General features: G+C 49.4%; 3 protein-coding genes, 1 long non-coding RNA gene and 1 other non-coding gene across 17 annotated transcripts; 3 read left to right on the forward strand and 2 right to left on the reverse strand.

Moving 5' to 3' along the window:
- Positions 1–4308: 4308 nt before the first annotated feature.
- Limk2 (LIM domain kinase 2) lies at positions 4309–65854 on the forward strand. 6 transcript variants are annotated; one of them, XM_074060523.1, is made up of 16 exons: positions 4309–4463; positions 15567–15666; positions 45767–45902; positions 46584–46693; positions 47285–47473; positions 48713–48818; positions 49124–49320; positions 51802–51988; positions 52942–53028; positions 53971–54102; positions 54212–54379; positions 56541–56606; positions 57818–57992; positions 58866–58921; positions 60102–60259; positions 64085–65854. In XM_074060523.1, exons 1-16 carry the CDS (start codon positions 4448–4450, stop codon positions 64227–64229), a joined length of 2028 nt encoding a protein of 675 aa, XP_073916624.1. In that variant the 5' UTR covers positions 4309–4447; the 3' UTR covers positions 64230–65854. The 6 variants fall into 6 exon arrangements, with proteins under 6 accessions (XP_073916624.1, XP_020035806.2, XP_073916628.1 ...); XM_020180217.2 differs by having other exon boundaries at positions 54323–54379; XM_074060527.1 differs by lacking the exon at positions 15567–15666 and having other exon boundaries at positions 4372–4463.
- Positions 65855–66985: 1131 nt separating this feature from the next.
- Positions 66986–78885, reverse strand: Pik3ip1 (phosphoinositide-3-kinase interacting protein 1). Of its 2 annotated transcripts, XM_020180218.2 has the most exons (6): positions 78753–78885; positions 77740–77859; positions 77500–77619; positions 76398–76598; positions 76215–76293; positions 66986–68714 (listed from the first exon to the last, which is right to left on the reverse strand). In XM_020180218.2, the coding sequence occupies exons 1-6, from the start codon at positions 78835–78837 to the stop codon at positions 68513–68515; spliced, it is 807 nt and encodes a 268-aa protein (XP_020035807.1). In that variant the 5' UTR covers positions 78838–78885; the 3' UTR covers positions 66986–68512. The 2 variants fall into 2 exon arrangements, with proteins under 2 accessions (XP_020035807.1, XP_073916629.1); XM_074060528.1 differs by lacking the exon at positions 76215–76293 and having other exon boundaries at positions 68560–68714.
- Positions 78886–79049: 164 nt separating this feature from the next.
- LOC141418775 (uncharacterized) lies at positions 79050–117697 on the forward strand. Of its 4 annotated transcripts, none has more exons than XR_012443405.1 (6): positions 79050–79180; positions 89047–89174; positions 100133–100293; positions 106911–107055; positions 113249–113353; positions 114026–117697. It is a non-coding gene; the product is annotated as an uncharacterized lncRNA (long non-coding RNA). The 4 variants fall into 4 exon arrangements; XR_012443407.1 differs by having other exon boundaries at positions 114197–117697; XR_012443406.1 differs by having other exon boundaries at positions 89047–89186; positions 113249–117697.
- On the forward strand, positions 86345–86419 carry LOC141419137 (small nucleolar RNA SNORD2). The gene has a single exon (XR_012443795.1). It is a non-coding gene; the product is annotated as a small nucleolar RNA SNORD2 (small nucleolar RNA).
- On the reverse strand, positions 103155–120586 carry Patz1 (POZ/BTB and AT hook containing zinc finger 1). 4 transcript variants are annotated; one of them, XM_020180215.2, is made up of 5 exons: positions 119150–120586; positions 117657–117720; positions 111866–112037; positions 106113–106250; positions 103155–104655 (listed from the first exon to the last, which is right to left on the reverse strand). In XM_020180215.2, the coding sequence occupies exons 1-5, from the start codon at positions 120418–120420 to the stop codon at positions 104237–104239; spliced, it is 2064 nt and encodes a 687-aa protein (XP_020035804.1). In that variant the 5' UTR covers positions 120421–120586; the 3' UTR covers positions 103155–104236. The 4 variants fall into 4 exon arrangements, with proteins under 4 accessions (XP_020035804.1, XP_020035801.1, XP_020035802.1 ...); XM_020180213.2 differs by having other exon boundaries at positions 104476–104655; positions 106113–106185; positions 119150–120584; XM_020180212.2 differs by lacking the exon at positions 106113–106250 and having other exon boundaries at positions 119150–120576.
- Between the last annotated feature and the right edge of the window lie 623 nt (positions 120587–121209).

A 121209-nucleotide genomic window follows, 5' to 3' on the forward strand; every position in this document is an offset into this window, starting at 1 on the left:
AACCTTCAGGGAAGTCACTGGCCATTCAGTGTCAAAATCTCCATGTGTTCAGTGATAGGGGCAGGTGGGCCCTCAGCCAAGGCCTCTCCCAAACTGTGTGCCTGTTCAGCCTCAGGCTCCAACATACCAGAGCTACTGGCCGTCCCTCTAAAAAGAGCCCATTTCCGCCTCTTAGATTTTGGCCTAACAGTTACCAAGTTGAACAGTGCCAAGATTCAGTGGGGGATGCACGGGTAAGGCAACTTCAAGAACTCAACCTAATAAGAAAAGAACAGGGTTTTGCTGACAGCAGAAAACATAACAGTAAAACCGAATAATAAAGCTGCCATGTACCTCATTAGGTCAGGTCCAGTCCTGTTGCATCCACACGAACAATAATCCACTCGTACTGAACCACTGTTCAGCTTTTTAGAAGCCCAATGCGCTATCCACCGCGCGACAGAGCCTGCTCTCACAGCTTTTTTATGTAGTTTATTTGGCCAGGCACAGTGGTGCACACCTGTGAGCTACTTGGGAGTCTAAGGCATTAGCATCTTGAGTTCAAGGTCAGACTGGGCAACACTGCAAGATCCTGTCTCAAAAATGGAAGGGGTGGAGGGTTGGGGGCGTGGCTCCAATGGTAGAGCGCCTGCCTAGCAAGCACAAGGCCCTGAGTTCAGACCCCAGTACTGGAAAAAAAAAGTCCCACACTCAGGAGGCTGATAAGGCAGGAAGATTGGGAGTTCAAGGCCAACCTGGGCTACATAGCAGGACTGTGTCTCAAAAATTAGTACTTTGAGATCCAAATCAGCTCGATAAGTTGCTGCTGTTTGTTTTGGCAGTAGTGACATTTGAACTCAGGGCCTCATGCTTGCAGGCAGGTGCTCTACCACCTTGAGCCACTCCTTCAGCCTTTTTTTTGTGTGTTGGGTGTTTTTGACATAGGGTCTCTCAAAATATTTGCCCAGGCTGGCTTCAAACTGCGATCCTCCTGATCTCTGCCTCTTGAATAGCTAGGATTACTGGTGTGAGCCACTGGCACCCGGCCTGTTTAATTTCTTTTACTTTTCTCTTCATGCTTTTTGAGACAGGCTGACCTCCAACTTGAGATCCTCCTCTCAGCCTTTCCTGAGTGCTGGCATGTCTCAGGTTTCTTTTCCTTTATAGATTTTTTTTAAAGAAGCTAGGTCATTTGTCCTGAGTTCCCACTACCTCAGTTTTTCTATTTGTATCACCAGAATAAAAATATTTAATAAGTTCTTCTTATCCATGACTTGACCACATTCAACCTTGATTTTGGGAGGGGTGGGGGGTAAGACTGTGTTTTAAGTGTTTATACTTGTTGGATCTTATCCAGAAATGTATATACAGTCTTACAGTTCTTTTCTGTGATGTTGGCATTCACTAAATGGATGGTTGCTTAAAATAGTACTGTCCAGTAGAACCTGCTGCGATTCTGGGATGTTCTGTGTCAGCACTCTCCGACACTAGCCACATGTGGCTACCAAACACATGAAATGTGGCTAAGTGAATCAGGAGAAGTGAATTTTTCTAGCTACGTTTGCATAGCTTTCCCTTCATCTTTATTTTTCCCCCGTCTTAAGGGTTTTTTTCTGGTAATACTGGAGTTTGAACATCGGACCGTGGAGGCAAATACTCTGCCACTTGAGCCACACCTTCAGCCCTTTTTTTCCCTGGTTACTTAGGGTCTCACTTTTTGCCCAGGCTGGCCTGGACTGCAATCCTATTTTATACACCTGGGATTACAAGTGTACAGCACCATGCCCAGCCCCAGCCCATTTTAACTGAAATAGCCACATGTGGCTATCATATTGCACAATGCAGATTTAGATTAATTCATAAGGGTTGCAAAATGATATAACTGAAAATAATGTTTCTAGAGTTGAGAAACAAAAGATATGCTTCTGGCCAGCATGGAGCAATAAAGTTACAGGGGGAGCTGGTGGTTGTAGGAATGGCAGGGTGGTGTAAGGCAGAATTTAGGTGTGAAGGAAGTAGAAGTACAACATGTTGACTCAAGAGGGCTTGGTTGGGCCTTTATTTTGTAGGCAACAAGGAACTGTTGAAGGTGTTTAAACAAGGAGCTGACAAAATCAAAAACGTATTTTTGGAAGATTAGTCTAAGGTGAGGTGACTCGGGAGGGGAGAGACTAGAAGTCAGAGAGGGTCAATCTGGAGTGAGGGCACTGGCTGGGTACAAATAGAGCAGAACCCTTAGGATGGCAGAACCTTGAGGTGCTTTTCTGATTTTTTTTCTTGCTGTTTTGGTTTGCTTCGTAGTTAAGTTTGTGTTTGTTTTGTGGGATTGGGGTTTGAACTCAGGGCTTGCAGAGCAGACACTGTACCGCTTAAGCCACACCTCCAGTCCATTTTGCTCTGGTTATTTCAGAGATGGGATCTCTCAAACTGTTTACCTGAGCTGGTCTCAAACCTTGATCCTCCTGATCTGAGCCTCCCAATTAGCTAGGATGATAGGCGTGAGCCACCGGCACCTGGCCCTTCCTTTACATTGTAAGTTCATTTCTCTGGCTTTTTCTGGACTCTCCGGGAAAGAACTTGGGGGAGCTGGCTACACCCACTCCTGATGGTGAAGATCATGAGGCTGGAGTTAGGGAGGAAGTGGAAGGAGAGAGAAGAGAAGGACAGACTGGGTGCCTGCCTGTGGGTCAGAGGGCTAGGGAAGACACCAAGGAGTTCCTGGTCCCAAGGCTGCCAGAGCTCAAAGCCTAGGAAAATAGTGTAACCTCTTTACATATGCAGAAGGAGAAAACCCCTGCCTCCTTTTGGCTAGCCATGAGGTGGCTTGTCAGAAGAGTCCCATGATTCTTGTCACTTCCATTCATTGCACAATCTTGTGTTTACTATAAATCAGACAGTTTTTCAGAAACCATAAAACTAACCACTGAACACACTCAGGTATTATGGGAAGTCAGACACACCCTCCTCCCCATGCCTGCATACACTCAGGACTTTCAGGGGTCACCTGCCACACCCAGAGGAGAAGAATCTGCCCTGTATCCAGTTTGATTTAGACGGTTATAGCAGGAAGAAAGAGAACTGTGCTCACCTTTATTTACCTGAGTGCTGGGCTGAACTTTGTCCATGGTGGGAATGTAAGAGGCAGGATCCATTTCCCTGGGACCATATCTGTTCTTCCCAGTTTTTCAGGCACTTCCGTGACCTAAATCTGATACAGGGAAATAACAGATGGCAAAGAACCACCATGACAGAAATCAGATTGGAAGAGCATGGTCAGCACTGAATCTCCTCCCAAACCCAGGGACAAGTGTCTGCTGTCCTGGCAGCCTGCAGAGAAATCTAGTTAACGGGTGTGTTTTCGTTTGGCTTATGTAGCATTTTTTAAAGGTTTGAATTGCTACCAACATTTTTTTAAGTGGGAGATTTCACCTAAATAACCTGGATTTGGGTCTTGTGAAAAATTGGAAGAACCAGGAATAGCAGGCCAATATTCCAGCAGGGGGCTGCTGGGCTCACTGATGCACAGCTGGCCTCTGTATCCACAGGTTAGCATCTGTGGACGCGACCAACCCAGGATCAAAAATATTCAGGGAGAAATTGTGCACATGGACAGACCTTTTTTCCCTAAACAAGACAGTATAACTATTTTATAGCACTTTGTATTAGGTTTATAAGTGACCTACACATGATTCAAAGGATTGCACATGGGTTCTATGCAAAGACTATGTCGTTTTATGTAAGGGAGTTATCCGGGGACTTGGGAGGGGAGGAGGCTGTCCTGGAACCAATGCCCCATAGTACCAAGGGAAGACTGCCTACTTGGCCTTGCTAAGGGTCCTGCTCCTGGACGCTGGTTGGGCCATCTCCACCTTTGACCTAATATCTGGGTCAGTTTACTCAGAGTGGCACAGAAAAGTGGTTTCTTTTAGCTGGAAGTTTCTAGGAAAAGTTAATAGCACACCCCCCCCCCCCCCCCCGCAGCCAAAGCGATTTGGGGGTAGACCTAGCTTCTCCACGTTAGCGATCCTGATTCTAAACAAGGAGCTTTCCACTGGGAGCCAGTTATCTAGATTGCCGTCCAAGCCCTACACCAAGTAAGAAGTAGTTGAATCTGACCTCTTTGGTCCTCAGCTTTCCCCACCTGGAAAACGGGTAACCGGACTAGAGCGCTTGAAGGTCATGTGTGTTAAGAATCAAGCTCACCAACCCGCACACGCGCAGAGGACGTCGCTTGCACTAGGGGGCGCCAGAGACGCCGCGGAGATCCAGGCGGGGGCGGGGCCTGGCGGGGGCGGGGCGTCGGCGGGCGGGGCCGGGTGCCAGGTGCCGTTTGGTCCTCCCAGGGCGCCGTAGGCGGTGCATCCCGCCGGCGCCTGAGGCTGAGCTCCTCCCTGACCCGAGGCTGTGGCGGGAGCTGGGGGGAGCTCCTGCCTCTCCTTCTTTCCCCTGTTTTCCGCACCCCGGGACCATGGCCGCGCTGGCGGGTAAGGAAGGATTGAGCCGCCGGGTGTCACCGTTATGTCTGAAGCCCCAGCCCATGGCGCCTGAGGGACACCGGCAGCCTCTGGGGACTTGGAGTCTGGGGGCTCCGGGCAGTGGGGGCGGGGTACCCGGAAGCCTGGGGGCTCCTGGCCGCGGGCGGGCTGGGCGGCTTCCCGCGAGGTGAGGTCCCCGAAGGAAAGGATTCTGGCTCTGCCAGGAATCCCCATCAGGTCCCCAAGTTCAAGTTCTTTCCTAGCCAGTTGAGGAGCCAGGGATTCCCTTGGGACTGTATGGAATGTGAGGACTGCAGGATCTGCTAGGGTTAGGAACAAGTAGAGGATGCAGAGCTATCCCAGATTCTGGGTTTCCCGTGAAAAATGGAGGACGGTGTGACTTCCCCGCCAAGACCCAAACTTGTCGCAGGGATCTTGGTGCCTAGGATCTCTCTTTGCAGGAAATACAGTCAGAGTGTGGGCTCCCTTGGGGTTGAGGACACGCACTAGGGGTAAGGAGAGAGTGGATCCTCGTGGTTCCAAGGTCTCAGCCTCAGATGGGACAGAAGACCTTGGAGTTGCAGATCCTCGGAAACCAGCGGGATGTGGTCAGACCCCTTCTGGAAGGAAGGACTGGCTGAAGGTGAAAGGTAGCTTGGGAGTGGGGTTAGTCCACCTGCCAGCCCGCTCTCACGTCCTCCCTGCAGCTTCCTGTCCCCTGGCACCAGGAACCTTCTGTCGCCTGGTTCCCAGCCACCTGAGTGGGTGGCCCAGCCTCTGAGTCCATCAGGGTCAGCTTCCGAAAGTTCTCTAGAGGTGCCAGGAGAGAATGAGGGGTGGGGGCGGGGGCTGGAGAGCCTGGATGTCTGCCTCCGCTTCCTGGCCTTGGCTATGGACAGTCACTTCCTCCATCCTGAATACAAGGACCAGACTGCCAGAGGGTCACTTCCTCGCCATGGGAGCATGAGATTTTTTTTCTCCTGACTGGTGATAGTGGACTTCTGGAGAAAGAGTCGGGGTGGAAATGACTTAAGTCCTTTCCTTTACTGGAAAAAAAAAAAGAAAAAAATATATATATGTGTGTATATATTAGCTTCCAGAGCTCTTCAATGCAGGTGACGTCCAGTGACTTTCTAACTACTGGGTAATGAGGGTTCCCATCTTGAAGTTTATTCTCAGAAAATTGTGAAAGGTCTTAGAGTGTAGTGGGTTTTGTATGTGTGCATAGTGCTGGAGATTTGTCCAGCCTTTTGCATGCTAGACAACTGGTCTACCAAGGAGTGACACCCCCCCCCCTCCAGCCCTACAGTGCAATAGTTCTTATCAGACTTCCTCTGAGAGAACCAGCAACTGTCTAGAATGCAGTAGTTTATACATTCTTTCATTCAACTAGCATTTGTTGTATACTTCTGGGCCAAGGAGTAACGTCGTGAACAAAAGGGACCCAGTCCTTGCCTTGGCCATGTTTACAGTCCTAGCAATGGACAATAAAGAAGGGAACAATTGAGATAAGTGCTACCATAGTTGAAATAAACCACCAAGTGCACCAGGGCTTAGGGGCATGGATAGGGGATACCTTCCTTTAAAAAAAAGATGGTGCCAGTGGCTCAGGACTGTAATCCTGGCTACTCAAGAGGCAGAGATCAGGAAGATGGCAGTTCAAAGCCAGTCCAGGCAAATAGGTTGTAAAACCCTGTCGAAAAAGACCCATCACAAAAAGTTGGAGGCCCTGAGTTCAAACCCTAGTGCCACCATATAAATAAATAAATAAATAATAAAATGAAAGGATGTTTGGGGCTGTCTGGTTAGCCAGTTTATGCTGACTTCTGATAAGTCAAAATTAGTGTGGCAAAGAAAAGGCCACGACTATTCCAGGCAGCAGGAATTTCATGAAAAGGTGCTAAGGTAGGAAGACATGGGGTGCCCTTGACAAGCTGGAGAAAACTAAAATGGTCCCCCCACACACACACAAACCCCACCCCAAGATCCACCTCGGGCCTCGTGCTTGGAATACAAGCATTCTACCACAGAGCTACATTCTCAGCCCCTTGCACATTGTATTTAAAGAAAGGATCTTACTATGTTTTCCAGACTGGCCCTGAACTCCTGGGCTCACGCAATCCTCCTGCCTCAGTTTCCCAGCTAGCTGAGACTACAGGCATGTGCTGCTGTACCTCACTAAAACTGGGGGTGAATCCCAGGGGCTTACACATGCTTGACAAGCACACTACCACTGAACTATATTCTGAGAACAATTTTTTTTTTAATGGGTAAGGAGACTAAGATCCAGGAGTGACTTATTTAAAGTTCCATTGACAAGTAAGTGGCGATTGGAGTTCATATTTTCCAACTTCAAGCTAGTTTCTTAGGCGTGCTACATGATAAACAGCAGAACCAGGTTACGTGGGGAGTCAGAGAAGGAAGTGAGACTTGAATTTTTACTTGTTATTCTGTGCAGATTATGTTCCAAGACACCTTACATTCCTCCTGTGTAACAGGAGAATCAACAACAAAGAAATCAAATATTTACTGAGTGCCTGTGATGTCTACAGAACTGGACTGAGCCAAGTTTTACCTCTTACAAATTTTAGTAGCTGCCAGAGCCAGGAGAGATTTTGAGATAGTGTTCAACATGTCTTTGTTTTACCAATGAGGAAACTGAGGCTCCTGGAGGAAAAGTGACTTACCCAAGGTCATTCAGCTAGGGGGAGAGCCAGGACTAAAAAAAAAGATAGGTCTTCTTCAGTGCCTGTTCCAGACATATGGGGTCTGGCACATAGTAGGTCTTCATTACTTGTGGAAGTGAATAATATGTAGTCTGTGCTTTTGAGAAACTGTCTGGTTAGGTTATTAATTAGGAAAAAAACCCAGACAAATCAAGACAAGCTGTTGTGAGGCCTATCTGTAATAACATTCTAGAATCTCAAATGAGAGAGAGTTCTGATCATACATCTGTTCCACAAATACATACTGAAGTGGTGAGCATTTTCAGCCCTGCGTGATACAGCAACAAAGGAAACAGAACAAATCCCTTCCCTCGTGGAGTATTGGGAGAAACTGACATTAAGTAAACATATGACTATCAGGATAAATGCTTTGAAGAGAAATAAAGTAAGATAAGGGGAGAGCAAAAGTAGGTAGTTAAGGAGAGAATGAATGTGTGTGATATATTGAAAGATTAGCAAGGTGTCTGGAGTGGCTACCAGTTTTTGTCAGGGGATGCTTTTTTTTTTTTTAAAGTGTTGGGGATTGAACCCAGTGGCTTACACAGGCTAAGCTCTACAACTGAGCTACATCCCTAGCCCCAGCTTGAAGGAAGCAAGATTTGTGAAATTTTAGACAGGTTAAAATTTGGGCTGGTGGGTTTTAGAGTCTCCATAAGGGATGGTGAATTGATGGTGGTTAGAGGGATGGGGGAAGCAAAAGGTGAGGCTGAGAAGGTAGGTGAAGACAGACTGGAGAGTTTAAGGCCAAGCCAAGGACTGGAATTTTCCAGTCTGCAGTAGAGTCAGGAGGTCATAACGTGGATACTAGGTGCCAGTCTAGAGGTAGATACAATGGCCCTGAGATGACATGTCAGTGGTAGCAGTAGAGAAGGCAGCACTGACCAGTGAGCACAACATGTGTAGGGCAGGGCAACTGGGATGGCACAGGGTATGGGATGGAGGGACCAGGGTAGGATCGAAGAGAACCTCAAGCTTTCAAAATCCTCTAAAACCCCATCATGTGCAAGGGGCTGGATTAGGCTTTCTACAGAAGGCTGAGCTGATTCCCATCCATGGGCTGGCTTTTTCTTGGGGGCGAAGGAGTGCAATCTGGAGGGGGCCAGGGTTCATGGGGCACCCTAGGGAAAGGTGGGGCTTATTCCCAGGTATCACTTCAGCATTTCAGTGAGTGGACCTAAAGCTGTATCCATCACAAACAAGTCTTTCTTCTTTCTTACCCTTGACCTTTCTTTATATAGTAGCAAGAATTAAGCTCTTTTACCTCTCAGTTTACATCCCAGAATAGCTAGAACATGAAACCATCGCTTGCTTCCATTAAAATATTTCTTCATCCTTCACCCTGGGATTCTATTTTGTAAGGTCTTTTTACCTGTAAGTTGTTTGGTCAGGAAAGAAAGCCTACTATGCAGTTAACAGCATCAGCTTTGGAGTCTCACAGAGCTAGTTCTTACCTCCTGGGATTTTTGTATTCAATTAAATCATACTTGAATAGAGCTTAGGGCACTGTCTGGCACATGGTAAAGACTCAAAAAGAAATTTTTATATTGACAACGGATACCTCTATCTCATACCGTCTGAGAATAGGTATGAATTGAGTAACCGGCTCTCTGATAAGGGAATTCTTTGCAGGCCTTACCCCAGATAAGAAACTGCCTGCTCAGCCGAGTGACGGTTAAAGTGGCAGCCTGAGAGCCACAGGAACCTTCTGTCTCACTTGTCTCTCTGCAGTGAATCCTTTCACTGTGTGGACCTTGCCCTGCCTCCAGCACCTGGCTTAGCCCTCTCTGACTCGGTCTTTTTCTACCTGTCACCTCACCGTCCCTCACACCCTGTGAACATTTACCAAGGACCCCAGCAGTTTCTAGCCTGGTCTATGCCTTGCACGTGGGCACATAGAAAAAGTTTGCTGGGTTTGTTTTAAAAACATTCCCTTTAGATTTTAGAATTTAGTCTGTTCGGCTCAACCTTTTCCCCTGGCCAGCCTCCTAGAGATAGATGCATCTCACAAATAGTCCAACAAAGTGCCAGGCACCGTGGCACCATGGGAGGTATTTTCTCATCTCTTGTTATTTCTTTTAATCTGCTCAGTGATCCTGTAAGGCAGGTGGTATTAAACATCAGGAGACAAACTCAGAGAGGATAAATGATTTGCCTAGGGACACAGAAGCAATGTCAGCCAAGTTTCAAACTCAGCTCTCAACTCCAGTTCATTTGCTTGACTCTCCCAAATTTTTCCTTATAAACTAAAGAAGGAAAGAAGAGCACAACAGCAAGAATGAAACCATCTGAGATGCCCATCTGTGCCTTAACCTGAAAAATGACACGTCCCTGGTTGGGTGTCACAGACTCCCAAGAGCTGGAAGGAATCATTTGATGTCTCCTTTTACAAAAGAAGAATCTCAGGTTAGAGGAGTTCACAAACTCCTTTAAAAACCACCTGAGCTTTTGTCCTGAGACTCCCTTTGGTACTGTTTGGTTAAGCTAGTGAGGAAACCCTTTGGGATACAGAGGAGAGTATCAAGAAAAACCTTAGTCATCCCTGTTAGCTTCGTCGGTAGTCACTTCATTAAATTATGATTTTTCTTTTGACTGTTCCCTGCCCTTCTGCTTCCTGCTATGGGCCGGAACAAGTAGGAGTTATACACCTGATCTGCCCATTCCCAGGGGGCCCAGCACTTACCATACTTGTTTTATGCTGCACTGAATTGGCTGGGTTTTGTTCCTGGTTCTCATTGTCTGGTGGAACACGAGAAACTTCAAAGAATTCTTTTTCCCCCCTCAAATGAAAGGAGAGCATGTGTACCCGCTGGCACAGTGTTAGGGTCTGCTGATTTCTCAGTGCTCAGGGATTTCTCACCACTGGGAAGTCTAAAAAGGACTAGTTTGCAGAAACCCAGCTTAGAGTAAGTTTGAGGTCAGAGTTAAGCAAGCACTGACTCTGAGCTGGGGCATCAGGCTGAGCCCTTCTAGTGAATGGTTGTGTGACCTTGAGCAAGTCTCAACTCGTCTAAGGCTGCACAGGGTGACAAAAAAACGCAGCTGGCCTGGCCTGGTGACCTTGGGGCATGGGTGTGAGGCCCTGTGGAGGACCAGTATTTATTAGCAATGTGATGAATTAGACAGCTGTCCCCTCCGAGCACATTTTTTTCTTTCAGAGAAATGAAATGATTGATTAGATTATTTTAAAGGCTCTGCAAGCCGGCATGATGGCACACACTTGTGATCCCAGCTACTTGGGAGGGATTTGAACTTCAAGGCCAGCCTAGGGACAATGCAGCAAGACCCTCATCTCAAATAAATAAAGGCACTCCAGCCTTCTTATCCTGTCATCCTAGTGCCTGCCTAGGGGATGCACAGATTGCTTAAGGGTCATGTCAACAATTATTAAATTAGGGGGAGATAAGCATGTATAAAGTGAATATTTCATAGCAAGATTCAAAAGATCCTAAAGGTAAGAACCCCTTTTGTTTTGGTGGCACTGGGGATTTGAACTCAGGGCCTCATGCTTGCTAGGCAGGCGCTCTACCACTTGAGGCACTCTACCAGCCCTTTTTTTGTGTTGGGTATTTTCGAGATAGAGTCCACAAAACTATTTGCTGGGGTCTCGCCTCGTACTATCATCCTCCAGACCTCTGCCTCCTAAGTAGCTAGGATTATAGGCGTGAGCCATTGGTGCCAAGCAGTATGAATTTTTGTAACAAGCCATTTGTTATAGTTCTTGCCTTGCTTTTTTGTTTTTGTTTTGAGATAGGTTCTTACCATGTAGCCCAGGTTAGCCTCAAACTTGACATCTTCCTGCCTCTGCCTCAGTGCTGGATTACAGGCATGCACCACCATGTCCCTCTCTCATATTGAAAGCAACAAATCCAATAATAACCAAAGGCAGTCTTCTGATTATTAAACACCTAATAAGGACCACTGACTGCTTGAGGCTGCTGTGGACACTTAATCAGGCTCCCGTTTTGGACTCTGACAATCAGTAGCCACTGTTGATAAGTCTGCAAATAATGAGAGGTAAACACTGTGGAAGGAGAGGTGAAGAGCCTGGCACATTGAGGTCTTTTCCTAGGGGAAGAACTTTCCACGTAGACTGGACTCTGGATTGGGCTTCACAGAAATCCTCAAGATTTCACACTATTATATTTCTCTCTCTCTCTCTTTTTTGGGTTTTTTTTTTTATACTCTTTCTTTGTTTTGAGACAGGGTCTCACAATGTACCCCAGGCTGGTCTTGAACTTAAGATCCTCCTGCCTCAGCCTCCCAAGTGCTGAGGTTACAGGAATGTGCTACCATACTTGGCTATTATATTTCTCTCACATTCCCTGGAATAAAGGTTGCAAGAGAATCATGGTCATTGACTTTTGGGATTTAAGGGAACTAAAGAGACCAGTGGAACATTCCTGTAATCTCGGTTACTCTTGAGGCTGAGGTAGGATGATTGAGAGTTTGAGGCTGGCAACGTGAAGATCTTGTCTCAAAAAATGATCTGGGCTAGGGAAGCTGAAGGTTCTGGATGAATATCTGTGCCTGGACATCTTGTACTAGAAAAGCAGCGTAAATGCATAACTGAGAATCTGAAGCCAGACTTTTCCAAGAAGTGCTAGTGGAGTGGCTCAAGCAGTAGAGCGCCTGCCTAACAAGCGTGAGGCCCTGAGTTCAAACCCCAGTACTGCTCCCCCAAAAAAGAAAGAAAAGTGATAGAAAATAGACATAGGCGAAGTGAAGCAAGCACTGCCTGCCTTTGGGAGACTATCAAGGAAGAGGTTTACAGAAGGATGGTGAAAGCATGGTAAACAGAATCGCTTGAGGTGTCATGTTAGAACGTGGATGTGTGTGACGGATGCAGAACAGATCAGATGTACCTGGTGCATCTCCTTGTAAGGGATGAAGAGAGATAAGGTTCTTAGGTCACCTTATGAAAGCCATTCACTATTTTAATAAACGCTTACTGAAATTTAGGGCCACACTTGGTTCTCCTGGTCAGTAATAAAGCAGTCAGCTTTAAGGATGTGTGAGGAGTTTTTATTCCTGTCTCAGGGCCTTTTACACATGTGTCCTGTTCTCCCTCCCCCTCCCGTCTCCAGTGTTTTCCTCTCCTTCCCTTTTAAAATTTTTTCATAGGTACTGGGATTTGAACTAAGGGCTTCACGCTTATTAGGCAGGCGCTGTACCACTTGAGCCAGTCCACCAGCCCAGTCCTCCCCAACCCCTTTTTTTTTTTCTCTTTTTTTTGCTTAGTTAATTTATACTCGCCCTTCAGAGCTCAGCTTGGAAATTACTTCCTCAAGGAATACTCTTGTCCCTCCCCTATTTTTCTGGTTAGGAACTTGACGGCTCCTTCCTATCACTTGCCTCAATTATAAATATATTCTTGTTTAATATTTGCTCTGCATTTAACCTCCCTCTGGTTTGTTGCCTCTTCTCTAACAGCATTAGATGCGTAGCTGGCATGGAATGAGTGTTTGCTAAAAGAGTGGCTGAAGCATGTCCTTTGGATGTGGCAATAAGTGGTTACCGTTGACCTTGGAGAGACAGTTCAGAGAAATGGTGGGGGTGGAGCCAGATTGCCGTGCATTGTGCTGTAAGAGGGAAATGAGGAAGCTAGGATAGTGATGTGTAGATGACCTTTTCATAGGTGTGGCTGTAAAGGGGAGGAGAAGCAAGGGTGGTAGCTAGACGAGAAAATGCGACCCAGGGTTGGTTTGGGTCAGAAAGACTTGAGCTTAGTTAAGTGATAATGAGAAGGAGGTAGTGCAGGAGTTAGGGTGGAGATGGCTGCGGTGTGTATCTTCCCTTTTTTTTTTGGCACTGGGATTTGAACTCAGGGCCGTACACTTGCTAGGCAGGGGCTCTTACCACTTGAACCATTCTTCCAGCCCTTTTCAAGATAGCCTGTTGTAAACTATTTGCCCAGGCTGGATTTGAGATCCTTTTGATCTCTGCCTTTGAGTTCAAAGATCTGTAATCTGAGGATTACAGATGTGAGCCACCAAGTGCCCAGCTACTGTGCATCTTCTAAGAGGTAGATAGGATGGAATCCAGAACAGAAGTGGCACGCTAAAGAGCCCAGCCTGTAGGTTCTTGGAGACACTGGGGAGTCTGACCTGCAGCTGAAAATAGCTGCAAGTGTGGCTGAGCCAGCTAAGATTCGTGCAGTGGACAGAGGAAAAGAACCAGAGAGCTGAAGCAGGGAAGGACTAGAGAGACTTTAGAGAGTGGCATCAGGTGGCTGGGGAAGAAATAGGGGATCTCGATTTTTGTCCCTGGTGTTTAACATATAGCAGGTGCTAAAATAAGTGCTGACTGAATGTTTTTGCGGTTTCTCAAGACTGGAGAAAACAGGGCAAGCCCAGAGGGTGTGGCAATAATGAGTTATCTTAAATATCCTCAAAGTGGAAAGTCCTGATCCTCTGTGAATTTTGGAAACAGTCAGAAGTCACTCAGGGGCACACAGTTGAGTAAGTGGGTGGTCAGGTCAGATACTGTTCCCTTTTGGGTAAAAAAGTGAAAACAAGAAACAAGGTGTAGCTCTAAAATAATGAGATTGGGATTGGCGCAGGACAACTCATAAATGTCTTTTTTGTGTGTGTATGGCACTGGGGTTTGAGCTCAGGGCCTCACATTTGTTAGGCAGGCAGTCTACCACTTGAGCCACTCTGCCAGCCTTGTTTTGTGATGGGTTTTTTTGAGATAGGATCTCTCGAAATCTTTGCCCATGCTGGCTTTGAACTGTGATCCTCCTGATCTCTGCTTTCTCAGTAGCTAGGATTACAGGCATGAGCCATTGGCGCCTGGCTGAGACTTTTTACCTTGGAGTTTTGAATATAAGAATATTAGATCCAGGCAGAATGACCGTTTGGGCGTATATGTCTCCCATCACAGAGGAAGGAGTGGAGAGGAGGGGTTTTAAGTTCTGCCAGCTTGTTTAATTCTCCTCTGAGTACGAGAAGAACAATTGTCTGTCTGCTAGCTGTCCCCAAATGGTGCTGAGCAATCTGGAAATGCCTAGAGCTGTGTTTTGTCTATTCACAGCCCCTCTGCCTGTGAAACAGGGCTCAGTGACTGTCACTATGCCTGTGGCAGTCTGGAGTTACCCAAGCTGAACAAAGCCACATACACAGAGTGCACAAGGGCGTCTTGAAACAACCTTGTCCCTCTTTCTAGGGCTGAGTCAGGTACCACAGCTGAATTGTAGCCCTACTTTATTTCAAGAAGTTGGCATCTGAACTACACCGAGAGTATTGTGTTTTGTTCAGGATACCTCTGTTTTGGAAGAACATGGGCCAGCTCTGTGCTTTTGTCTGTGCTGATCTCAGCTCACACAGCCTTGGAACATCCTTTCCCAGTCTTTGGTAAATCTGCCCCATCTTTCAAGGCTCAGCTCCAGTGTCCACTTCCTCTGCAGAGACTTGTGTCCCTCGTGAAACAAGCAGGCGCTAACATGGTGGCGTGGAGAGAGCAGGGGCTTTCAAGTAAGCCATAGAATGCTCTAGCAGTCATTTGATCTGTTACGCACGCACACGCACGTGCGCTTCATCCCTGCTAACCAGCCACTCTACCATGAGTCATGTCCCCAGCCCTCCCAGGATTGTTTTGAAAATTAAATGAGATTGAGTTGGCATTTAGAAAGTACTCATTCAATATTTTATCTTTCTCTTTTATCCCCATAGCTTTTCTTTCATTGAAATACAATAGTAAAGAACTTCCACCCCTAAGCAATATCCAATAAGGAGTTACAACATGGAAGCGAGTGATGTTGATTGAGTTAATGAGTCCCTGGACTAGGTGATGGAAATCTGAGAAATAACATGTTTAACCCAGAGGAGAGAACTTTCTGGGTACTGGCTGGAGCAGTCATCGGAAAGACTGACATTAAAAGGAGCCATGCTACTTGGGAGGCTCAGATCAGGAGGATCATGGTTTGAGGCCAGCCCAGGCAAATAGTTCACAAAACCCCATCTCCAAAATAACCACAGCAAAATGGACTGGAGGTGTAGCTCAAGCGGCAGAGCGCCTGCTTTGCAGGTACGAAACCCTGAGTTCAAATCCCCAATCCCACTAAAAAAGAAAAAGGGAGACCCTCTTCGTGGTAGAGGTGTGTACCACAATACCTAGCGGAAAGGCTGGTTTTGTATCAGTAGAAAGGAACAGTCAGAGCTGAGTTTAAAAAACAAAGTGAAACTACTTTGAGGCTGTGCGTTCCCTGCCCGGGAAAGATGGGCTGAGCATTTTCCAGAGACCTAGTGGAAGAGGAAAGGGTGGTGAGCAAAGCCTTGGCATAACCTTTCAATAGCAGATTCTGCCTACCCAGTCTTATTCTATGGTTGAAATCCCATCCCTTCGCCTCCTGCCACTTGGGGCCTCTGACTCTTGGTTTTGTGCACAGGTGAAGAGGCCTGGAGGTGTCGGGGCTGTGGGGATCATGTCACTCCAAGCCAGAGACTGTATAGGACTGTCAACGTAGCCTGGCACAGCTCCTGCTTCCGGTGAGTCAGTCTGGCGGCCCTTCTTTACCTGTGTGATCAGCCTGGGCAGTATTTTCATGTTCTGAAAACTACAGAAACGAGCTTCTGATTCAAGAATTTTGGTCTTGGTTGGCGGGAGGGGGGTGGGGGCAGGGTGGAGAGAGGACTGTGCCAAAGGAGAACACCCTTAAACCCACGGTCAGGGTCAGTGTCAGGCAGAGGGGGTCACAAAATGAGCCTCTTGCAGCTGGAGGCAGGTGGGGGCGGGTGGAGCCATTTCCAGGGTTTCTTCCTGCACCCTTACTTCGTGGGCGGGAAAACCCAGGCCCAGGAAGAAGGACTTTCCCCTGCTGCACTGCCTTATATAGGCATTCAAGAATTGTATTTAGTGCAGTTGGCAGTACTGGCTCTTCTTGCCCCCAGGACATCTCCCTAGGTTCCTTTTTTTTTTTTTTTTTTTTTGCCATTAACTTTATTATAGCTCTTGATTATTGGTTTTTTGTTTGTTTTTGTTTTTGGCAGCTTTGGGGTTTGAACTCAGAGCCTCACACTAGCTAGGCAGACACTCTACCACTTGAGCCACTCCACCAGCCCTTGTTTGTGCTTCTGAGGCTCAGTTTCCTCAGCGGAGAATCAGGGTTGTTGATAATTCTCGCATAGACTTGAGATAGAATGAAATGACATATGCCAAGCACCTGGTGCGTGGGAGGCACCCACTGATGCTTCTGTCCTTGTCAGCTCGGCATCCTCAGCTAGTCTTTGTGTTCTCCAGAACGCGAAATAGTGCATGGTCCACAGTTGTTCCAGGGCAGGGGGAGGAGCGCCCCAGTTCTGGAGGCTGGGCCTGAAGTGCTGGGACTGGGCATGGCCTGAGAACAAGACTGTAGATGGACACTGTGTGCTGCAGACGCCTGCTCCCACACACAGCTTCTGGCTGTCATAAAGCATTCCTTGTGCTGAAGTCAAATAATTTAGTTGACCTTTAAACACTTGCCTCCCCCTAGGAGCTGGGGCAGGGGATTTGCCCTGGAACGATCCGGCCCCTGAAAGAACTGTGGAACCTGCATTTTTCTGCCCTCTCCACTCTAACTCTGTGGAAATCAGCTCTGATTGCCTCTGTGGTTTTCATACCTTGGTTCCTTTTCTCTTCACTCTGGGGAAGTTGATGTTACTTCTTCTTCTGCACTGTCCCGTAAGGAACCTTAGAGATAGTCCCTTATCTACAAAGGCTAGTTGTAGACAAGCGACCTCAGGACTGAATGAGTTCCCAGAGTAGGTCTTGCCTTGGCCTCTAACTCACAGCTCAAATTCATTCCCGCTATTCCCTATTCATACATTATTTTCTGTCCAAAAGAAGCAGGACACAGACTAATCCTTGGAGTTTCTGGATTCCCCAGAACTAGAGGGACCACCAGCTGTATCATATACCCCCTTTCTAACACAGCTAGGAGGATGCTGTCTTAAAACTGAGGTTCTGGGTCATTTGTAGGTATTAGCTTGTTAGTGAATTCCGTGTGTGTGTGTGTGTGTGTGTGTGTGTGTGTGTCTGAGAGAGAGAGAGACAGAAACAGGCAGACAGACATATTCATACCCATACATGTACATAAAGAAGCAAAGCTTTAATCCATACATGGGGTACACACCTATAATCCCAGCACTTAAGAGGCAGAGGCAGGAAGATCATGAGTTAGAGACCAGCCTGGGCTACATAGCATGATCCTGTCTCAAAAGGATAAAAAAAAAAGGTGTGTTAGCACGGTGACTAGTAGTTTTAAGAGTACAGGCTGCAGAACGATAAGATTATGTCATCGCACATGCTTTCTGAAAAGGATGGAATATGCTGCTCTAAGAAAAGGGCCTCTCAGATGATCTGCCACTTAAAAGACCCTCAGTAATCATTTTATCCTCTGCTGTGGTGTCAGCATACACCGACACGTATACCTTTATTTCTCTTGATGCATGTTCATCGGCTGTCTGATGTGGAGCTTCTGGGATCAAGGGCATCTTTGAACTACCCTGGCACAGTTAAACCACAGATCGTGGCTGTGGGGGAGGTTGAGTGTCTGGGTTTTGTCTCCTCGTTGCAGCTTCACCTTGAGGGCAGAGCCTGTAATCCAGCTCTGCTGAAGTTGTGTGTCTCCCAGCTCCTGAGCACTCAGATTGGCTGAGCTGGCGCCCTGCAATAGAGTCTGCCCATTTGCTCTTGGGGGAGTGGCTGTCTTTTGGAGCCAGTTGGATTTTTGCCCAAATTGGAGGATGATCTTCAGGGCTGGGAGAAACTGTGTTTGCCATCCCCCTGCCTCTCCCCAGAAGTACCTTGGGTTATGGGGAGCATGCAGCATCAACCTGAGTGGTCTTAAGATTTTCACCCCAGCTTGCCTGTGATCCTAATGAATTCAGGGTGTCTGGGTGCAGGCCTGCTGGAAACAGGACCTTGCTATTCAGAGAAATTCATTCTTCATGGTTCCCTTCTAGCCTTGTTCTTACGCAGCTGGGCTGCAGTTACAATAAAGGAAATGACTTTTCTTCTTCCCTTCTCCAACACCTTTGTTTTCCTAGTCATGGGGTGGGGCTGGATTTTTAATGGAGAAATTGCTGGGACTTAGTCCAATGGCCTCTTCCCCTCCTCCTTAGGCTACCCCCAATTCCCTGTCTGCAGCCATATCAGTAATACTGCCTCTGATAGCCTTCTGCCAGATTCTCAGGTGCCCAGGACAAGAGGGAGCTTCTTGAGGCTTTAGGCTGAAACCTGGGACCATACAGTGGAAGCCAGCTGACAGACGTCCTGGAAGCAATGACAGACTAATCTGTCATTGTGCTGTGCAGTTGGGCGCCTGGCCAGGATCCTTCTGAACTCCTGGACACATGGTTGGTGCTGGCCAGCCCTCCTGCTTCCTCTCCTCTGCTTTCCCACCAGGCCTGTTTAAACTCCAAGTGCCCCTGGCCTTCCTCTCCTTGAACAATGCCATTGATGTTAGATCTGGAGCCATTCTCTCTGGAGCTCTCTAGACCTGGCTCCCTTTCCTTGTTGTTGCAGGACTGGCGATGGAAACCAGGGCCTCATGCATGCTAGGCAAGCACTGTACCTTTGAGCTATATCCCCAGTGCTTTTTAAATTTTATTTTGAGACAGGGGCTCGCTAAATTTCCCAGGCTGACCTCAAACTTGGGATCCTCCTGCCTCAGTCTCTTCAGTAGTCGGGATTACAGGCATGCAATATCATGTCCGGCTTTTGGCAAGTTTTCTGATGTTTGCCTCTTCAACCTCATCACAGGTGTTTGGCCTAGGAGGAGGGAAAAGCTTCCCGCATTAATCTGACCTTGGTCTCTATTGCTTGACCTGATTCCTAACAGTATTAGCTGAGGGAGATCTACCACTCTTGGAATCCTGAGAATTGTCAGGCTCTCCTTTCACAGGATCACAAGCACAGACTGTTTGAGCTTTCACTCCTGACCATGTTCAGGAAAAGGGCTAATTCCAGTAGGAGACCGGACATTTCATCAGGCAGCAAACTGTTTCCGCTGAACTTGGGACTTCAGGAAGACTGATGAGATGGCACACATAAGAACCAGAGACTGTGGTGTAATGGGCCGGCAGACAGCAAGTGCTCACGCCACATTTCTTTCCACCACACCCCCATCTAAGCAGACGTGATGGAATCAGACTACAGTGAGTGCCAGACCCTGTCCTTAGCATTTCACACACATTAGCTCATTTAATCCCCAAGACAAATGTAGTCCTTGTTTTATGTACTTTAAAAACACGTACCTGAGACAGGCATGATGGCTACATGCCTATAATCCCAGCACTTGGGAGGCAGAGGCAAGAGGATTGTAAGTTTGAGGCCAGTCTGGGCTATATAGCAAGTTTGAAGACCAGTTGGGCTATACATGAGACCCTGTCTCTAATAGTAATAATAATAGTAATAACACTTTAAGCTACTTGCTTAAAGTCATAGAGCTAGTAAGCTACATAGCTGGGATTTGAACCCAGGCATTCTGCCTCCTTGCATTCAAGAGTCTTGGCATTTCTGCCAGGCACTAGTGGCTCATGCCTATAATCCTAGCTACTTGGGAGGCAGAGATCAGGAAGATGCAGTCTGAGGCCAGCCTGGACAAATAGTTTGTGAGACCCTATCTGGAAAATACCCAACACAAGAAAAGGGCTGGTGGAGTGGCTCAAGTGGTAGAGCACCTGCCTAGCAAGTGTGAGGCCCAGAGTTCAAACCCCAGTACCACACACACACACACACACACACACACACACACACACAAAGAGTCTTGGCATTCCTGAATATGCTTGTGCCATTTAACCTCACCAAGGCTCAGTTTCTTCTTCTGTAACATGGTGACAGGTCAGCCTGTCTGCCACACATTGGTAGTGTCAGATAACATGGAAGGATATTGGTTCAAAGACTTCTTGACCTGTAAAGTGTCAGCAAGCCTGCTGTTAGCTTTCCCTGGCTCTCCAATGCCTGCTTTGGCAATGGGTGAAGCAGGCCTGCCCTCTTCTGGTGAGCTGGGGATGCTGCTGCCACGTTTACTGGCTCAAGCTTGATTCTGGCTGTGGCCTTTTCTGGAAATTGTTTGCTTGTTTGTCCAGTTTAAGGAAACAACTGGCCAGTAGGTCCTGACCGAGGAAGGAAGGACGGACACCTTGGCCTTCCTCTGCCCCTATGAGCGACTCTGGCTTGAACAAGGTGGGACTCCTAGGACATAGTAGCCCTCAGTGAGTCTTAATCCTGCTCTTTTCTTTGGAAAGTGAGAACCAAGACCCCAGAGAAGCCCTGCAGCTGCTGTCCAGGCGGGGTGGGGGGAGGAGATGACTGATATTTATTAAGCTCTGTATTGACAACTTCACTTACTCGCTGGATGCTGGTGGCTCACACCTATAATCCTAGCTACTTGGAGGCTGTGATCAGGAGGTTTGAGGCCAGCTTGGGCAAATAGTTGATTTGTTATGGGACTGGGGTTTGAACTCAGGGCTTCACAGTTGCAAAACAGGTGCCCTACTGAATGAGCCACACCTCCAGTCCACATAGCTGGTTGTGTGTGTGTGTGTGTGTGTGTGCACGCGCGCACATGCTGGGGATGGGAACCAGGACCTCATTCATGCTAAATACATGGTCTACTACTGAGCTCCACCTCCAGCCCACCCATCTGACATTTGAGCTCAGCTCTCTGGCTCCCAGGAGGGTCTTCTTTACCTTTTCCCACTGGGAATCCCATGAAAGAATAGTCACCTTGGAGTCAGAACACTTGATTTGAGTTTTACTGGGCCAGACAAGCTGTACCTGTGGGCCTCAGTTTCTTAACTGTAAAGTGTGGTAAAAATAATCCACCTCAGGCCAGGTATGGTGGTACACACCTGTAATCCCAGCTCTCAGGAAGTAGAGGATGGGAAAAAAGTAATCCACCTTATGGAGTACTTGTGAGGCTAAAAAAGCATGTGAAGGTACTAGACTGCTATAACATGGAGGGTGAACAGCAACACAGGGTGACAGTGTGCTGCCTATTTTTGGTGGTATTGGGATTTGAACTCAGGGCCTCATGCTTGTTAGGTGAGCCATATCCCAGAGCTGACATTGTGTTTCTTATATTAACTGCCCACATGTAATTCCTGGCAACATCTGCTGATGTTAGGCAGCAGTGAGTTAGGCACTGCTGACCTGGCAGCCTGGTCCCGTAACTGACTCCCTCAGAGAACTGGAAACCAGGTAGCGATGTTGAGCATCTGTAACTGTGGGCTCCACTCTGACTTCCATTCCTTCTGTCCTTCCGGAAGCGTTTCCTTAGTAATGTTCCAGAGACACCTCGGCACTTTGCCCACGGCCAGTCTTCAGTCTTCAGCTTGTATGACCTTCCCACTTTCCAAACTGCACCAGAGATACAGATCAACGTTCCCAATCCCAGATCCAAAATGCTCCAAAATCTGAAATTTTTTGAGTGCCAGCATGATGTCATAAGTGGAAAATTCCATATCTGACCTCATAAACAGGTCATAATCAAAATGCAGGCACACTAAAAATATGACATGAAACTGCAGGGTGCTGGTGACTCATGCCTGTAATCCTAGCTACTTGGGAGACTGTGATTGGGAGGATCGTGATTTGAGGCCAGCCCAGCAAATAGTTTGAGAGACCTTATCTCAAAAATTGCCACAGCAAAATGAGCTGGATGTGTGACTTAAGCAGTAGAGCACCCGCTTTGCAAGCATAAAGCCCTGAGTTCAAACCCCAGTCCCACCAAAAAATTTTTTAAAATACTACATGAAACTACCTTTGATTCCATATATCAGATGTACATGAAACATAAACGAGCTTCACGTTTACATACCATGATTCTAACAACTGAAAAAAGAATTTGCACCATTTCTGATCCCAAGCTTTTTGGTTAAGGGATACTCAGCCTGTGGTAGTGGGGAGAAGTGGATCGGGTTTGGGCTTACATCCCTCTTCACTTGCCAGTCACCTGACCTTGAGTCAGCTGCCTAACCTCTTCACCACAATTTCCTCATTTATAAAAGGGGAAATGGTTTCCACTCCAAAGATTGTTATGCAGATGAAATTTGATCATCCATTCAAAGTCCTTATGGCCACAGCATGCTTACAACATTTTAATTTCTTTAACATATAACATTTGTACAGGGGGATATGTCGTGATATTTACATATGTGCTTGCAATATATCTTAGTTAGATTTACCCCCTCCATCTTTCTCCCTCTTCCCCTCACTGCCCTTAGAAGGTGTCCTTCTTCTATTTTCAGGTATGGGTACAAAACACATCCACCATACACACCTTCATTCCCCTTTTCCTTGTGCCCACAAAAGATTGAGTTTTCCTCCTGCCCTTCATTTTTTTTTTTATTAAGTGTATATTGATAGTCCCAGGGGAGGTTGCCTTGGTACTCAGTGTGTATCATGCTTTTACCATATGTACCCCGTCCCTTTGTTATGCACTCAGTGTCTGTCACCTTGCTCCCCTAAGAGTCAAGAGCTTACTGTACAGTGCCTTGTGTCGTATGCGTGTAGAGATGGCTTGTTCCAATAGTTTTCCTTCCCTAAGGTTTTCTCTCTCTCTCATCTCCTGTAGCCCCCCAGACAGACCTACTAATATAATTTTGTTCTCTCTATATTTAGATATGTTTACTTATACATATGATCATATGTTTATCTATATGTACACGCAATTTACACATATGCTCACAATATACTTTAGGTAGATTAATTAACCCCTCCATCTTTTGAAAGAAAACATGCGACCTTTGTTGTTGTTTTGTTTTGAGCTTTGCTTACTTTGCTTAACATGAAGTTCTCCACTTCCATCCATTTACCTGCAAACAACATAATTAAATTCTTCTTTATTAGCCTGGTTAGAACTTAATAGATGTTAACGTTTGTTAGTAGCATCTGGCATTTATTTTTAAATTTTTTATTGTGTAGGGGACTGGGGTTTGAACTCAGGGGTTCACACTTGCACAGCAGGCACTCTGCCCCTTGAATCACACCTCCAGTCTGTTTTGCTCTAGTTATTTTGGAGATGGGGGTCTCATGAACTCTTTGCCTGGGCTGGCCTCAAGCTATGATCCTCCCTGTCACAGCCTCCCAAATAGCTAGGGTTATTCCCATGAGCCACTGACGCCCAGCTTGCCTGTCATTCTTGAAGTATTCTCCTCCCTGATCCCCTTGACCTTCTAAGCTCTTCTGGCTTCCCCCACCTTTCTGATAATTCCTAGTTCTCTTTCTTACCTTCCTGTCTGGCTCTGGGAATCCTCCAGGTGCAAAATCCTCTTCCTCCCTAGATCATCTTAAACTCACCACTGATCCCATTGTCCTTTAAATACGAATGACTCTGAAACCAGTATTTCCTGACCCAGTCATGTGACTGAGCTCTCTACCTGAATGTCAACCTCCCAAGTCCATTTGGTCTTTTTTTGCATTACTGGGGTTTGAACCCAGGGCCTCTATCACTTGAGCATGTCCCCAGCCTTGGTCTAGTTTTTTGTTGTTTGTTTGTTTTGGTGGGACTGGGACTTGAACTCAGGACTTCATGCTTGCAAAGCAGGTGCTCTACCACTTGAGCCACATCTCTAGTCCATTTTGCGCGGGTTATTTTGGAGATGGGGTCTCTCAAACTATTTTCCTAGGTTGAATCCCGATCTCAGCGTTCCAAGTAGCTAGGATCACAGGCGTGAGCCACCGGGACCTGGCTTCACTGCCTTTCTTTATAAGACTCCAAATCCACCCTCTTTTCTACTGACAAGGACTGTATCCCACTGCATCTCCAGCCTGGAATGCCACCTCACCCCGCTTTGCCTAATTAACTCCTGCTCACCATTCAGATATTTTTCCTGGATAGCTCTGGCATAAGAAGAGCTCAAGCTCCCCTGCCTGTGCTTTCAGAGACTTTTCCTTTGACGCTTCTCTCAGGGTTCCAGTTTCACACTTATTCATTGATCATCTCCTTCACGACGTCTTGAGGTATCTAGTAGTCAGTGTGTTATTACTTGGTCAGGGTCACAGGGCTTTTGCCCTCATTGCATCATGGGTATAAGTAGGAAAATTGTTGAATGAGTTGCCAGAAGTGGTCAGAGGTGTGATGTAAGTGGGGCCTTTCCGTGTGCTGCCGTTCCCCCACGTTCTTCCCTTAGCAGCTGCAGTGTCCGCAGTTCCTGTAAATGGTAAGGAGGAATCCAGACACTGGGCTGTTTTGGAAATTGCCAAGTGTCAGATGAGAAGATAAGGCTTTATCTTCTGCCGTCAGAGGAACCATCCCACAGTGAAGAGAAGCTGGAGGGGCTGGCACTCACGTCGCCCTCTCCCGCAGCAGGCCTGGAGCTGCAGTCTCTGTAGTGACAATCCAGACAAGACTAGCCCTGGGCACCGCAACAGAGAAAGGCAGTGGAGGAAGAATGAGTTCAGGTATTCTAGCCCGACCCATTGGGACTTGCCCTGAAATCTGAAAAAGTTCAATTGCAGTGGTAAGTTTTTTCGTTTATTTTTTAAATTTTTATCTTGGGCTGGGGATATATATATTTGTCTAGACAGATAGACAGACAGACAGCTCATTGGTAGAGTGCATGTCCAACATACATAAAGCCCCAGGTTCAATCCCTAGCACTTGTTTGTGTGTGTGTGTGTGTGTGTGTAGTACTGGGGTTTGAACTCAGGGCCTCTACCACTTGAGCACTTTTAAAAATAAATATATAAAGATAATAATAATAGCCAGGAGCCGGTGGCTCACATCTGTAATCCTGGCTATTTGGGAGGTAGAGATGTGGAGGATCGCAGTTCAAGGCCAGCTCAGGCAAATAGTTCATGAGGCCCTATCTTGAAAATACCCAACATAAAACAGGGCTGGTAGAGTGGCTCAGGTGGTAGAGCGCCTAGCTAGTAAGTTTGAGGTCCTAAGTTCAAAACCCAGTGTCACCAAAAAAAAAAAAAAAAAGAATTATAATAATGATTTATCATCAAAGGATGGCATTAGCTAATGAGGCCCATTAAGTAGAGTGGAAAGGGGGAATTCTTGCATAGTATCTTTTACTTATGCTGTAGCTGGTTCATGGTGGGGAGACAGATAGGTCAACAATTCCCCAAGACTACAGTAAATGTACAAACAATTAAAAAAACTTCCCCAAGACTTGAAAGTGAAGTTTGTCCACTGTGAGTAAAGCTAACCAGGTCAATCTGTAATGAGCAGCAGCACCACGTGGTAGTTCAGACCTTGGATTCTAGAACCAAACTGCTTGAGCTCAAATCCTGGTTCTGCCACTTACACGCTGTGTCCTTTGGGCAGGTTACTTACCCTGTCTGTGCTTCATTTCATTTCCTCCTCTGTAAGTGGAGATACTGACTTACTCAGTACCTCCCACTGTTACAGTGAGGGGTAAATGAGTGAAGTCATGTGTAGCTGGGAACAGGTCCTCGCACCGAGTGAGCACTCTTTGGGGTTAGTGACTAAATGGCCAATTGTCTCCCAGGGCTGAATTGGTAATCATTCCACATATCTGAGAAGTAATGATTTTTCCAATTAAAATATCATTTAAAAACCAGTATCACAATCAGTAAATGTCCAGCAGTAAAACAGAAAATGAAGTCAGTGAGACAGAGCTGGTGACGTGCCCAGCTAGAGATGCTGAATCTGGTTTGGACACCGGAAAAGGGCCCTTTGTTGGAGCCAGGGCTGGTTTGGCTGACTCACCACTACCGAGGATAAAAATCTCTTCATGGTCCTTTGTTTCCCTTTAATTCCATGCTCACAGAGCGACCTTCTGGTGACTAATTCAGCTTCCTGGGATTCCTTTTTTTGAGACAGGGTCTCACTGTGTTGCCCAGATTGGTTTTGAACTCTTGACTCAATCGCTTTTCCTACCTCAGTCTCTCATATAGCTGGAACTACAGGCATGCACCCACCACTATGCCCAACTGTGGGATTCTTGATAACGGGAAGAATCTGGAAGCAGTAACTGTGCAGAGGATGTGGGTGCCCTGATTTCAATCATCATTTCATAAGAGGACAGTGACTTCAATAAGTAGCTAGGGAAGAATCACAGCATGTCTTTACCTCTCTAGTTATTATGACGTCCAGTTGAAATCAAGCCTCAGTGAGGCTCATTCTCCAAGGTGCCAGCTTCCGAGCGTCTCTGGCTGATCAGCCAGCCTTCCTGTCACTATGCCCATTGTGCCTTCTAGCATCCATGTGCTAAGTGTGGGATGTTTTTGTTTAATGGCTTACCTAAGATCACACAGCAAGTTCATTGTTAACCAGGACAAGTTCTCAAGTCTTCTGCAGGCAAGGGCTCTGCTGGCATTGCCTTGGGATTTGTTGAGGTGTCCAAAGGAAGTATCCCCCAGTGAAGCCAGAAGAAGAATGTGTGAGCAAAGCACTTGACCCTGAATCGCAGACATTGCTTTTTGGTTTTGGTTTTTTTGGGGTTTTTTTGCACTACTAGGAAGTCAAACCCAGGGCCTCATGTTAGGCAAGCATTCTGCCCCTGAGCCATGTCCTCGGCTCCTGTATTTTCTAATCATCATATCATTGAAGCAACAGTGGATGACTACCTGCAGGGTTGTGATCCCATTCTAGGTGCTTACAGCCCATCCAGACAAATCTCAGCTGTTAAAATGACCAAGGCAGCAGAGATGTGGCCTTAAAACAAAGGCATAGTCTGCTGTTGGTAGAAACTGGTTAGCAGTATCCAGCAGACTCCATGTGGACATGTACACAGCCAGCTGTAAAATGAGACATAAATGCCCGTTCAGAGAGCCAAGCCAGCAACTGAAAACCAGCATCCTCTTTGGTTTTTCAGACTTTGTGTCCTGTTCACTGGGATCCTCTGTACACTAAATACCTCTGCTAGCCCCTCACTGTAGTCAGGCAGGTGTGGTGTTTGATGATCTGCCCCTGCGCTTTCTCCCTGCCCCAGGCTCCTCTCCCATCACTGCCCTAATATGCCCCTAATGTGCCCTGCACTGCAGCTAATGGATAGACTCACTGTTATGTGAACATCCCAGGCTCCTTCATGCCTCAGTGCATTTGCACATGCTGTTCCTTCAAGCTGGAAGCCTCTTGTCTGCCTGGCAATCAGCCTGTTACAGTCAGCCGATACATCCTGTCCTCTGTGGCAGAGCACCTCCCTCATCCAGTCCACTCTCATCCCTCCCCACCAATCAGCAGACACTTTGTCTCCCTCTTTGTTATCTTCCTCATACTTCAGTTATAGACGTCAGTATTTGTTTACACATCTAGCTGCACTCTTGGAGTATAAAATTCTCCAAGGGTGGAGCCGTATCTAATTCATCTCTGTATCCCAGGGCTTAGCACACTGCCTTGAAGGCAGCAGGCACTCAGAGTGTTTGTTGTTGAATGACTGTTTGTCAAATGATTTTTCGGATACCAGAGTAAGACCCTCCCAGTGCACCCTCACCATCTCCTCACTCTACAATGTTTTCCTAGAAGCAAGAGCTTTTCTTTTGAGGTAGGTGACAGAGTAAGACCTCAGCCAATAAATGTCATCCCTGAGTGTTAAACCGTAGGGCCTCAAGAGATAGCCTGCCTTTTACATCTACAACACACTGTGCTGTTTGCTTTATTTCTCCCCCCTTCTCCCCTGCAACCCTCCATCCCCCCAAAGGCTAGGATTGCCCCCTGACCCCAGAAGTGCTGGAGCGGTGCTGACAAATTCTCTTTCTTCACACTCACCATTACCGAAACCCCCCAAGCACCTCATGCCAGGCTTGAATTAAGGTCATCTTCTGCATTTCAGGCAAGTTCTGGCTATGCCTTCCTGTGACAGTGCTCTGAAACCTCTGTGATCACAGCCAAAGGCCCTCCATTGCACTCTGTCAGGAGCACTCACTCCTGTAGAAAAACAACTGTGTCAGAAGTTGTGTGTTTGTTTGGAGCTTGTTTTAGTTCAAGAGGCAACTTTTTTTTTTCCAGTGCTGGAGATAGAACCCAGCGCCTCATGCATGCTAGGAAAGGGCTACACCCCTAGTCCCAGAGGCGGCTCTTCGCCCTGTCTTCTTCTCGAATTACCTTTTTTATAGCATTTCCTGGCCTTACTTCAGTGTTAGTGAGGAAGGAGAGAGGCAGCTACTACGGGTTACAGATGAGTAAGAATGGCACCAGAACATGAAAGGACCCCAGCAAGCCAAGGCCCAGCAAAATGTCAGTCACAAAACACTACAGACTTACATACGCCTGTAATCCCAGCTACTTGGAAGGCTGAGATCCGGAGGATCGCAGTTCAAGGCCAGCCCTAGGCAAATAGTTCACACAACCCCATCTCCAAAATAACCAGAGCAAAATGGACTGAAGGCATGGCACAAATAGTAGAACCACCTGCTTTACAATTGTGAAACCCTGAGTTCAAACCCCAGTCCCATCCACAAAAAAAACAAAAAGAATTAGAAGATGAAACTCTGTCTCTGTGCATCCTCATTTGTAATAAGGGAATATTGGCAATCTGTCCTGCTTGCCTCTCGGTGTTTGTAGGCAATGGAGAGGAAATCAAGTGTAGAAACACTTAGGAAAGAGGAAAGCCGTGGTTTTCAAGTTCCAAGGTGCAGAAGCACTGAGGCTTGTTCCAATGCAGGCTCTTAAGAGTCAGAGTGACACCGATTCTGTGTGCCTGGGGTAGAGCCCAGGAATCTTCATTTTCAGTCTGCCCAGAGGAGTCCAGGATAACTGTTTCTTCAGTCACACTCTGAACAATGCTACTGTAAATCAAACCGCAAGAATAAAATAGTTACTTGAGGCAGCTTTAGTGTTTTGTACTTGGAGTCTAAACTGGAGTGAAATTCCAGCTTTGCCAACTTCTAGGCCTGTGACCTTGGGCAATAACGTTCTCTCTTTGAGAAGAACCTTTGTTGCATCACAAGAGGATTAAATGAGAGCACGGGTGAGCAAGCCCACCTCCATGCCTGGCTCCTGAAACTCGGTGTTTTCTAGAGCAAGAGCTAATATCTACTAATTCAGTAATGCAACATCATATAACAGACACCAGGTAAAAGACATCATTTTTTTTGGCGGGGAGGAGTGTGTTCTCCATATGTTTCCCAGGCTGGCCTTAAACTCCTAGCTCAAGTGGTCCTCCTATCCCAGCCTCCTGAGTTGCTGGGACTACAGGTGAGCCACCCTACTTGGCTAAGCCATCCGGGAATCAAAGAGAAGAGTACAGAACTTGGCATCTGGATAGAATCTTATGTAGTCCAATCCTGTGTTTTACTGCTCATGAACTTGTAATAATTAGAATTGAAGAATGAGAAGCCCAAGATGGTGATGGCATCCAGTTACATGGTAAGTGTTTTTCGATCAGAGATGTTATTTCCTGATGCACTGAAAAAAGAGGAAGAAAGACGTTAAGGGAATCACTAGTAACTCTGGAGAGACTAGGGAGAGGAAGCAGTTCCCTGTAGCCAGTCCTTTCATGCCTACTGTGTATCAGGTGCCAAGGATCTGTTGGTGAGATAAAACTGGCCAGGTTTTATTTAAAAAAAAATCCTGGAAAAAGTGAACTTATAATCTTTCATGTGATTCCACAAAAACTCTGGGCCGATAGATGATGGACTAGGTAGGCAGTGAGCACCTAGAAAAGAAGCTGATCCCTGGCACCCCGCAGCCAGTAATCAGTAATGACCAGCTAGACTAGCCTTCGTGTCTTCACTGGCTTGCTTGTTACCAGACCCTCTCACGGATTTCCAAGGCACTTGATAGCATGATACCCTGACAGTAAGAATCTGGAAAAACCAGGTGCAAGGGCTCAACATCCCCTGCAGTTCCAGCTCCTGTAGTATCAAGGCAGCAAATCCAGCTTTTACCTCAGTCCTGCTCTTCGCAGCTATGCAAATTTGGATCAGTTCTCTCACATCTGCCAGCTTCCCTTTCCCTGCCTATGCTGTGTGTGCCCCTTGAGAGGTTGTGAAGGACGAAGTTCGTAAGCATAAAAGCCCATTGCAAACTGAAAATGCTTTGTAAACATTGCTTATCACTCTTCTAGTACCACAGTTGCCTATATTAGGTTCTGGAATCATGTTTACTTACTAGGCGTCTGTGGATACCCTCTGTGCCAAGAAACAGAAAGTCCCATCACCTGCCTTCCTGTAGTTTGATCTGGCAGCAGACAGATGTAGACACAAACGCTTTCCCAAGTGTGGTGGGCCTGGGACATGCCTAGAGAAGGAGTTATTCTGTTGTAACTGGGATGGACAGGCATCTGCCGGCTGGCGACATGGGGGCTGCAGAAGGAGCTGAGAGTAGAGGTTTGGGGACTAGCAGGGAGAACCTCACATGGTCTGATCAAGAGGAGAGGGGCAGCAGAGTGTGCAAAGCAGCTGCCCTGGTAGGGAACCTGAAGCGACAGCCCTGTATCCTGCGTGCAGGGCACCTGGCGAGCTTTGCCGTTGGGAAAAAGAGTGAGGGGTTTGCTCTCAACACGGGACTTCTTTTTCCTGCTGTTCCTTTGTGAGCAGCACTTCAGTGTAAAACGGAAATGGTAGCAAACTCAGGCGCTCTCATCCCTGCCTCTGTCTCACTACTGTAAAGGAGGAACCATCCGGGGGTCAGCCAGGTGGTCGCCATGGTTACATGCAGACTTTTTAAACAATAGGATTACTGTCTTTGAAGCTTGGACTTTTCACTAACAATTTCCACTTTGCTATCTAGGAGCTCCCTCGTTATTTGTAACAGCTGTGTAGTATTCTGCTTCGTGGACGTGTTATATTTAACCTACCCCCGATGATGGACAGACACACGGATTGTTCCTAATCTTTTAGCAGTAAACAGTGCTGTACTGTTTGAACACGTCTGAGCATTTGTAAGAATATTTCTCTAGGCAAAATGTCTAGCAGTGGAATTTCTGGGTCCCTGTTTTAAAAAGACAACTGCTACTGTAGTGTGGAAAGTAGTTTGAAGAGGGGAGGAGCTGGGGGGCGGTGTTCTAACCAGCGTGCAATATAAGCCTATCTGGAATTGTCACATGAATCCCCCCATACAGTGAATATATCCTAATTTTAAAAATTGAAGAAGGAGGAGGAGGGGAGGAGCAGAGGCAGGAGAAATGGTTATTGGGAGCAATGTAAGCCTATTTGGGATGGTCACAATGAATCCCCCCCCATACAACCAATATATCCAAAAAAAAAAAGAGAGAGCTAGCCAGCGGGGGCGGGGTCACCATGCTGAAGGCCCAGGGCTTTGAGGCTCCAGAGTCCCCAGCGCGCCCTTCCGTTTGGAGTCCTCCCTGCCAGTAGAGGGCCTCGTCAAACTCAGCTTGCTGGGTTTTGGATTATTTCGCCAGAGCTCCTTCCACGGAGAGGTTGGAGTGATTCATTCATTCTCCACTCCTGGCTAGAGCGTTCGCTTGGGGCTGCAGGCCTGGGCGGCCATTGTTGTCCAGCGTGTCGCAGATGCAGACACCTCGAAGCCCCGAGTCTCAGTTTATTCGGCTTCTCGCCAGGTTTCCCACTTGTGAAATGTGCAGGAGATTAGCACCTCTCCTGCCATTTTCTCCCCGCCCGTAACTGCCTGTCCTGGCGTCCCTGCAGTTGCCTCTGGCAGACGTGACTGCTGAATGCTCTGCCAGCTGCCCTAGGGACCTGGAAGAGCTGCTCTCCCTCCAAGACCAGTCTCCAGGATGGAGTGTGTGGAGGGGCTTCCTCCAGTATAACTTTCCATCTCCTAGTTCTGGGTGGTTTGGGCCCTTTCACGTGGGCCCTAAAGAACCGCACGCTTGGGGCTGAGCAGCCAGCAGTTTATCACCCTTGTGATCAATCCTTCAGAGGTTCCTCCTGCACGCTGGATTTATGGGGTTCAGGTGCATCCCACCTGGGAGGGGCTTCCGCTTCAGCTCGGACATGGGGAGACTGCTCTTCCAGGGGAAAGCACTTTTGGTGGCACTGAGAAGCCCTCTCAGCAGTCCCCCACCCCCGAACCCTTTGTAAGAGGAGTGGGGGGAGAGGAGAAGGCCTGCAGCCTCCCGCTCACATTCCTAGACACCGACTCACAGCGCCCGCCGCCACTGCAGCAGCAGAGCCGGGTGATATGTCAAGAGGAGTTATGCTCACGACGGGCTCTCTGGCCCCGCTTTCTCTGTGGCTTGCGTTTTCTTCCATTTGCACGCTGTTCATCAGAGGGAAATCAGAGGGTGAATTAGAAGATCATTTGCTAGTTCCAGACTTAGTTTGGGGCCCCTTTCGTTGCCTGATCGAATTACAGGGGAACACAATAGACTTTTGGTGAGAAATAGTTGGCTCTGTAGCTGAAGGAAAGAGAGCTCGCAGCCCACCAGCTGGGCAGCCCCCCACCCTTTCAGTATCGTGTGTGCTGTTGCCTTCCCTCCCGCCGCGCCTCCGCTGTGGCTCTTGTGTGGCCTCCAGGCCAAGGATCCTAATCCCACTCAGGCTGGCCCAGGAGGTCTAAACTGGGCTGGAGTCGCCAGGAAAACAGCGAGCCCACTGGACCCTCATAGGGCTGAAACAGTGTTGAAACTGGAAGCAGTTTAGAGACCCAGCCGAGGTCCAGACAGAGGCAGGGACTTGCTAATGGCCACATAGCCAGCCCATCCGTAGAAGCTGTAACAATAGTCTTAATGATATTAACAGCTAACATTTATCAACCCTTAATGTGTTCCAGACTCAGTGCCAAGGGCTGACGCGCCGTGCCTTGTCGCATTCAAACCCAGACAGTCTGGCTGTGGGCCCAGGCTGAGCGCCACTGCAGCATGGTAGACAGCAGTCTGTCCTGTCTAGTCTAGGTTCGAATCCTGGCCTCACTTCTCTCTTATACAGCTAACTAGATGACCTCAGGCAAGCGATTTAACCTCTCTGTGCCTCGGTTTGGGTTACTTCGTCTGTAAAGAAGGGGGATCACAGCACTACCCAAGAGTGGGGATTAGAGCCGTGTCTGGTGCGTGGTAAGCACCCATCCTGCGCTCGCTCCTCTTGGCTGCTTCCCTCCCGGTCTGCAGTGTTGTGTCTGGGTGGTGGGAGGGAGATGTGGCTTGAGTTTTGCCAGAGCTGTTCCTCACTGTTACAGGCAGAACTCAGGATGGTCGAGCTCTGTGGCCTGGAACACAGGCTTGTAGGCAAATTGCCTGGTTTCATACTGCCTGTGATTTTTACATTTTTAAATGGTTGAGGGGGAAAAGTGCAAGACGATTTCATGATACATGAAAGTTGTATGAAATTGAAATGTCAGTGTCCACAAATAAAGTTTTACTGGAACTCAGCCATATCTGTTTGCTTATGTTTTATATATGGCTGCTAATGGCACAGTTGAGTAGCGGTGACAGAGTCTGTATGATGTGCAGAACCTAAAATATTCACACTTTCGCATTCACAGAAAAAGTTTCCTCACTGACCCCTGCCCTAGAGACATACTTACTGGGTTTGAAACCCTGTGTCACTACTTATCAGGTGTTTGTTTTCAGACTAGTGACAAAATCCCTCGGAACCTCAGTTTTCTCATCTGTTAAATGGGTATTACATCCACCCTATGCACTGGCGATTTAAACATGATAGAAGATAGGTGGGGAGCACTTAGCATGGGGCCTGAAACCTACTAAGGGTTCAATAAAGAGAGGGTTTATTATCAGGATACAGCCCAGTCTCTCTCAACACACATGTTGCTGCCCCTTGCCCTGCTGCAGGATTGGGAAAAGACTCCCTTTTAACCCAGGAGCCTTTGTCACGGATCTTCCTGCCGTGGTTCACAAGGACTGGCAGTAGCTGCTGGGTGACTGACTCTGGCTTTTTCCAGTGGGGAGTGGGTGGGGAATCCAGCTGGGAGAGTGCCTGTGTCACTGTCCCAAGTCCAACAGTGAAGTGTAGGTGTTCCGAGGCCTCCTCCAGCAGCCCTGTTTTTTCCTTCACAGCCCCACAGGCAGGGACGTAAGGGGCTTTCTTGATGGTTGGCTCCACTTTGGGCAGCCTCACAGCTGGGGCTCTTCTGCTAAGGCTGTCAAGTGTGCCCGCATTCCAGACACCAGGGCCCTTCATCCCCCTAGGCAATCCAGGGCTTTGCAGTTCAAGAAGCACAGTTATGCAGGATACTGTGGAAGAAGCACCACTACCCACGGAGACCAGTGGGTGACATCTGAGAATGGATGGAATGAATGAATGAGAGCTCACAGGTGACCTGGGCCTCAGCGTCACCTCTGGAAGGTGTTTCCCCTTAAAGAGGCACAGTGAAGTCTGGTAGCACTGGAATCCTCTGGGCCTGCTTTTAAGTCCCACCCCTGCCACTGACTGGCTTTTTGACTTTGAATGAGTCACCTAATCTCCTATCGCCTCACTTTCCTGAATGTGGGAATAATTCCTGTGTCACAGAAGTAAGAGCGTGCCACATGGAGGTGTCAACTAATAGCCTAGACCTTGGTTTCTTCGTCTGCAGCACAGCCCTGCCCCAGAGTGGAGGTGGTAGCCCCCACAAGGCCAGCTCTTGGCTCTTGGGGCTGTCCCCAGATCAGACAGAGTGGAAGGGAGCCCTAACGCCAAAGAGAGAGCACAGGATGACCCTCTGGAGCTCCTGCCACAGGTTCACCACCACGACCACCACCACCACCACCACCACCCCACCCCCTTGCTCCTGGGGGGGCGTGGCTCTGCCTGGAGCTGGCATCCTGTCCATTCCTTCCCCTCTGAGCAAGAGTTACTGTCCTTTGGGCAGCTCTGCAAGCTAGGCTTGCATTTAGAGTCAGATGCGCCGTCCCTGTCCTGTACTGTCCTGCCCCGAGCTCGGGGATGAACGCTCAGCCAAGCCCTGGCCAGCCCTGGCCAGACCTAGTATTGTCTGCAGCGCCTGCCTGCAGCCTCGTTCGGCCCGGCTCCACCCCTTGCTGCAAGGTCTGTTTCCTAACAGCTGCTCCAACCACACACCTCGGTTCTGCAGGAGCCCCTCCTCTTCCTCCCTCCCTCCCTCGCTTGGGGTGGGACTGAAAAAGAAGGCTAAGTTGACAGCAGCGTTTCTTTCTCAGCTAGTCACCGGCCCCTGCCCAAGAATGCCTGTGTGTGTCTAGTCTCGGCAGAGGTGGTTCTCCCGGGGTCCCCAGAGGCCACCCAAGCTTCTGAGATCAAGAACTAGGGCGGAGCCATCCCAGCCATGAGCCCCCGTGAGAGTCTGCCGGGGGACAAGTGGCCTGGAGTCCTCACGCTGCTCCTTCTGCTACCACTCCGAAGGGAGAGGTGAGCTGGGCTGTCTGCCCCAGTCAGAGGTGCCGGGAACGGGCCACCAGGCCTGTCATGGTGGCTGCCTACAGCCAGCCCGAGGCTCTCCCTGACGGGTTTGCAGCTTAGCCTGATTATCTGGTGTGGGAAGAAGATGGGGAGTTACTTGTCGGTCCCGGCTTACTTCACCTCCAGAGACCCCTTTCGGTGAGTCCTCTTCCCCTCCTTCTCTCCTGGCCCCTGGTCCCCAGGGCAGGGCAGGGCAGGGCAGGGCAGGGGCCTCCCTGAATCTGCCTCTCCCACCTCACTTATACCCGAGCCATCAGTTCTGCCAGGCAGAAGCCAGTAGAGCTTATACCCAAACAGAAGTGGCCTGGTGAAGACCACCCCACCATGTCCTAGAAACAGTGAGGCGAGGGATAGTGCAGAAGGAATCTCCTGGGGACTCCTGTGTCACTGTCAGACACACCTGGAAGAGCCTCCAAAACATGCCGCTGACCTCTGTTTCCAGGGAAAGACACAAATACAGTGCTGTTCCTCCAGCTTTCACGTCTTACCTGCGGGCCTTGCTGCCTGCCCAGGAATTTGTCCCAACAAGCAGGATGGGCAGGTTTTACCAAACTCTGGGAGCTGGCAAGTCCTGGGTGTGGGTAGCCTGGTACACAGTAGGCACCCTATAAACGTTCGTTCTCTTATGGCAGGCACATTTGTCTCTGGCTTGCCTGGGGAGTGGAGTTGCTGGCTGGCCCCCACACCTGGCAGTCCCCAGGCCTGGGAGGCGGGGGACTCCCTCTCTGTAGGGCTTCTCAGAGGGAGGTGTGGAAACTTTCTTCCTCTGACCTGCCTTTCTTCGCTCACTGCCCCACCCTACCTCCAACAGAAACTCCCCAGAGGGTTTCTGGCCCTCTGGGTCCCTTCTGAATGGAGCCATTCCTGGCTGGGGTGGGGCTTGTTTTTATTCTTTGGGAGAAATCTGTTGTTTCAACAGCTGCCTCCCCCTCACCAGTGGTCCTGGAGGTTGGCTTTTTCTGTAGGCTTCCCCAGTTCAGCTCCTTGCTCAGATCTGGCTGCTGGAATACTTACTGGTCAGGTGGCCAGACGCTGACTAACATGGTAGAATGGGGGAAGCGGCTGGATTGGGGGAGGGGGTGGTCCCGAACACTGACTCTATAGCTTTATGCCTTCATCTCTCAGGCCTAAAAGGTGTTCTATACCCATTTTACAGATGAGACAACCAGTTTCCACAGTGGAAACAGAAGACCTCCCTAGCCAGCTTTTTCTGACTCTCTGAGTTTCTTATCCTTGTTGGGACAGGACTCCCTCTCTCCACATCTCCCCCAGGGGCCTTCTCAGGTTTCTTTTCCTTTCCCAGCAGAGAGCAAAAGAGGGAATAGGAAGCATCTCGAATGCAGAATCAAGATGTCAAGAACTTCAGTAGCCACTCATTCAGGGCCTCGATATTTCTTGTCCTCTAAATCCTGGAAAGGCAGCTTTGGGAAAGGAACACTGTGCTTCTTTTAATCTTTGAGGGATGAGGACATTACTTGCCAGGGCCTGGACCTAGAGCAGACAATGAACTCTCAGCCTGGACCTTTGAGGACCAGCTCTCCAGTGTCACCCAGGTCCAGCTGTCCTTTGTCTTATTCTGCCTCAGCCCCTCTGGGGAACCTGGTGACCTCATCTCCATTCCCCAAGCTCTGTTTGCCCAGCTGGAGTCAAGGGGGTACTGACTCACTGACTACTGTAGACCCTCTGCCCTCCCCTAAATAAGAGGTCACATTCCTGAAGTCACCTCTAAAAAGATAGCCAGCACACAGGGCTCTATGCTCCAGAGGAGAGACCAGGCTTCAGGCTAAGTCACTGCCTGGTCAGAAAGCTGGTTCTGCCATCAGCTCCCTCCTTTATGACAGGGCATCTTCCAGGGCTCTGACCAAGTTCCCTCCTGAGGCCTCAGTTTCCTCCTTGGTAGAAGTAGGGGCTAGACTTCCTGGGCTCCAGAGCAGGGCGCTTGTCAGATTCTGTCAAACAAGAGAAGTCCTTGACCCTTAGGTCTCTGGAGGAGTACAAAGTCCACAGGAGTTCTGGGGGCTGTGGTTGCAAGGAAGGTGACGTAACCAGATTCCACGGGGACGTGATCAGGCGTGACCAAGTGAGGGAGGGAAGAGGGTGCAGGGAATGAAGAATGTCATGTCTTTGCCCTATACACGCCTGCCTGGCAGGCCACACTTGACAGAGAGGGCACCTTTCCCTGCCCCTGTTACTGGCGTGAAGGATGCAAAGTAATCACAGGTGTGCTCCTGACTGAGAAGACACCTCAAATTGGAATTTACAAAAGACATAAACTAAAAGTGGCTTTTCTTTTTCTTCCTTTTTTTTTTTTTCTTTTGTTTTGTTTTGCCATGTGGGGATTGAACCCAGAGCCTCACGAATTTGTAGGCAGGCGCTCTACCACTCCACAGGGAATGTCTTTTTGTCTGAGATCTTTAAAGGATTTTTCTTTTTCTAGAATGTCCTTTAATGTCCAACACTGATTTAATGAGCTTGGTTTGTACATTATCTCTTGAAGAAAACAAGTGCATCTTTGTAGTCTAAAGCAATTGATGTTTAAAAGGAAAATTATTCTTAACCCTGCCCAGCTTAGCGGTAACATTTGGTGGCTTGCCTTTGGTCCACTGGGACTCTTTTTCTTCTTGTCTGAAAATGGAGGACTTGGATCAGGTGAATGGTTTCCAACTCTGCAATTTCTATGGCTCCTCAGAGGTATACAGGCTCCTTACCATTTTTTTAAAATTCCAAATAATGGAAGCCCTATCTTTAGCTGCGGTGTGACTACACAAATTACTTGAAACTCTCCACTTCCTGGCTTTTGATTGGAACTATATCAATGCACAAGAAGTAAGTAATACTTACTTCTTGCTGATCAGAGACTTATGTGTTTGATTATTTTTTTAAAACAGGATAACAACATATTCCATAATAATTGCAGTTCAGTTGGCAGACTGTTTCAATCCACAGAGTCTGCAGAAGTAATAAGTGGATCTTTTGTGGTAAAAACCTAGACTCTGGTGGGCCAGGTCCTCTAGGCCCCTGTCATATCTGCCTTTGGGGTCCTAGGGGACACTTGGTGCCCCCACTTCTTGTGTTCTAAGGCTATAGCAAAGGGAGGGTTCCTTCCTTTTTTTTTTTTTTATGGTACTGGGATTTGAACTCAGGAGCCACACCTCTAGTCCATTTTTCTCTGATTAGTTTGGAGATGGGGGTCTCACAAACTATTTGCCCAGGCTAGCCTGGACCCACTATCCTCCCAGTCTCAGCCTCCCAAGTAGCTAGGATTACAGGCATGAGCCACCAGCACCTGGCTGAGAGCTTTCCTTTCTCCTACTCAGCCCAGTGAGAGCTTAGAGGCAAGAGGCTGGAAAAAGCTTTGCCAGAACTGACTCTTGGGAAGACTAAAAAGGAGCACCCAGCCCAGCCTTCCCCAGGACGTGGGAGGGCTTTAACGTGTAAATCCACTATAATGATGACTTCCAGGTTCCCTTACTCAGTAAGGGTGAGGATTTACTTGTAAACATTTGGTCTGAAGAATCTGGATGAGTGTGAGGGTGGAGCCTATCTCACTTGGCTTCTATTGTGGATGCATAGTAACTGTATCCTGATTGATAGGAATCAGTTAGATTGATTAGATTATTCATTCCAGAACCTTCCTTCTCTACTTACACAAACCTGTTTAGTTCTGGGTAAGAAGCAGACCATCGTTGCCTGGACATAGGAGGGAAAAGGTCTGTCTCCAGTTGTCTTTTGCATTCTCAAATTGGAGAGGGAAGGAAATGAACACTTATGGACGCCCACTGTGAGGCAGGCATCATGGGATGTTTGTATGTCACGTAATTCTCTTAATCCTGTAGCATTAGTTAGCATCGCTGAGCACCAGTTGCTCACACCTGTAATCCTAGCTACTTGGGAGGCTGAGATCGGTAGGGTTGCAGTTCAAGACCAGCCTGGGCAAATAGTTGGTGAGCTCCTCATCTCCAAAATAACCACTGCAAACAAAATGGACGGGAAGTGTGGCTCAAGTGGTAGAGCACCTGGTTTGCAAGTGGGAAGCCCTGAGTTCAAACCCTAGTCCTAAGAAAGAAAAAAAAAATGATGTTACTATCACCAGTACTATTGAGGAAATTGAGGGGAAGAGTCAAGAAGTAACTGACCTTAGATGACAGCTAGTAATGAGAGTTCTTGGTGAAAGTCTCAACTGATTTTCTGTGCATTCCCTGCTGACTCAGGTCTCAGTGCGGCTCTGTGCCTGACACACCAAAGTGACCACTGGCTGTGTCTGCTGGCCTTCTCTGTACTGTTTTGGAAGAAAAGTTTGGAAGGTTGTCCTTCCAAACCTCGACGCCTACATACAGTCTGAGTACATGTAGGTGTCAAGGTGGTCTCCCCTGGCTCTGTACACTGAAGCTCCTTAGGAGGCTGTGGTGACCAGAACCTCAGTCCAGGGTTCCAACCCCGGCTCTCCCACACCTAGCCGAGTGCCCCTGGGCCTGCAGCCAGGGAAGACTTTGACTTTCACTTGAAACTTTCAGAAATCGAAAGCCAGAAAACGTGCTTTGGCTTTGGGAAGGACATATGGTGGCCTCTGAGTATCTGAGATGGGACATTTTTGAGTAGCACCTTACATTTCCAGACGATGTTTTGGATTCTTTTTTTAAAAAGACAGGTGAAAGCTGGAGAATGGAGCACCAGAATACATGAGGGTGAACAAATTGTGCCCGTGAACCTCTAGTCACTGTTTGAGCTAAAAGAGAAGCATCCTAAAGGGGACTTTAGCTGTCAGGGCTCCATCCTCTTTGTCACAGACAATAAGACATGCTGTGTCACTCAGATGATGTCCTGCAGTGGAGAGGGCTTTCTAGCCAAGTACACAGAGGTTCAGATTCTAGCTTCATCATTTCTGTGTTTGGGCATCTTTGCAAAATGACTTGACTTTGACTTTGTTTTTTAGTCTTTTGGTCTGTAAAACAGGGACAGTTCTACCACCTTGCATGGTTGTGGTCAAGAGTCAAGATAACATGAGGAAGACACCTCACACAGAGGCTGAAATGTGGTTGATATTCAAGCGACAGCCGATGTTAATAGCTGGGCGAGGACTCTAAAGTCTCCAGCTTCCTAAGAGCCTCATTGTGACCTATGGTAAAACAGAGCTTAGAGACCCATAACCAGTCCTTCTATCAGCTGTTCACATTCCTAAAAGACACCTGTGATGGTGACTTTGGCCTTGTAGCCAGCTGTACCCTTCAAAGGCATCCCTTGACACAGATACGTGCGTTGGTGGTGTCACACTCCATCCAGGTGTTTTTCTCAGCGGGCGGGGTGGCTGTCTTCTTCGTGCCTACGCTCGTGTCTCTGCCTGCTTTCTCCTGGGCCTGACCAGGCTACTTGCAGTGAACAAAAGCAGGATATTGGCAATAGAAAGGAGGGTGTGTTCTGGTGCTCTCATGCCCGCGGTGGCACACATACCATTGTGAGGGCGTCACAGAGCCCAGGTCTGCAGTCGGGTGCAAGTATGTCTGCACCAGCTTTCCTCCACTGCAGACAGGAAAAAGACAGGACCTGGTGACAAGAGCCTTGGAACCTATAAGCTCCCACCTGGGCTACTGGTTCTTGCTACACCTAGGCCATTTTCAGTTTTTTGTTGGTTTTTTTGTTTTTTTTTTTTTGGTGGTACTGGGGCTTGAACTCAGGGCCTCATGCTTGCTAGGCTTTGCTAGACAGGTGCTCTCTATCACTTGAGCCACTCCACCAGCCCCCATTTTCAGTTTGGAACATTTGCCGAGGGCCCATTCTGCTGGATGAATGCACTGAAGTTTATCGAGAATAACTAGGACCCTGTCCCTGTTTTCAGGGAGTCATGGTCTGGTGAAGGAGAAAGATTGGTGACCCAGGGAGTTTAAGTCAGGAGGCAAGAAGGAAGCCCCCACTTGTAATGCTGACCCTCTGCTAGGCACCTCACAGTCATTCAGAATCACATTTGGTCCTCACTGCTACTCTTGACAGCTACATTTCACAAATAAGAATCAAAGGTGCTGGCCCGTGGTTACTTAGGGGTTAGCAGTAGATCTGAGGCGGAACCTCAGACCATCTCATGAAAAACAGATGTGCACAGAGTTGAGGGGACCTGGGGGATAGTCTCATTTCACAGGTGGGGAAACTGAGCCCACAGAGGGAAAGGGGCTTATCCAAGGCCATGTAGCATCCAAGAACCCAGGTCTCTCTCCTAATTCAGAGCTCATCCAATGGTATCTTACTTTGAATTTGAGCCATGTGCCCAGAACTACCTCTGTCCTCACTGCTCACTTCTTGACATTTCATATCTATGCTCTCCATGCATCCATACCCAGCTCTCAGCATGCTGAAGTTTTCTGGGGCTATAAAACTCAGTGGGAAAGCACGTACCTAGTATGTGCAAGACCCAGGGTTCCATCCCTAGCACCACAAAAAGAAAAAAAAAAAAAAACTGAAGTTAAGCATTTGTAGAACAAGTAGGAAAAGCCACACAATAACGATGGCCACTCGTATCTGTTGAGCACTTGAGGATTTGGGCCCTCCAGAAAGATAAAGGGATTTTCAATACTCCTTCCCTAACCTTCCCAGCCCTGCAGCTGTCTGCAGCTGCTGCAGCTCATTCCTGTCTCCCTTCTCCACCTCCTGCGGTGGTCAGAAGTTGTAGCCCTCCCTGTGGTCTGTCACCTTGGATGGTGTAGTTTTGTTTAAGTTCTCTTCTAGGGGGGAATGGGAATATAATGGAGAGAGGGGCTCTTGTTCAAGAAACACTGTACGAATATATGGAATTATCACAGTGAAATCCCCTTATATTATAAATATATGATAAATCAACTTTAAAAGACCTCTTCTGGAAGGTAGGGTAGGGAGCCTTGTGTATCTGTCTTTCATCTATATTTCCTAACCAGTTATTACAGTAATAGTGCTGTTGCTTTGCAAAATACATTCTCATACATTAACTTACTTTGTCCTTTAGTCCTCGTGCGGGCTTTTTCTTTTTTAGGTGGTACTGGGGTTTGAACTCAGGGCCTACACCTTGAGCCACTCCACCAGCCCTTTTTTGTAATGAGTTTTTTTCAAGATCCAGTCTAAAGAACTATTTGCCCAAGCTGGCTTCGAACCTCAATCCTCCTCATCTCTGCCTCCTGAATAGCTGGGATTACGGTCGTGAGCTTCCAGTGCTGGGCTCTTACACTGGTTCTTTGGGGTGGGATGTTGTTAGGTACATTTTGTCAATAAAGCTAGTAAGAGAAATTATCCAAAGCTGCCTAGCTAATGGCAGAAAGCAGCCAGTAATGTGTTATCTTTAATTGCAATTAACATTCATTGTGTTCCTACTGTGCTAGGACTTTACATAAAGCTATCTATACATTTGATATACATTGGTTCATTGATTTTTGACAGCAGCCCACTTTACAGATGAGGAAACAGTTGAGAAGTGAAATATTGTTGCTCAAGATGACTTAACTAGTAAGTGACAGGAATAGAATTCCTCCCCAGTTGTAGTCCTGTACTGCCTCTGAGAAGTAAGGATGTAGCCACGTGGGTGGTTCGAGGCCTGGAGAATGAGAATAGGGAGAGTGTAGCAGTGCTGTGGTAGGTTTCTGTAATCCCAGCTTCTCGAGTGGCTGAGACAGGAGGATTCCTTAAGCAATTTAGGAAGAACCTGGCCAATGTTCGTGAGACCCCATCTCAAAAAAGCAACAATAGCCGGGTGTCAGTGGCTCTCGTCTGTAATCCTAGCTATTTGGGAGGCTGAGATCAGGGTTATGGTTCAAAGCCAGCCCTGAGCAAATAGTTTGAGAGACCATATCTTGAAAAAATACCCATCACAAAAAAAGGGCTGGTGAAATAGGTCAAATGTTAGAGCTCCTGCCTAGTAATCATGAGCCCTCAAGTTCAAACCCCAGTGCTGCCAAAAGAAAAGCAACAACAGTAAAAAGAATAGGGAGTCTAACTAGAAGGAAGAGGTGGCACTGACTAGGGAGCTCTTAACTCTGTGTGCTGGGAGACTCAGAAAGGAGAAGTTGTGTAGGCAGGGCCTGAGAACATACTTGACCTGAGAGGTAGTACTTCCCAGCCAGGTGACAAGCGTCATTACCAAGTCTACAAAAATGAACAGTGATCTTACGATGTGATCTAATATGCAGTCCAAATAAAATTCCCTCATTTCCAGGTGGGTGCCCGTTGCTCATGCCTGTAATCCTAGCTACTCAGGAGGCAGAAGTCATAGCTTTCAAGACCCTAACTTGCTCGAAAACACCCATCATAAAAAAGGGTTGGTGGAATGGCTTAAGGTGTAGGCCCTGAATTCAAACCCCAGTACTGAGGGGGAAAAAAAAAAAAACAACAAAACCACAGAGCAAAATAGACTGGAGGTGTGGCTCAAGCTTTATAGCACCTGCTTTGCAAGTGCAAAGCCTGTGTTCAAACCCTGGTCCCTCGAAAAATTAAATAGCGATGATAGATAGATTGATTGATAGATAGTTCCCAAAAATGTCATTCATGGCTATTTCTTTTTTCAAACTAAAACCAAATCCAAGGTTGAAGCATTGCATTGATTGATGTGTCTCTAGGCTTTTTCAGATCTCTGTAGGAGCCGAACATGAGGGAGCCACCTGGAGGGTGAGGCAGGAAGATTGCTTGAGCCCAGCAGTTTGAGGCCAATTTGGGCAGTACAGTGAGATAATGGGACCTTGTCCCAAAAGAAAGAAAGAAAAAAGAAAGTTAGTTTTAAAAAAAAAAAAAACTCTTGCTGGCCACCGGTGGCTCACACCTGTGATCCTAGCTACTCAGGAGGCAGAGATCAGGAGGATCAAGGTTTGAAGCCAGCCAGGGTAAACAGTTCCTGAGACCCTATTTCAAAAAATCCCATCACATAAAAGGATTGTTGGAGTGGCTCAAAGTGTAGGTCTTGAGTTCAAACCCCAATACTACATAAAAACAAAACAAAAAATTCTACTCTCCCCCCAATATTAACTTTTTTTTTTTTGTTATTGTTGTGCTGGGGGTACAGTGTAACATTTACAAAATTTCTTACAATTCATCACAGTTGAATTCACCCCCTCCATCATTCTCCCTTATCCCCTTCCCCGTTCCTGGAATAGTTTCAACAGGCCTCATTTTTACATTTACATTCATGTTTACAGAATATTTCCACCATATTCACGTTCTGACCCCCTTTCTTTATATCCTCCCCCTCCCACCGTCTCCACCCCCCCCAGACAGGACTGGTTTTGTCTTCCTGTTCTTTGTTTTGTAAAAAAAAAATGACATTTTTGTTTGTTTAAGATAGCTATACAGGGAGTTTCCTTGTGACATTTCCATGTATATATGTATTAGAAACCAAATTGCTTCATTCCCTCTATTTTTCTCCTTTTACCTTAGTCCCCTTCTTTGGTGATTTCAGCAGGTTTAAAAGTTCCATATTCATTCTTGTATAGGAAGTACATTAGCCATATTCACCTTCTTTTTTCTTTTAACCTCCCTCTCTCATGTGTGACCTCCCTTTAGTGTGACCTGTTTTTCATTGTGTTTGTATTGGGTCTAAGAGTCAAGACCAGTTATCTTATACAATGACCTATACTCTGGGTTTGCCTGAGTCTGAGTTTCTGTATGCTAAACATCTTTGTGGCAAAGCACTCCATCAGTAATGCTGTTGGTAATGGGTAGATTTTTTTTCCTGTGGGACTGGGTTTTGAACTCAGGCACTCTACCACTTGAGCCACACCTCCAGTCCATTTTGCTCTGGTTATTTTGGAGATAGGGTCTCAAGAACTATTTGCCCAGACTGGCCTCAAACTTCCATCCTCCTGATCTCAGCCTCTCAAGTAGCTGGGATTACAGGTGTGAGCCACCAGCCCCTGGCATGTGATGGATAGGTTTTGAAGAATGGAAGTGATATGCCACGTTGACTCACTAAAGTATCTGTCTAGATCAGAGGTTTTCTGTGACATACACACATACACCCCACAACTAATTATATGCACATTTTCTTTATATATGCATCTTTCTGGGAGATGTTTCTTGCCTTAGATTCTCAGATATCTCTAAGACCCAAAGAGTCTGCTCCCAGAGGCAGAAAATACAAAACTGCTATCTAGAGCCCTATCCAATCTGCACAGCATCCTTTGAGGAGACGGCACTAAACTGTAATTTTCCTTTAGCCCAGCTTTGTGTGGAAGAGAGAACTGTCCATTTTGGTTTTTTATTTTTATTATTGGCTTTCTCTTCTTTTTCCACACTGGGGTTTGAACTCAGGGCCTTGTGCTGGCTAGGCAGTCACTACCACACCCCACCCAAAGACTGTCCACTTTATCATTAGACCTTGGAGCCAGGGACAGCCTGTGTGGCCTGGTTCCAGGGATCCAGGAATATTTCTTTTCTTGTCCTACCTCCCAGGTGTTCGGAATGCCAGGATTCCCTCACCAACTGGTACTATGAGAAAGATGGGAAACTCTACTGCCACAAAGACTACTGGGGGAAATTTGGGGAGTTCTGCCACGGGTGCTCCCTGCTGATGACAGGACCTGTCATGGTAAGGAGGGACTCTTATCTCTGCCCATCTTGATCATCAAATCTGTAGACAGTGTTTAAGTTCCCCACGGCCACTCATCGTTCAGTCTTCCCGTCGGCCAGGGTCACTCGCTTCATTCACCCACCCATCAGCTGTCTATTGAGCATTTATTAAGTGACAGGTGTGACCCTTTCCTCAAAGACTTAATCGTCCGGTGTTGGGAGTGGGTAGGTAGCAGGCAGGGAGGAGACATGATGCAGTGGGAAAAGGCCCTTAAAGGAGAGTGTTACAGGTTGAGAGGAGGATTCCCTTAGCTGGTATTCAGGGATTCAGACAAGGAGAACCTGGAATGGGCTGGCAGAGAGGTTCTGCCTCCCATGCCTGCTCTAGACAAAGGGCTTTAAGTGTAGTCAGACTTGCCAGCTCTGCTGGAGGAACTGTGAGCCTTTCTAGTGGGGACAGTTATATCCCGGGGACACATTCTTGGGACTGAGACCAGAACAGTTTTTGCAATGTCAGAAATGACAGGAGATAGCAATCTGATACTTCCTTTGGAAGTTCTAGGGCAAAGAGCGAGTGACTGGATTTTGACTGGGGTCTGTAGATAGACCCCTGGTTGGGGTCACTCACCTACCCCTACCTCCACTCTGGCAATAGCAAGGACTCACTTCCTCCCCTGTACCCTCTCCCATGTGCTCACAGGTGGCTGGGGAGTTTAAATACCACCCAGAGTGCTTTGCCTGTATGAGCTGCAAGGTGATCATTGAGGACGGAGATGCCTACGCCCTGGTACAGCACGCTACTCTCTACTGGTAAGAGTGGCCCTCTGTCCTCCCCAGCAAGAGGGTCCAGGAAGAGGACAGGTGGTGGTGTGAGTGGATTGTAGTGTTAGAGGACTGGGTTCCTGTTGCAGCAGTGCTGTTAAACAGCTCTGTAACCTGTAAGCAGGACTGTTAACTTCTCTCTGTCTTCTGTCCTTACCTGCTGTGAGAATAGCCTCACTCTACCTGCAGTCCTCCAGAGGGAGATTAGCTGGGAAGATGCTCTCTGAGGAGCCCCACAGTAAAGGAAAGACTCCTCAGAGCTTACCCATCTCACCCAACCCAAAAGAAGTCAACTGGGTCTCAGGGAGGAGACTGGGACTGGGGCAAGGACTGTGTGTCAAAGGCAGAGCAAGAAAACTCAAGCCATCTCACCTCCAGGCCAAGGTTCTTCCTCCTGCAGATCTGGCTCACTGTCCCAGTCCCAGGTTCCTCATTCTGGGCCTCCATGGAGAATCATAGCAAAGAGAGGGTGGTGGCAAGACTGGGATTATGTTACTTCAAGCCACAAGGCACAGTGGTTGCTGGTGGCCTTCCAGGTGGGTCTCTGGGATCTCAGCCTGCTTTGTGCTCTCTCCCCAGTGGGAAGTGCCACAATGAGGTGGTCCTGGCACCCATGTTTGAGAGGCTGTCCACAGAGTCTGTTCAGGACCAGCTACCCTACTCTGTCACCCTCATCTCCATGCCAGCCACCACCGAGGGCAGGCGAGGCTTCTCTGTGTCTGTGGAGAGTGCCTGCTCCAACTATGCCACCACTGTGCAAGTGAAAGAGTGAGTATTTGGGGAACCCTGAGCAGAGGTTCTTGAGCAGGGCCCACAGATGGGTCTCAGTGGGCTTAGAACTCGGTCACACAGAGCTCCCTTCATCCCCATCTGTGCTGTAACCACACCTGGGCCTTGACACTTCATATTCTCTGTGCCAAGGCCTCTTTCTACCAGATGCTTACAGCCAGAATCTCTCACCTTTCAGGTGTCAGGTTTCAGATCATGTTTGCTCTTTGAAATTATCCGACTTGATGAATGTGTACTAGTTTGATTATTGTCTGTCCTCCCCACTAGAATGTAAACTCTAGAACAAACTTGCTTTGTCTTGTTCAGTACTGCATGCCTGGGACCTGGAGCGGTATTTGGCGTCAGAAGGTGCTCCTTGATTATTGTTTTATTGGTTGAGGACCCAAATGAGGAAGGAGGAGAGAAAAGAGGGTCTGTGGCCCAAAGAGTTTAAGAACCCATCCCAAGTCCAGACCAGGGACCAGAGGAGGAAAGAGTCTAAGTCCATGTGACACCAGCTATGAGACACTCGTGCATTACCCTATGCGTACTGATCGTACACTGTGTTTTAGACCTGAAGCTGGCTCTTATGGTACACAGGAGAGATACTCGGGTTGAGAAAGTCAGCAGGAGGTGAGGTCTACTCTTCAGCCTCCTTAGATAAAGAGGGGAGGGAATTGTGTTCAGGACAGAGGGAGACTGGATGTCTTGAGGTTGTATCTGGTATGGACTTAGAGAGTTGCCAAAGAAGGGGCCATTGGTAATGGAGGGCCTGGATTATGACAATCCAGTTGGTCTGTTGAGGGGTGTAAGCAGCAAGGTGATGAAGCCAGGTTGGCGTCTTAGAAGGATCACTGGCATAGAGGTTGAATGGGAGAGGGGAAATGCCCAGAGATGCAGAGACCAAGTTAGGAAGCTTGTTGGAGTGATGCAGGTGGGAGGTGTTGGTAACCATGGTGATGGAGAGAAGGCAGAATTCTCAGAGGCGGGTGGGCGGGTGGTGGGGAGGGAGGGAGAAAATGAGGGAGCTCCAGATGGGGAGATATTGCCCAGGGTTTGGCTTAGGCCATGGGGTAAGTGACAGTGGCCTTCACTGAGATGGAGCATCCTAGGAATGGTGTCGCCTTTTTTTGTGGGGGTGGTCTGGGCCTGGGATTTGGTGAGTGTTCCCTGAGAAAGCAGAATTGTTCGGGTGAGTTTTTAGGAGGTCTTCACCCTCCCTCAACTCTTGTGTCTTAGAGTAAACCGGATGCACATTAGTGCTAACAACCGCAATGCCATCCATCCTGGGGACCGCATTCTGGAGATTAACGGGACCCCCGTCCGCACACTCCGAGTGGAGGAGGTACAGTGTGTGTCCAATCTGTCTGGTGGAGGTGGGGCATGAAGCAGACCTACACCTTTCCCATTCCCATCTCTTTATCTTGGTACTGAGCCTGTGACCACTAGTGGCCTCCCAAATCAGCCTAGCAGGTTCCCAGGATAGCAGGAAGGGAAAGGTGACAGAATGCCAGGCAGCAGGCACTGTGGAGGCCACCACTAGCCAAGTCGAGCATTGAACACACTGGGCTTGGATTGTCTGGGTCCTCAGTGGGCGGCCTGGGACAGGGCAGCCTGTGGGAGTCAGCCTTACACTGCTCTTGGCCACAGGTGGAGGAAGCGATCAGCCAGACGAGCCAGACGCTACAGCTGTTGATTGAACATGACCCCGTCACCCAACGCCTGGACCATCTGCGGCTAGGTGCCCAGCTTTCTGCCCACATGCAGAATGCTGGGCAGTCCCACACCCTCAGCCCTCTGGACACCAAGGAGAATCTGGAAGGAACGCTAAGGAGACGCTCCCTGAGGTGCTGCCTCCCACCCTGGCTCTGTTCTGTCCCAGGTCCACCCTCAGAGGCCCTGCTGGCTTTTGGAAACCAGCAGCATCAGGAGGGGAACCAGCTGGTGGGGAACAGACTATAAGGATTGTGCTGACTCAGCTGCCCTATGGGAATCACAGTGCCAAGCCAGCTGTCTGCTGGGTTTCCTTAGAAACCAGAGGGTCAGCTGGCTTAGTCCACTAAACTCCTGAGCTGGACAGGAGACAGTGATGCTGGATCCTAGAGGGCAATATGGAAGTTGGGGCACAAATGGAATTAAATAAGTAGTGTAAGGATTTTGAAAGAGATGAATGCAAGTTTTTTAAGACATGAAGGACCAGTCCCACACCTCAGTCTGCCAGGCCCATGATGGGAGCACTGGTGTTGTGTGTGAGCCGCAGGCAGGGAGACTTACAGGAATCAAGGACACAGACTACGACAGGCGTGGTGCGTCACGTCTGTAATCCTAGCTGCTAGGAAGGCAGAGATCAGGAAGATCACCGTTTGAGGCCAGCCCGGACAACAGTTAGTGAGACCCCAGCTCATCCCATAAAAAGCTGGGCACTGGGCTTTGGGCTGGCAGAGTGACTCGAGTGGTAGACCACCTGCCTCGCAACTGTGAGACCCTGAGTTAAAAAAAAAAAAAATTTTGTGCGTGGTGATACACACCTGTCACCCCAGCTAAGTGAGAAGTGGAAATAGGAGGGACAGGGTTCAGGCTGGCCAGGTATAAAGCAAGATCCGTTTCAAAAAATACCTAAAAGCAAAAAGGGTAGATGTATGGCTCAAGTGGTTGAGTGCCTGCCTAGCAAATGCAAGGCCCTGAGTTCAGACCTCAGTACCACCAAAAAAGAAAGAAGGAAGGGAAGGGAAAGGAGGAAAGAAGAAAAAGAAGAGCACTGACTCTCAGGCAGAAATACCTATACCAGGGCTTCCAGCTGAGCCCCTCCCTTCATAAATCACTTCATCTCTCTCAGCCTGTTTATTCTTCTGTGAAGTGGGGTTGCAAGATAGAAGTGCTGTCTCATCAATTAGTAAGGATTGAATGTGAGAAGGACACAAAATTGTGGAGTCCCAGAAGAGGGTGGTGAGCACTCAGTCAATGTGAATACTGTTATGGCAACTAAGAATCAGGTCCTTTATACAGCCCCTAATCAAACAGGCTAAGTCTATCAGGTCCCTCTTAGCTAGGCATGTGTTTGAATACAGGGCCCTTCTGTGGTGGTTCCCATCACTCCTGGCTGCCTCTTGGCCTTGAGTTACTAGAGACAGGGCACCAGAGGGCAGAAAAGGGCTATAAACACATGACCTGGAAAGGGGAAGATGTGGTGTGGCTGGAGAGCCGTTCAGATACCTGGAGAAACCCTGCCAGAGAGAGGACAGCTCACCTTTGTACTCTGGTGGGCACCATCAGCAGAAGGCAGAGCAAAAGAGCAAGAGCTAGCAAGTCCATAGGGTAGGACAAGCCAGAAGCCATCCAGCTACAGTCCTGTGCAGGTAGCCCTGTAAAACAGGAGTGTACCACAGAGAGAAGTTTGCAGGACTGCAGTAAGTCAAAGAAACAGTCATCATTACACCTGTAATCTTAGCGACCCAGGAGGCAGAGATCAGGAGGCTCACAGTTCAAAGCCAGCCCAGGCAAATAGTTCGTGAGACCCTATCTTGAAAAAAACCCATCATAAAAAAGAACTGGTGGAGTGGCTTAAGGTATAGGCCCTGAGTCAAGCCCCAGTACCACAACAACAACAACAACAACAAAACCAGCTTTTGAAAATGTAAACATAGCAGCTTTATTACTGTAAAAATCATACATGCTTATTATCTTAAAATAGGAAATATGGGCAGGTACAAAGATATATGAAACAGTTGGGCATAGTGATACAGGCCTATAATCCCAGCACCTGAGAGGCACAGGCAGGAGGATTGAGAGTTAGAGGCCAGTATGGGCTATATAGCAAGACCCTGTCTCAAAAACAAAACAACAACAAAATACATATATGTCATCTAAAATCCCATTTGCTCATTTTTTGGATGGTAGCATGATAGCACTGACACAGTTAGTACCTTGAATCAAGCAGATAGGGGAAGCAGCGGATTGTCACCCACCATGCCATCCTATACTGAGCATCATAAACTAGGAGAATCTAGTTACTTGTTCCAGGTGAGAAGGGCTCCGTTTCCTCAACACCCCTCCCCACAGTGCTGGGGATGGAACCTAGAGTCTCACCCAAGCTAGGCAGGTGCTATACCACTGAGCCACACCCCCACTTGAACTTGTTTTACTGTGCTCAAGTAAACTGATCCCGTAGCCCTCAAACAGCATATCTGTCTGATGTAAGAGCCCTGTCCCCAATAAGAGTATTCAAACCACAGCTACTGGAGCGAGCAGGTGCACCTGAGGTTCCTGCCTTCAGGTGTCCTGGCCAGTTTCTGAGGACTGTCGGTCCTCCCTCATCTCCTTATCCTCAGACGCAGTAACAGCATCTCCAGATCACCTGGCCCCAGCTCCCCCAAGGAGCCCTTGCTGCTCAGCCGTGATATCAGCCGCTCTGAATCCCTCCGCTGCCCCAGCAGCTACTCACAGCAGATCTTCCGGCCATGTGACCTGATCCACGGAGAGGTCCTGGGGAAGGGCTTCTTTGGGCAGGCCATCAAGGTGAGTGCAGGCAGCAGCTGCTGCACCCCCACCCCCCACCCCCACCCCCACCCCCACTCGTTCCCATCACACCCTGCAGGACACCAGGCCTCCTTCCTGGCTGCAGGTGATAGTGTAGGAGGTACCCCCCACCACATCTGCCCAGCCACCTGAGAAGGTGGTACTGTGAGCTTAAGGCTCTGGAGACCCAGGTTGGGGTGAGCTGTGCCCACCACTAGTCAGTGTGTGTGTGTCAGGTACCCATAAGCCCTGGTGCTGACCATGCTGCAAGGAGCACATAGAGGTTGGCTCCTGCCACCCTGGTGAACAGTCTCAGAGATTAACCTATCTCTCTCTCTCTCTCTCTCTCTCTCTCTCTCTCTCTCTTCTGTGTCTCTCTTTCTTTTTCTCTCTCTATCCTCCTCTGCTGAGAGCTGGGAGGGGGGGTCAGGTAAGCCGTGTATCTCAGCTTGTGGGGCAACAGGGCTGGAGAGCTCACCCCCACACACACCCACCCAGCTCCCTGGTGCATGTCTGTGGCACTCACCTTCCTGCCTCCAGACTTCTGTTCACCCAGCAGACTCACTCCTGTGCCAGATGAACAGAGCTCCTGCTTGGCTTGGCAGTGTACCCTCCTGCCTCCTTCCCCACCTCCCTTCTCTGGAGTCTCACCTCTGTGCATGCCCAGCTCTCCAGGGAGGAAGGTTTGCTTCCTTCTGAGTCCCAGTTGCCCTGTGCTGCACCTTTGACACCTGTATTCTGTCACTCTGACCTGGCCCAGTATGTCTTCCGAGGGACAGGTTGACCAGTTGCATAGGTTCTCTTTCCTTTCTTTGGCAGTGCTGGGGATCGAACCCAGGGCCTTGCGCATGCTAGGCAAGCGCTCTACCACTGAGCCTCATCCCCAGCCCATTTTCACAGTTCTCCAGAACTACCTCTGGTCTCTGCACCATTAACAGTCACCCTCCCTGTAGGTGACACACAAAGCCACGGGTAAAGTGATGGTCATGAAGGAGTTAATTCGATGTGATGAGGAGACACAGAAGACTTTTCTGACTGAGGTAAGAAGGTGGGCTTGAAATTGCCACTGCACCTGCGGCCCTAGGAAAGGGGATCATTTGAGCCCAGGAGTTCTAGGCCACTTAGGCAACATAACAAGACCCTGTCCAATAAAAGGGTGTAGAGGTGGAAGGCTGGGAAGTTTGGTGTCACCACTGGGACAGGAAAAATTTTACAAATAACTGGTTTCAAGAGAAAGCTTAGGGACCAGGGGCATGGCTCAAGAGCACAAGGCCCTGAGTTCGGTCTCTCGTACTCCAGAGAGAGAGAGAGAAAGAGAGAGAAGGAGAGAAGGGGAAGGGAGGGGAGGAGAAAGAACTTGCAATCTCTGACGGAGGGGAAAGAGTGCTAGAGGAACATCCCCACCCCTGTAAATTACTGTGTAATTATTTGTTCAATGAACAAATAATTATTAAAGATAACACAAGAACACAAGCGAGGTACAGATGTGATTCTAAGGAGCACCTAGATTATGAGGGTGATAGACATGGAAACAGACCGGTTTAGTAAAATTTGGAGTTATAATCACCACCCAAACACCCCGAAGGGAGCCTAGAGTGGGCTCCCACAGAAATGACACCCCTTGAGATCCACCCAGGTTTTACTGCCCCTCCCACATTGTTCCACAGAGCAGCTGCAGTTGGGTGACACCTGAGGTCCAGGTGTTGCACCCTTCTCCTCAGGCCTTTGTCTCACTCTTGGGCCTCCCCGCTCTAGTCCCCCAGAACTGTTCCTAGAAAGGCAGGCTCCCAAGGGTGAGGCCTGTAAGGCCATCCTCACCTGTGTGGCGGAGGTCTTCCCTCTCCCTGATTCTGGTGCCTGGCTACATCACACAGGTGGTAGGCAGGAGGGGCAGCCATACTTGCCAAGCCGACTCTTTGGGGGTGGGGCAAGAAGAAGGGTGGGACGCTATTCACTCACCGTCCTTGATTCTCCACCCCCAGGTGAAAGTGATGCGCAGCCTTGACCACCCCAATGTGCTCAAGTTCATTGGCGTCCTGTACAAGGACAAGAGGCTGAACCTGCTGACAGAGTACATTGAAGGGGGCACGCTGAAGGACTTCCTACGCAGCATGGTGAGTGCCCACCCACAGCCACCAACAGCTTCCTGGGTTGTCAGAGGGACACCTAAGCCCCCACTACCCTGGAACCTTGAAGGCCAGAGGAGCCTTGCTTCGTCCCCAGAGGACCATGTTAGGCGAGACTGGACACAGACAGATGCTTCACTGGCGTACCACACTGGCGCAGAGTGGGACAGGACCCCAGGTCTCTGACGGACATTCTTCCACCCTGCAGGACCGGTTCCCCTGGCAACAGAAGGTCAGGTTCGCGAAAGGCATCGCCTCTGGAATGGTGAGTCTGCCAACGGCCCTGCCAACACTAGAGCAGGGAGAGGTGTGACAGTCGTGGGCTGCACTGGAAGGCAGACACCACCCTGAGTGACTCATGACGGTTGATTTTCTTTCTGTGCCTGTGAAATTGGCCCTGGCCAACTGTTCTCAGCCCACAGCTCTGTTCTCAAAGGATTCCAGGTCTCTAAGGGGAAACAGGACATGGACAAGGCAAACTGAAGAGGCGGACTCTAGCGTGAGGTAGCTCTGCTGTCACAGGGATGTCTGCATGCTGAGGGCCCTGGGCGCAAGAAGAGGACCTCACCGCCTAGGGAATCAGAGGAGGACCTGAGTTCTAGACGAGCCCTGAAAGATGGGCCAGAATTAGACATGAGTTCCTGGTGACATAGAGGCCCTGAGGTTTAGGTGATGACAGCAGTGAAGACCTGGGAGGACAGAAGAGGGAAGAGAGTGCCTGTTACCCGAGGACAAATGAATCCAGTTGTGGCAATCATAGCAGCTAACAAGTACCAAGTGCTTTCCACGTGTCAGGCACTGAGCAGAGAGACTGACAGCAGGCACGAAGGTGTTCGTTTCGCATGACAACACTCATTTCCAGATAAGAAGCTGAGGTTAGAAAGTGACAAAACTGGGACCTGGGCTTTTCAGCCTGACCCCGTCACATGATATTTTAGCCACTGCTTCTATAGGGGGTCCACGAAGACAGAATTAGTCTGGAATAGTAGACTGGAGCTAGATTAAGGTCCCTGTGTTTTAAGCAAAGGAATCTCGACTATGTAGAAAGTAAAAAAGATAGAAAAGGTTTTTAAGCAAGAAAGTTGTTACCAGAGCTGGGCTTTTTCTCAGGTGTGTCTGAAGTGATCAGTAGGTTGGGGTAGACTTGGGAAAGCCTTGGGCAGGGAGAACCGGGTAGGGGAGCCCATGAAACATTTTAGGTTTCTAAATTAAGGTGGGAATAGGAAATTGGGAGGCAGGGTAGAGTCAGAATGGAGAAACAGTTGGCAGTGAGGGAGTAGGAGTAGAGAGGGAGTCAGGATGGCATGACACGCCTCAAATGTGGTGCCACTTACCAAACAGTGATGGTCAAACACAGGTTTGAGAAAAGCCAGGACTGGTGCCTCCTGAGACGGTTCTACTAGCAGAACTTCTCCGTAGCTCCTGGGCAGGAAACTGGCTGTTGGAGGAAGGAAGACCAGATGGGCTGCTGGTCACCTGGATCGGCAGAGAAGGGGCTGCTGGAGCTGGGGGATGGAAGAGGCATGCACGTGGTTGGTAGAGGTCAGGTCAGCATGTGACAGATGGCTTTAGGAAGGCTGGAAGGAAAAAGCAGACACACAGGGGCCTCAGAAGCAATGAGCACAGGAGAGGTGTGGACAGCCTGTGGGGAGGGGATCTGTGGGCAGTCAGGTCATGAGTTACAGCATGCAGGAAGAGCTCCATGGGCATTTCAGCCTGGCCTGATTGTGTGAGCAGCTTAGGAATTGCGGGGGGCTGGAAGACTTCAGTATCTCCCACATTTGCTCGAAGAGTAGGAAAAAGGAAATGGCTTCTGAGAGTGAGAAGAGCCAGAGGTAGAGGACTGGAGAAGAAAACAGTCAACAGAAAGTTGTTAGTGCAAAGGGTGGACTGAATGAATGTCAGAACACAATTAGTTAGACCAGGAAGGAGATCACTTCTTCCTCATCACAGGCAAGAGGGATCCAAAGTGGCTGCAGTTAGGAGTTGGAGGAGGGGAAGAGAGAAGAGGCAGTGCAACTGAGGATGCTGATTTCAGATAGCCTGGATCTAAGCAAAATGGGCAGAGTGGTGGGGACTGCAAGGGCCAGGGCCCAGTGCAGTTGGACTCCTTAGGGAGAGCAGTGAGGGCTTAGGGCAGCCCTGAGCTGGTGATTAGGATGGGCGAGAGCTGGCAGCTTTCTCTTGGTGCTGGGATAGGGTGTGGCCACAGGGGTCCTGGCCCCATTGTGTTCAGGCTGGGTTCTTTTTTTTTTATTATTCATTTATTCACATGTGCATACACTGTTTGGGTCATTTCTCTACCCTGCCCCCTCCCCCATCAGACTGGGTCCTGAAGCTAGGGCAGGCATGGCCCGGGAGAGTAGGTTCCATGGCCCCTATATGGGAGTCAGGGTCTGGCTGACATACTGTCCTTTTTGTTTCAGGCCTATTTGCACTCCATGTGCATCATCCATCGGGATCTGAACTCACACAACTGTCTCATCAAGCTGGTATGTCCCAACACTCAGGCCTGACCTGAGTCTCCCCGAGGTCAGCTCTCCTGGCTTCTTTGTCGCAAAGGAAGCTGACGGTCCCCTCTGGATTCAGGCCAGAGGTATTGCCTAGGGGCTTTTCTTGCCTTTCCTGCTGTCTCCAAAGTCCTCTGTCTTCTGGAAGCTCCCAGACACACGCACATATGAAGACAGTTTCACCTCCTCTCAGTTGCAGTCCTTGCAAGCTTTTGATAGAAGGGACCTCAGGCTGGGGATGTAGTTCAGTGGTAAGCACTTCCCTGGCATGCTGGTAGCCCCGGAATCAGTCCCCACCACTGTTTAAAAGATTAAAAAAAAAAAACCAAAAACACAGGACCCCAGAAGTTCAATAGCTGCATATGGATAGAGCTGTGACTTTGACCTGGCTTTGCCCTAACAGTCCCCTAAATCTGCTCATCACCAACTCCATTTTATAGCACTGGCACTTGAAACCTCAGCCTGAAGTGACAGAGGTAATAAACTCACAATGACCAGTTTGAGACTAGCATTCCTCCCCCTGTCCGTCAGCTGTAGTTGTTACAATGCTGTTTGTCCTGTTCATTTGCAATCCAGCTTCCTGGGTGTCCACCAAGTGGCCCTGACTCCGCCCTCTGGACCCACATCACACAACGTTAATCCCTCTTCACATGACTGCCCTGTAGCTGCCCAAGGAATTTATCTCCCCAGAGTCCCCACACTGACTGCCTCTGCCTCATCTTGTTCTCTCTTACCCTAGTTCTGGCAGCAACCTCAAATCTTTCTAGGAACAAGGCAGAACATGGCAAAACTAAAACATAAGAAACCCCACGGACTGGTGGAGTGGCTCGAGTGGTAGACTGCCTGCCTGCCATGCACGAGGCCCTGAGTTCAAACCCCAGTACAGCCAAAAAAAAAAAAAAGAAATCCCCTGGCCCACCTATGAGTTCCGCCCTCCAGGTTCTCGAGCCTACCCTCCCCCTCCAGGGCTCTGGTGGCTCCATTTTGAGCCCCACTTTGGCTTGGAATTTGCTGTGGGCATATAGATACCAAGCTAACAAGACACAAATGCCTGGCCACATTGACCTGCTGGAGCTTTCTGCTCTGACTCTCCTTGTGACTCCCCTTCTCCGTGGCTTTTCTGCCCTTGACCCCCCAAGAGGCAAGTTTGAGAGTGTCTCCACCAGGGCCTGACTTACCCCTTGCCCTACCAGGACAAGACTGTGGTGGTGGCAGACTTTGGACTGTCACGTCTCATCGTAGAAGAGAGGAAAAGGTCCCCAGTGGAGAAGGCCAGCACGAAGAAACGCACCTTGCGCAAGAATGACCGCAAGAAGCGTTACACAGTGGTGGGGAACCCCTACTGGATGGCCCCTGAGATGCTCAACGGTGAGTCCTGAAGCCACCTCTTACAGCTAGCTCCTGAGGAGGCCTGGCACTCAGAGCTGAGGGCTGGATGCTTTTTAACCCTTGTCAAGCTGGGCCGCACAAACTCTTTCCTCTCTGAGCTCAAGGCTGGGAACTGGTTGGGGTGCCATCTTGCCAATAGGGTGAGGTCTGACTGGATTTTGTGCCTTAAGGGTAGCCCAAGGGCTGAGGGTGTGGCTCAAGTGGTTGAGTGACTGTCTAGCAAGTGAAAGGCCCTGAGTTCAAACCCCAGTACCACCAAAAAAAACCAAAAGCAACCAATTTTATGGACTGGAGGTGTGGCTCACTGCTTTGCAAGCACAAAGCCCTGAGTTCAAACCCCAGTTCCACCAAAAAAAAAAAAACTAAAAAAAAAGGGGTAGCCCAGAGCTCAGGCCATGTCACCCACTCTCCAGCCTGAAAACTGAAGTGTGGTGCCCCCTGGTGGATATTGCTCAAAATGGCCAGGGAGGCTGGCTGACATTCTTGAAACTCAGAGGGTGGCAAGGTGTCAGAAATGGTCTACGAATAACCCTTTTCAGTTCCATGGCTTGTCCAGGATCACACAGCCGGCTAATGGTGGAGCCTGGAAGAATCTGGGTGCAGTGCCTTCCCACTGTGCCATGCAGTTGCACCCTGGGCAGTGTGTGTAATAGGTCCCTCCACCGCAGGCCAGGCTGGTTTCCAAATGGTGCCTGTCCTGAGCAGCCTCTAGCACATCCGCACAGAACCTATTCGAGCCCTAGTTCTTGGTGCTTAGTACACAGTGAACACCTGCTGTGTACAGAGCATTATGCTGGCGCCCAAGGGCTTCGGGGACGTAAGCCTCACAGCTGTTTGCCTCTGTTCCCCAAGGAAAAAGCTACGATGAGACAGTGGACGTCTTCTCCTTCGGGATCGTTCTCTGTGAGGTAAGCGTCATACAGAGCCCATGTGCACCCAGCCCAGCTCTGCCCAGCCTCAGATTTGAGCTCCTCCTAAGAGTAAAGAGTTTGCCATAAAATCAACTGGGCAACAGTAATTCTAGCTACTTCGGAGGCTGAGATTGGAAGGATCACAGTTTGAGGACGCCCGGGCAAATAATTCTTGAGAGTCCCCATCTCTAATTTAACCAGAGCAAAATGGACTGGAGGTGTGACTCAAGCAGTAGAGCACCTTGTTTGCAAGTATAAAGCCCTGAGTTCAAACCCCAGTTCCACCAAAACAAACAAACAAACAAAAACCTGGGAACATGGGTGTAGGAGTTTATTATTTATGATGCATTCCTCATTTGAATCCTAGTGGTCCCATGAAGCCGAGGCTCAGAAAGGGGCAGTCGCAGGCTTATGGTCACACGACCAGTAAGGGGCAAGTGAGACTCAGAATTCCAGTAGGAGAAACATATGTGATTGCTTATGTTCCTTAGGCCAAATGTGGCCGTTCCCAGGACCCCCTGCTCCCCCTTCCCAGGCCTTGGTGGTGCCCCTAGTCTAAGCCCAACAAGTGGAAGTTGCCACTCCAGAAATGCCAGCCCCGTGGTAGGCACTGTGGAGTTCAGAGTGAGTCCTGGAAAGATTCCTGCACCCATGAGTAGTTTAGCAGTGATGCGGCAGCCTAGCTCAGTATATCTCAAAGCGCTCAGTTGCACAGACACTTGCACAGGCTTCTGCAATTCCCACAGAGTCGTGAGTGGGAGAGGACAGGCGAGACCAAGGATGGCTAGAATAATGAAGGAAGGTTTTTTAAGAAGCTAGTTCCTTTAATCTATAGCGATTGAACATCAGCTGTGTAGAAAGCATTAAGCTGGAACCCAGCCCCTTGCCTCACAGAGCCTTGACTCTGGCAAAGTCAAGGGGACACCGGCAGGGCAAGGTGGGATGAGTGGAAGCTACCAGCCTGCAGGTGCCAGTTTTGACATTGCTTCTGCTGCAGTGAGGCCTCTCCTAAGCCCTCCTCAGTAACCAGACTCGTGAGTGGAGATAGGTGTGGATTAGCAAGATTTGGAGAGATAGGGGTACAGGGAACTCTAAATTCTTACAGCTTCCTCTGCTGCGCCCCCATGTGCCCACATCCCTCCTAGAGCTTCCTGAGCAGCTGTCTTCTCACCTGCAGATCATTGGGCAGGTGTACGCGGATCCCGACTGCCTGCCCCGCACACTGGACTTTGGCCTCAACGTGAAGCTTTTCTGGGAGAAGTTTGTCCCCACAGACTGTCCCCCAGCCTTCTTCCCCCTCGCTGCGATCTGCTGCAAACTGGAGCCTGAGAGCAGGTAGGTCTCTCACCCCTTTCTCCCCAGCTCACAGGTTCTGGGATGCTTGTCCCAGCCTCAGACCAGCCCTGAGCCCTTTCCAGGCACAAGGGGTGGTGACAGCCTTGAGCTCAAGAGTGTACCTGCCAAACACTAAAGCCTTGACCACTCTAACATATACCATATTTGAGGGGAAGGAGACAAAGGCATAGTAGTTGCATAGGATACAGAGACAAAGCCATTAAAAGAGTTTATTTGTAAGTGCAAAGCCCTGAGTTCAAACTCCAGTCCCATCAAAAAATAAATACATAACTAAGTTTAGGCTGGGCACCACTTGGGAGGCACAGATCGGGAAGATTTCTGTTCAAGGTCAGCTAGGGCAAAAGGTGAGACCCCCATCTCCCATCTCAAAAACACCCAACACCAGAAAGAACTGGCAAAATGGCTCAAGTGATAGAGCCCCTGCCTAGCAAGCATGAACCCCTGAGTTCAAACCCTAGTACTGCCAAAAAAAGGTTCAAAAGAAGAAACTTTGGGCTGAGAGTGTAGTTCAGTGGTAGAGAGCTTGCCTAGCATGTGCGTGGCCCTGGCTTTAATCCTCAGCACAAAGACAATTTGTTCTGGCAGTACTGGGATTTGGGCTCAGGGCTAGGCAGGTGCTGTACCACCTGAGCCACTCCACCAGCCTTGTTTTGTATTGGGGATTTTTTCAAGGTATGACCTGGCGAACTGTTTGCCTGGGCTGGCCTGGAAGCACAACACTCCTGATCTCTGCCTCCTGAGTAGCTAAAAAACTTTTTAATTTGAAAAATCATAGTATCCACAGCACTTGGGAGACTGAGGCAGGAGAATTGTGAGTTCAAGGCTAGCCTAGGCTGTAGAGCGAAACCTTGCCTCTAAAATAATAGTGATGATAATAAAAAGAAGAAAATTCCCCCAAGCCATTCTAACGCAAAGCCTTGTATATTCCCCGTCTATGTCCACACAGAATTTTTCATAGTAAATAAGTAAAATTTTTATTTTCTATCCCAGTCTTCCTCCTTACCATTTTTGTTGACAACATGAAATTCTATTTAGTGACATTACAATCTCCGTAACGATGTTCATGTCTTTCAGTTTCTCTTTACAGTAAGCATTAACTGCAGTGAGCAACTGTGCATTTGACTAATTACGCCTTTTTAAAAAAGCCTTCAAAGAGCCTCTGTTCGGAGTGGAGGAGCGGCTGAAGGGGTAGAGCCCCTGCTTTGCAATCCCCAGTCTCACCCAAACAAACACACAAAAACTTGCCCCATTCTTGTCAGGCAAGAACTTTCAGTATTACCAAAGTTGCCCCCATGTCTTTATGAGTTAGAAAACTAGAATCTTTAGGAAGCATGCTTTCTGCTTCCTCCCTCTAGCCGCCATCTTGGAATCTCAGAAAACTAGAATCTTTGTATGTTTTTCTGCTATCAAAAATCATGGGGCTGGGGCTGGAGGTGTGGCTCAAGCGGTAGAGTGCCTGCCTAGCAAGTGTGAGGCCCCGAGTTCAAACCCCAGTACTGAAAAAAAAATGGGGCTGGAGCTGGACATGTAGCCGAGTGTTAGAGCATTTGCCTAGCACGTTGGATCCCCAGCACACACACACACAAAAAAAACAATACATATCATGGTTAATTTTATACTATGTGACTTTTACCTCTATAAAGGTTTTTGTTACTGGGTTTTTGGGTCTTTCTGAGGAGGGCAGTACTTGGGTTTGAACTCAGGATCTCCTGCTTTCTAGGTAAGCACCCCATTGTGTCACACCCCCAGCACCCCACCCTCCCTTTTTTTTTTTTGCTTTCGTTATTTTTCAGGCAAGGCATCACATTTTTGCCCAGAGCAGGTCTTAGACCACGATCCTTCTATCTATGCTTCTCGCATAGCTGGAATCACAGGCATGAACCACCTAACCTGGATTATTTGTTAAGATGGGGTATCACTAACTTTTTGCCTAGGTTGGCCTCAAACTACTCTTCTCCCAAGCTCTACCTCCCTTGTAGCTGGGATTGTAGGTGTGAGGCACTGCACCTGGCCTCAATAAAATGTTTTTATAAAGTTAAAATACACACACACACACATCTCATAGTAAATATGTCTTCTGTACCATCTCTTAAACAGTGTCCCTCTCAACATTTTCCTCACCCCAACCATCCTATGATAACCAGCTGGTACACAATCTTTATTTAGAAAAAGATTTTCAAAGGTCTACCTTGAAATTTGCTGGCAGGAAAATCTTTCTCTTGTTCCTTTATCAGCCAGAAGACTACAATCCTTCAGTAACACAGTGTAAGAGTTTGAGAGAAAACTGTTAAAATTACACACTATTTGTTTGCTAATGCTACTTCTTAGTCATTCTAGATGTCTGTGTACATCACAGACATGTATTAGGCTGGCGCCAGTGGTTCACGCCTATAATCCCAGCTGCTTGGTAGGCCAAGACTGGGAGGATCTCAGTTCAGTTCTAGCCCAGGCAAGTAGTTCTTGAGACCCTCATCTCCAAAATAACCACAGCAAATTGTACTGGAAGTGTGGCTCAAGTGTTAGAGTGCCTGTTTTGCAAATACAAAGCCCTGAGTTCAAATCCCAGTCCCACCAAAAAGAAAAAAAAGTCTGTAGTAAATGTCTACTCTAGGTTAGGCGCTGTCTTAAGTGCTTAGGTGATAGCGGTGGACAAAACAAAGGTGCTTGCTTTCATGGAACTCACATTCTATCGAGGAGAGTTGGGGACTTAGCTCGTCACGAAGAGCACTGCCTAGCCAGGACAGCTGATACACGAGACATACCATAAATAAACTATAGCGAATACCAGAAGGTGACGAACACTGTGGGAAAAAGTCAAACAAAGAGGGTGGTTTAGGAACATTTGAATTTTGGCAGTCAGATAGGCCTCACTGAGGGTGACACAACACTTAAGTAAAAACAAGGAAGAGCCAGGAACTGGTGGCTCACACCTGTAATCCTAGCGACTCAGGAGACAGAGATCAGGAGGATGGAGGTTTGAGACCAGCCCAAGCAAATAATTCGTGAGATCCTATCTCAAAAACACCCATCACTCACACACAAAAAAGGGGCTGGTGGAGTGGCCCTGAGTTCAAGCCCCAGGACCACAAAAAGAAAAAAAAATGTGGAAGAGAGGTAACCCTGAGATGTCTTAGGATTTCAGGGCAGCAGAGACCTTTTCGTGGCTCAAGGAGACTGCTGTTTTTGTCTCTTTGGGAAGATCTCTAAGTCTGAAATGCCTCTTCTGGGCAAATCCATTGGTGTGGAAACAGCAAGTCTGAGGACTACAAGGGATCTTTAAGAAGGCTTCTAGGGGAGCGTGTGGAGTGGCTCAAGTGGGAGAACACCTGCCCAGCAAGCATGAGGCCCTGAGTTCAAACCCCATTAACACCCAAAAAAAAAAAAAAAAAAAAAAGTCTTTTAGGGAGGAAGCACGTGTTCTAATTGGTGTCTGGCTTCGACTCGTAACAAGGCACTGGGAACATAGCTCAGGAGTAGAGCACTTACCTGGAGTGCCAGAGGCCCCGGCGTCAGTCCCGGCACTGCAGAATAAGAAGGCGCTTTGTCCAGTCCCACCTTTTATTGTTGCATTTTCTCTAAGAAGGGCTGCTCTCTCTTGGATGTTTGGTTTTGTTAAGCTACTAGCACTAGCCAGACCAGCCTTCTCACCTGTGAGGTAACAATAGTGCTGTGTTATGCCCATTTCTCAGAGAGGCAAAAGGAGGCTTACTTGAAGGCATACAACCAGGAAGTGATGGAGCCCCAGGCCCTGGTTCCTTCCCCTGCTTGTATTCCACCTACCTAATTAACCCATTTTCTTTCCAGACCAACATTCTCAAAACTGGAGGACTCCTTTGAGGCCCTCTCACTGTACCTGGGAGAGCTGGGCATCCCGCTGCCTGCAGAGCTAGAGGAGCTGGACCACACTGTAAGCGTGCAGTACGGCCTGACGCGGGACTCGCCCCCCTAGCCCCGGTGCAGCCCCCTGCAGGGGGGCGTTCTACAGCCAGCACTGCCCCCTCTGCGCCCCACCCCTGCTGTGAGCAGGGCTCATCCAGGCTTCCTGTGGATTGACGGCTTGTGTAGAAGCAGAACGAGCCATCCTTACTACCTCCCGGGGGGCACGCGGGCGCAGCATCTGGAAAACCTATCTCCCCAGGTCTGGGAGCCTGGTTACTGTCTGTAAATGCAACACTGTGAAGAAGAGGAAAACACGCTGGAGTCTGGGCCAGGAGGAATCTGCTACTCACACCTACCTGGGACCTCCCTGGCAGGGGGCTCCCAGAAGGCTCTGGCTCACACTAATCAACGTGACCTGGGCCTGCTGGGCAGGATCCCAGGGTGAACCTGCCCACAGGTTCTGAAGTGCTCTGGTTCAGCTGTGTGCAGGAGGACCTGGGAAGGTGGACTGATGGCCAGGTGGCACTGAAGGGTGTAAAGTGACAGTGGTACTCCCCCCATCTACTCCAGGCCCTGCCCTCCCTGGAGCAGAGGGTGAGGGAGTAGGTTTTGAAGAGTCCCTTAGTCAGTGTGTTCTGGAGCTGGCCAGCAGTCAGGGAAACAGCCATTTTCTGTTCACCTGCCGGGGGATGGCTCTAGCTATCCCAGGGACCACATCATGTGGGAAGAAGAAGTTTCTGCCTCTTGATCTCAAACTGCTACTTGGAGACTGCCCAAGAACTTCTGGACAACATCATCTCTGTCTTAACAAGCAGTCACCCACAGGCACAGGAAGCTGGGGCTGGAAAGAAAGAGGCCCTGCCCTCTAAAAATCTCATATCCGGGTTGCCATCACTCTTGCCCTAGTTGGCTCAGTCAAAAGCCTGAAACACTGCCTACAGCTAGATGTGTTCTGGAAGGCAGCGTGGCTCGTGACAGGCCTGGCTCTAAGGCAGGGAAGGGATGTCTCAGCGATCTCCAGGCCTCCTCATGGCACCCACTGCTAGTCCTCCAACACACCTGCTCCAGGCAGCAGCTTGGATTGGGAAGAGGTGGTGACAGTCCAGAGCTGAGACGGATGCTGAGAGAGACAGCTCCCTGAGCTGGGCCATCTGGCTACTACCTCCCTTGTTAGCTGGTCCAGCTCCTCGCTCCTGGCTACGGCCCTCTGAGCCACACACTAGGGCATGGGCATTGGGAAACTTGGGTGCCTTCCACCTTGGCTCCCAGACCTCCAGGGACTGTACAGCACGCCTAGACTTACCTATGTGTCTGTGAGCTTGCATCATATTTAACAAATCGGGGACGGGTTTGGGGTATAAATTGAACGTGTGGTGGCTGGATGGCGGGAGGTGGGGGGGAGATCCAGGAGCGTGGTTGTCAATCTCGTTCTCTGTTGGGTGGTGTGTGAAATATTGTACATAGACTGGATGAACTGTGGAGTGGGATGTCGTCTCTGGGCAGAGTTCTTGCTATCTATGTAGGCTGTACTGACATGCGGAGTGTGCAGCTTGCTGTAGGGCTGAGGCCTCGACTCTCAGTAGCGGCGTGGTTCAGTGTTGTGTGGCTGTACTTCAGCTGTCCCCAGCAAGTGTGGGAGTGGTGGGCCTGAGTGGGGCCATTGAGCAGACCAAATAAATTAAGCATTCATCATAACTGACGACACTGAGAGTGAAAAAGCGACTTGGGACATGTCTCAGGGAAAAAAACCTGGAGGATCGGTGTGTGGACCACCTTCAGGCCCAGGCCATGACTCACCACAGCTCAGAATTCTCACTGCCAAATCAACCCCCTGTCCTTAGGCAGACCCCACCCTGCTCCAGGGAACAGACATGTCCCCCCCTGAGGCAGCCCCTTCCATGGTGCAAGTCTGTGACCTCATCTGGCCCAACAGCAGGCTCCCACCTGCTGGCTGAGTGCTCGGGAGCTCTCCACTCCTACCTTTAACGCAAACACTTCTACAGCCCCCGAGGGGGCTGCCTTTCTCTCCATCGGGCTGTATGTCACTCCTATAATGGCGGAAAATTACTGCAAGTCACCCCACTCCCTATGTAGGAAGTGCTTGCTTCTGACCCATGGGGGATGTTACAGGAGGCCAGCCATTGGGCAGGAGGACGCTGTCTAGCTGGTGGGGCTCTGGGCACAATGTAAATCCATTAACCCAAAGGCACCTTCTCCCAAGCCACCCAAGCTTGAGGAATCCAACTTAAGGCACAATCTGGTTCTGGAAAAATCTGATGGTCTGAGGTGCTCACTGCTGCCAAACTGTAGAGCAATGTCGTCGGCATGGTCAGAGGTCACCCTAGAACCTGGCAACCTGTTGACAAGTCCAAGAGGCACTCCCATTGGTAGAGCCCAAGGAATGGCCTGCAGAGACCATCTTCAGTCCCAGGCTGCTCCAGACAGCCATCAGTCACCTCCTTCTGCAACACCCATCCCCCGTTTGGCCCGTGGCATCACCACTCACTCTCTTCTCGGATAAGGGCTAAGTGTTCATTCCCCTCCACCTTAGAAAGAATGCTTGTCACCTGCAGTGACCAACTCCCTTCTTGGGACACCCCACATACCCATCCTTCCTGCAACTTCAACCTGCAGGATCCCTGGTGACAGTGACAACCAGGACACAGAGGCTGTAGTTTTCCAACTTTCAACTGTTGCTGCCTTGCAGTTACAGGGCCAGGGTGAATGAACAGGTCAGAGCTCGCTGCACAGGTGTTGACAAGGTAACCCAAAGCTTCCTAAGGTATGAGGGGAGTGTTCCCAACACCCCACAAAAACTTGGCCACGTGGAGTTTTGTTTTGTTTTTATGTAAGTCAAATGCAGAGCTTTGTACACAGGTGTCAGAATGAGGTATATAAAATGCGTATACAGAGAAATGCTTTTTATAGAAAAGTAGAAAACAGTAACGTTCTCTTCTCCAGTGTCACTAACACCAAAAGACCCCCTGAAGTCTAGGGTCCCCTCAGCAAATGGCTCCAGAAAGCAGCCTGCTGAAGGGACTGGGCCCCACTCACACCCCCCCTCCACTTCAGGCAGTGGAAGGGCTCTGGGAAGAAGCTCTGTGGCTGGGAAACGGTGTGGCGTCAGGGCCTGGAGGGCCTCTGAGCCCTGTGCACAGTGCAGTGGACAAACACTGTGCTCGCTCAGGAAGCTGGGCCCTCTTGGCCATGTCAGGCGCTTGCTCTGTGACCTTGGGCAAGTCACTTTTCCCTCTCTGGCCCATGTCCAAAAGGCTCTTTTGATTGTGGCTCTTTGATTGTTTTACAAGTGGCGGGTTGTAACTCTAGCCCCACTGTCCCCAAAGGGAGGGTGCTGGCCTGGTGGCTTCAGAGCTACCTGCAAACCAAGGCACACTGCAGAGGCAAAGCCCAAAGTGCTTTACAATTATGACTTTGAGCTCAGTTTCCAGGTTCATCGGCCAGAGGCAGCTGCCCAGGCCCCACAGTGTGTAATTCCCACAGGGTGGCTGGCTTCTCTCTCATCAGTGCAAAATGAAGAGCGGTCACTGTCCACCCCAGAAGAGAGGTGATGGGCGTCCCAGGTCCACTTTTGCCCAGGGGCCTAAGGCAGAAGCAGATCCTTCTCTATCCTGTTCCTAAGTGGAATGTTTAGTGCAAGTCTTCCCTTCCTTTCCTAAAGAAACAGGAAGAGTTCCTGGGCCCAGGCTGGCCCACGGTTGTCAAGGCAAGGCACGTCACTGCCAGCAAGCTGGAGCCTACCCAGAAGCCCCAGCCTAGATCCCATTCTCAGCCCAAAGTTCTCACTTCCGCACAAACTCATTTCCAGCTCTCAAGTCAGTAGGGAGTTCCATCCCAAATACTTAAAAAACTAAAGATATATTTTTTTCAATGCTGCCTCTTGATCTGCTTGACCTTAACTGTGAATAACAGTGTTCGCCACTCAAACTTAGGAAGAGCAAACAGAAAGGCGGAGGCTGAACCATCTTAGATGGTAAAGCACAAAGGAGTCTGGGAGAGCTCCCCTTCTGTCCCTGGTCCAGCTCCAGAGGCACAGGCAACATCTGGAAGCCCTTGTCAGCGTCACCACTGTGGGGATTGTACCACTCTCTTCACCCACAGGCAAAACCCGGCTCCAGGGAATGGAGAGAGGACACTGATAGCCCTCTGTGCAGCTCTACCCTCGGCCCACAGTGCTACCTGCTTTCGCTGCTTCTGTCATGAGGATTCACCAAAAAAAAAAAAAAAAATGGGGGTAGGATTTTAACCACAACACAATGTAGATCCTCCCAGCTGTAGGAGGGTGGGCTGTGTTGCATCGGTGTCTGCGTGGGCTCCTGCCCACGGAGGAAGGGCTCAGGCCCCTGGGGTGCCAGCCTGGCCCACGAGGGGGGTGCTGCTCTCCTGGAGGTCCACGGGAGTCTGGCTGCTGTGCGCCACGGTCTTCTCGTCCACAATCTCGCAGGTGGGATTGGCGAAGGCAGACAAGGGCAGAATGACCTGCTGCATCCCCCTCTTGCACACTTTCTGCTCATGCCGCTCTTTCAAATCCTTCCCCCTGGCGGGAAAAGAAGATGCATTCAGGCTGTGCCTCCTGCTCAACTGGCTAGCATCCCTGACTGAGGCCCATCCTGGTCACGGCAAGTCTTTGGCTGAGCCAGGAGTGACACTGTCCCGGAACAAATATACTACACTTCCACTCTGCCACAAGGTGCCCCTGCATTGGGTTTCTGCTTCCTCCATGTGTGCAATGGAGGAAGCACAGAATGGGCCTCACACAGCAGCAGTGGGGCTCGGTGGAGAAATTTGGTTTTGGTTTTGGTTTGGGTTTTGTTTTGTCTTGTTTTGCAGTATTGGGCTTTGAACTCAGAGTTTCGTGCTTGCAAAGTAACTCCATTTTGCTCTGGTTATTTTGGAGATGGGGTCTTGAGAACTATTTGCCCAGGCTGGCATTAAGCCTCAATCCTCCCACTCTCCCAAGTAGCTGGGATTACAGGTAGGATCCACCGGCACATAGCTGCAAGAGACTCTTAAAGCAAGACAGTTTTGTTATTTTACCCAGAGTTTAAGAACTTTCTGATTTTTGACCCTAACCCGTAAGATTGTCCAGAAAACTTCTGGGCACCAGTGGCTCATGCCTGCAATCCCAGCTACTCAGGAGAGATCAGGAGGATCGTGGTTCAAAGCCAGCTCAGGCAAATGGTTTGCCAGACCTTATCTCAAAAAAAAAAAAATTGCAAAAAAGGGCTGGTGGAGTGGCTTAGGGTGAAGGCCCTGAGTGCAAACCCCAGCACCACAAAAAGAAAAAAAAAAATGCCCAGAAAACTGACCCAACCATCCCACTTCTTATCCTAAAGTACGGGAAGGTGAGAGCCCAGGTTGAAAATGGATCATCCCTAATCGTGTAGGGGTCAAAAAGGACTCTTGAGGGCCATTCAGGCCAAGGGGGAAAAAAGAATATTTCTGGGCTTCTCAAAGTTGTCACTTGCCTTTGAATTCTTGTGATGCTCAAGAGACCCGCGCACAAGGTTCTGAGTTCAAAACCCCAAGATCACCAAAAAAATGAAAAAAAATGGTGGGACTCAAACCCAGTCCTTTTTGGCTTTTTTTTTTTTTTTTGGCCATACTAGCGTTTGGAACTTGGCCTCACACTTGGTAGGCAGGCACTTTACAGCTTGAGCCACTCCACTGGCTCTTTTTTGTGTTGGGCATTTTTGAGCTAGGGTCTTGCTTTTTTTGCACAGGCTGGCCTTTGAACCGCAACCTCCTGATCTCTTCCTCCCCAGTAGCTAGGATTACAGGCATGAGCCACAGGCCTGGCTTCAAACCCAGTTTTCTAGCTGTACATGTAGGACCTTTCTCACTAGACTTGACCACCCTCTGCTGCCAAGCAAAGGGACTGGTGAATGTCTAGCACTTTACACACCAGAACCAGTGCTAGGGACCCAGGGCACCATCCTACGAAGCCAACAACTTGGGCTCAGCCCTTGGGGCAAATCCTCTTAGAAGCCTTGAAATGAGCAGGTGATGGATAACTTGGTGAAAACACAGGGCCTTCCTGCTTCAGGTCTCAGGGACGTGACTGTGGTCAGATGGATTGCACATGGCATGGCAAAGGCTTCAGGAGGCTGGGGAAGAACGTGGGTGGCAGGGCGAAGCTGGTGGGGATGAGTATACACAGATCCGAGTTGTCTTTATTCACTCATCTTTACTGTGTCCTCACACCACCAGCTCAGCCAAGCTGTGTGACACTTGGTTCCCTCGTCTGTCTCAAAAAGATAATGTGAAATCATTTTGAAAATAGTGAAACTACTATAAAAACTCAGCAGGGCCAGGTGTTGGTGCCTCACGCCTGTAATTCTATCAGTTTTTTGTTTTGTCTCTGTTGGGGTTTTTTGGTGGTACTGGGGTTTGAACTCAGGGCCTCCAGCTTGCTAGGCAGGCGCTCTACTTGAGCCACTCCATCAGCTACACATGTAGTTCTAGCTACTTAGGAAACTAAGAATGGGAAAATCGAGGTTGGAGACCCCATCTCCAAAATAACCAGAACAAAATGGATTGGAGCACCTGCTCTGCAAGCATGAAATCCTGAGTTCAAACCCCAGTCTCAACAAAAAAAAAAAGCAGGATGATTTGCCCTGAATCAGCCTTGACTCACTAAGCAATGTTAATTTGATTTCCCAAAACTGCTACTGACCAGCCAAGGCAAGTGTTGTTTAGATGACCTCAGTAATTCCTTCCTCTGGGCCTTAGTTTCTTTTTCTTTTTGGCTTCAACTCAGAGCCACTCTACCACTTGAGCCTCTCCTCCAGCCCTGGGCCTTAATTTCGTCAAGTTAGACCTGGTCATCTCCACGACCCTGGACATTCTGTAAGAATCTCCAGATGACCTAGGCTCTGATTCCCTGTTTGCCATTGTAAGGTCACAGGAGGCAGACTTGTGAGCTCATCCTGAGTCATGCTGGCTGGCTGGGGGTGACTGAGTTTCTGAACATACAAACTCCTGCCCCGTCCTCATTAGCCTCTGTACTGGACACCATCAACTTCCTCCAGCACCCAAAGGGGAAGTGGAGGTACACTCTCCGTGGGGAGAGGGTGGTTTGGACCAAGTGCTCCCCAAGTCTCATCCTGATTGACCAGGCACTTTGGCAGCTATCGGCTGCCACCCAACAGAAGGAAGCACCTGTCTCTACAATAAAACAAAAAGCCAGATTCTTCCAGGCTGCCCATAGAGGGAGGAATTTGCAAGGTCTGGGTTTAATTTAGTAAGGGAACTCCACGCCAGCAAATGATCAAAAGGCAATTTATAAAAGAAATGGAGTATGTGAGTATTTTTGCCAAGGTCTGAACCTCAAAATCTAAAGCTGTAGGGAACAAGAAAGCAAATTCCTGAGAGCCTACCAAGGTACCCCATTGTCCAGGATGAGGGGAGCTATCTATAATACCTACTGGGTACTTAATATTTGCACCATCTTTTTATTTCTGACCTTGTAAGATAATATTCTTTTTTTTTTCTTTTTTGGTAGGACTGGGATTTGAACTCAGGGCTTCAAACTTGCAAAGCAGGTGCTCCACTCCTTGAGCCCCACCTCCAGTTCATTTTGCTCTAGTTATTTTTGGAAATGGGACCTCGCAAACTATTTGCCCGGACTGGCCTCGAACTTCAATTCTTCCGATCTCAGCCTCCCAAAACTGAGGCACTGGAGTCTTAACTGAAAAGCTGTTTTCTTTGGCTACCTCCTTTACCAGCATATAACTGTGGCCCACTGAGCTGGTGATGACAGGCGGGCTGCGTCACACCCAAATCTTCAGAGGAAAAAAAATTTGTGTTAATGGGGCCGGGCAGGGTTAGAAGAACGATCCAGAGGAAAGGAAGCAGATGCTGGGACCAGTGTGGATTTGTTTCATCCACTTAGGAGCCTGGAAGCCCATCCAACCCCAGGTGCCTGGTGCCCACAACTCCCTGGAGAGACCTGAGAGCCAGGCTGGGCCTGCTGCGCTGACCAATAGGAAGCCCAGCCCCCCTCACCGCCTTGGGGGTAGGGGACAGTCTGGCTGTTGTGTGGCAGCCAAGGAAGAACAAACGACTTATTCACTGACTCAGCTCCTCTCTCAAGGATGTAAAAAGTAGGGGTGACTTACTGTTTTTCCCTCCACACTTTATCAGAAAAAAAAACTCCCATCCAAACTAGCTATGACACTGAACCTGGAGTGGGGACAGGGAGCCAGTCAGATGTACCTACGGCCTAAAGTACTAAGTCAGAGACCCAGCCAGGCTGAGCTCCCATTCACCCCCTCCTGCAGCCCTTCCTCCCTTGAGAGGAAGTCTGGTGCCTACCCACCCTTCTGAGCCAGGGGGGATGCTCAGCCTATTAGGTAAGCCTCCCTTGGTGCAAGGGTGGCAGTAATTACCCACTGCTCCAGGGCAGAGGCTGGGCTGGCCCGAGAGGACAGGTGTGCTTGGAGCTGCTGTCTGCCTGCCTTCTCCCAGGGTTCTGGGAGCACCGCAGACCTCCTTAAGGCAGCGCAAGATAGCTACTGCTGTTCTGCATGCGTACACAGTGGTGTGCCATCCCGCTGCACAGGAAGTCTCCCAAGGCAGCTACAAGTTATCAACTCCAACTGGTTGGGTGATGAACACCTGAAAAGTCTAATTCCACCCTCGTGACAAACCTATGCCATGTCTGTTAGGATCTCTTTCAGAAATGAGAGGTTAAGTCAACTATTCCAGCATAGGGCAGAACTGGGATTTGAACCAACACAACCACCACCAGGCAAAACTGTCCTTTTAAGAAACAGTTGAACAAGGAGGATATAATTATAAAATTATATAAAATAATTCCCTGTTTTACAGATGACTAAACTGAGACCTAGAAAGGATAAGTAACTAGTCTAGAATCACATCCAGGACTGATGGCAGTTCTAGAACTAGATCCTGATTCCTCTGACTTCTAAACCCGGCCACTTTTTGGAAGTACTGTCTCTTGTAATTCAAAGTAAATTTCCACCAGGTACCAGTGGCTTACACCTATAATCCTAGCTACTTGGGAGGCTGAGATAGGGAGGATTGCAATTCAAGGCCAACCTGGACAAACAGTTCATGAGACTCCCATCTCCAAAATAACCACAGTAAAATGGACCGGAGGTATGGCTCTAGCGGAAGAGCATTCACTTGGCAAGCATGAAGCCCTGAGTTCAAACCCCAGCCCCACCAAAATAAATAAATAAATAAAACAAACAACAAAGTAAATTTCCATGAGGCTCCTAGGCTTCGGTGGACTTTTTTAAAGATACTGACAAGTCTTTAGACATACCCTCTTGTCTGGGTAGCTTGAACAAGGTACTTAACTCTTTTAGGTCTCAGCTCCTCGCTATACAACAGTATAATGGTTGTGGTCTTGAGGCTTAGGTGAGGTCATCAGGAAAGGGCATAAAAGTAGGGCCTTGTTTATTAAGAAACAGTGGCTCACACCTGTAATCTTAGCTACTTGGGAGGCTGAGATGGGGAGGATCGGGGTTTGAAGCCATCCTGGGCAAATAGTTCACAAGACCCCCATCTCCAAATTAACCAGAGCAAAATGGACTGGAGGTGTGGCTCAAGTGGTAGAGTGGCTGCTTTGCAAGCTCAAAACCTTGAGTTAATAAAATAAGATAAAAACCTGGTGTTCAAACCCCAGTCCCACCCCAAAAAACAACAACAAAAAAACCATGAAAAAATGTTGCCTTGGCTACTACTGTAATTATTACTTGATTAGCACTTAACTATACTCTTGGGTGGGTGAGTGGGTGTGGGGTATAGACGGACCTGTATCCCCACTTTACAGACAGGATACCAAGGTTCAGAGGACACCTGAACTGACAATGAACCAACTCTTATGGGACACTCTGTTCTCTAACTGCAGGGAGCTGAGAGCTTGTCTCCAGCCCACATATGGCTTCCTGTTGTACAGGCTGTTCTCAGAGCAAGCCTGCTAAGGAAAGGGGTATGTAGCCGTGTGGTGGTTACTGATGAGGAGGCTGGTGACTTGGTGCCTTCTCGAGTTTATAGACCACAGGGCAGTCCCATGACCAGAGCTGAGTCTGGAATGAGCATTTCGTCAGTTCAAGCACCTGCAAGGCCTGCAAACTGTCACGAGGTTGGAGAGGAGCCAAATACCATCCAGTGGCTGAGGAAGGAGGAAATATTTCCAGGGCCAAACGCAGCCAACATGGTTTGGGTCTGACTATGAACTGTGTGGGACAGCACTCCACCATTTTCCCTAACTCTGAAATGGACAGGTGCTTCTGGACCTTCCAAGTGCACCCCACTGGGTGCCCCAACTTCACCCAGAGAGTCAGGATGCCCTCTCAGGCCAATACTTTCCCTCTCTGGACCTCTGTTTCCTTTCCTTTTTTTTTTTTGGTGGTACTGGGGTTTGAACTCAAGGCAGGTGCTCTACCACTTGAGCCACTTCGCCAGCCCTGACCTCTACTTCCTGAATCACAGATAATCAGACAAGAAGCATGGGACCTGGAGAACAGTAGTTCAGTACCCCCATTTGATAGAAAAGAAAACTGCCTTTGGGTTTCCTGACCGTGCACTACGGGCCGTGCGCTGAGCTGCCCAGCTGCACACCATAGCCACACAGCAATACTCTGAAACAAGAAATTGAAGCTATTTGTCCAGAGTCACAGGTAGCTATGAGTAGCTGCTAGGTGTGAAACCTTAGGCAAGGTATACAGTGTCTCTTGCCTCGCTTTTCCCATCTGGGGATGAACAACAGCTTTTATCGCGTGAGCCTAAGCATGCCAAGTGTCTAAGGCAGTGTCTGGGATATTACAAATGTTTGCTAATGTTGTGATTATTACTCAACACACTCCCATTTGCATTTGTAGAATGCAGTTGACTATAACGTCTCTAAGGAGACCCTCGGTTAATATAATAGTGGGTGACCCATAGGACTGTGGGCTTACACAGGGCTCTATCGGGACATGTGGATCACTGAGTCACTTCCCTTAAAGACACTTCTCAGGCCAGAGGAAAAATATCAAAGACACTCAGGGTCGATTTTGCCCAAGAACAGCAAATAGTTTTCCAAAGTCAGCCAGTACTTCAAAAATGATTTTGACATGCTAAAGGCATGGCTCAAGTGGCAGAGTGCCTGCTTAGCAAGTGTGAAGCCCTGAGTTCAAGCCCCAATACCATCAAAAAGTGATTTGACTCTCTTTCTGGTGGGACTGGGTTTTGAACTCAGGGCTTTGCACTTGCAAAGCAGGCACTCTACTTCTCGAGCCACTCCTCCAGTCCACTTTGCTCTGGTTATTTCGGAGATGGGGTCACACAAACTATTTGCCCGGGCTGGCCTCAAACCTTGATCCTCCTGATCTCAGCCTTCCAAATAGCTACGATTACAGTCGTGAGCCACTGGCACCTGGTACTCTGTTCTCTAAGTGCAGAGAGCCGAGAACTTGTCTCTAGTCCACCTGTGGCTTCCTGTTGTACAAGCTGTTCTCAGAGCAAGCCTGCTCAGGAAAGGGGTGTGTGGTGGTTACTGACGAAGCCTGTAACAGAATTTTATAGTTCATAGAATTTTATAGTTCACAGGAAGAATTCATTCTTCAGATCCCTGCACTGAGTGTCTAGCTCAACTTCTTGCATAGTCACTCATTTCTGTACCAGACATTTGGTACATTTAGACAAGAAATCTGTTATCAAAAGAGCTGGATTTGAATCCAGGTTCTACCACTGCCAGGCAGCATGACATTGGACAAAGGTTTTCTCATCTGTAAAATAAGCAACAGGAACCCCTATCTCACAAGGCTTCTGCATGGAGTAAAAACATCAAAGGAAAGGGTAAAAACTAGAACCAAGTCTCTACATCACGAAGCTTCAACACCTTGCTTCCTTTTGGGTAAGAAAGCCACAAAGAAATCTGATTTGATGGGCTGGAGGAGGGGCTCAAGTGGTAGAGTGCCTGCCTAGCAAGTGCAATGCTCCGAGTTCAAAAAAAAAAGGAAAAGAAATCGGATTTGACTTTTGTGTCTCTTCCTCCCAAGAGCCCAGAAGAGCTGCTACTGACCTCTTGTAGGTGTAGCCCAAGATGACGCCAGTTCCAATGGCAATAATGATCACCATCATCGTTATGCCCAGCACATAGCCTGCCAAGGACACGACACAAGCTCCTATTAGCCACACCTGCAGCCAATGGGCAAACGACATCTCTTGATGAATTCCAACAAGGGCAGTGATCGGGCGGTCATACCCAGAGTTCCCAGGTCCTTCTTCTCCTTGGAATTCATCCGCACCCTCTGACTGATCCCAATCACGGGCCGCACAGCAGCTGCCTCACTCCGGGCTGGCATGGAGTTGGCAGGAGGGAACACCTGCACCTCACCGTCACCTGGCACTTCAGATGGCTCCTGTGGCTCTGTCATGGAGGCTGGAGGTGGCTGGGAAGTGGTCTCTGGGGGCGAGGTAGGAAAGAGCTGAGTGAAATCCACTGCTGAACCTGAACTTGGACTGTTAGGGGAGAAGAGGGGGTACCCCTTAGAATGCTCCCCACACTGAAAGCAAGATCTGCCTCTGGAGGCAAGCTCAATCCTGGAAGAACCACCCCCTGGCTGAGATGGGATGGAAAGAAAATGTGAGGGGAAGAGCCTCTCTCCTGCCTCCCACGTCTTCACCTCTCCAAATCTGTTATCTTCCAACACCCAGCTCAGCTGCCATCTTCTCCAGGGGTCCCCCACCCCACACCTCCATGCCAGGAGTCAAAGCCATGACTCCTCTATGCAGCTCGCAGTTATGGAGCACACAGTGTGTGCAAATCCCTGTGTTAAATGCTTTATCTGGATGCTCCCATTTCATGCTAGAGAACTCTTGCTGTCTCAGGAGCAACAAGCCTGCTTTCTGAACTCTTAAGAAACTTGAAGATTCAAATTTGCATCCTGACCTTGCCTTTTGGTTAAGTCACTGAACTTCTCTGCGGCTCAGCCCGCTCAAACAGCTTCCACCCCGAGGGGTTTGCGAGCGGCGGCATGCCTAGCACACAGCAGATGCTCCACAAACGGCTTCTAAACGGCGATGGACGCGCGCCCAGGGCCACCCCTCACCCAAGGACCGGGACTCGCCGCCTCCGGTTGTTTACAAGCGCTTGCGGAGGATGAGCTCATTCGGAGAGGCGGCGCCGACCAATGGGCTTTGAGCCTCGCGGCCTGGAGACAGCTCTGACCAATCAGAGAGCTCGAGGGGCGGGGCGGGGGCCGGCCCGGCGTCGTGCGGCCGCACGTGCGTTACGGGTGTAACCTCGCTTCCCAGTCCGTCCGGGACACTGGGATCCCGAGGTCCTCGGGGTCCACCGTGGGTACCTGGGCAGCGAATGTTCTCGCAAGTTCTCTTGTCAAGGCCGCCGGCCTCGCTGCTGATGTAGCACCAGGGTCCCCGCGGATCCTCGTCCGGATTCCGGCAGTAGTTGTGGTCGCCGGCACCTTAGAGGAGAGAGAAGGCGACGTGCCTGGGGTCAGGGTCCGGGACTGACTTCGGCGACCATCGCGCGCCACCCCCTTCGTCCCCACCCCCGCCCCACGCACCCCCGGGCGGACACTCACCCCACTCGGGTGCCGAGGACGCCAGGTGGCCCTGCGTGTCCAGCCAGTTGAGACAGCGGAGGCCCGGCGCTGGCGAGCTCTGGTCCTCCCGGTACAGGTGGCCATTGTCCCAGAAGCAGCCTGTGAGCAAGAGGACCTTGACCCACGGGAGGCGCCGGGCATGGCTGGGCCCCCCCACCCACCATGGCCATGGCCGTCTGTCTCCTAGGGGAGAATGGGGGTGGGGGACCCTGGACCCCCTGTCTCGAAAGGTGGTTGAGGTTCCAAGTGACAGAAGAGCGTAGAAATCCCCTTAGCCAGTGCCCGGCTCTCAGGCTACAATCCAAGAAAGCGAGCTTATTTCTGTTTTTGTAAAAACGCTGCAGAAGAGGCAAAGGGTGGTTACTTTTGAACTTGTGGCTACTTTGGAGAAGTAGGAGGCTTGGCTTTTAAGGTCCCTTTCGTGGAGACGGCTGGGAGTTTTGGGTTGGTGGGCAGCCAAACCTGAAAGTCATCCCTTGTGTTGAAATGACCACGTTACATAAACTCTTGTTCCTCCTCCACGGGTAAGGCCACCTTCTGTGGATTTAACTAGTCAGCAGCGCTGCCTCGCCAGAGAATCCTACAAAAGCCTTAATTCAGTCAGGCAAAAGACTCAAGAGAGTCCCAAATGGGGGTGGGGTGGGGGGACCCTGCCTGGATGTGACTCTCAGCTCAGCAGGAGAGCCACGGTTGGAGGCTGGGAGATGGGAGCTCTGTGCACTGGCCGTGCAAGGAAGGGGCTTGAAAAAGGACAGGACTTAGGAAGAGGGGAGCTGAAGTCCCAAGCTCCATCCACTCTGATCAAAGAAAGAGAAAGTGGCTACTTGCCTTTGTTCTTAAAGGCAAAGATGGAGCTGCAAGCCCCTGACATGGAAAGGGAGGGGTGGAGGTCATAGGATAACAAAAAGCATTGCTTCCTGTCATCCTGGCCATGTTTGGGAAACCTGGGGCTTTACCCATTCGGCTGCAGAAAGGAAGGGTGGTAATCTCACCTCCAGATCCATAGGCTTCTGCTAGGATCATGTTGCTGAGAAGGAATGTCTGTATCCAAGCCAACCGCATCCTCGCCTCCTGCATCCTGCAGGTGATGGAACAACCAGTGTCCAGCTGGGGTCCCCTTGACAGTGGCTTTGCCTCCTCGTCCCAGCCTTGCAGTGAGACCTGCCCTTGTTATGTTCTTCTGGTAAACAGCCTCTCTTTAGAACTGGGAGCTTCCCAGCTAGCTTGCTGCAGAGCGAGGTGTTTTTCAGCTGAAAGGCGCCCCCTGGGTCCTAAGTTTCCTACGTCATGCAAGATCACCAACCCTGAGCCAAGACAGGAACTCAGCCAAGTGAAGAGAAGCCGAGAAGTTCAAGTTGTGTTTAGCAAGTGTGGCAGTGTGAGACCTGCGCAGCGTGTCATCGCTTCTGTTTCTGTTTGTGTGAGTACAGAAAGAGTAACTGTCAAGAGGCATCATGGAGGGAGGTGGTCTCTCATCACTAAGACCCAGAGCAGTGTGGAGAAGAGAATGGGAAATGCAAAACCAGGGGGAGTTCAAGACACAGAGAGAGCACAAATAAGAGTATGGGATGAAAGTAACTCTTCACACCCATCCTTGAAAGCGAAAAAGGGCCTTTGTGGTTAATTCATGTTTCTGGTCACTGACGCTTTTATTTAAACAGTGTAACTTTGCCAGGGTCAGATCAGCCACACTCCTTTGCTTACATTTAAGGTTTGGGTTAGCCATATATAGTAGGAATACAAAAAGGGTATCTTCAGTTGAAATTGCAGTGTTAGGCAGATATTAGAAAGCTTGCTTAACTATATAGTCTGCTCTCTCTACCAGCCCTGAATCCATACAGAGGAAGTTAAGTAAAATGTTTGCTCCACCTCCTCTCCCTCATGGGGAAGTCCATTTGCACTGATTTATCTCTATCATTAAACCTCACCAAGTCTATATGACTCGGGATTTTTGGAGTTATGAGAAGGGCCCTCTTCCTGTTTGGCTGACAGTTGAAGTTCCCAGGCAGGCTCCATAAACTGAGAGATAGAACAGAATGACTTGACAAGACTACCTTGTGACTCAGGCAAATCCCAAAATAGAGATGGGAGACTCTTGTTTCCATCTTGCAGGCAGTAATTTAGGAGGAAGGAAAAAAAAAAAAAAAAAAAAAAAAAAAACCTTTACTAAATAAGTTGTACAAGCTTTATCAAAGTAGAAAGCTAATATGAATTCAACTCATCTGAAGTGAATTTGAATTTGTGCCATTCAGATTTCAGGGACGAAAGGACAGGGATGCATTTAGTTCACTTTGTGTGTGTGTGGTACTGGGATTTGAACTCGGGGCCTCGCACTTGCTAGGCAGATACTCTACACCACTTGAGCCACATTTCCAGCCCTAGTTCACTCTTTAAAGCCATTTCCTGGCAATGTTTAATTCCTTTGGTCCATTCAATAAGATATGATACTTTGTTTTTGAAATGGCTCTCCACATAATCTTCTGACTCTTAGCCCCTGACTTGGACTACACTGGAAAATAGTCCACAGAGTCTGTAAATTTATTTATGCACACACATACACAAATATGCCAAAACTTTACATTTAACAATTCTAACATAGGGTGGGGACCTTGTGGCTCACACCTGTAATCTTAGCTACTTGGGAGACTGAGATGGGGAGGCTTGCAGTTCCAGGCCAGCCCAGGCAAATAGTTCAAGATACCCCCATCTCCAAAATCACAAATGAGCAAAATGGACTGGAGGTGCGGCTCAAGTGGTAAAGTGCCTGCACCGAGTTCATATCTAGTCCCACAAATAAACAAGAAACAATTCTAACATAGTCTTTTTAACAAATATTTACAAATATGTTTGAGGACATACTGCATGCTAGATACAGTTCTTCCTACTGGGACTGTATCTGTGAACACACTATTTGAAATCTGTGCCCTTTCCCAGCTTATATTCTAGCTGGGAAAGACAGATGATAAATACAGGAAGGGTCAGGTAGTGAAAAAAGGTGCAAAACAGAATAAGGGAGGAAAAGTGAAACTGTAACAGAGTGATATTTCAGCTGCTAAAAACAAGTCTAACACTATATTCGGAGAGCACATAGGATTTTTCCATAGACAGAAGGCTGACATGGAAGCCGCCTTTGGGCAAGTTTCCTGGTAAGCCCTGTTTACTCTCACACTGCTACAAGACATACCGGATATGCATTTTGTTTTATTACCTAAAATGTACAGGCTTGAGCACTGGGGTATATATCTCTCAGTGGTAGAACACATACTCAGTGTGCCCAAGCCTCTGGGTTTCATCCCCAGCACCAGTTACATGTATCAAATTATATATATGCATTTATAGATGACATGCACACATACAAAATGAGAGAATGAATTTCAGAGAAGCAGGGCTCTTGGAAGTCGATCCTCAGTACCTAATCCACTGCCTTTATATGCAGTAAGTGCTTAGTTATTGATTTCTGAGAAAATGCTCCTTCCAAGAGTTTGAATTTTTTTTTTCTTTGGTGGTACTGAGGGAGGATCGAACCCAGGACCTCACATATGCTGGGCGAGCTCTCTCCCACTTGAGCCACACCCTCAGCCCTCCTCCTTATTCTCTGAGTGGCTGCTTCTGCTGGATTGTATTTTTCTCTCTGATTGTGATAGAGACAGCCAGCACTTGTTCCATTTCCAGATTGTCTGCTGTGCCCATGTGGAGATGGCAGTTTTTCTGCCTCAGAAGCCCAAGGTTTCCTTACCTGGTGCAATTGTCTTAAGTTTTCTATTCAAAAAACTGCCATCTTGCCTGATGCACACCTTTTAATGACACACAGCAAAGCTACATTCTGTGCTGTGTCTCAGGTCTCTGCAGGCACAGCGTCGCTTAGAAAAGATACAAGACAGACCACACTTAGATTTTTTTTCTCAGCTTACTCATCCCTATTTCTGCTCCCCTGTAACTAATTTATCAGCTTGATTTGATTTTTTTCTGGAATAAAGAACTTGATTCTCAGTCCCTCAGAGGCATCTGCCTTCAAGGAAGGCTGTTGGTGCAGCCGGGCTATATTTTAGAGCTGTTACTCCAACCTTGAGATTTCTTCTGAAAAGATGGCTGCAGTAATGATATGATACAGCTCTGCTCTGACATGGATATAGATAGTTTATATCCTGATGACACCGCGGTAGAAGATAACTCCCATACTTTACTAAGTGTTTCAGAGATGTTCCATGCTTGGCTTCATATTAAATGAGTGCTGACCCAGAGCAAAGGCTGTTCAGTGAGGAACTAGCCTCCTGAGCACCTCCCAGGGATGGGCAGCTCAACTTGACAACCAGGTCTGTAAGTGGAGGGATCTACTTAGGAAGTCAGAACGCTGTCAAAATTTTTTTTTGTAGTAAGATCAAATGAGTTGGCTCCAGCTATTCATGTTCTTTCTCTCTCTCTCTCTCTCTCTCTCTCTCTCCTTACCCCTCCTTTCTCCTTTCTCTCTCCCCCTTCTTTCCCTTTTTCTCTCTCCTCTCTCTCTCTCTCCTTCCCCTCTCCTCTTTCCTTTCTCTCACCCTTCTTTCCTTTTCTTCTCTTTTGGCTCTCTTTCTCTTCCTTCATCCCTCCCTCCCTCTCTCACCCTCTCCCTCTTTCCTTCCTCTGTCTGTCTCTTTTTTTGGTTCTCTGAATCAAGGCCTCCACATATCCCAGGCTGGCCTCAGGCTTAGACTCCTCGCTGGGCCTCTGTTCTTCTCTTCATTCAGTGTGCTGCAGAAGTAGCCACCGAGCTTGTGCTGAAAGGCACTTTGGGTGTAAGTGCAAGTGATGGCTTAGGAAGCTTGTTAAAGAAATAATGTTCGAGTCAAAATCTCTAAACCCCAAGGCCTTTTCTTTGAAAATGAGACCTTCAGTAAGTTAGGGTTTTCCATTTTACATATTCTTTTTTTGTGTGGTGATACTGGGGTTTGAACTTAGGGCCTCATGCTTGCTAGGCAGACACTCTACCACTTGAGCCAGTCCTTTCTTGTGTTGGTTATTTTTGAGATGGGTCTCTCGAACTATTTGCCCAGGCTGGCCTCAAATTGTGATCCTCCTGACTATTGCCTCCTGAGAAGCTAGGATTACAGGTATGAACCACATGCCCAGCCATTTTATGTATTATTTTATTTATTTATTTTTTGTGGTACTGGGGCTTGAACTTGGAGCATTTACCTTGAGTCACTCTACCAGCCCTTTTTTATTTTTATTTATTTATTTTTGTAGTACTGGGGCTTGAACCCAGGGCCTTCACCTTGAGCTACTCCACCAGCCCTTTTTTGTGATGGGTTTTTTCAAGATAGGCTCTCTCAAACTATTTGCCTGGGCTGGCTTCGAACCTCAATTCTCCTGATCTCTGCCTCTTGAGTAGCTAGGATTATAGGCATATTCACCAGCACCCAGCTCATTTTATATATTCTTGATACATAGTTTTGTTTTGTGATGTGTGGAATTGAACCCAGGGCTTCACACATGTTAAGCAAACACTTTACCACTGAGCTACACCTCCAGCCCCATGGTTATGTTTTTAATAAATGTTTGAAATAAAGGAAAAAAATCAGAGTACTGTGTAAGGAAAAAGACTCTAATAAGCCTACAGAGAACAAGATTTTTTTTTTTTTTTGGTGGGACTGGCATTTGAATTCAGGGCTTTGCAATGCAGGCGCTCTAGTGCTTAAGCCACATCACCAGTCCATCTTGTTCTGATTATTTTGGAGATGGGGGTCTCAGGAACTATTTGCCCAGGCTGGCCTTGAACTACAGTTTTCCTGATCTCAGCCTCCCAGAAAGCTAGGATTATAACAGTGAGTCACTGGGCTAAGAACATACTCTTTTAAGGGAAAAAAATAAAAACAACCAAGAAGGTTTGTTGAGCATAGGTTGCCTTCAAAAGCAAGCCATTCCACAGTGGGAACTGAGAAACCACAGAGGCAGAGAACCTGGGAACATTACACCATGGGTTTGAGAAGTGAAAGGAAGAGTAAGTTCTGGAATGAGAGTGGATTTTGGCTTTGAAGTCAGCCTTAGAAAGCATAGCTTTCACATTAGTGAACATGAGGTCCTCTGTGTCACAGGAACAAGGTCAGAGACCATAACTCAACTGGTTGGTAAGACTAGACCACTGATGTTTGCACGAGTTCATGTCGTGCATGAGCTACAGTTAGGCCTCTCTTGGAAGGGAATCTGACATTCTCCAATCTCAGTAAACTGGACTTGCAGTTTTTAAAATTTACCAACACCCAGTATGAGCTAAGCACTGGCTTAAAGTAGGAGAAGCAGTATATTAAATAATTTGTGAGTGTAGGTTTTGGAAAAGACGTAAGTTCTAGTCCCAGTGTAGCACTGTGATCTCAGATACATGCATAACACTGATCACTTGCCCCCTGTAATTCTGTGCTCCCCTAGCCTGTTGTTATGGTAGGTAAAAGTACAAGCACAACTAACATGCATAGACTCTGAGTTCCATCCCCAGCACCACAGGGATTGTGGGGGGTAAAAAAATACAGACATCAATGTCAGGATCAAAATGCTGAGCATGGTGGCACACACCTGTGATCCCAAGTACTCAAGAGGCTGAGGCAGAAGAATGATAAGTTCAAGGCATCCTGGGCTAAATGGCAAGGTCCAGGCCAGCCTGGGCTACAGTGTGAAATCTTGTCAAAAAAAAAAGCCAAATTGTGTAAATACCTCTACGTAGTACTGGATGTAGCCAAGCTCCAGTGGCTCATGCCTGTAATCCCAGCAGAGGTAAAGATCAGGAGGATCACAGTTGGAAGCAATCCTGGGCAAATAGTTCAGGAGACCCTATCTCAAAAACCCATCACAAAAAAGGGCTGGTGGAGTGGCTGAAGGTGTAGGCCCTGAGTTCAAACCCCAGTACCACCAAAAAAAAAAAAAAAAAAAAAAAGAGTACTGGATATATTTCCTACCTTCAAGAAACTTATAAACAGTCTGGGGACTTGGTGGTGGATAGCTATCCTAGCATGAGTGAGGCCCTGGGTTCAATCCCCAGTGCCATAGTAAGGTGTAGGGGGGGACAGAACAAGAAACTTATACTCCAGCTATGAAGAAAAACCTCACTAACACACATGAAAATAAGAGCTGTATAGGACATTACAGCATTAAAGACTGTGATGAAGACAGTAAAGGTGGGCTGGGGAATGGCTCAAGTGGTAGAGCATCTGCCTAGCAAGCCTGAGGCCCTGAGTTCAAACTCAGGTGCCACCAAAAAAAAAAAAACAAAACAAACCCTCCAACAGTGAACAATGCCAGCTCTGAAGGAGCTCACTCTCTTGTGGTAGATTGTAGTTCATAGTGAAATGAATGCTACAGTGAGGGTTTCACGGTGGGGGCTGTGGGAGCTCACTGAAGGAGCAGTGGCCTTGCCTCAGGTGCAGAAAGTGGTAATGTGCTTCACTCATCAGACAACGTGTAGAAGCTTGGAAACCTAGGTTGTCAGTGTGGCTAGTGGGCTACTTCAGGGTCGTGGTTTAAAATGAGGCCAAAAACCAAAACCACGAAGCCAAAGAGGTGTATGCTTGCCGGGCAGGCTATAGAAGTTTCTGAATGCCGTGTTGGAGGAAGCCTTTTCCCTGAAGGCAGTGAGGAACCAGTACAGAGTTTTACACAAGACCATGACAAGAGTCCGATGTGTACTTTACAAAGACCGCTCTGGCCACCGGGTCAATTAGAGAAGCCGTGACAGTGCGACAGTGCCACGTGGCTTTTGCAGTGGTCTAATGAGGCAGTGTAGTGACCTGTCCTCAGAATTGAGGCACGCCACCTGGGTTTGAATCCTGCTTTGCCACTTGGTGATGTGTGACCTTATGCAAGTTACTTAACCACTAATCTGAAAATCAGAGCTGAGAATAAAATTCACCTTCTAGCCTGGCGAGGAGTGTCTCGCTTAAACACGCCTGGCACAGAGTAAAGTGCTCCAAAGATGTCACTGATCTCAAAGAGTCACACTGGGAAGAGCAGCAGGACTCCACAGCTGAGGTGAGGTTGGGAATAAACAGGAGAAACTTAGACATTTGGTCTCTGGTTGACTTGGGAGATAGTGGTGCCATTCACTGGGGTAACAGGAGGAGATGCAGGTTTGGGGACCCTGGGGAGGTGGTTGGAATGTAATCAAGAAGGAAGAGCAGGTGTCAGTGATTCAGAAGGAGAGTGCAACTCAGGAGGCAGAGATCAGGAGGATCCCAGTTTAAAACCAGCCCTGGGCAAATAGTTCTCAAGACCCTATCTCAAAAAAAGCCCATCACAAACAAGGGCTGGTGGAGTGACTCAAGGTGTAGGTACTGAGTTCAAATCCCAGTACTGCAAAAAGAAAATCCATTGGCTTTGGGAACAAGAAAGCCATTGGAGGAGGAATTTTGGTGAGGAGAATGGGTGACTAAAATGTGTTCATTGTGTGGAGAAAAAGAGATGAAAAAAGGAAGCCTGAGAGCAGACAACTCCTTCAAGAAGTGTTGCCGGCTGGAAGGATTGTGGATAGGACTGACGGTGGACCCCAGCACCTTCCTGTGTGGTCACACATCCACTATAATTGATCAGCAGCCATGCCAGGAAGCCTAACAAGGGGAGCTGATGTGATGACAACTAATGGATTCTTTTGGGGCTGACCCAAAATGAAGAGGGTACTCACTGCAGATCACTTGATTATTTGGGCAGAGCCATGTTCCAACTAAAATACATGGTGCACCATAGAAGTGACAATTGGATGTGGGATCGAGAGTATGCATCCTACTTAAAAGAAAATTCCGGTGCTCCAGTGTGGCTCAAGTGCAAGGGTCTGAGTTCAAACCCCAGTACCACCCAAAATAAATAACTAAATAAGAAACATCATGTATAATTGGATATATCACAGTGAAACCCCTTTGTACAATTAATTTTATTCAATTCATCTATCCTGGAGGGAGAACAATAAGGTGGAGAATATCCTTGTTCTCCCTTCTGAGTCCTGACTCTCCTTTCTCCTGTTCTGCTTATCCTTTCCTTCAGCCTGCATACCTTCTGTCAGAACTGCCTCTCCTTCTACCATCTCAGTTCCCTTCTGGCCAGCTCTCCCATTCTGTTCTGTCATGTGGAGTGGAGTACTCTCCTTAAAACGTTCTTCACCTATTTTTTCCCCCCAATTGGCTTCTCTTGTCTCATCTTAAGAGATGTCCTTTAAAGAATGTATATGTCAAGAAATACTAGTAAGTGCTATGTAGTCTTTAGATAGACAGATACAAAGATATATAGCGTCTCACACATACTAAGAGCTTCTATTATTCCATTACCGTTAGTGAAATGGAGAAAAAAAAAATCCCAAACGAGATCATAGCATGATTGTGGCTGGAAAGCAACCCAACCTCTTATTATCATGAGGCCCAACCATTAGGTCTGATTGCAGCCCTTCCCACCCTCTGTGCAGCCCAGGTAACAGAAATAAGCAGTGTTGTGGAACGGTGTCCTAAGTGGACTCATGTTGGCCCCAGAACAGCAAACTCCAAGTTCAATAATAGAAGGTTAAGTGCCAACTTCAAACACTCAGTGTGCTCTGTGTGTTCCCAAGGGTATTTCTACCTGCAGCTTTCTTCTGCTTTTCTCTTAATGGCTCAGCTGGAAGTCAGCCATCACTGCAAAGTGTTCTCGAGTTTTATGCAGCACTGACTTCCCTACTATCCTGACATCAGATATAGAAATTCTGTCTGGTGTCACCACCAAGCATTTCCACCTTCTGGGAGCTCATCCTCTCCAACACTGAGTGGCCTAACCTTTTGTCACCTTTACAAGTGATTAAATTTAGGAGCAAGTCTCCCTATTCCTAGAATGGTTCTGCCATGAGCCAGCAATCTGCTTTTGCTCTGAGAGTCAGATTCAATGAATAGCAAGTTGTTCATGTAAATAAAACATATATGTAAAGAGTACCTTACCAGGCATGGTGGTACACACCTGTAATCCCAGCACTCTGGAGGCTGAGGCAGGAGGATTGTGAGTTCAGAGTTAACTTGAGGCTACATAGCAAGACCCTATCTCAAAAAAAAAAAAAAATGAAGAGCACTGGGCACCGGTGGCTCATGCATGTAATCCTAGCTACTCAGGAGGCAGAGATCAGGAAAATCATGATTCAAAGCCAGCCCGGGCAAACAGCTCGAGAGACCCTATCTTGAATAAACTCATCACAAAAAAGGGCAGACAGTGGATCAAGCAGTAAGAGCACCTGCTTAGCTAGTGTAAGGCCCTGATCTCAAACCCCAATGCTGCCAAAAAAAAAACACCCAAAAACAGAAGCAACAAAGACTTAAGAATGTACTCAGTGGTAGAACGCTGAACACTATCCTAGCGTGCGAAAGGCCCTGTTTTCCATCCCCAGCACTGACTGAAAAAAGAAAAAAAGAGTGCCTCACAGGTATTAAGAGCTTGTGCTACTACCATTAGTACCTTGTTATTACAAAAAGCAGAGCTTAGCTGAACCTTTAATATTGTTCTTCTTATGATGGGTAGACTATGCAGTCCAATTTATCTGGAAATAGGGTGAAAATACTTGGTTTCCACTCCATTTTGTGGCCATTGTCAGCTTAAAGAGTTTAAAAAGTCACTTTTAAAGGTGTTTTCACTTTAGAGTTTTTACTGGTTAGAATTTTAACATTACCTTCTCTGGGCTCCTAAGAGACTCTCGTCTTAGTTTGACAGTTGGATGTGTAATCCAGCGACCTCTGCAAACAAGGCTGTCTTTTATTGAACCATCTGGTGTATACCAAACAGTGGTTCAACATGGGGCAGTGATAAATGTCATAACTGGGCCTGGGGAAGTGGCTCGAGTGGTAAAGCATCTGCCTAGTAAGCGGGAGGACTGAGTTAAAGAATCAGTACCACCAAAAAACGAAAACTGTCATTACTAACATTTATTGAGCGCTTAGTATGTGACTGATACTGTTCTGAGTGCTTTATACATTTTTATATCTCATATGCTCTTCATAAAAACTCTGTGTGTAGCGTTAAGTGGTTTGCCTAAAGCCATAAAGAGAAATGGAAGAAGCAGGATTGTCCCCATGCAGTCTGACCTCATAGCGTGCACTAACCATCGCCTCACTGCACCGACAGAAGGCAGAGGTCCAGTGCTGGTCAGCCTCCTCCATGCCATCATTCAGAATTCAGATGACCTTGGGAAGACCTTTCTGAACCTGTCTCCTCATCTGTGAAGTGGAGGTGGCCGTGTGTACGTCACAGAATGGGTGTGGAGATTAATCATTCTCTCTGTGCCCTCAGATAACGTTAGCTTCTTCTCTTACTCCTAAGCACTGCGCTGGTCTCGAGATGAAATAGGACAGCCGTGCCTCCTTGAGGTCCCAGTCCAAGGTGCAGAGAGAAGGAAGAAGCGGGCAGACACGGGGCCCCATCACTACAGTGCAGATGCCACCGCAGAGGTACAGACAGAGGTTAGGAGAAGGAACACTTTCTGAGGTGGGGCAGAGGGGACCTAGGGGTGTTCTAAGGTGCAGTGACATTTGTGTGGGATTGGAGGAGCTGAACAGAGGTCACCGGTTCGTTTCTGGGCAGATGGACTATGCGTATTGGTGTGAAGTCTTGAAAAGAGCCTCGCGGTACATGTTACAGTAACGGCTAGATGTTTGGTCTGCAGTTGGGGACCAAGAGTGAGAAGGCAGAAGTGACAAACGAGTCTACAAAGAGGGAGAGGCACTCAAGCCTCATATGTCAACATATCCTGCACCGTTAGTGACATTAAGAAGACATGCACACATGGGAAAACAGAATTTAAGAGGCCAGGCCTGGTGGTGCATTACTGTAATCCCAACTATGTGGGAGGCAGAGGTGAGAGGATCAGTCCCAGACAAAAGCTCAAGACACTGTCTAAAAGATAAACTAAAGCATAAAGGTCTGAGAGTGAGGCTCAGGGGTAGAGCACTTAGACACAAGGCCCCAGGTTCAAACCCCAGTACTACCGAAAAAACATTAAAGAACTGAAGCAAATTTAACCACGAAAAACCTTAGAATCTCTGTTTATTGAAATATAATTCACATACCCTAAACCCCACCATTTTCTAGTGTACCCTTCAGCAGTTTTTAGCATGATTCCACAACTTTTTTTCTCTTTGCAGTGCTGGAGATGGAACAGAGGCTTTGTTTGATACCCATTCTCAGTTCTTTGGGGACATACACCTAAGAGCGGCATTGCAGGTTGTTCTGTGTTTAACTTTTGTAAGGAACTGTACACCGCTTTTCATAGCGCTTGCACCATTTCCTATCCCACTAGCCTTGTGGACGCCAGCTTCTCCATCTGCTTGTCAAGGGTGGTTTTCCTTTTGTTATGGCTGCCATGTTAATGGCCGGGTGGTAGTTTGTGTGGCTGTACTACGCAAACGTTAGGCAAGTGCTCTGCCTCTGAGCTGTACCTCAGTCCCTTCATTGGAGGGGTTTTTTTTATTGTTTTGGTGCTGATGTTTTTGTTTTGTTTTTATTTGATTTTCAGACAAGGTTGAAATTATAGGCTTCCACCACTATATCCTGCCTCATTATAGTTTTGTTTTGCTTTTTTTTTTTTTTTTGTGGTACTGTGGTTTGAATTCAGGGCCTCGTGCTTACTAGACAGGCGCTCTACCACTTAGGCCATGCCCCCCAACCCTTTTTGCTTTCATTTTTTTAAAATAGGGTCTCACATTTATGTCCAGGCCAGCCTGGACTACAATCCTATTTATGCTTCCTGCATAGCTAGGGTGAGAGGCAAATACCACTGCACCTACCTTCTTATTGGTTGAGATGGGGTCTCTCACTGTTTTCCCAGGGTGGCCTCTAAACAAGATCTTCCTGATCTCCACCACCCTGGTAGCTGGGATTATAAGCAAGAGCCACCATGCCTGGCCTCATTGCTTTTTTTTTTTTTTTTTGCCATACTGGACTTGATCTCACGGCTTACCCCTTGAGCCATTCCATCAGCCCGTTTTTGTGAAGGGTTTTTCGAGATAAGATCTTGCAGAACTATTTCCACAGGCTGGCTTCAAACCTCGATCCTCCTGATCTCTGCCTCCCGAGTAGCTGGGATTACAGGCGTGAGTCACTGGTGCCCAGCTCATCATAGTTTTGATGTGCATTTTCCTAATGACTAATGAAAAGATGGTACACACCTTTTCATGTGCTTGTTTGTGGTTTATCTTTGATGAAATGTTTAATGAAGTCCTTGGTGTCTTTTTCAGCTGAGTTGCTTGTCTTTTTGTTCTTGCGTAATAAGAGTTTGAGTTCTTTATATATTCTGTATGCTAGACCCTTATCCAACATATGATCTATAAATATTTTCTCCCAAGCCATAGGTCCTTTTTTACTTTTTTTGGCAGGGAGGAAGTGCAGCATTTTGAGACAGGATCTCACTATGTAGCCCACGCTGGCATCAAACTTGGTACTTACCTAACTCAGTCACCCACGTGCTGGGATTATAATGTGTACCACTATACCCAGCTTTTCACGTTCCTCACAGAAGGTTTTTTGGTGTATTTGTTGTGTGTTTTTTCCGCAGTACTGGGGATTGAACTCAGCGCCTCACGCTTGCTGGGCAGGCGCTCTACCACTTGAGCTACTCCACCAGCCCTTTTTTGTGTAGGTTATTTTCAAGATAGGGTCTCACAAACTATTTGCCCAGGCTGACTTCATACCTGGATCCTCCTGACCTCTGCTTCCTGAGTAGCTAGGGTTACAGATGGGAGCCACTGGCCTGCAGCTCCCTCCCTTGTTTTTGAAGCAGATCTCACTATGTTCCCAGGGTGGCCTCAAACTCCTAGGCTCAAGCAGTCTTCAGCTGGACTTACAGGTGTGCGTGTCGAGTTCACTTTTCTGAATTTTAGTACATTTGTATATAGCCAACAGAATTTTGTGCCCTCCTTTTCACTTTTTTGGACCATATGCTTCTGTCTGGATCACTTATACAAGCAGCACAGTTGACTTTTTTGTTTTTTTGGCAGTAACCCAGTTTCTCTGGCTGGGTAGGCAGGCATGCACTCTCCCTCCTGAGCCCCCAGCCCATACACCCGTCATTCAAAGTAACTGAGAAGTGTTTATTTTACTGCTGTACCGTGATGTGGTTGGCTTTTTTCAGACTCTTATTTCCTGAGTTGTTTTTATTAAGGTAAAAAAGCCTCGTTTGCACTGGTTCTTCTGTGCCCACACTCATTAGCTATCAGGTATCATCCCCGGATGCTGGGGATGCTGGCTACTGCGTTCAGTTCATCCTCACAGAAACTCAGACTGGTCTATCTGTTCAGCTCAGAGGCAGTACTCCCTGCCAGATGTGGACTGAAGTGAGCAGCACAAGGCCTGCTAAGAAAAGCCCTTCCTGGATCTGGAGCACTCAGAGGTCAGGAGTGGCACCAGCCTTAGGTTATAAATTACTATCTGAGATGTCATAGTAATGAAGAGACACATAACAAAGATCCTGTGTTTTTTTTTTTTTTTTGTGGGACTGATGTTTGAACTTAGGGCTTCACACTTGCAAATCAGGTGCTCTACCACTTGAGCTACACCTCCAGTCCATTTTGCTCTGGTATTTTGGAGATAGAATCTCTCAAACTATTTGATCTGGTGGGCCTTGACTTGCGATCCTCCAGATCTCAGCCTCCCAAGGAGCTGGGATCACAGGTGTGAGCCACCAGCCCAGCTAAAAACCTGCGTTTTGAATCTCTTTCATGCTCCCAGCACAAACACACAAAAAAAGTGTTGTTTCTCTATCTGGCCCTTGTCTTTACAAAAGAGTAGCTCCCAGAAATTATAGGCCTTGTTCAAGGGCACCCTGTGACCTCACAGTGCTGCTAGGAACACAATTCGTGCCCCCCACCGCCCCTCACGTTTCTCTCCTGTCACCATTATTGAACATTCTTTCCTTACTGAGCAGCAGGAGGGAGAGTGCAGTGTTTTCCCTGATGGAGGATCTGGGTCTCTTCCCTGTTGAGAAATCAGGTTGATTTTCCCCTTTTCCACTTTAAGTTCTATATCCCTGAAGTCCTTGGTGTATATATTTTTCTGTAGCAATGCTCCTTAGTCTTTGGACCTATTGAAAATTATTGTGGAGTAAATGGATTTACGATTTGCACAAAATGAAATTAAATATTATAGATCAAGTGATGAATGGGGTTTGAAAGTACATAGTGTCTGCAGGGCTCAAGCCTGTAATCCTAGCTACCCAGGAGCTGAGATCAAGAGGATCAAGGTTCAAAGCCAAGCTGGGGCAAATAGTTTTTGAGACCCTGTCTCGAAAAAAAAAAAAAAATCACAAAAAACGGCTGATGGAGTGGCTCAAGGTGTAGGCCCTGAGTTCAAATCCCAGCCCGCAAAAAAAAAAATGTACAGAGTGTCATACTGATTTCATTCATTTCCTTTTTTTTTTGGTCAGTGTTGGGGATTTAACTCAGGGCTTGAGCTTGCTTGTAGGTAAGGGCTCTGCCACCTGACACACACCTCCAGCCTTTTTTGCTTTAGTTATTTTTCAGATAGGGTCTCCAGCTTTTTGCCTGGGGTCAGGCTCAGACAGTGATCTGTCTACCTGTGCTTTCCTCCTAGCTGGGATTATAGGCCATACCCAGTTTGTTGATGGAGTTGGGATCTCCCTAACTTTTTGCCCAGGCTGGCTCCAAACCTCAGTCCTGATTTCTGGCTCCCAAGTAGCTAGGATCATTAATGTACATTTGTGATCTGAATTTTCATAGCTTTTTGTTACTATCAAGTCATTCAAAACTAAGAATTAGTGTGTGTACTGCATAAAAAAAGGGAGAAGCTGGTGGTCCTAGGTATTTGAAACTGGGAGGCACCTTAGTGTTGCAGGGAATATTTTAAAAATTTGGTAAACTATATATAATATAAAACTTCCCTTCTTAACCATTTTAAGTGGAAAGTTTGGGGGTGTTAAGTACATTCACATTTCTGTGCAACAAATCTCCAGAACTCTTTCCATCTTGCAAAACCATCCTTCAGTATCCATTAACCAAGAAGCCTCTATCCCTTGGAGAGTAAGTGCCTCATAATATGTGGAGTCACACAGTATTTGTGTCCTGTGACTTCTTATTTCAGTGGGTTATCCATTCTGGAGCATATATCAGCAGTTCCTTTTTAAATTGAATTCATATATATATATGTGTGTGTGTATATATATATATATACACACACACACACACACACACACACACATATAATATTTATCTTTTTCTCCACCAGTGCACACCTTTCGGCTATTGTAAACACTACATACAAACATCTCTGAGACCCTGCTTTCAGTTTCTTTGGGTATATACCAGAAGTGGAATTGCTCAATCATATGCTGATTCTATTTTTAACTTTTGTTCTATTTTTAATGTTTTGAAGAATTGTCCTGTCATTTTCCATAGTGGCTATACCATTTTGTAAGGCCACTAGCGATGCACAGGGTTCCAGTTTCTCCACATCCTCCCCAGGAGTTCCTTCCTTTCTCACTCTCTGTCTCTCTCTGCTCCCTGTCTCCCTTTATCTCCTTCTCCTTTTGTCTGTTTCCCTCTTCTCTCTCTCTCTTTCCTTCTCTCTCTCACTCTCCCCCCATTTCTTTCTCCCTCTTTCTGTCCCTCTCTCCCTCCCTCTGTCCCTCTCGCTCTTCCTCTCTCCCTCTCTCTCCTAATTGCAGTCACATGAATCTGTCATACATCTTCAGTTTGACCCCAGTGCCTAGACCTCCACTCACCAGTCCTCCTAGTTCCTGACCCTTGCTGTAATGTGCGAGCCGCTCTGTATAGTGTCTAGCCTGGAATGTACTTGGTGCTTAAGAAATAGTAGTTGTGGCTTTTCACTCACCTGAACCTCAAACCATCCATTTTAACAACGCACTTGGTTCTGTGCATCTTACATGAGGAGGAAAACTGCCTGAGTGTTTCCAGAAACCCTTTTGTCCTGTACTCCAAGAATCTGATTTTTATCTGGCTCCCCCTGCTGGTCTCCTCTGGCCAGATGTGCACAGGTGCTCCTGAAGGCAGAGGATTGGAGCCTTCCACGTTCCGGGAAGGGAAACTAGAACTCTGTTGTACAACACCCCAGCCAGTCCAGGCACGTCGGAGGAGGAAGAGAGCAGCCTGTTGAAAACAGTTCTGGGAAGCCCAGCTTTCTGTGAAGGGCTGGGGGAGGTGACCACTGCCCCTGAAGTTAGGAGAGCCTGCCGGGGTCTGGGACAGGCACGAAAGGACCAGGAGAATTGTAACCACATGAGCCTACAGAGGAGCTGGTTACAGGGGATCAGACCCCATACTGAAAGTGGCTCCTCTGTTCCCTCTAAGACAAATGGCGCAGACACCATGCAGGCAGAGTAATCACAGAGATTTATTTTGGGCTCCTGTGAAAATTGAGATTAGAGTGGTGGCGATTGTAAATGGGAGTGTCCCCAGAGTTCCCTGTCCTGTGTTGGATACACGACCCCACCCCCAACCCTTGAGGCCGTTAAGAACTCTTAAAAACAATAAATTCCCCACACCTCCTCACACTTTAGATCATGCTTCTCAGTTGTTTATGTTTACTTGACCTTTCCACAACGCGGAAAGTGGGCAGTGGCAGACCTGACCTCTCCAGTCAGCTTCACGCATCAGCAGGAGGGTAAAATATGGCCAGAGGCTGAGGGCAGGGCCTGTCTTTGCTCCAGTCCCAAACCCCAAGTGCCAGAGAAATTGCACTTAAAGCAGAACGTGAAAAATAGGCTTTCGTTTGTCTTCAGGACACGGGTGAGCACGTGACTTCCCCAACACCCAAGGAAGGAGAACCACAGAGTATGACGATTATCATTAGATGAGCAATTACTTTTTTTTTTTTTTAGGCAGCACTGGGGTTTGAACTCAGTGCCTCACACTTGCTAGGCAGGTGCTCTGCTTGAGCCACTCCACCAGCCCTTTTTCATAATGGGTTTTTTCAAGATAGGGTCTCATGAACTGTTTGCCCAAGGTGGCTTTGAACTGTGATCCTGATGATCTCTGCCTCCCGAGAAGCTAGGATTACAAGTGTGAGTAACCAGCGCCCAGCTCAATGCTTGTTTTTAAGAAATGTTTGGGGGCTGGTGGTAGAGCGCCTGCTTAGCAAGCGCAAAGTCCTAAGTTCAAACCCCAGTATTGCAAAAATAAAAATGTTCTCAGGACCTGGAGTGGTAAGAGCCCCATGGAGGATCTCCAAGTAATGGGGAAGTCTACCTTCCCTGGGTTCCTGCCTCTCCCCAGTGACCTCATTCTGCCTTTCCTCTTGGGCTCTGGCTCTGGTTTTACAAGGAGGTTCTAAGGTGTGAGGCTGCTGTGTTTTTGTAAAAAAGCCACCTTGAGTAAAGGCAAGTGACATCATTTTATTATATTCACTCCACTCTTAGTACTTGCCCACCCAAACCGGCCCCCACATTGGAACGTAGTGTGTCTTAACCAACCCTTCTTCACACTCTGAAAGCTGGCCCACTCCCCCAGAAGCTCCTAAACAGTCTGAAATGGGCCTTTCTCCCTTGGTGACATGAAGGGATTTGTCACTTGGATAATCAGCTGGTATTCCGACTTCAGGGGCAGGTCTGTCTGTCCTCCTTCTATAAGTCCCCCTGTTCCAGTCATACCCATCCCTATGTGAAGTCGAAGCATGCGTGCTCTAGGGACCAACTAATGTCACCACCTGCTCAGACCTGATCAGCATCTCGTTTTACTGCAGAACACCAGGACATTTGTTTCCCTCACCTCTCAGCATAGTCTCTTTATTTACGTGTCTGTCCCATGTCCTATACCACTATGTATGCCGACAGTCCTTGGGAGCAGGAGTCAAGTCTCTTAGCACACAGTAGCCATGCAAAAAGAATGTCTGTTGAATGAGTTAGTGGTTTCTGAGTGCCAAGCACCATTCTAGGTGCTGGGAATCCAGAGATGATCTATGCATGAATCCCTTTTGCAAAGAGACCAGTCTCCTGGGGAGACAGATCCATAAGAAGATGAAGCAAGGCCAGGGGCGTGGCTCAGTGGTAGAGCACTCGCCTAGCATGCATGAGGCCCTGAGTGTGGTCCCCAGCAAGTGGAAGTACACGCAGACCAGGGAAGTGACACAGAGGAAGTCCCGGCTCCAGAGCCAGACAGTGCAGACTAGCAGTCGTGTTACTACCCTCCATAGCTGTGTGACCTCCCTCACAGGACTGTTGATGTATGCAAGGCACAGTGATTGGCACGTGGTGGCATGTCAGTGTTCTGTGGAGGGCAGCAAGAGCTCTGTAGACAGCAGGCATCTCATCTGAGCTTCTGATCAACAGTTCCTCAGGCAGGCAGTGATAAGGGCTTTACAGGCAGAAGAAAACTGCACGAATAAGCAACTAGCTGTCATCCAAAGCAGAGCTTAAAAAATTAAATTCAGGCGCCCCCGCTCACGGAGTGTGCTCTCCTGAGGCTCATTTACCTAATAATTCTTTTTTCTTTTTTTTTTGTTTTTTTGGTGGGACAGGGGTTTTAACTCAGGCCTTCACTCTTGCAAAGCAGGTGCTCTACCGCTTGAGCCACACCTCCACTCCATTTTATTCTGGTTATTTATTTTATTTTTTGCAGTACTGGGGTTTGAACTCAGGGCCTACACCTTGAGCCACTCCACCAGCCCCATTTTTTTTTTTTTTTGATGGGTGTTTTTGAGGTAGGGTCTCTTGAACTCTTTTGCCCTGACTGGCTTCCAACCTCAATCCTCCTGTTCTCTGCTAGGATTAAAGGCATGAGCCACTAGTGCCTGGTTTGCTGTGGTTATTTTGAAAGTGGGGGTCTTGCAAACTATTTGTCCAAGCTGGCCTCCAATGGCAGCCTTCCTATCTCAGCCTCCCACATAGCTAGGATTACAGGTGTGAACCACTGGTGCCAGACTGTTTGTGGTCCTTACCTGGGCACCAAAACATACAGTAGGACAGGCACAGATTTTGACTTGAAAGGTAAGAAAGTGGCCTGCCAGGCACCAGTGGACTCATGGCTATAATCCTAACTACTCAGAGGCTTTCAGTTCAAAACCAGCCTGGACAAATATTTCATGAGACCCTATCTGAAAAATACCCAACATAAAAAAGGGCTGGTAGGGGACTGGCAGAGTGGCTCAGTCGGTAAGAGCAAGTGTGAGGCCCTGAGTTCAAACCCCAGTACTGCCAAAAAAAAAAAAAAGAAAGAAAGAAAATGGCCTGGAAGGAAAGAGGGAGAGGCTTTGACCTCTGCCTGGGGTGGAGGGTCCGTGGGCTAGGGCACCAGTTTTAGGATCCCTGAAGGAAAAAGAAGTTAATTTCCTGGTGTGCCCATTCACAGTGACACAAAGAAGCTTTATTCAGAGGCTCCTACCTCAGCACTGCCCTGTCCTCAAAGAAAACTTGTTTTGTTAGGACGGATTAAGTGTCTTAGGTAAATATTTGGCATTTCCTTTCATAGCAGTTTTAGCAAGAGATGCAGATTCGACATTAAATCGTCCTCCTTTCTGCATCACACCATCTCACAGACTCCTTCCACTCTTGGAAAGGTGTAGGGCAGGTGAGCGGCCAGGGGAGAGAGGGGTGTGTGCGACATCCTGCAGGCCCTACTGCCAAGTGCACCAGAGCCAGGCCTAATTACACGGAGGGAACCCTGCCAGCCTGCTTCCTCCAACGGCTGGAGGAATCTGCCAGGCTCTCTGGTAACTTTAAGGGTGAGTTTTAGGTACCTTCAGGTGTGGCTCTGGGATTCCCTCCTGCAGGCGCTCCCAGGAGAACTGTGAAGTTCTTTTTTTTTCCTTTCTCCTTTTATCTTATCATGGTTACATTTACTTACAAGTGTATACATTGTTTGTGCCACCTGTCCCCCCACCCTCCAACCCCTGTGAAATTCTGAATTTATTGCCTAAACTGGCAGGCCTCATTTGTCTCTGCTGCCTGAGAACAAGCTTTTCAGGAACTCCAGAAAGCAAACGTAAATGGGCACCCAGAAAGAACTGGAGCAGATAGTAATAACAGGATTCCTTCTTCTCCGCCTCTATTCCTGCACCAGCTCCCTGCTGCTGTCTTCCTCCTGTCCTCCTCCTGTTTTACCCCCCGACAGGAAAGAGCACGAAATGACCAGAAAATGGGGTAGCAAGTGCTGAGCCCAAGGGACCCTTCTTGGTGTGGGTGTTGGAGTTCCTTGGAGTGACCTTGGCTAGGGGACGTTGCACTCTGCGTGCATCAATGGACTGGTTGGCAGACCAAGAAATCACAAGCTCAGGTGTCAGAGCAAAATGAACTGTGAACCTTCGGGAAGCTGGGGCCTGAGTCTGCTCGAAATCCAAGAGCCAAAACCAGGGAAGGAGGGCCTAGAGAGGCAGAAGCTGGCCTGTGTGGTGGTGGACCAGATTCACCCTGCACACACGCCCTTACACAGCCCTCTGCCCCTCCCTCGCCCTCTCCTCCTCCTCCTCCTCCTTCCTCTCTCTCTCTCTCTCTCTCTCTCTCTCTCTCTCTCTCTCTCTCTCTCTCTCTCTCTGTCTTTTTGTTTGGTGGTTGGATTCAGGGCCTTGTACTTGCTAGACAAGTGCTCTACTGCTTGAGCCAAGTCCCTCAGCCCTTTTTACTTTCAGTTATGTTTTAAGTTTGGGTCTCACTTTTTGCTTGGTGCCTCCTCAGACTGTAATGCCATCGCTCGCATTACAGATATGAACTACTGTGCCTGGCTTATTTGTTGAGATGGGGGTTTCACTAACTCCCGCCTCCCCCCACCATGATCTTCCCAATCTCTGCTTCCTGAGTAGCTAAGATTACAGGCATGAGCCACTGTGCTCTGAAGGTTTTTACATTTTTAAATGGTTGAAAAAAATCAAGAGTATTTTATAAAATGGTAAAAGTTATAGAAAATTCCATTTTTCAGTATGAAACGAAATGGAAGCTTGCCAGAACGCAGCCGTGCCCACTCACTCGGGCACTTGCCTGACGGCTCTTACATCACAAGCACGAGAGTTGAGTACTTGTGACAGACAGCGCCATGTACCTTCTGGTCCTTTACAGAAAATTTGCTGACCTCTGCCCCGATACTCTTCCTGTAAGAACGAGGGTGTGGTTAGGTTAAGGGGTCAGTGCGGACAAGCTCACAGGGAGCTTCTGAGTGTTTCCAAATGCACTTTTTTTTCGGAGGAGGGGTGGTACTGGGGCTTGAACTCAGGGTTTCACACTTGCCAGGCAGGTGCCACTCCGCCAACCTTTTTTTGTGATGAGTTTTTTTGAGTTAGGGTCTTGATAACTATTTGCCCAGCCTGGCTTGGAACCAAAATCCTATTCATCTCTGCCTCCTGAGTGGCTGGGATTATAGATGTGAGCACTGGCACCCGGCTTTGCAATGTGTTTTAACAGGTATTCACTCATTTTCCTCACATCATTCCTGTAAGAACTGTTTTTGTTTTCCAGGGTCAGTTACAAAGTGGTGGCACCAGGGCTTGCACTGGGCTGGCTGTCTCCTGAGACCACCATGAACCAGGGCACAGTGATGGTGACGCAGAGAAGGGGCCAGTCCAGTGCTGCGTGCAGCTCAGAGGAGGGCAGACGCAAGTAAGCAAGGCTGTGGAAAGGTAAGTCTTGTGTTCAGATCCTTCCAGACAGAAGATAATCTGTACCTAGTGGTCCCCAGCCCCGAGGACTGGAAATCAAAGCATTAGTGATAGGGATGAGTGGAGCTGTGTGGGGGATCTGGTTAGGGCAGCCAGGGCCAAGCCGTGGCAAACCCCAGCGCAGGGAGGCGGTGAAGAAGCAGACCCTGAGCTTGCACTGCTGGATCACCACACAGCCTACAGTGCCTATTTCGTTAGGTGACTGTCACGCAGTGCATCATTATGGTTATTGTTTTTAGGAACAGGTTGTGACTGGAGGTTGTCATAAAGGCCTGATGTATAAAAAAATAAAAACACTTGCCAGGAGTGGTGGTGCATGCCTATAATCCCAGCACTCAGGAGGTGGAATGGAGGTGAAGACTGGGAAATCTAGAGGAAGCGAGCTGGTGTGGAGTTGGTTTGGGGTCCCCCAACGCTGCTAAGGGAAGGAATAGAAGGGGACCAGGGTGAGGGCTGAAGTTAACCCACACCCACAGGGAGCCTGACTTTTTACCTAGCTCCTAATATACCTTCTTAAGCTTCCCTGCACCCTTCCCTGTCATTCCTGTCCCTCTCACTTGACAGATAAAGAAGCCAAGGCTTGGGGAAAGTGCCAGAATTGTGGTGTCACAGAAAAGGTTCTGAGACAGGCCCCCACCCTGCTAGCCTCCAGGTCCACCTATCCTTGGCAGTCAGTGGTCAGAGTTCTCTGGAGCCATGCTCACCAGGGTCTCCCTCCTCCTCACAGGCGCACAGATGTAATCATTGCCAAGCATGGCACTGGGGACCCACACATGCGTGAAGGAACCATCTCTCACAGGGAGCTTGGGAGTGAGGCTCTGGACCTCAGACACACCTGAGTTCCAGTCCTGGCTCTGCCACCTACCATGTGCCCCAGAGGGTGGGGGCCTGGCTCCATCTCTGGGCAGGAAGGGGGGGGAACATCACAGAAGCAAACCCACAGCTTGTCTGAGCGTCAGGTAGTCTGGTAGCTCTTAATGATAGTCTTCCCAGCCTGTTTCACTGATGTGGAAACTGAGGCTTGGAGAATTGCCCAGGGTGTCAGCAAGCAGATGGAGCTCAGAGGCAAGAAGCATAGGTTCTTTACCCTGGGCCACATAGAAGAGTCATCGCCCTGTGTGCACCATGTTCGTGTAGCTTCTGTGGCACCGACACGAGCAATGCCATGGGAGGAGCTGCCTGCTGACTCGGTCATTCCCTTCCTGCCATGTGTGGCCCACTCCTTTCCAACCGTACGTCCCTACCTGTCCATGGACACAGCCAGGGTCTCCAGGGGCCAGGACTAAGAGTCTTCAGAAGCTCAGGCCAGCCCAGTCAAATGCAATCAAGCTTTCATCGTGTGGGCACAAAGTCACGTGTCCACAGGCCTCAGCATGCTGGGGTCAACCTTTCTTTTGCTGACTCACACCAAATGACCAAGCCACTACTCCAGTCCGCAAAGCCCTGAAACTCAACTGAGATCTCATTGTAAATGGCTGAATTACTATTATTTAAAAAAACCCAGCTGGAAGTCTGCCTTTCAGCGAGAACAGCAATGTGGTGAGCCGGACCCACGCCTGCAAACCCAGCTCCTCAGGAGGCAGAGGTCGGGAGGATGGCGGTTCAAAGCCAGCCCAGTCAAGACCCTATCTGGAAAAAACCCATCACAGAAAAGGGTTGGTGGAGTGGCCCAAGGTGTAGACTCTGAGTTCAATCCCCAGCATTACAAAAAAAAAAAAAAAAGACTGACATTGACTTTGCACTTGGTCCCTCCTGGTCTCCATTCTTTCTTTCATCGTTTTTTGTTCATTCTGTTTGCTGCTTCTTTGGAGATGACATGCTGTTTCTATTCATTTAGGGATTTCCCTCTTCTCTGAGATTTCTGCAGATGGTTGGAGGACCTTAAGTCTGTTCTTTCTGCATTTATCTAGTTAGTTATTTTGGCCGTCTGAAGTTTGGAACTCAGGGCCTCATGTTTGCTAGGCAGGCGTGGTACCACTTGAGCCAGTCTACCAGCCTTTTGTGTGTGTGTGATGGGCTTTTTCGAGATAGAGTCTTGAAATAGAACTGTTTTCCCTGGGGCTGGCTTCGAAGCTCGATCCTCCTGATGTCTGCCTCCTGAGTAGCTGGGATTACAGACGTGAGCCACTGGTATTGGCTTCCCTCCTGCTCTCGATTCTTGCTCCAGCTAATTCTTCTCATGCCTATTTCTTGCCCTCTATTGTTCTCGTTCTCCCTTTTTCCACATTTACCACCAATGATGCCAAAACCTTGTGTTTAATGTCACAAAAATAACATGGGGAGGGGCTCAAGTTGCTATTTTGAGCCCCTGGCTGTGAGGACTTTCTTCTTGCCCTTGTCCCTCCCTAGATCACAGCAGGGTGTGATGTGGGGTTCCCTCTAACTCCACATCTTTTCTCTCCCCGAATCCCAGCCCTGCCTCACACCTTCCTGAACTACCCTCCTTACCCTTTCGCTGTCACTAGCTCTTCACCCTGCCATGTCTTCTTTGTACTTCTTGGCACCCAAAATCGTATTTAAACCTGCCCACTTGTTACTTCTCTCTTGTACTGGGCTCCACAGGGGTTATCTAGTTCAGCACAGGGCCTGAAACCCTGCCTGGGCACACAGCCAGTGAGGAGAGAGAAGTAGTGGATATTCTTGAACAAATGCATGAATCCTAGTGGCTAGGGCTTCAGTGGGAATGGCCACCTGTCGGTCTCAGTGGGGCTGCTGCAATGAAGAGCTGTAGAGGTCTCCTGGATCTTGGCCCCACCCCAGGTACAGGGGTCTCAAAGCCCTCCCACCCCCCAAAAAAACCAGACTCAGGGGAGCAGGCAGAGCAAGGTACTAATGTTTTTAATACAGTCTGATCAGATCAATTCACATCACAAGGTCAACCTGAACTTGCTCACGTGACACAGTCAAGGTACACAATGTCCCTACCTGCTGGCTCTAGACCTTCCTGGCTCCCCACAGCATTGACACCTCCTACCTTCCTGACCAGACTGGCATTTTTTTTTTTAAATTTTGCATAAAACTATTTCTTCCATAGACTTCAAACGATCAACTAGCCAAGTTAATTATGGTACATCTAAACAAGGTTTAATACTAACCCTAACGTGTGACTGCGGTTTACAAAGAGCTCTGTATTACCTGGGATAGCTTTCAGTAGCAATTCACTACAACTGGTCCTAAAAATAATACCAATAATAATAATAATTATAGAATTAGAACCCAACAGCAAGTTGAATGGTTAAGATTGTGTAAGAGATGGAATTTGGGGTGGGGCGTCCTCAGTAGCTGAGTTTATCGGGCTAGCAGTGAAATGCTAGCCTCCAGCAGGGCTCAGGAAGGTGGGAGGCCCTCCAGGTCAAGGGCTCAGCCTGGGGGCTCTTGGAGGGCACTCACCCATGGTCCGTGGGATGCTGCAGGCTTCGGGCTTCCTTAAAACAGTTGGGCATCGAGGTTGTGTGAGTGTGCGGAGACCCTACTGAGGTTTCTTTTGAAGGGAAATAGGAATTGGGGAAGTGTGAAGGAACCAAAATCTCTGAGGTCCCAGAATGCCATGGGGCTTGGGCTTGGGCTTGGGGTTGGGGTCACTAAGAATTGAGCACCAGGAATTCTGGCTTCTGCACATAAGAGAAACCGGGAGTGGTGCTGACTTAGAGGCCTATGTAGTGTTTTCTGCCCTGGTCGCAAGCCGGGCCTCACAGGTACGTCTGCAGAGTATCAGATGAGCCCATTTCTAAAGACCACTGGGCGCGGGGTGATCAGGAGGAAATGGGGCGAGGGTGGGTGTAGGGGGCGTTAAAAACAAATAAAAATCTCTCAGCTACAGACCCCAAAGACATCACTTCCTCCGCATTCACAGCACTTCTCAGCAGTCCCTGATGGCCGTGTCCTTGGGGACACGGCATCTGCCTCACTTCCCCTCGGGCCCCATGGGCTGCTGGTCCACCTCAGGATCTACTAAAGATGACGCGAACGCCGACTGAACGATCTGAAACCCAAAGGACTCGAGGAGAGACATGTTCTGCTGGGGAGAGAAAGGGGACCCAAGGGCAGGGCCCAGGTCCCCCAGGGGGCCCCCGAGGGACCGGACATGCACCTTCTGGATGTGTTTGTTCAAGTAGGACTTGGAGCGGAAGAAGCTCCCACATTCAGGGCACGGATACTTCTTCTCCCCGTCAGACTCCATCTTGTTTTTAGGGACTGCCATGTCGCAGGAGAAAGAGCCATTGGTGCTCTGCTTCTCCGGCGTCTTCAGGTCACTGGCGTCTGAGAGGTCACCGTAGGAGTCGGAGCTCTCAATCGGATCCTGATGTGAGCATTTCTGGCCTTCTATGGAGAAAGAAAACACAAGGGAGAAGTGAGGCCAGGCTTTGGAGGCACCCTCCTAGAGGGGTCAGGAGAGGCCAGCTCACAGGCCTATGGAGGGCAGATGATGGAAAGCCAGTGCCCTGGCAGAAGCCATGGACGTTCAGCTGCTCTGCCCGGGAGCCTGGAGTGCCTATGGGGGCAACGCAGCAGGGCCCTGGGCCTCCAGCCTCCAGCCTCCCTCGCAGTGGACTCTTCATGCAGGTGCACGTTTTGCTCACCATCATCTCAGCCTGCTTCAAGGAAGGGGTACAGAGAGGGGACCTCTTTTGCTTCCGCCCAGAACAACTCAAAGACCCACACCTCCTAGGAACTCTCTTGGGTGCCTCTGGGGGGTTCAATGACTACTCTGAGGATGCCCAGGAGGTACAGTAGCCTCATCTCCTGCACCAGACTAGCTGCGACCCTCACAAGGCAAGCAGAACCAGAACCGTGACGTCCTCCACTCAACTAGACCCACAGATGGCTCAGACACAAGTCACTCCAAACGCAAGTCCTGCCTCACCACCTTCCTCCTGCCAAAACCCTTCCAGAGCCATGCAGCCGAGACGCATAGATTAAAAGCAACTCTGAACAACTCCATCAGCTGGGTATCCCCAACCAGGGACTCAGGACAAGCTAGGCCAAGAGACAACCCTCACTGCTCTGCCTTGCCTGCCCACACCGGGATCTACTACCAACTAGCAGTTTCCTGCCTGGGTCCAGAGAGCCAGGCTGGGATGGGAGATCTGTGATGGGAGCGTGGAGCATGCCATCTCTGCCATCTGCCATCTGTCAAAGCCCCTTGGCTCATCCCAAGGAGGCGACAACAATGACGCACCACCGAAGAACCTGAATCCACAGTAGAGTTGGGGCTGGGAGCTCTCCACAACCAGCTCCAAGTCAGAGGCAATCGCGAGCTCATCTACTGCCATGCATCTCACCAGCGCAGCCAGAGGCTGTCCGGAACAGGCCACACGGTATCCAGCTACCTCTGTCACGGGAGAAGCCAGCCAATGGCTCCCGACCACCCACGGGGTCAAGTGAGGAAAAGCATTCAGCTGCAGCTCCACGCCATCCTATAGAGCAACAGGCAGTGGACAGGCCACAGTGACTCGTCATGCAGGCTCCTCTCTCTGCCCTGGGGTCTGGGGTATCCCTGCAGGGCTCCAGACAGTGGGGGCCGCCAGGAGGGAGGAAGGAGGGCTGGGGAAGAGGAGGCGGGGGGGCTCGATCTCGGCAGTGCCCTAGAACCTCACTCAGTGCCTTGGAGTGAGAGACCCATGGTAACTTTTATCCTGGAGGCCACTGCCACTCAGACCTCTGCGCCTCCTCAAGGCAGCCAGAAAGCTGGCAGCCTTCCCGCCTCCCCACACCCGGCACAGCGCCCCCACAACACAGTCTGCGCAGAGAAGCGAAGTGCAGAGCAAGGGGTCGCTTGCCTTTGTTGCCATAGGTCCTGGCGTAGTGGAATGCTGCTCCCCCATTCGGGATGGGCTCCTGGTGCCTGGAGACCTGGGGAAGGGGAACACCGTGGTGGGTTTTAACATGGACCTTTAAGTAGGAGGCAGAGGAGAAACCTAAACAAGACAAAAGGAGATGAGATCCCGCAGCCAGCAAGAGCTACCTCTCTGCTCCCCCATGCCTCTCCTTCGGCCGCTCTGGCTAGCATTCCCAGGTCAGCTGCACCTAGAAGGGGCCCCTTCCTTGGCTCAAAAACAGCTGCAACCAGAAAAGCCTGGTGGCTCAGGATGAGCGTCACTGCAGTGCCCCCTGCAGGTCGTACTAAGGGACCATGGCCAGCAGCCTGTGGACTTTTGGGCATCAGTAGCAGGTGGTTTGAGCGGATGTCCCCAGCCCCAGGATCATGGCTAGAAATGTGGTCAGACAAGGACTCCAGGGCAGCCCCAGGACTCCAGCCAGCAGAAAGCTGCTTAACACTTGTCACAGGGAGACCACATGCAGGTAAAATTAAATCCCCAAAGAAGGCCTTCAAGGGTCCCCCTTCTTCTATCGGATAGGATATGTTCTATTTTTGTTAACGTCCTATCTTCAGAGTAACTGAATTCAGTTAACTACTCAGACTTTCTGAAGAATAACAAAAATAGGAAATTATGTTAAAGGAGCAAGGTCATTTTTTATTCATCCACGTGGGCTTTTTGCTTTGGTTTTGGAGCATACGCCAGGTTCACTTAGAGAAGAATAAACAAGGTCAATGTCTCTTTGCCTTTATTTTGAAGGAGGGGCAATCCAGCCACCTTGAAGCTGTTCCAGCTTACTCCCCAGCACTTCGGTCAATTTGAGCCACAAGATATCTTCACACTGGGAGGCACAGACCTTGGGCCAACTTTCACAGTGGCCACAAGTCCAAGGACACAGGACCAGGTAGGTCAGTGAAAGCATTTCGTCTTGAATTTCACACGAAGGAGGTCTGCCACTGAACCGCCTCCCCCTCCCCCCCTCTCCCGCCCCAGTCAAGATCAGAAAGCGCCTTTAGCAGAAATCATAGCTTTTCAGTATAAGGTCTGTTTGGGATGCCAGTGTCCTGACAGCGTCCCTTTAATTCACTCCAGATCTGGCCGACACATTCTCAGGTACATCCATTCTCTTTTAAAATTATGCAGTCACAAGAGCACGGTGAGAGCCACGGTCTACAGGGTCAGAGGCTGGAGTGAACAAAATGAAGTCTGAATTGTTGTAGCATTTTTCCCCCCCACAGCATCTTGGACATCACTGGGACTGTAACAAAGGTTCGTGTTTAGCAAACGCTGATGGTACACACACCATTCCACAGAATTTTCTTAATGTCCTGTGTGTGGAGAATTGCTGTGTTTTACAGATGAACAAACAAGAGGCTTGATGAGATGAAGTGACTTTCAGTCACGTGTACAGCTCACTCCAACCCAGGACAGTGTGCCACCCTGGATGACTGGCAAGTCTCTTTAGAGGATCCTGTGTCTTGGGCCAAGACCCTAGAAGCATCCTTTGGACTTTTGCAGTAGGGTTCATTGTCACCAACACTCTGTCATGTTGCTGGGCAGACAGGGGTGGCCTGCAAGGAAGCTTGGTTTTACAAATACTCCAACAGCAGCAAAAGTTGGTGGTTCTGGAGGGAAATGCAGGATCAGAGGAATTTTCCTTTCTTTCCCAACACAGCTACTTCAAAGATACACCTGGACCAGGTGGTAGCACCCTATCCTGCCTGGTACAAGACGTCTTGTGCTGCAATTTAAGTGGTTGGCCTGGGGCCAGTCACCGGGGAACAGGACATTCCTAAGAAGGAGGCTGTAGTGAGTAAGTCGACAAGGCTAGTGGGAAAGAGGCTGTCAGTCCTGGCCCTTGGTGCTGTGGAGACCTCCAAGCCAAGCAGAACCAGGTGACACCGGCCTGACACCCAGCACCAGATAGCAGAACTTCCTTTTTATTCGGTGGGACTAGGGTTTGAACTCAGTGTTTCACATCTGCAAAGTAAGCTCTCTACCTCTTGAATGTTTTGCCTTGATTTTCTTGGAGATGGGGGTCTTTCAAACTATTTGCCCTGACTGGTTTCGAACCACAGTCCTCCTGATCTCAGCCTCCCAAGTAGCTAGGATTACAGGCATGAGCCACCTATGCCCGGCTATCAGAACTTTTGTTAATATGATGCCACCTTAGAAGGGAATTTTTTAATCCCTTGTGGGGCTTCTGAAGTAGTATGAAGTCCTCCCCTGGCACGCCAGAACAGCCCGCTGCAATCAAAGTGAAGAGGACAGGAGGGAGGGAGAACTGAACCAGGGGGATAGAGCAAAAAAGATACTCAATCAAAACTTCGCATGCTTTCCTGAAGAGCAGTTTTCTGAAACGTGGCTGGGTCCTCTTGACTTCACTCCAGCTGCACACTGTACTATGTGTAGCAAAACTGCTTGCTGGGGTGGCAGGAAGGATCTACAGCTGCCACTTAAAGCCCAGAATTCAAACACAGCAACTCAGCAGCCAAGGGATGCAATGAAACAGAAGCTGACTTTCTGAGAATGCATCTTTGAAGCCAGACATATTTAGCCAGAATTCTAAACTCCTCCGCCCACTCACCACTGATTAACCAAGAGCCAGAGGCAGCTTGATCCAGGCTTCCACATGATGACGGTGCAGAGTGTACATGTGACCTTCAACTCGACCAACAAGCCACCCTCCCGCTCTCTCCAGAAATGAGTTCATTAGCAACTGCTCCTCAGTTGCATTTTCTTGCCCGGTATCCCTGCACTTCACATTCTAGAAACGAGTTCTCTGGCCAGTCCCACATCTGTGCAGAGATTAGAGGCTGCTTTTCCTGTGTCCAAACCCTGGAGGAATCATTTCCAGCTGCTCAGTAGGACTGTGTCAGTCCGGGAGAACAACACGTTGTCCGTGACCATCCACTTGTGTGTTCACCTGACAGAGAGAAGCTTCCTTTTCAGCAATGCTGTTTGAATCCAAATGTCTCCGTTGAACTTAAGACTCCTGACAAGCTATGCCAGCACGTATGCTACAGAAATTTTAAAAAGAGAGTCATCAGACCAGGCCCTTCCCTCCTTTCCACTGTTCAGCCCAACTGATTTCCTCAACCTGAGAACGTGGGAACAAGCTTTTCCAGCCATATCTCCCTCTGCCACGAACAATCTTTCTGTACAGATGGTGGAAGGCACATCCCGCTCGGTCTCCAGGCCAAAGGCAGGGTCATCTGTGTCCTAAACTTGGATCTGACTCAAGTGCGTGGTTAGGGCCTGCAGGCTGCCTTTCTCTTTTCCCATTCTTGACAGCCAGGAGTCTTTCTTTGTGACACAGACCAAGTAAGGCAGGATTGCAGGTCTATAGGCAGTCGATGATTTAAGAATTGTTGGGATGGAAGGCTGTCAGAGGGCACCTGCAGTTCACCTGATCCAGTGTTACCTGGTCTGACCAGCTGTCTGTCATTTAGCCTTTGCTTGCATCCTTGCAGAGAAAATATTTATTTACTTGTTAATTTTATCTTATTTGAACTCAGACCCTCACAAAAGTACTGTACCACTGAGCCACACACTCAGCCCTGAAAACATTCATTTAGTCAAGCAATTCCTATATCCATAGCCTTGGTGGCCACAGGGCAAGGGTGACACAGGGCTCGTTGCATTCTGATTTCAATGTCTCCATGTCTTCAGTGTCTAGAAGGAGCCTTTATCCCCTTCCTAGAAAAAGTTTTCCTCCTTCCTTTCTTTTGTTTTCTTTTTTCCTGTCTCTTCCTATTTCTGCCTAGGGAGTGAGTATAAAGGTAGCACCCTGCTCCTCTTCTGACAGACTCCACTGTTTTCTCTCCTAAGTACACGTGGCTCCAGGGCTGTTCTTTGTCTTCCTGGAGGACTTTCTGCTTTGACTCTTGGACCCAAAGTTGTTCAGCCCATAATGCAGATCTGGCCTTGGCTTCTCTGAGACCAGGTGGCCTCTGGTGGCTTCTCTGAGACCAGGTGGCCTCTGGTTTTACTCTTCTACAGTCCCTGTCCCACTAGTCACGTAACTTGTGGATATTGCTCAAGTGTTCTTTACCAGCTCTTGGGGAAAAAATAGCTGTCGGCTTTGCCACATCAGTTGTGTCCTACCTGGGTCGTCTTTCCTGTTGTTCCCTATTGCTCTCAGCTCTTCTGAGCTGGGCTCCTAGGGGCCCTGGGTTTGCAGTTCTTACTCTGTTGTCTGGTTTTCCACTGTTACTGGTTCTCAGCCTCTGGCCCAGTTCTGGGACAAGTGACTTCAATAGTGAAAACTTGACAAAAGTCTACTGATGAAACATTACAGCAGGCTTCAAGTTATTTGGGGGTACTGTCAGGAAGCCAGGTTAGGATGAAGCAAGAAACCAGCTTTTCTGGAGCAGCCCGGGTCAAGACTATCCTGGTAACTCTCCCTGCATGCTCAACCCCACTGCTTGCTCACAGAGTGGGCAGAGCTCTGCCAGAAATGGACTGTGACATATCAGAAAACAGGACAGACAGCTTAATCAGCTTCAAGTACTACTTCCCCTCTTTCCCAGCATGGTTCCTAGTGGAACAAACATGGACATCCAGTGGCCCTCAAGGCAAACCTCAGGTGTGCAGCCCATGACACCAAAAAAACCCAGCCACTCAGCAATCTTCCCTCCACCAGGACCCTCTAGATAGACACATGGAGACAGGCAGCCGCCCAGGAGTCCAGCCAAGGCCTACCCGGCATTGTACCTGGTCCAAACCAGGGTGAGCAGTACCTTTCTACCACTGTTAGGAGTGTCAGGATGGGTTCTCCCAAATGCAGCTCCTTGTGGGTTCAGAAATTTCACCCACCTTATATCTTGAGATCCTCACAATGACTGTAGATGGGAAGGGATGGTTCTTAATTCCACTTGAGAGAAGAAGAAACAGGCTTACACAAGGCCACACAGTGAGGAGCTGGGGCTAAACCCTGGCTCCCTTGAATCCTGGATCAGTGCTCAACCTAAGCCATACCCCATACTTACAAAAACACTGGGACGAAAGTGTTCCAGTAATGTCCCCACCCAGCCAAAGTAAGCGCACTGTGCAGAGCAGAGCAGAACCTCCTCATGCCTACAGACAGCGGCCCTGACCTCCGTCAGCACGTCTCCACTGAACCTGTTCTTGCAGACACAAACTTCAAGCACTTCAACAGCCACCTAGACCTGGCGGAACCTCAGGGACAGGCCTGGCTTCATGTGACAAAACACTGCTGCCATGGCTAGACACCACCTCGGCCAAGCTCATCTTCAAGCAGACCACCGGGCTTGGAGCACCTTCCACCTCCATCTCCCACAAAGGCCACGATCTACCTTGTCTCATCTTGTTCAACCTCACTCCCTGACTGCTCCATCTCATACGCCACTGAATGCCCTTTACATCCGACTTGGTGGCTCAGTGACTCCCCCATTCACGTTTGCAAAAGGTATTCCACCCTGCCACCTGAGCAGCAGGTGCGTTTGGCCCCAAGCTCAGGAATCACCTCTTCTGTTCCCATCTGTAGTCTCATGGGGCCTCCCTTCCAAACACCCCAAGCTTCTTGGGAAGGAAGGGCTAGAAAACAGCTAGCTGGGTGACGAAGACGTTTTTTGTTCAGAGGGAAGGGAGGGCCGCGCAGAGTAAGTGGGAGGAAGGCTGGTCGAGACCCCCTGGGCCTCCCACACCAGCTCAGGCCGTCCTCCGGAGGGACAAGACAGTGGGGAGAGTACCTCGGTTACAGATGCTGCAGAAGTTGCTGGGCCCCTCGCTATGCTTCTTCAGGTGGTCTGCCATGTACGCTGCCCGTAAATACTTCCCACACACCTGGCAGGGCACCTTGTCTTCATGACAGGCCAGGTGGGAGCGCAGACGGTCTCGGGTGGCAAAAGAAGCGTTGCAGGTCTGAGAAAGAAAAACAGAATGAGGTGAAACCAGGCATTGCACACCCGACCTAGTGTGTCACGAGGCAAAACCAGTTTCTGGCCATGTCGTTGACTACCTTAGAAAGACAGCTTTCGAGTTTGGCTCAGGCTCTACTCAGAATGCCAAAAGCTGCTCTTACGTCCTATGATGTCTTCCCATGGGACACCTGAGTTGAGTTATTGCTTCCTTACCATAGACACGCCTAGAACATGGCTCCTCTGTGGAGTGAGAAGACGATATTTGTTCATTCCTAATCTTGAAACACTGACCACAGGTGACTCACATATGAGTTACGGCCATATTAACCAGTCTCCCTCTTCTCTGTCCCAGGGTTCCCCTTGTTGCGTATTCATTTCACTCAAAAGTGACACTGAGCCATGCTCCAATGCCTCAGGCCTGTAATCCCAGCTATTTGGGAAAACAGAGGTTTAAAGCCAGTCTGGACAAGCAAATAGTTCACAAGATGCCATTTCCAAAATAACCAGAGCAAAATGGGCTGGAGGCATGGCTCAAGGGGTAGAGCACCTGCTTTGCAAGTGCAAGCCCCAAGTTCCAATCTCCATCCTAACAAAAAACCAAAAGTGACATCACTCTTAGCCACAGGTAGATAGAACAGGCAGGACAAAGCAGAGATGACTTCAAAGAATTCTCCTGAGTTTGAATCGGAAACACAGCCCCTAAAATGATAGCTTTGAATGTGCTAGTATGGGGAATTCTCGGAGAACGAAGTCGGGGACATGGGAGCATGTGTGACATGCTAAGGTGAGAAGTGTGACATCATCACTCACACTTGACTGAGCAGGCCCTGGGCTCACCCAGTCTATCCTTACAGCAGCCCTCCAAGGCAGACCGTGTGGCCACTCCAGGGAACCGTAGCTATGGCCACACCTGGTGTGAGCCCTGACTCACAGCCAGGCCCCAGAGCCAGGTGACCCAGGTGCTGAAGGTCAGCATGTGCATCCGGTGCGAGGCCCCGGGTCACCAGGCATTTGCTGGGCCTGAGGACTTGACCTCTCTCGCCAAGATCCCTTCCTCTGGCAGGGTGCAAAGGCACCCCAGCCCTGGGGGACACAGCACGTCAGAAAGCCCAAGAACAGCGAATCCAGTGGCTTTCGCGCTGCTTTGGTTTATGGCGAGGTTCAGGGTTCAAGTTTGACTCGTTCTTGTCTCTGTGTGTGTTTGCTGTTTAGGACTGTTCACGCACCGAAGAACCTTCACCCCCAGTAACGTGCCAGAGTGGAACTGCATCTACTTCCTGCTTACAAGAAACGGACCCTGAAAACCTGAGATCTCAGGTAAGCATCTGAACACTGTCACCACACACAAACAGCTGTCATCTCCTTACTGATCAACCAAAGCCAGAAGCGAATACAAGCAACACTGTGCAGGTAGAAAGTGACACCCCGACTACCCCAGTCCCAAGTATCTGCATTAACGCAGGCCTTATTTTTCCTGGTCATCGTCCTGTTAAGTAAACGTTACAACCTCCAACAGGGCAGTGTGTCCATCCTGGTGAAATACTGCTTTTATCTGTTTCTCATGTCCAGTTGACTCCTTTGAGAGCTAACTTTATAAGACTCCACTTGTAGAGAGGCGGTGGTCCCGACACCCTCACCATGGCTCCTCTGAGAGCCTGAGAATGCAGGCCAGCTGGGCGTGAGCCAGCCCTGAGCCTGTGTCCTTACTAGCTCGAGGGTCAGTAGAGCTAGCTTCTCAGGAGAGTTCTTAGGAGCCAGGGCTCCCTGGTGGAGAAAGGTGACAGAATTCGCGCAGGGAAATTGCAGCACTTAGGCAGCTCAGAAAGCATCCTGGATACTTAAGTGTCATGGTGACAGGTGGGCCCCACCTCAGCCAAGGGGACCTTGTGACCCAACAATGGGCCACCAGGGGAAAAGAAACTCAGATCCAGCCTACTACTGTTCTCCAGCCCACCTGGAGAAGGGGCGCACCTGTCCGTTTATCCACAGGCGAGAGCGGGCTGTGCCAGTGACCCAAGGACCGTCCCTCCAGTGATGAGGAGCCTCAGACCCGAAAGGAACCAAAGTAATCAGGTGTAGAAAGATGGAGCTGAAAGGGTCCCGGGAGAGGGGACCCTCACACTAGACAGGTATGAAAGGAGGCCTTGTTTCTCTTGCCAGCCTTCTTTTGGGATCCGTCCGCTAAAGTCTTTGCCTGTCAGGCTTTGCCACCTAAAGATGATGGACAACCAAGCCTCAATTCCCTCAAGTGGATTATCCATTTGGGGATTAGCTGAGCGGAATTAAACGCCCAGACCATGCTGGCCTTCCCCACCCTGTCCTCCACTGATTGTCTCTCAAGGAATGAAAGCTAACTTCAGTCTGAGCAAACATAATCACAGATGCAAATCTGCTTCTGAGGGAGAAAAAGACACAACAAAAACTTTGTGTTACAAAGCCCAGCTGGAGAAATCTTGGCTTCTCTGTGCCAGGGTTGACCCTCTGTGACTGGAGTCCCCAAGGTGTTCTGGGGAAATTGTGCAAAGTGTACAAATCCAAGTCTCGGCCTGCCAGAAGTTCAGACAACACAGAATCATCAAAGAGCCTGGTCAGACGGACCCAGGAGAGAAGAGGCTGAAGGAGAGACGGAGCTCAAAGGGGACACCCAGAACCTCCATGCTGGGGGACTCAGGAGAAAGCACCCCCCTCCTGCAGATAGCGGAAGACAGAGGCACCCAGACGTGAAGGAAGCCAGCTGGTAGCAGAATGCTCCGATTGCCTGTGGTGCTTAAGCAGCCTGCTAGTGGTAGGAGGCACACCTGCAGCCCCAGCCCAGCCCTCCTGAGTTGGGGCATCACCACTCAACACTGAGCCCCAGATGTGCTCACCTCCCACACTTCCTGACAGGTGAGCAGCTTAGGAACAGGACCCAAAGGGCACCAAGGACAGCAGTGCACATCCCACCCTTGGTGGCCTTTCAAGGCTGGCAGCCTCAGGGGCGTCCTCAGTAACTTTCTCCTCCCGTCCAGAAGAGTGAGGGCAGGGCGTGGAAGTCCAACCCCCTTTTTTTTTGAGTGTACCCCAATTCACTTCTTGTCTAACCAGCCCAAGAAGTGGGGCCAGTGGAAGCAACAGGAAAGATCTGAGGGGCTCGAGTGTCTGAGCTCCAGGCTGAATTCCCTGCAGGGATTAAGGGTCCCCATCCTGAGCTCATAAATCCAGCAGTGCCTGGGCACATGGACCAGCCAGTTAAACTCAGGCCAACCTGAAGGAGGCCTGGGTCACCCTGCCTTTGGATGGCCTTTCCACAAGCATGGCAGCCAGTCTCTGTGACTGGGCCTTTTTCATCCTCTGTGCCATCAGGAAGGCCAGGAGGTATGGCCTGTGCCCAGCCTGCCAGGGACCCAAGAAACCAACTCCCAGAGAACCATCTCCACCGCTGATGCTGCCAGCACACCACACAGCACCAAATGGGTGTCCAGCTGTTTAACTAACCCCAGGCCATGAGAGCTGGCATGTCACCTGCTGGGTCCTTGTTAGGGAAAGTGTGGTTACAGGGCCAGAGGCAGAGCAGGAGGTCTGTGAGAGTGTGTGCAGGAGTGGGCTCGTACACCAAGGGATAACGAAGTCAGTGTTATGACACAGACCAAGGACAAAACACACAAAGCCTCAAATGTTAGAATGAAAACTTTTATCATCACTCCTGTTCTCCCTGCGGAGCCTGCAGGGGGCTGAAGAACACACCAGTGGGGATCTGGGAAGGGCACTACATCGGCTTTTATCAACCTAGCACTCCATACTGGTGGCCCACTATAAAGCTACTGGTTAGTTTAGTTCCTGAGCAGACCAGCTAACGAACCTCGAAAACACGCACGTCTACTTCACTAGCCAGAAGTGAAAGCAGGGCCTGTCTGAGAAGGAAGGGAAGAGGGCACAGCTGACCCCAGCTGGACTTGTGCCAGTGGCTTCTCTGGAGGCAGTTTCTGTCCCAGAGTGGGAGGAGCAGATAAGCTGGCGCTTGGCTCCTGGGAATGCACCAACCTCCAGAGTCACCCAGACAAGGACAGGTGCCCAGGGAACCTCCTGTTAGCAGTGGCGAGAGCGCCCAGAAAGAAGCTTGGAGGCTATGGGGGATCCGAAGAGTACTTCCTGCTGCCCTTGAGCTGGCCATGGCGGGCAGGAGCCACCTTGCTGGCCTCTCCCAAAAGTAGGGGTCTGGGGCCAGCCACCACTCCCACGGCCCCTCCACGTCTACCCTTTCCAGGGAGGCCCAGGCTAGCCTACAGGCCACTGGCTAAAGGCCCGGCTGCCCTCTGGGGCTGTCCAGCCCTGCCTCAGATATCCCGGCGGGGCTGGGCAGAAGAGAGTGTTGCTGGAGTGTGCTGGGCTCAGGTTTTCGAGGGCTGGGAATGATTTTTTTAGAGAAAGGGAAAAGGCGGTGTCAGGAACCGAATGGGACGACCTCCACAAAGCAGGCTGGGCAAAGTCCCATGATGGCAGGTCGCTAGGAAGAGGTTCCAGGGGCGGCAGGCCGCTGCTGTTCCCAACCCACACCTGGAAAAAGGGCAGAGAGCGCAGGTTACCCCCTGGCCACCGGCACCCCCACTGCCCTCCGGACTCCACCTATCTGCCTGCTGTTCAGCACACTACCTGGGAGTCAGAATGCGCTCTGTGATGAGAGAATCAGAGACAGAGAGAGAAGGCAGCGAGGCAAAGGCAGATCCCAGGAGGCCCACCCTCGCTGCCCAGCTCGGCGTCTGTGCACAGTGCCTAGGCCTGGTCCCTGGGCCTTTTCGCCTCACTACAGCACATGTGCCCCTCCCGGCCGGTCTCCCTGAGCCTCCCCCAGACCACCAACAGGTTAAGGAGAAGCAGCTTGTTCCCGGCTGTAGCCGTGTCCCACGACCCTGTCTTGCCCTCGGCTGGTGGGCACTTGCTCAGGACAGGGCTGACAACCGAGGAGAAAGAGACATGTTTGCCGACTGCACAGGAACGCTCAGTGGCGAGGAAGGGAGACCCAATCTTCTGCGTGCCAGGAGGGTCCCAGATGTTCACGCAGCCAAGGGTGACAACCCACTCCAGCCTTCCCTACCTGCTCCCGCACCTTGTGCTCCACTCTTCCAGAAACCCTCGCTCAGGATGCTCTGAACAGGTGTCGGTGTTCAGAGAAGAGACTGCCTACTGCCCCTGTCCTGTGTAACCTGCTGCTTTGCGCCCTAGGCTGAGGGGACCCAGAAGGAGCTCCAACTCACACCTGGACTGCCAAGAGCCCTTTTAAAATCCCTGCTCCCTACAAACTGCTGGAAGCAGCAGCCAGGTCCAGCAAGGTGCCAGGTCCCCTAAGACGACACTTGAGCAATGTGACCCACCAATCGAGGAACTGGCAAACACCAAGAGAGGAAAGCCAAGCAAAGACTGGGTGGGGACCAGGACCAAGCGACCAGGAAGGAAGGCACATCAACCATGGGGGAAGGGAAAGGGAGCTGGGGTAAAGAACAAAGAAGGAGGGCAGAGGATGGAGGGACAGAGTGGGAGGTGTGCAAAGCGGTGGTCAGTCAGCCGGCCCCCGCACACAGCAGCTCACTCATGGCCGTGGCTGGGAGTACAGCTACATTCTCTTTCTGCCCCGCCCGGCCCCTACCTGACACTTGTGAGGTCGTTCAGAAGTGTGCACCTGCTTGATATGTCCGTTCAAGTGATCGGGCCTGCGGAACAGAGAACCAAGAAGGAATTTAAAAGAAGACACTGAAAGGGGGACACAAACTTGCCCAGAGCCCAACACCCCCCCTCCGCGCGCACACACACACACACACACACACACGCACACGCACACGCACACGCGCACACACACGCACGCACTGCTGGACTCCCTCTCCCCCACCCCCGCATGACAAAGACAAAGTCACCACCCAGCTCCAGCTCACAGGCCCAGGCCTCGCTGCCCCGCTTCTCTGCGGGGGGAGGGGAAGTGAATGTTTGTCTCTGATCCCCCCCTACCCCCCCTCCCACCCCCAGCAGAAACTGAATGACTTCTAGAATCCCTGCCCCCCCCCGCCCCCCTCCCCCCTCCACTCTAAAATGAGACGAGGCTGCCTGGAGGCTGCCTTTCCCGGAGGGGGTGGGGGGTGGGATTCATTGTCCAGACTAAAGCCCCTTAGAAACTCAGTGTTCCCCTCCCCCCAGCCTCTCCCGCCACCACAGCCAATGAATGCCACCCGGATGGAATTCAGTCCCCAGAGGCCAGCCTTGGAGCCTTAAGTCCCCAGCTGGGCTACTAAGCCAGATGCCCGCCCGAGCAGCAGGGCAGGGGCTGTCTGACCGGTAAGACTGGTTCCCGGCTGGGGCCCTCTGAGGGAGCTCTCCGTCACTAGGCTGGCACACACAAGGGCCTAGGATTCAAGTTAAAATTCAACCTCGTGTTCTGAATATTGCTAGGAGAAAAACCTGACAGTCCTCTGCCCCGGGACAAGTCCTCAGTCCCCAACTGGCTTGCTGGAAAGACTCTAAAAGGGGGTCCTGCCCCTGGAGCTCTGTGGGTTGCATCGGGCTCTGCAGCCACCAGGTGGGAGTGCATCAAAGATTACAGTATTAGGAAGCCGGTTTTACGTCTCAGTGCCAGGGTCACGTGAGGGACAGAGCTGGAGGCCACTGATGCCTGCAGGACTCAGCGCTTGGTGCTGGGGGGCCTGGTGCTTGGGGAGCTAAGGAGTCCCAGATGCACTTGTTCCTGTGCGTCCCTCTGCAGCCATTCAGGCGGGGACAGCCTCCCGCCCCCCGCCCCCAAAGGGGGCCCCACGCCTGGTGCCGGAAACACAAAGGGAGCCCAGGGAGAAGAATGGCGAGGCCCTGGTGGCTGTGGCCTGAGGAATCCCGCTCCTTCCCACAGGCCCCCAGGAGTAGAGAGAGCAGGGCCAGCCTAGTCCCTAAGAACTTGCCCGAAGGAAGAGAAACGCTCTTGGCCACACGATGTCAAGATCGGGGCCCTTCCAACGCTCCCCAAAGCTAGCATGGGGCCTCCCGTGAGGCCTAGTGACCCCGCGCACACGCACCAGGTCCCGCACCCCCACATCTTGGCAAGGAGCTGACTCAGGAGGCAGGACTAAGTGGGGAGGCGGGAGAGGGCGCCTTTCTCACCTGGAGAAGCCTTTCCCACAGCTCTGGCAGATGTAGGGTTTGCCCACGGACCCATCATGGGACCGCACGTGGTAGGACATGCGGTCTTTTCTCTTGAACCGCAGCCCACAGACGGGGCAGGAGTAGGGCTTCTCCCCGGAGTGGGACAGCTTGTGCCGGTTGAGATGGTACACGTCGCGGAAGATTTTGCCACAGATCTCGCAAGCCACCTGCTTCCTGGTCCGGCTCCTCTTTCGGGGGCCGTCGGGGTCCTCGGAGATGGGCAGCCCATTCTCGCCCAGCCTCGGAGGAGGCAGATCGATGTAGCCCAGCTGGAGGCTGGTGACACCGTGCTGGGCCTCGTGTTGCCGGAGCCGGTTGGCATCGGTGAACACCTTGCCACAAAGGCCACATGGAAGGATGCCTGCCTCCCTCAGGCCCCCTGGGGACCCGAACATTGAGTCCAGCAGGTTGGCCTTCCTAGGACGGCCCCGGCCTCGCTTGCTCGTCAGTGGAGGGGCACTGGATGCCACATTGGGGAATGGGGAAGTCAGCAGTTGGGGGGACAGGGGTCCGGCCACCATGGGCAAGCGGTCCACCCCAGGTAACACAGGCAGGGAGGCTTGGCTCGCAATGGCCGCACCTGCCGCCCGCGCCGCCTCCTCCTCCGGCTGGATGCTACCGGCGATGCCATTGCTGTTGGCCGCCAAGGCTGCCCCGTTGGTCATGTCCAAAGGGAAGCCCAAGTCGGAGGTCCCAGGGGGCCGAAAGAGCATGATGTCGGCCCGAGCCGGGGGCACCAGGATCTGCACGTTGGACTGCTTGATGACTTCCTGGCAGATCTCGATGACCGACCTCATCAGCAGGAACTTGGCGGCCGTCATGAGCTCGGGGAAGCTCTCCAGGCGTACCACGATGCGGGACGTGTAGGCGAAATCCAGGATGTCCCCGAACACCTTGGAGCTGATGGTGTGCATCTCCAGCTCCCGGCTGCCCCCGGCCCCGCCGCCCGGAGCCGCCGCCGCGCCCCCCACGTCCGCGGGACCCCCGTCCGCGGCCCCGCCGTCGCCCAGCTGGGCGCTGAACACCGACTCGAAGTACTCGCTGCAGGCGGCCAGCACGGCGCGGTGCGCGGGGAAGCTCTCGTCGCCCACCCGCAGCAGCACGTCGCAGAAGCGCCCGCCGTTCTTGCGCTGCTGGTTCAGGTTGTGCAGCATCTCGGTGCTGTGTCTGCTCACCTGGTAGGTGTAGCAACCCGACGGGCCGCAGGACGCGTCGCTGACCCGCTCCATGGCCGCCCCCCCGCCCTTCCCCTAGGCAGCGAGACGCGGGGCGCGGTGGACGTGTCCACACTCCCCGCACGTGCCGGCCCGCGATCTGGACTCTCGCAGGTGCGCCCGGCGCACACGCCCCCTGCCCGGATCGGACTTGTCTAGACGGCAGGGGACACTGGCCCCCACATAGCCGCCCCCAGCCCCCGCCGGATCGCGCCCTCCTCTTCTCTCCGCCTGCCCTCCTCCCTCTTTGCTCGGTCTACCTTCCCCCGGGGTGCGCCAGCCAAGAGGTGCGCCCCTCCTGCCGACGCGCCCGCCACCTCCCCTCCCGCCCGCCAGGCGGCGCCGGCGCGCAGCCAAGAGGGGGGCGCGCGCACGCGGGGAGGAGGAGGCGAGGTCCGCCGCGCAGGCGTGAGTGCGTGCGCGCACACGCGCGCTCCGCGGCTTTTCCCGGGTCCGCTGGGGGCGCGCGCTGCGTCCCCTGCAAAGCGCGAGCCGGGGCGGGGGCGCCGGAGCGGAGGAAACAAAAGGCGAAGGCGGCGGCGGCGGCGGCGGCGGCGGCAGGGCGCGCCCGAGGGCGGTGGCGCGGGCCGGGGTCCCTGGAGCTTGGCGGCGGCGACGGCAGCTGGAGCGGGTGGATGGGTGGCGGCAGCAAGATGGGTCCTTCCCCGGGCCGGGCGCAGGCGGTGGCGAAGCGGTGGCGCTGCGGCCCCGGGCTCCGTGTGTTCGGAGCGGAGGAAAGATGGCAGCGGCTGCACTTCCTCTTGCACTTTCACCCCTGGGGGGAGGAGAAGGAGGGGGCGATAC

This window comes from Castor canadensis, chromosome 18, assembly GCF_047511655.1.
Source record: "Castor canadensis chromosome 18, mCasCan1.hap1v2, whole genome shotgun sequence".
Taxonomy (NCBI): Eukaryota; Metazoa; Chordata; class Mammalia; order Rodentia; family Castoridae; genus Castor; species Castor canadensis.

What these genes read in the sequence shown, in the direction of transcription:
- Patz1 (XM_020180215.2), bottom strand. Translation starts at nt 120,420, where the DNA reads ATGGAGCGGGTCAGCGACGCGTCCTGCGGCCCGTCGGGTTGCTACACC. An exon ending in TGTGGGAAAGGCTTCTCCAG is followed by an intron (nt 117,721 to 119,149) that starts GTGAGAAAGGCG and finishes TCTGTTCCGCAG; the next exon opens with GCCCGATCACTTGAACGGAC. An exon ending in CTGCAGCATCTGTAACCGAG is followed by an intron (nt 106,251 to 111,865) that starts GTACTCTCCCCA and finishes TGTCTTGTTTAG; the next exon opens with GTTTCTCCTCTGCCTCCTAC.
- Limk2 (XM_074060523.1), top strand. An exon ending in CTAAGGAGACGCTCCCTGAG is followed by an intron (nt 49,321 to 51,801) that starts GTGCTGCCTCCC and finishes CCTTATCCTCAG; the next exon opens with ACGCAGTAACAGCATCTCCA. An exon ending in AGAAGACTTTTCTGACTGAG is followed by an intron (nt 53,029 to 53,970) that starts GTAAGAAGGTGG and finishes CTCCACCCCCAG; the next exon opens with GTGAAAGTGATGCGCAGCCT.
- Pik3ip1 (XM_020180218.2), bottom strand. Translation starts at nt 78,837, where the DNA reads ATGCAGGAGGCGAGGATGCGGTTGGCTTGGATACAGACATTCCTTCTC. An exon ending in GTCCTCGGCACCCGAGTGGG is followed by an intron (nt 77,620 to 77,739) that starts GTGAGTGTCCGC and finishes CTCTCCTCTAAG; the next exon opens with GTGCCGGCGACCACAACTAC. An exon ending in CGAGAACATTCGCTGCCCAG is followed by an intron (nt 76,599 to 77,499) that starts GTACCCACGGTG and finishes CCTCGCCCCCAG; the next exon opens with AGACCACTTCCCAGCCACCT.